At 44.1% G+C, this 140,370-nt stretch overlaps 2 protein-coding genes and 1 pseudogene across 2 annotated transcripts; 1 reads left to right on the top strand and 2 right to left on the bottom strand.

Annotated features, from left to right (window-relative positions):
• Positions 1-9,237: 9,237 nt before the first annotated feature.
• LOC116893562 lies at positions 9,238-15,990 on the top strand (annotated as a pseudogene).
• Positions 15,991-67,792: 51,802 nt separating this feature from the next.
• On the bottom strand, positions 67,793-71,315 carry Slc35d3 (solute carrier family 35 member D3). Its single transcript, XM_032894937.1, has 2 exons — positions 70,416-71,315; positions 67,793-69,537 (listed from the first exon to the last, which is right to left on the bottom strand). Exons 1-2 carry the CDS (start codon positions 70,852-70,854, stop codon positions 68,708-68,710), a joined length of 1,269 nt encoding a protein of 422 aa, XP_032750828.1. The 5' UTR covers positions 70,855-71,315; the 3' UTR covers positions 67,793-68,707.
• Positions 71,316-80,875: 9,560 nt separating this feature from the next.
• Pex7 (peroxisomal biogenesis factor 7) lies at positions 80,876-139,382 on the bottom strand. Its single transcript, XM_032894936.1, has 10 exons — positions 139,169-139,382; positions 137,477-137,534; positions 135,841-135,991; positions 122,622-122,699; positions 121,947-122,055; positions 114,880-114,986; positions 112,835-112,948; positions 110,060-110,115; positions 95,421-95,520; positions 80,876-81,413 (listed from the first exon to the last, which is right to left on the bottom strand). The coding sequence occupies exons 1-10, from the start codon at positions 139,281-139,283 to the stop codon at positions 81,345-81,347; spliced, it is 957 nt and encodes a 318-aa protein (XP_032750827.1). The 5' UTR covers positions 139,284-139,382; the 3' UTR covers positions 80,876-81,344.
• Positions 139,383-140,370: the final 988 nt, after the last annotated feature.

Here is a 140,370-nt window from a genome sequence, read left to right as displayed (position 1 = left end):
TGAATATAACACAGAAGCTGTAGCCCAGTCCTCCAGGCAGGCAGACACCAAATACTAACCGGCGGCTACTGTCCAGTCCTCTCGGCAAGCAGACACTAGGCACAAACCAGCAGCTGCACTTCAACCCTGAAGAAATGACAAGGCTTGCCAACTGGTCCAAGGCCCCTGAAGGGGCAAGCTGCCACAAGAACCTCACAAGCAGTTCTTGGGTTTTTCTCAATGGCGGTGTCACCGCACGTGGAGCTCAACGATGCTATGTAAGGCGAATCAATATAATAAGCCTGCTGTTATCGAAGAGTAGCGAGGCAGAGCAGACCAAACCAATGTTCCTCTCTGACTGTCTGTGGGGTCATATTTATACGTCTTCATCACGTGTCCTTTCATGCCTCTGCTATAGCAAAACATCCTTCAGCCTATGTCTGCTTCAGGAAAACATTCTTTCACCTGTGTGCCCCAGCAAAACATTTGATATAACTGACTTTCTAAACAAACCAGAGCTTTCCACTTCGCGTGATCGTGAGGATATTAGGTGACTTAAAAATATGCCAGTGCCACTGAATGGATGGAGAGTCGTTTACATGTAAAGGGCAAGTCATTGTTCAGACATGATAGTCAGTGTTCAGAGTTAATCGATAGGGAACAGTTCTTCAAGGTTCATGTTCATACCTTTGTCTTTTGTAAGGGGCAGTGTTTATCACTTTTTGAGCATGAACTTTGGCGTCTCTTCTTTTGTAGTCAAGAATATGCCCTGTGGATAATTTAGTAGGGGCCTTTGTTGTCTAAAGAACTTGTCATGTTTTATAATAGAATACCATGTTTATTGGGGGAGGTATATTGCTAGAAATATGTTAAGTAGCTGTCAACTAAGGAAAGTCCCACAGCTGAAGTGCTAAATTAATACATAGTCTGCAGGGACAGGCAATAGTGCAAAGTCTCTTAGGAAAATGTGCGGATGAATATTGCCTCTCCACATAATAGTTAAGTCCGTAGTAAGTAAACACGGGGCATAGAAAAGAAGCAAGTGAAATGAATATGTAAGGGAGGGTTTATTAAAGTTTGACACCATTTACTGTGCGAACTGAAGTACATCATAAAACAACGACTTCCTCATAATTCCGGTAACTACTCCCACCTTCTTCAGCATTTAATTAAATTCTATATCACGCATTAAAGTGCGACAGACTATAAAGTTGAACTCTGTAAAAGGATAGATGTTTCGATGTTTTAGACCTACAGAAACACCAGCGTTTTATGCATTTGTGTAATTATGAACTCAGTCCACAGAGACTCTTTCAGGAAGACAGATACCATCCTGTTTCCTTAGTCATGTTTTTGGCAGAAGCAGACAGCTCTGGTAAGAGAGATGGATTCTGGGGTCATGGTCTTTTGAAATTATCCACAAATCCAAACAGTTTCTGATTTAATGGTTTAATTTAGAGCATAATTTTATTAATCAGAGTGTTCTGTTCCTCTTGGTCTTTGTGGAAATGATCCTGGTGGCTTGGATGAGCAGATTTATGATACAAACTGGAAATGAAATTCAGAATATAGGTTGTTTTTAAAGAGCAAAAAGGAAAATAACTGATAGTTTGGCTTATTGATTTCATTCACAAAATATTTATTTATGAGGTGCCCAGTATGTCCTTCAATATCCTTATCTGTGAAATACAAATAAAACTTTCTTATCATTGTTATAAGGGTAAAAAGATCTAGGCAACAGGGACCACTTAGAGCAGGCGGGGCACGGAATGATGGCTGTGTGGTATCGTCTCTATTCTCCGTGTGCTTAGCATTGGGGATAGAAGCCATCTTGACATGAGATTAATGCAGGTATCTGCTTTGCCTAAATCCGTTTTTCTCACACGAAAGTACAATAGCAATTTGCTTCCTCCTCCATGCCTTTGCTGAAATCTTTCCGTGTTGAACCACATTTTCTGCCTTTGTGAAGAGGATTCTAATTCTGGGTTGTCTTTCTGTCCCTTGTCACTCTAAGCATTTCGGTATCTTGCAACATGCTCACACACACACACACACACACACACACACACACACACACACACACACACAGGAGAACAGAGACAGAGAGACAGAGAAGCAAGAGTTCCTGACTTAAAGAGAATTCAGTTTAGGTTTTTCAACTTGCCTGTGGGGTGAACAATATATACAGTCTATAGAGACTGTACACCTCCAACTTTGACAGTTGGTTGCTCTCTTGTCTAGTGGTATGGGATGTCACTGTTCCTGTTAGTGCTGGGAAGGGGCAGCGGGGGTCACAGTTCACAGTCAGCCCCACAGTCATAAAGGGGAAAGAAACATCTTTATGGTGGACTAAGTTGCTGTGTTAGCTATGTTAGTGATGCTAAACTTTGAGTAAGTGTCTCCTCAGGTTCATATGCTACAAGAATGGTTTCCAGGGTTGTGCTATTAATGGGACTCAAGGGCGCGGTACTTAGTAGGAGGGACTTAGGTCATTGGGGCTATGCCCTAAAGGGATTTGCAAGACTTAGTTCCACGGGTTCCCTTGTGCACTCTTGACCTAGTATGCCACCCTTAAAGAGGCCCAAATCCAAGAGACTGAATAATTTTTTTTAACTCAAACCCCCAGAATTGTGAGCCAAAGATCAACATTACTCTGTGAGTAACCTGTGCCAAGAATGTTATTATGCATATGTGAAAGCACTACAGTATATTAAATTTATTTTTGAGTTATATGTTCAACCTGTGATTGATTAATTAGTTAAATCATATTCAGACAGTCAAACAAGTCTTGTGTGGAAATCAAACAAGTCTTGTAGAGGAAAGTCACTACTTCTCTGATATGGGAGGCAACTGCCCTGTGTCCTTTCTTCTGTGGCCAGGCCCTACCATCTTCTTGACAATCCTCATGAGAGTCTATGTCTGAGGGCCAAGAGTAGCTGTGAAGTGTCATGGTTCTCGATCAATGCTATTAATCTTATCATTAGTCACCACTCAAGCCCATGGTTTTACGTACTGCTTCTACATTAGATTTCTTTTACTCATGAAAGCATTCATCATTGAATCTATACTCACAGCCCATAATCCCTAAACAGCTGATATATCAAAATGCCACCACTGTGGCTGAAGAGATGGTTCAAGCGTTAAGAGCACTAGCTGTTCTTCCAGAGGATGCAGGTTCGATTCCTAGCACCCACACGGAGACTCACAACATCTGTAACTCCAGTTTCAGGGGATCCGATACCCTTGTCTGTCTACCACGGGCACCAGGCAAACATGTGCTACACAGACATAGAGCCACGCAAAATACCCACGCACATAAGAAATAAACAATTTTGACAAAAGAAAAAAACTCCACCCCTGGGAAGTGAGTAAAGTCAAGTGTCATATCTTGCCCATGGATGAAAATGAGTAAGGAGAGCTTGTCTCCCAGCCAGCGACAGGACAAAGACCTGATGTCCTGGGTTGTGCTCTGTTCTGTGGAAATCAGGAAAGCAAGGAAAAACTCTTTGTACAGCCCAGAGCACAAGCCCAGTGTGATAAACATAATGGGTCCATTAAACAGAGCCGATCATCATGGCTGGGTGCACTGGGTCATAAATCATTCTCTCTGGCCCACACATTACCACCCCCATATCTTCCAGATGAATTCAAGCTAAATTATCCTAGGATTGTTTTTCTCTCTTTTTCCCTCTTTGGTTTGTTACATCAATCGTAACTTCTATCTACAGTTGTTTCTAAAAGCCTCTTTTTTTAAAGTTTCCACAATTTATAATAACAGAATGGCTACGGGTGTTCAATAATTTTTATTTTTATTATACAAAACGCACACATATTGATCATAGACATGCTAGAAATGGAAATAGGTTTAATGGTTTGTAATTAAATCCAACACAGATTTAACCACCACACGTGTATTAGAGAAGAGAAATTATTCTCAGTTGGGGACCATTTTGTCCCCCAGGGGACACTGACAATGTCTAGAGATGTCGTGTTTGCTTTTAAAGCTTGAGGTCTCACTATACGGCCCAGGTTTACCTGGAAATAGGTTGAGAAAGGTAAGCTGCTGTTAGGCATGTGGGTCAAGCAGTTCTCCTCCCGCCATCGGCTCCCTCAGAGGCTGGCCCTATAGGCATGTGCCACCACTCCTGGCTGGGGGACATTTTTTTATTGTTATGCCTAAGAGGCATAAGACATATAATGATGTCTAGTGGAGATAGAATTGGGGAATATCACTAAATATCTTATTCTGCTCAAAGAAGCCCCTGTAACACACAACTGTTTGTGATAACAAGCCCAAACCTGATGAGTCCTGACTGAGACGTTCCAGACACTTCTAGGTATACACCCCCAGATGGAGATCATGTTAAGTTATCCTGCAACTTTCCCCTTTTACCCAAATGGTACAATGAAGCATTTTATTTTTAACTAATGATTACAATTTGGTGTACCAGTCTTATTAATAGCAGGATGAGAACAGTGTAGTGAGAATTACTTTCTCTGAGCATAATACTTCAGTTTTATAAGGACAAAGAATGGTGACCAAAAACTGGAGATATCAAGATCCTTCATAAGCCAAACATGGGGCTTACACCTGTAATTCCAGCACTTGACAGGTGGAGATGGGAGGGTCAGGGGTTCAAGGCTAGCCTTAGCTACATGAATTTGAAGCCAGCTTTGGTTGTATGAGACCGGTTTCCCAAAGGGGAGTGGCCCTTTATAGAATCTATAAGGATGCAGTTTGACCTGTCTGCAGCAGTCTGAGCTGTAACTGTCATCACTGCCTGCAGTATCCCTGGTTGCATTTACCACACAATTTCCCAATATAAAGAAACAAACCAATGATGTATTTAACATTCCCCTCCCCCTCTGGAAGGAAAACACTTGACAGAAGTGACTTAGCAAAATAAGAATTTATCGTAGCTCCCAGGCCCACGGCAGAGGAGAGCTGGCAGTGGGGCTCTAACCAGGGTGATGAAAGCTTGCGGTGTGGCCTGTTACCGCTCCCTGGGTGAGGAAGCCCAGACAGACAAGTCGTAGTCTGTTAGCCACACTCCTACAACCTCTTGTCTGCTCTCCAGGGCTCGTGTTCGAAAGTTTCACAACTTCCCAAAACAGCACCGCATCCAGGAGTTAACTGTTCACGTGCATGAGCCTTCCAGGAACATTTCATATTCAAACCATAACGAGTGGAACTTAATGACTACTCTGCGCATAACAGAGATTACCCCTGTCTATACCTGGAATGTGCCTCATGTTTTCCATACTATCTTAAGACAAACCAGGTACAGTCCAGCTTGGACGAAGTCACCTTGTCCCAACTACTTTATAAGTCCCTTACTTCTCATCTGAACACCTAATCCACCATTCTTGCTTCTGTCAGTAAGTCCCTAAGCCATTGCAATGTCAATCCTGAATCTGCCTGCTCTCAGACATAGATCCATTCTCAAACACTGGGGGCTGGCTGTTCTGGAACATACAGGATGTGTGCTTTCACTATGTCTCTAAAAACAGTGTCTTGGTAGTCACTATCTCTCTCCAGTGACTGGATGACTATTGGCAGCATTTTCACGTATAAGTACTGAACAGGTGCCAGCTTTGGTCCTGCTACACTCTTCTTGAGGCCTGCTGACCCTCATGATGGGCAGGTGACTGAAGGCAGCCATGTCTGGACAGCCATTCCCAGTGCCTCCCTGCCTGGGGCAGCAAACAAAATTTTGATACTACATTCTCATTTGAATGTTGAAGTTTTTTCCAGTTGGTTTTCATTCTGATTTTTATTCCAGTAGAACCCAGATGAAGGTTCTTCCTGAATGACTACCCACTTAATGTCAGCTGCATCCTTGCGCCCTATGACAGCGTCATGTTAGTATCTGTGTCAGTAGGTGAGACTCCCTCTGTCAGAAGGAGATAATCTGCCTTTTACTGCCCAAGGAATCATGGGAGTCATGATCCGCACTATACTGCTCAAGAGGTATCTCTTTGTTTCTGAATCTGTCGTCTCTGATAAGACAGTACTCAGATGTATATGTGTGTGTGCACGTGCACCCGTGTGAGTGTGCACACACGGGCGCACATGTGCACACACACACACTCACATACTCTCACACACACACACTCACACACACTCTCACACTCACACACACACACTCACACACTCACACACACACTCTCACACACACTCACACACTCACACACACTCTCTCTCTCTCTCACACACACACACCCACACACACACTCACACACCAGGGCTAGACATCTGGCTCATGTTCATGCACAGACCCCTGAGACAGAAGAACTAATGGGGAGAACCATGACCGCCCATTTGCATCCCTGAAGCTGATTTCCATGGTATGCTGCTCTGAAAGACCTTATATAATTGTGATAGATCACATACTATGCTTCTTCCCCATATATTTTCCCCAGGCTTTAGATAGAGATTGATGGATGTATTTAAATCTACTTAGGCTGATTTGATATGTAGACATTTCAGGATATTTGATGTGAGAGGGGAAACACAGAGATTTCTATCCCGACCCCACGAAGAGAGATATGAGGTTGATTCTCTAACTCACTGGTTTGTTTTTAAAAGAATATAGCAGCAAAACTACAAAGAAAGGTGGACAATTGAGTAATGCCATGTGCAGAAACACAATTTCTCCTTTGGAATCAGAGGACAAAGCAGAAGGGGGGGTCATTAGAATTGTGATATTCTCCTTATGGAAGTATAAACAGTGCTCCTTTTATTATTTCTTCAAAGTTAACGTGTCACATGTGTCCTAATATATGTATATTTACTTGAGTAAAGCAAGAATGGAACCCCAAAGCCCCAGTATACTTTAATGGCATGTGTGTAGGATCCATTACTAGCTACTGGCTCCATTTTGGTCAGAGCAGTTGGAATGAGAAGGCTGTTGTTTTCTCTCGTAAATCAGAAGGAAGTGTGTCTATGGTCATATTGCACTTGCAAAGCTTCTGACCAAGTCTAAAGTTCTACACAAGAAAGAGCTGTGGACCATTTGGTTAGTTGAGTTTCTGTTCTGGAAACATGAGTTGAGCATCAGGGCTCTCCCAAGAACCATCGTTACTCAAGAAAGGAACAACTGAGCCCTGCAAGAAATGAGGGTGGTGATTCACACAGACTTGGTGTTCAGGGGCTTTTTTGCTGCCCACAGGTATTGACAAGTTAACAAGAAAAAATCCCAGGCACTCAAGCAGCCAGTCCCACTGACCAACACAACCAGTGCTACAGTGGCAAACCTGAGAGGCAACTGGATCAAGAAGGTGGCTTCATCAGTGAGTTAATGCACTGAGCTCATACCGAGGGGCTGCTGAGGATGTGGAGTCTGGCCTGAAGAAGGAGGTCACTGGGATCATGCCTTTCAAGAGTGTATCTGGCCCTGACCTCTTTGTCTTTCTGTCCCTGCTTCCTACTTGGCATGAGGAGAGTAGCTTTTCCTCATGGTGTTTCTGTCTCTTGTCGGACCCCTAGCAATACAGCCCGCTGATCATAAACTAACACCTCTGAAACTGTGAGCCCAAATAAACCATTCCTTCTTTAGGTTCTTTCAGATATTTGACACAGTGACATTGTAGCTAACACTAGAAGGGAGATTTCTTTACTGGAGTATGGCTACATTGTTAAATATAGCTTGACTGGGACCCCATTTCCTCCTGTACTCATTGTCTGAAATCTGAATGATCAAACTGCTGTGCTTTCTCTACAGGTTAAAAAAAGTGAAAGTGAGTCAAAGGTGATAGGATTGTGTCCTCCTACTACTGTGTGTTCCCAGCACCTGTACCTCCTACTGTGTGTGTCCACAGCATCTGTTTCTTATACAGTGTGCAACAGCTGGCCTGAGCTTGTGATGGACAAGCAGCTGCACTGAAAGCAGGTGTAATGCCTAGGAGGGCAACAGTTATAAGTCAAGGTTGTAACTAAAAGTATTTCCACATGTAACACATCACTTGACTTCCACAGCGTCAATTTTATCAAGACAAGGACTCTTGTCCTTTTCTGTACGTGGCTTTTGTGACAATTCTTTTTCTGATATGAAAATGGTAAGGGGCTGGAGAGATGGTTAAGAGCACTGGCTGCTCTTCCAGAGGTCTTGAGTTCAATTCCCAGCAACCACACGGTGGCTCACAACCATCTGTAATGGGATCTGATGTCTTCTGGTGTCTGAAGACAGCTACAGTGTGCTCACATATATAAATAAAGATCTTTTTTTAAAAAAAGAAAGAAAATGGTAAGGGTTTATGTTTTTTCTTTTTCATTCATGTTCCCAGTACCTAAAGTAATAGTTACCACCTCATAGCTCTTCAGTTATATATGTGCAGATAGAATGTATGAATCAACGAATCTTCAAATTGTACGAGTTAGTGTCAGGTAACGAGGCCACACAAATGCAGGCAATTGGAGTCTGATAGTGACACAAGTCATTCAATAGAAAAGGACGGTGTATACTCTTCAGGTAGTGATGTGTCTCCAGGACTAACTGCCAAGAAAGTTAAAAAGAGTTTAAACAAAGACCTCTGAATGTTTTTTCCCCATAATATGACTTTATGTGTAAAAGAAAATCACAGAAGGAAAATCGAACTTACCTGGATTGGGCAATGGTTTTGAATTACAGTACCGAAGTACAATTCAAGCAAGGGTCCACAGGCAAGGAAGATTCAGGAGACACGCTCAGCTCCTGGCTTGTCTGTGTGTGCTTGGGAGGGTGTGAGAGAGGGAACTAGTCGTTGTGAAGCAGGAGAAGCCAACTGGGCTATGGAGCAGGGGACACACAGAGGGTCTGTGAGAGCAGGGCTATCCTCTCATACCTGTGAGAAGACACTGGAGTCCTTCACAGAGACTGACACAATGTGATGAGGTCAATAAAGGGCCACTTAACTTAAATTTGACTGTAGGGGTGGATGAAAAGATAACTTGGGCCAGATGGACAGCTCAAAGAGACCCCCTGAGTACCATCCCTGGCACCCTGGGTGGAAGGAGAGAACTGACCTCTGTGTGTTGTGCTCTGACCTTCACATGTGCACTGTGCCAGGCATGCACACACACACACACACACACACACACACACACACACACACACACACACTTCTCACCCAAGTATATGCATGCACACACACATATACATCTACAATAAATATAAGAAAGTATTCTGAAATGTTACACAAGTGAAGTGAAGCTTGGTTGATGTGCAGGGAAGTTAAACTGTATAAAGAGAAGACAGGGATGGGCAGGAACCCTGAGAGATGGCGGGAATCGAGATTATCAAGTTGCCTGGCCAACTTCAGGCAGCCTCTAGCCCAGAAATCACAGCAACTGAAATGAAGAGTCTATTCCGGGGGACGGAGAATCCACTAAAGCGACACCATCTTCCGAATCAACAAACTCTGTTCTCATTGAAGCAGACAGGTTGAGGCCACGAGCAGAGCTGTGGTAAAAAGGAAACTGCCTAGCAGCTTAGGTTAGGAAAAGGACTGAGCAATTGCTCCAGAACGAAACCCTAAGATGCCTATCCCTGTATCCACTGTAGCAAAGATCTGAAAAGAATTTGCATAAAAAGAACAATTAAATCAATTCCATTGCAAATCTGCCAGGCAGAACTAGGCCACCATTTGAGTTAAGGGAAATCATCACAATATATTAAGTAGAAAAAATGTTTCAAAGCAATGGGACATATCATATTTTATAAATATGTATATTTTTAAATATATATTTCTAAATATACACATATAAGTGCATTTTTTTCTGTTTCCGTTTTAAACCATGGGTATGCATCACTTGTGATACATGAAAATTTTTATTTGGCGTTTGTGTTTTGCATGTGTGCAGCTACATGCAGGAATATTCATGAAGGCCAGAGGAGGATGTTGGCATACAGTCCTCTCACTATACCTTATTCTCTTGAGAGAAAGCGGCTCTCACTTCGATTTGGAGCTGGCAGCCAAGAAGCCCAGTGGCCATCTTGTCTCTCTCCTCCTCCCCATAGTGCCAGTGTTAGAGACACACAAGGTGACACCTGGATTTTCACAGGTGCCCTAGCGATTTTGAACTCAAGTCTTAACGCATGTGAAGCAAGCATTCTTACCCACTGAAATTTGGAGTCATTTGAAATGGAATCAGGGAAATTCTATCATGAACACATTTAATCTGCGATTGGTGACACCCTCAGGAACAGTAAGAGCAATGGCACTTCTCCAGCTCAGCCACAGAAAAAGTGGTGTCAACCCAGGAATGCTTCAGCCGCAACTGTCTAAAAACAGTTCTCAACCTTCCTAATGCTGTGACCTTTCAATACAGTTCTCCATGTTATGGTGACCCCCCACCATAAAATTATTACCATTGGTACCTCATAACTGTAGTTGTGCTACTGTGATGAGCCATGACGTAAGAATCTGTTTTCTGATAGTCCACCCCTGAGAAAGGGTCATGTGAATCCGGGGGTCGCGACCCACTTTTTGAGAACCCCTGACCTAGAAGCCCTGGGAGGTCTGGGATGTAGTTCAGTGACAGACAGCGTGACTAACATCACGGTCACTGTTGTAAATAAATGTATCAATAAGCCCGAGTGAACTGGATAGTAGTGTGAATTTCCTTCTATTTTAAAGCGAAATGTGGAACAAAATTTCTCTTAGGAAAACTGGGCTGGGCTTACTTACAACCCAGTACGCACGTGTACAATTGTATAAGCAAATGTCTTAACCCATTAAATATTGTTTGAGGCCACACCTTACACGTGAAAGAAAACAAAATTACCAAGGATTCAAAGTTTGCACGGATCTTAAAATGGCCTTGCATGCCCAGTGAAGGAGTAAATATGACCATTCCTGTTTCGGATTTGCATCTCCAGGTTGAATACGGAAGACTGGGTTTTGGGATTATACTTCAGAAACGGGCGGGGGGGCGGAGGCTGTTTGCAGCCCCACGAAAAGGCAAGTACAGTATCCTGGATTCAATCCCCAGCACCAAAAATACGTAAAATTTGAGGACAGCACACACACTACCTTTTCATTTACTGTAAAAGGCACAGACTCAGCCTCTCTCTTTAGCACAGAAGGTCCCGAGTTTTAATTTACTCCTAGGAAATTGTTGCAGCCAGTCATAGACAGAACTTTCCTCTAAGAGCTCGGGTAACCTCTGATCTCACACAGAATCCCGGCAAAGCTGGCATTTGGATGGCGCTGAATGTGGGACAGAATCGTGGCTGCCTGCCACGTCTCTGCAGATGTGCTACTGGAAGGTGGGTGGTTAAATGCGGGGAGAGGAGTGCAGGAAGGCAGAACGCAGCAATTAAGTCTTCCCTGAAGTGCGCAGGGGAAGCCACGGGCGTTTATATCCAAAAATGACTCCATCTGATCGCACAGCCTTCTCAGAAAACTCTGCCGAGTCCTTATCACCTGGAGCCTTTCCTAATATGGAGATGGCAACGTCCGTGCCCCGTCCCCGGTTCAGAAATGGAATAGAGTCTAGCCACTGCCCCATCCACCCACCTCGTACCCATCTCCCACTGTCGTTTCGGCTTATCTTCATGAGTCAGTTTTGGTCTTGAGGAAATTCTTATCTCACCAACGTGATTCTTCAATGGGGACCTTAGTATGAGAAGAACCAGAGCTACCCAAGTGTCCTAGGTCCTGCAACACCTTCTGTCTGCCCCACACAGCCTTAGGAGTCTCCTGTCTGCCGAATGCTTTCAGAACGAGCTCCCTGCAAGATGTAGCTAAGGTGAAAATAGCTCACCTCGGGTTTCTAAGAAATCACTACTATTTCTGAAAGGTTCAAAAGAGAACAGATAGAGCAATGGTCTACAGACACAAAAAGGCCACTGCCGTGTTTTTGTTGTAGTTTCACAGCTTGCACGGGATGCTGCCAACCAGAGACTGGGGAGTGCAAAATCTGATATGTAGCCTCACAGATTTGGTGATCTGATATGTTACAGCGCATTTCTCGCATTTCTCGTGCAAGAACGATCATGTTTGGGAGCGCTTTTGGATCTTACTTTCCTGTGAGATTCTTGTTGGTGTTCCTGCTTTCCAGCCAACTGATATTTTAAAGCTGCCCCTTTGTTTTCCTTTTGCCACATCACTCATGTCTCAGAACTTGATAAAGGATAAAATGTTTCTATTTCTCAGACTTGAAAACAAAACACCCAAATTGGGAGGTGTTGGGGGGCGGGGTTTAATGCAATTGCCACAGTATTGGGAGGTGTTGGGGGGCGGGGTTTAATGCAATTGCCACAGTAGAGGTCAGTAATTAAAATCATGAAAGCATACTTTTTTAAGAAGCTCTGTAACCCATCTGGAGTGTTCTTTTCTTATATCCAAACCTGACCTAACGCAGATCTTTTCCTTTGAATACATCTTGATTCTTTTTCAAGTAAAGATGACCTCTCCCTGCTCCCCAGGAACGTACTAGGGACTGGGAAAGTTTCGGGGCGGGGAGGGGCAATTTGCTCCACGATTTGGAAGAGGGAAACTTCCTTTCTTGAGGGAGTGACAACCCTTGCCTGGATCTGTAAGCACAGTGCGCCAGTAGCACAAGGAGATTGAGATCTGAAGATCTCCCTCAGGGCTCCTTGCTCTGGCTGAGCCAGGCAGCTGGAAAAAAACAAAACCAGCAGAAGCCGGAAAGGACAGAAAGGGTGCAAACACAAACTCTGTCCTTCAGACAAAAACAACCTTTGACTCCCTGCAGAGAAACAAGTTGAAAGATAAAAACATGATCAGTTGACGGACCTTAGCTGGGTAGCAACTTGGAAGTCAGTTTAGCTTGTGAGATCCTGTAAGGTCCAAGGATGCTGCTATTGGCTAAGGGACAAGGACATCTGCATATTTATCTTTTCTTTTTTTTAACTTGCTACTGGGAGATAATGTAAGGTCAAGCTGACTTTGTTTTTTAGGAATCAAATAAATACATTATCATCATCATCATCATCATCATCATCATTATTATTATTATTATTATTATTATTATCATGTGTCTAGGACATTTGGGCACTTGAGGATGTAGGATAAATGATGTATGTCCTGCCCTCGAGGAACTTACGAGGAGGCTCTCTGTGCACCAGCCACTTAAAATGAGATGTTTCTTTCCCTGGCAGGAAAGTCACTGCTAAATGGGTTTGGACTCCTCTGACCTTCACTTGGTGATTTCCGAGTCTCTATTTCAAATGTCAGCCGGATGGCCACGATGATCTCCAGAGAGTCAGTAGCCCAAACACTTTCACACCTGCCAAACTCTGAGCTCTATCCTAGCCTTTCTCCTTCCTCACATCTCATCTCTCAACTTCACCAGAAATTCTGTTCACTTCTTTGATCTTTCAAGTCTTACCCACTTCGAAGTCTTGAGTAGCGGTGTTTCCCCATGGGCTTGTGTATTTGAAGACTTGATCTCCAACTGGGGATAGTGTTAGAGGAGGTTTAGAAAGAGTAGCCTCGCTGGAGGGAATATATCACTGGAGGCAGGGTTTGAGAGTTAGAAAACTCCTCGTTGCTTTGTGTAGCAGTTGGTGATCTCAAAGTTCCTGTTTGCAGTGTCCCCCATGTAGGCTAAAGGAAGCACGCCCCCAATGGCTGACCAGAGGGAGACGGGTGGGACCTTTAGATTTGCATACAGGCTATGAACTGAAAAAGGGAGACAGAGAACCGTCATGGAGGGAGACGGATCAGATTTAGAGCTGTGGATGAAAAAATCATCCGAACTATAGGTGAGGCGTTTTGAGCTGCCTAGAAGGATCCAGGGCAAGAAAGATAAAATATAGAATTAGGCGTTAAGCCAGTGTACTAGCCATGGGGAGGATTAGAATTGCCTAGCCTTTGAGCTAGCCAAACCATTTTAAAATTAACTGGTGTGTGTGTGTGTGTGTGTGTGTGTGTGTGTGTGTGTGTGTGTGTGTGTGTGTGTGTGTGAATTCCAGTCGGGAATTCAGATAGCTTCTAGGTGGATGTGTGCTTACGACCAGCCAGAAGCCAAAGCGGTATAGCCGACTACCACTACAGCTTGGTGTTTTGGGTTAAGATGTGAGCTCCTGGCTGTTCTAGCTCTCTTATCTGCTGCCCACTGCCATACTGTTCCCACCACCCTGGACTCTTAAGCCCAAAGCTCTTTCTTCTGTAAGCTGCCTTAGTCACAGCGTTTAATCACCAAAACAGGAAAACAAACTTGAAGACCCACTCTCCGATTTTATGACCACCATCTTGATCCAGAATTTTAATACTCTCGCTGGGAGCCCTGTAATGTATTTTAGCTTATTGTTCTGGCACCAGCCCAGCTGACTGCTGCATCTGGAAGTGAGCACTGACTTTGGCTAGGGACAAACCCTTAACTCAGAGTTGTTAACAAGTATTCGAGAGTGGAGAATGGATACATGTGTCATTGCCTGTCTCCACACTACTGTAACTTTTTCTCTTTGAAAGATACCAGTAACCACTCTCAGTAGTTTAGAATCGCTCTGCTACTTAAGAACCTGTTGGTTTCCACTGTAAGGTAGCAAACCAAATCAGCACACTTCTTTGGATGACACTTAAAGCAAGAGTGTGAACTCTGCGAGTCCCTCTTCTGCACACAGCAGAGCTTAAGGATTCCAGGCATTGATTTTATGCAAACTATTTCAGCCGTTCAGGGAGGTTTTCTTCTATGGCTCTGACCCAGGATGCAGCTGACGCTCACTTCTAGGTCATTAAAGGGGGCTTTCATGGGATGTTTAGTAATCAGTGATTCTAATTTTTAACTTTCATTTTAACAGAAACCTTCCAAATTTGCCTGTGAAAATGTATGGCAAGAGTCCTGGACTTAGTCCAGTTTTATTATTTGTTGTTATTGTCCTGTGCATGCCATGGTGTGCATGTGGAGGTCAGAGAGCAGCTTCGTGGCGCCTCTTCTAGCCTTCTATCTTTATGTAGGTCATGGAGCTCAAACTTAGATTGACAGGCTTGTGTTTGCACAGCCATAACACCAGCCACAAGTCTTACGATATTTTTATGACAACCATGTGCACAGCCCTGGTCCCTCTCTCTCTCTCTCTCTCTCTCTCTCTCTCTCTCTCTCTCTCTCTCTCTCTCTCTCACACACACACACACACACACACACACAGTGAATTTAGACACCCTAACTAAAAATGAGTAAACATTTATATTGTTCTGCCAAAACTCTCTAAGTGATCCTACCATTGTTAATGGTTCGCTTTAAAACACAACAAGGTGAGTGTCTTAAACGACAGACTCGTATTTTCTCACCGTTCTGGAGGGAAGAAGTTTAAAATGGTGTCAGGGCTGCTCATTCTGTAACCCTTCTTCCCAGCTTGTAGACAACATTCACCACCTCACAATCGGCCCACACAGCTGTCCTGAGTGCTCCCTGAGAGAAAGTTCTCTAGTTTTCCTCTGCCCCTCACAAGGACACCGGTCCTACTGGATCAAAGCCCCGCACCCAGTTTCATTTAACCCTGGTTACCACATTAAAGAACCTTTCTCCAGATCAGTCACACTGGACTCAAAGTGGTTGTGTTAACAAACAATAAGAGCTCTCTTTGCTTCCAGACCTCCGCCATCGTGGGTCACATGCACACTCTCAGGAAGGACCTGTTCCAGTCGGCGCTGCCCTACCGCCATAGCATGCCCACGTGGCTGAGGTTGATGTCACAGGACGTGAAGGAACAAATTTACAAGTTGGCCAAGAAAGGCCTGACTCCCTCCCAGATAGGCGAGATCCTGAGGGACTCATATGGCGTGACAGAGGTCCGTTTTTGTGACTGGAAATAAAATCTTGAGAATCCTTAAGTCCAAAGGCCTTGCCCCAATCTCCCTGAGGATCTCTACCATTTGATTAAGAAAGCAGTTGCTGTCCGAAAGCACCTTGAGAGGAACAGAGAAGATAAGGATGCTAAATTCCGCCCGATCCCGATAGAGAGCAGAATTCACTGGCTGGCTCGCTACTATAAGACTAAGCGGGTGCTCCCACCCAATTGGAAACATGAGTCGTCCACAGTCTCTGCCCTAGGGGCATAAATGTTGTTGTGTACACAAGCAATAAAATCACTTTGAGAAAAAAAGAAAAAAATAAGAGGGGATACTAATCCACAGCTAATCAATGAAGGAACACATTCAGTGACATACTCTTGTATACTAAATAATACTTTGTGTGATGTCTTGATTGGTCATCACATTTTTCTCCAATTTCTGCATAGGTACACACTAAGTCATCAAAATATATTCTTCTGGCAGCTTCACTTTCAATCACTATAATTAAAAATAATGAGTTTCTCTTAGAAAATAAAGACTGCAAGCATTTTTTGGTAATTTTTAATTTTGAGGAAGGCATTTCTGCTGATTCAACCATTAAGAGCATTTTATGAGTTGTGAACCATACTGAGTAACTTTCTGATGAATTATTTTGAAATAACGATATCAGTGAATCCAGGACTGATCACGATTACAGAGGGATATTCTACAAAGATTTGATTTTTATAAACAAACCAGTTTCACATCGGTCTGAATTTGATTTTAAATGCAAATTTGTACAATTGTATTTTAATGTTTCCTTTTAGGTTTTCTCTGCCTCCAGGAGACTTCACAAGACTGACTCCATGGTTTGTGTAGAACCAAAGCTTCTGTTCATCTGCTATCACTAAGTCATTAGCTGCAAGAGAAAATTGAATTTAAAGTGGCCTGTGTTGTTAGTAACTGAGTCCTCTGAGCCTTCATATGTAAACAGTGTTCTATTCCATCAATTGAGCTCCTCTCTAAAGTGAATTCAGGAGTTGGAGAGATGGTGCAGCAGTTAAGAGCACTGGCTTCTCATCTAGAGGTTCTGAGTTTGATTCCCAGTACCCACATGATGGCTCACAATCATCTATAATGGGATCTGGTGTCCTCTTCTGGCATTCAAGTGTACCTACAGGCAGAGTACTCACACATTAATTAAAATTGATGTCCATTTCCAAGTTTGTGGGTATTTGTTTTTCTAAAGGTTGTGATAATTATCAAAATCAGAAGTTAAAACTCAAAAGAAATACTAGTAACTCCCTGAAAGACTTCATTGCAACATCAGTGTATACATTTTCATTTTGTAGTAATCCACTAGCAAAATTTATCTTGCCAAAGGACCAGTTATTGACTACCAAGAGTTAAGATGTATGCATGTGCTTTAGGGATAGACTGGTCTCTGGGCAGGGTCTTGGCAAAGCCAGCATAGAAAGCTTCTCTTTGCTGCTGCTGCTGCTGCTGCTGCTGCTGCTGCTGCTGCTGCTGCTGCTGCTGGTGGTGGTAGTGGTTGTGACACTGCCATCATCATCAACCTGAGCCAGGGTAAAAGTCCTGGCTCTGTGGCCAGATGCATTACTGAATTCTTTTGCTTTTTGTTTGAATCTAAAGAAAATATATTTGTATTTCAAAAATTGAAAAAGATAACATACTAAGCTTAACAGATTTCATATCGAAATTTAAAAAAACCTTAAAGATTTGAAAAGATGATTGTTTTAGTCTCATATCTGTGGCTGGCTGAAATACACTGACAGAATCAGCTTTAAGGAAGAAAGTGTTCCAGGTTAAGCCTATTATTGTGGGGAAGTCAAGGCAAGAACCTACAAGAGCTAGTCTACGGTCAAGAGCTCAAGGAGAATGAAAGCATTCATAGTCAGTTTGCACTCTACAGTTAAATGGGCGTTACACTCTGCCTAGGGAATGGAGTCACCCTCAGTGGACTGAGTCTTTCCATATCAATTAACATAAGAAAGACAATCCTTCACCCAAGCTGTCTTCCCAGATCATCCTAGGTTTTTTTTCACATTCATAATTAAAATTAACCATCATAATGATTAATCATTGTTTAATTCATGCTCCTCTTGATTATATTGATGTTTCTAGTGTGTTCCCAACAAAATCTTAAGCCTGATGTAATTCAGTCTCCAAAGATAAATTATTATCTTTCCATTAAACCTCGTAAGGAACTTTCAAAAGTCATCTCAAGACACTAATACTCAAGTGTTCTCCACCCAAAAGAGTTTATTTGCCTCAGAGAAATGAGGGTAGAGATAAAAAAGATGTGAACAGAGAAAGAAGAAGGGGACAAGATGGAGATCAAACTGCCCTACGGATGAAAGAATACAAAATGTGACTTATGGAAAATGGTGATTAATAAAGAAAAAGGAAAAACTCAGGTTAGGACCAGGTGTTTCATTTAATTGGGCATGTTAGGGCAGCAAAAGATAGCTTTTGATTGTTGGACTTCAATACTTTGATAGCTGAACCTTGGTAGCCTCAGGATGAAGAAGTAGTCACGTAAGGGAACAAATCTTTGGGGCTAACTTTAGAAATATAATCTAATAGTTTTTAACAAGGCAGAGGAAGTGGGGGAGAAGGGCAATGCCTTGCGGAGCCATGGTGACTATCTTTAGAGTCCTTTGGATCTAATTCCACCCCCCTCTCCTGTGAAAATGACCAAAAACGTGCTTTGAAATATATGCACTTTTATAGGCAACTGTTCTTTTTAAGTGCGAAATGAAACTACTTCTCTTGAAAATAAATTTTGAAGCTACAATGTTTTAGAGGCCTGTAAGAGGGTGGGGCAGGAGATCAAATGTTCAAGACTTATCTGAAATTCAGGGTAAATTCAGGTCTAAGCCCCAGCAACTGAGAGAGACCCTGTCTCAAAATATGAGGAGAGAGAGAGAGAGAGAGAGAGAGAGAGAGAGAGAGAGAGAGAGAGCGAGCCCTTGCCTCATGAATGAAGCCCCTGGATTCCACCACTGGGACGAGGTAGTTCTAGAAGGAGGGAAATGGTTTGTTGTTACCTAAAACTCTACAATCAATGGCAGTATATTGAATCAGGCTTGGTAGTGTACACTTGAAGTCCCAGCATTTGGAAGACAGAGGCAGAAAGCTCAAGAATTCAAGACTATCTTGTCCTTCCTTAGCTGCTGAGTGGGCCTGGCCCCAGGCTACATGAAACCCTGTCTCAAACAAACGATGAAATCAGTTTCTCTTTGCCCGCACAGTGCCACAAGCCTCAGCCACAATGGTGTTCTATTGTGTACAGCTCCTCTACACAATCGTCCAATCAGATTCACTTACAAAACAAAAGCCCAAAGGTGAAGTGATTATTTTAAGATGGCCGATATTCAGACAAACAAGGAGTCCCTTCTGATTCAAAGCACTTATGACTGTCCTTTTTCAACTTCTGATTGGCCAGGTTTCCTATCATCCCAAGGTCTCCTTCTTTTCTTTTCTTTTTTATAGATTTATTTATTTATTTTATGTATGCGAGTGCACTATAGCTGTCTTCAGACACACCAGAAGAAGACATTGGATCCCATTACAGATGGTTGTGAGCCACCATGTGGTTGCTGGGATTTGAACTCAGGACCTTTGGAAGAGCAGTCAGTGCTCTTAACCCCTGAGCCATCTCTCCAGCCCCCAAGTTCTGTCTTCGCCATTGTGAACTCATAAAAAAATGGCCTATTGTCTTTTTTAAAAGAAGAAAGAAAAAGAAGTAGAAAATGGAAGGAATCCCCCCCATTGGATATCCACTACTGTCTACCCAGTAACTACCCATTCTCTCATCTTCACTTTTTAAAAAATGTGGTTTTTCTCAAGGGGCATGTGCCACCTTCGTGGAATGCCTTAACCTCAAAAGTATGTGATTATCAGTTATGGCGATTTCAAGCAGAAGTCCAGGTCTACTAGAGGTTTTTGGAAAATGTCTGCCTTCTTCCTGTTCCCCTTCCTCTTCTGAGGACAGAAGGCTGGACGTCGAAGGGTCATCTTGCCACCCTGAGAAGACAGAGCTGGAACACAGTACACTGAGGGCATCATGAAGCTGCTATGCAAAGCCTAAGCTGTCAATCAATCTTTGCACTTGGTTTGCAGTGGAAACATCGCAGCTACTCTCTACCTGCGTTTCTAGTCCCTGCAGCCAAATGCAGTGTTAATTCAGATACCCTTACAGCTTACTGTCCGTCTCCATTCTCATTATTACTGAAGACACTTCCCAGAAGGCTGCCTGCTCCTACAGGAGCGTAACTTGACACCCCCAGCTTCCTGTCACCTCCAAAGAAAGATAAGGTTACTACTCTTAAAGTCCCAGCAGGCATGCTGCTTAATTCCCGTGATAAGAAATACACTTCAGAGTTCTGTTTTGCATAGAAAAGAAAACAGTTTTCTTCACAAAGTAAATCTGTCTTATCTTGATGTTGTAAGATATCTTGATGTTGATGAAACTGGTAATTGTGTGTAAAGACCTAAATCAACGCTTTCACTGAAAATATTGCCCAGTTCTGGCATGGAAACTCAGAACGACCAGAGCGAGTTCCTGGGGCCCTGGCTAGCAGGACCCAACTGAGGCCTGAGATGAGAAATAAAGGCTGACCCTCTCATGAGAAGACTTGATTACCTCCGACTGCCAGAGGCCTGGTGGATTAGCGAAAAGACACACAGACACCTCTTAGGAAGCAAAGGGACCCTCTGAATTCAATCCTGGAAGGGCAACACACTCTTGGTTTGAAGAAAAAAAATGATTTTCTTAAAATTGAGACGTTCTTCCTGCCTTAAGAAATCTTTCTCAATAACACATTGCCTTGTGGTTGCTACTTTTTATCGATTTAATTCTTTTGTTAATTTAGAGTTCCTCCAAGCTACATTTACAGAAAAAGCTCAATATGAAACTTCATTAATTTTAAAGATTCTCTGAACTATGAAGCTGGGAGGGGACGTCCACCTCGGGTTCGTTTAACGTTGAGCGCAATGCTTTTGGTTTTAAAAAGAGGCAAGCGTTCTCCCTACTGTTCTGAGACGGAGAGCCACAGAATTTGCTGTGATCTGTAGTGGGTACGAAGGTGGCCGTGTCCCCAGTGAAAGCTTTTCTACTGCAGTGTCAGGAACCTAAATGAAGAAAAGCACAGTGCACAAATGAAGTCACCCTGCAGATTTTCCAGAGAATCTGGGGACGAAGAGCACGTGTGAACCCACTGGAAATGTGAGAAACTTAAAAGCCCTCCGGAAGTCATGAGCACCCTGCTCTAACTCAGGAGCACCGGGCTTCCTGACTATCTGCACGTTCATCTCGCACATGGCCCAACACGCTTGCCATCTGGTCTTTCTGGCATGCGCTCTCGGCTCCGGAGCTCATCACGTACTGACTGGATAAGTGAAACCCTCAAGAGGAAAACCTAATTGGTCTCACCCACGTCGCGCCAACCTGGGCACAGGCTCCCTACCCTGAGGTCAGCAGCTCGGTCCTATCGGCCACCTGATGCCTGCTGCTGGGAGAGGGAGAGCCGTTTAGCATCCAGAAATCTCTGTGACAGAAAGCAATGGACAACTTGACAGGCTTAGATGGTTCGTTTTCCTGAAAATACTGTCAAACAAAATTATACCGTGTGGAGTATACTAGCGTTTATTAATAAAAGAGCAGTTCGGCAGTATAACAACACATCTATGGGTTTTAAAATAAGAAAGATTATCAACAGATACCAATTGAGGTCTTTGATAAAATTCAATAGCTATTCATGCCTGTCTAAAAACACCATTAAGAAAAGCAAATTGTGAGCCTGTTAAAAATGTGTGATAGACAAGAAGTTAGAAGCTTTAGTACAGAAAGAATTCTTACAAGATAGTTTCTTTTATAAGCTTTCAGTGGAAAAATTGGATGGAGAATTTGAAAACATTATTCATACACACATAACACACACACAAAAAATCTCATGAGAAGTAGTACCCAAGTAGTTGATGATTAAAGTATGTGAGCTCCCAAGCATGGGTTGTATAGATTAAATACAGAGTCTCCTGCGATAATTTTAGATGACATCAGATATGTTCGGGGTGGTATGACCACAGACCCTGCAATGATTTCAAGAGCACACCTTGGTAAGACTTTTAGGTACGTTTTTATGCTATTTGCCCAAAGCCTTAAACTATTGTATCAGTTACTATTCTAATTCTGTAATGAAGCACCATGATGAAAGGTAATCTGTAGAAGGAAAAGATTACTAGGGCTTGTGCTTCCAGAATGAACCCCATCAAGGTGAAGAAGTGGTGAACAGGAGGCAGCATGGCGGGCAGAATAGAGGCCCAGAGCTGACATCTTGAACATTGAGCACGAAGCAGAGAGAGTCATACTGGAAATGGCTTGAGTCTTTCAATTCCCAAAGCCCATCTCCAATGGCACACTTCCTTCAACAAGGCCTCACCTCCTAAGCCTCCCCAGACATTGCCACCAACTGGAGACCAAGCATTTAAATCTATGAGTCTATGGTAGATATTTTCATTCCAACCACCACAGATGTCTTATGCATCATTACTGAGAATTTATCGTACCTGTTCCAGTATTTATGTAGACAGATTATTTATCCTACATCCCCTACAATACAGAGAATTATAAACAATGGAATTACATAGCAAATATGAAAGAGAATGGTTTATGACATTATAAGACAGAGAGGTAACACTTAGAGTCCAAGAATCACTGAAGGATGACCCCAGACTCGAATCATATGCAGTGGCAAAGAGCCGCTTTCTGTACAAATCAAATTACCAGCATGCAGGGGTCAACCACTCATCAAAATAGTGGTGACTTGAGGGAATTGCAGACACCTTTTATGCAAGTCTAGGGGAAATTTCCAGAAGGGTTAGGTAGCCTCTAATATGATTGGCAGGGGGGGAAAGCAGTGACATTAGTGCAATTTTGATTGGTTGCTGTGTTCATTATATTTGGTGAGAAGAATTTTGAAAACCAGCTCAGTTCTGGCCTTGTCATTTCTTCCAGCTCAATGTCCCAGGAGCTGATTCAGCTCCAGACTCATCGTCCCTAAGGCCCCTTGTGAGTGGCTCCCTCTGAGGAGCCCAGATTGTTTCCCATGGGGATTGGACATTCTTGTTCCCAAGGTCTTTGGACCTCTCATTATCAGAACCTAAGGAAGAATTCATGCAAAACAGTTTACAGTCTTGGTTTCAGGTAGAATGTTTTTATGCTATCTGTGGCTTTTATTTTTATTTCTTTGTGCTCCCCCCCCCCACCCCAATGCCCAAATAGAATTCCATACAGAAGAGCAAAACTGTAAAGCTACTAGGTTCATTTCTCCTGGACACCGGCAGCACAGAAGATGCTACACGCACTCGGCAGTTTCCTATTTTGCCAATCCAAGAAATCAGCCATAAAAGGACAGAGTTTAATCCATAAGAAATAGTTCAGAAAAAAACCAGTCAGATGTGGTAAGACAGCAATCACAGACCAGGAGAAGTAAAGTGGCTATAAGAAAAACACACACACGCTTCATGAGAGGCAGTCAAGCTTGACTGACTACTCTCGAGTTGTGAAGATTAAAGACAATAATAAACTTGAAAGCCCTTGCATAGTTCCAAAATTAATGGCATAATGGTGGTGATGATAGTTAGTGTGCTGTTTTAAATTAAAGTTATAAACCTATATAATCTTTTGCAAGCAATAGTCACTGCTCTCTCTTTTCAGAACCTTGTGGGCTTTTTTGTTTGTTTGAGTTTGTTTTTCATTTTACTGACAGATGACAATCGTGCTTTCTTCTTACCTTCCTGGGCTGTGTGAGGCAGAAGTGACAGGAGAAGAGAGAACTGGGGTTCCAGGCACTGAAAAGGAGAAGATGGAAGGGTTTACCTGATAGCCTGAGTCCCTCTTTATCTGCTCAGTCTTGGGTACAATTACAGCAGTGGGTACCATGGCTGAGTGTCAGTCTTACTGCTTTAAGCTGGCCTAGAGCTGGCCATCAGTTTCTCCATAGGACAAAGGGGGGTGGCAGCTGAGTCCATGCCTAGTCCCTTGTGAGCAGGTCTACAGACAAGACTTGGAGAGTCTCAGTCCTCTAATGATGTGAGGCTCACTGTTTCCCGGCAAGGATTGTCCCTGAACTCTGCCAAGACTTTTGGTCACGTGAGCATGTATTCTGGGCAAAAGTAGGGGTTAGTTTTAAACAAGATTGTGTGATTTTCTAGAATCCTTCTTCTTCTTCTTCTTCTTCTTCTTCTTCTTCTTCTTCTTCTTCTTCTTCTTCTTCCTCCTCCTCCTCCTCCTCCTCCTCCTCCTCCTCCTCCTCCTCCTCCCCCCCCTCTTCCCTCTTCTTCCTCTTCCTCCTCCTCCTTCTTCCTCCTTCTACTCCTGCTTCTCCGTCTACATCTATTTCAAAACCCAATGTCCTTGAGACTTCTTAGGTGTGTTTGCCACAGTGAAAACACACCTGCTGGAATCCTGTCCCACTCAGTAAGTGTGCCAACATCTCTGGGTCTCATTGTCCTCATCTGAATAATGAGAAGGAGAACACTTATTTCCTAGGATCTCCTGAAAGGATGGATAAGGAAGGAAGGTTCAGCCTGTGATCCCAGCCCACAGAGATGTGAGCAGGAGGGTTTACCCCAGCTTGACTTACACAGTGAGTTCCATGCCAGCTTCCACTGCACTGTGGGACTTGAACTCAGGAAGGAGAGGAAGGAAGGAAGGAAGGAAGGAAGGAAGGAAGGAAGGAAGGAAGGAAGGGCAGGAACCAGCTCCTTACATCATCATAAATGTTGAGTGGATGCAGAGACTTTGCAAGTTCAATAACACCATTATCAAAAACATAATGAGAGCCGGGCATGGTGGTACCTGCCTTGAACACCAGCACTCAGGAGGCAGAGGTAGGTGGATCTCTGGGATTTCGAGGCCAGCCTGGTCTACAAAACGAGTCCAGGACAGTCAGGGCTACAGAGAGACCCTGTCTGAAAACAAAGCAAAATCATGTAACGAGAGCATCCCAAGGTTGTGAACTTAGAATAATGAAGCTAAGGCAGGAGGACTGTGAGTTCAAGGCTAGCCTGTTCTCTGAAGTATTTGCAACCAGCCTGGGCAACAAAACTTGTCTTAAAATGTAATCCAGGCGCTGTACAGTCTCGCAGGGGGGGATTTCTTTGATCAGCTCCTTAGGTTGAAGTTAAGATTTTGAGACAGTGCTTGCGGAGAGAAAATGCTAAACTAAGATGGGAGAGATAAGGTGAAGAATCTGTTTTTCCCCCGGGGACAGAAGGAAAAGGAGAAAAGCCAAATGGGAGAGAAGCAAGAGAAAGAAGGAGGGGACGGGGATCAAAGGAAAGGAGAGGACATAGGAGAGGGTGGCTAGACAGAGACAGAGAGACAGACAGAAAGGAGGAGGCAGAGGCATGGGGTTTTGTACCAGGTCACCTAATCAGTCAGGCACAGGTGCTTACTTATAGAAAGCGTCTCCTCCTGGGAGTTTAAAAGGAACTCACCCATCTAAAGTGCTGCACCATTCTCTGCTTCTCCAGGGGAACAAACTCGGGCTGGGCAGTCAATTCCCACTAATCCAGACCCTGGCCATGCGGCAAAGCTACATTTCTAGCCTTGCAGATAAGCACTGGAAGCTATCGCTGTGTGGGGATGGGTGAGTTCTGCCTGGAGACATTGTTTCCACGTCGGATCTCACCGTTTTTCTTTGTTTTGTTCTGTTTACAGTCTCCCAGACCCATCCCTTCAGAAAGTCTGTTTCGTTTCTGTCTACTCCTCAAATTATTCTAGGGTATGAGCTTCTCATCACCAGAATATTCACTTGATTTCTGCAAAGGCTTTTTCGGACAAAACCCTTGCTTTTGTCAGCAGGGCCAGCTGGAAAAAAAAATATTTATTCCCAATATTTATCCCAGTGTGTTTTTATATCTCCTTTTTTGCCTAACATAGAATTCCATTTTCCTATGTCACTATTATTTACTAATTTTATAATGGCTTTATGTAATTTATGTAACGATTCATGCAGGCGATAATGGTTCTAATGTACAAGGTTGGTGTCTGTGCTACTCGAAATGCTTCTCTGGGAAAGGTTCCTGAACACACACAGGGAAACGACACATAGATTAGGAACTTTTAGATTTTGTTTTTGTTTCTTGGACACAGGGTCTCACAGGGGTGCCCAGACGGCTTCAGACTTTTGAGAGTTGAGGCTGTAGATATAAACCACCTTGGCTGGCTATAGAAACTTTCTTAATGCATGTTTTTTCATTGTTATCCAATAGACAAAAAAATGGTGGGGTTGGGGATTTAGCTCAGCGGTAGAGCGCTTGCCTAACAAGCGCAAGGCCCTGGGTTCGGTCCCCAGCTCCGAAAAAAAAATGGTAACGGTTTATAAATCCTAATAGTGATTCCTGTCAGCTTGAATAGCAATATTTATAATCCTTAAAGTTTGCCAATTTCACATGAAATAAACAACAGATTATGTATGTCTTTGCATACATTTTCTTTATTCAGCTAATATTTACTGGATGGCACCATATACCATACATGGGTCTGTAGGTTGATGTCAATATGCAGGTGAGGGCTGGCACAAGTTAAGTTAAGGCCATGACTAGACAGTAAAAACATAAGGCGGGGACAAGGTTTTCGTAAGGCGGGAGAGAAGGAGAAGGGGAAGAGAATCAAGATGGAGATAGAGAACGATGACCCAGAACTGGGTGGTCTTGAATTGCAAATGTAGTTGGGATGGATTTCTGTAGGCAAATTTATCTTATCTAGGTGGGTGGTTTATATCCTCATCAATTGGTTGTGTTTATTGTGTGGACGTATTGTGGATTGAGAATTTAACATATAAACCTGATTGTTGAGTCTTGATTTTAACAGGTTGTTGGGAGTTTATATCATAACTATTAAGGGGCAGATGTTGGGAATGTAAACAGAGCAGCCACAGAGAGTTATGAGAGGGTAGCCACCATGGGACCAGGGGATGGATGCTGGAAAGGTGATCAGAGTTCACAGTAAGGGAGCCACAAGATAGGTGGTCTCTGTATGAAACTGGCATGGCAGCAACCCGTCTGGTCAGAGAGTGCTTAGGGGCATCGTGGAGCCACTGAGATAAATTAATTCTAGTTCCAACCCCACTGGAGCCGGAACTAACAGGAATAGACCACGAGGGTACTCACAAGAACCAGTCCCGCTGTTTTGTTTGTTTGTTTGTTTGTTTGTTTTTAACTGCAACATAGATCCAATGGAGAAGATCAGTTTCCAGTGCTGGTGTGAAGATTTCGGTGCAGGAAACAAGGTTGGATGGATGCAGCAGCCTGTGGGAGGTTCAACCTCACAGGAAGTGGCTGCAAATGTGAAGTGATCAGACTCGGTATATTTTGACAGCAAAGAACTGGCTAGTGGATAGATGAAGCCTGGAAGAAAAACTAGATAGAAGCGATGGCCTCTAGGTGTTTGACCAACACTAATGATGGGATATGGATGAGCATGGGATTGGCCTCAGGAGGATGAGGGGTGGCGGATGAGTTGAGCCTAACGCAGAGCTCTCCGTGTTTAGAGAAGACTTTAAGAGGAATGGGGGACCAGCAACAATAGATGTTGTTGAGAGGCAACGTAATGTGAAAATGGAGACCTGATTTGGGAAGACGAAGCTCACCGATGCCCTTGTAAGGGTGGTAGTGACACAGCGGAAGGTTAGTAATGGTTAGTACATGTAATTAGTAATAACTAATGATTCGTAATGACCGGCACATGAGTGATTGCTGTCTTAGCTCTCTGTAACTTCCTAAAGCTTTCATTTTCCCTTGATATTTTAGGCTTTTTCATATTGAATTCAAAGAACACTGCATGTGTTTGTTATGTGAGTTGTATATGGTTGTCCCTAGCTTTATCATCTCGGCTTCCCTAGGGGCTTTAATAATGTAGGCATTTGCAAGCATCTATCAAGTTTGCAGTTAGAGTCATCGACTTCCTACGGAACAGTTGCTTTGCTCTTCATCCTCTGGGTTCTTATTGCTTTGGCCATTTAGCGTACCATTTAGCTGTATCAGACATCACTGGGGCCTTCGGGGCTTTGGGTTTTGTCTTAGTGAGGGTTTTTCTGCTGTGAACACACACTATGACCAAGACAACTCTTGTAAAAGACAACATTTCATAAGGGCTGCTTAAAGGTTCAGAGATTTAATCCATTATCAAGGCAGGAAGCATGGCAGCGTCCAGGCAGGTGTGATGCAGGAGGAGCTGAGAGTTCTACATCTTCATCCCAAGGAAGCCAGGAGCAGACTGTCCCTCATGTGGTTAAAAGCAGGGTCTCAAAAGCCCCACCCTCACAATGACACACTTCCTCTTACACCCCCTAATAGTGCCACTCCCTGGGTCAGCATATTCAAACCACCACAGGCTTCATTTTGATTTTGCTTCATAAGCAGCCTCAGGAAAGCTCTGTGAGAAAAGCCAAGTGGGAGAAGAGGCACTGGTTAAGAGCAAGCTGCTCTGGTGGGAGCTGAGGAATGGAGAGGTGAGAGGGGCCTCCTGACCTTCCCACTCTCAGAGGAGCCCCGGCATCTTGAAGCCAAGGTTAGCACCTGAGAACACACCCTGGACTGGTGAACTAGGTCAGGGTGACCTAGATATCACACAATCACATACCTTAGCATCTCCACCAGGATTGGAATCTACCATACACTTCTGATTCAGTTATCTATTCAACAAACACTTAAGGAGGACTTAGTGCGTTCCGGGAGCCAGAGGACCCAAAGCTCCTTATCCAAGGAATGATCTAGTTCTCACAAGCCATGTTCTCTGACGGTGGGAAACCTGAGTACTCAATTCAATTCATCTGAAACTGTCTGGATTTGAGCAGAGTCACCTTCTCTCTATATAAGAATTATGCAACTTTCCTTTGTTTCAGTTCAGGTTTTCTTAAACATAGAGTTGGGTGAATTAGATCTTAAGTCAGGAACTACGTATAAAGCCTTGGGTAATAGCTGTTATCTCTGATCTGCATTTAACAAAGTCATTTCTTTAGCTCCTCCTCAGCAAAGAGATATAACATGCTAGTTATATAAATATAGCTGGGTTCAGGTTCAGAGGTTCAGTCCATTATCATCAAGGCAGGAAGCCTGACAGCATCCAGGCAGTCATGACGCTGGAGGAGCATTTCCATGTGTTTGATGACTACCTTGCAGATAGAACCCAAGTCTAGACATGAATTCACGTATGCTTCATGCGCACAAAGAAATATAACATGCAATGTGTCTAATACATTTTGAAGATACATGCATAGCCGTTTCACTTGCAAATGGCCTACCTAATGTCAGTTTGACGTATACGATGGCAAAATCGCCATCCTTCCTCTCAGTACTAGCAGGCTGTGCTCCAACAGAATGGAGCGTGTATGCTATCTCTCTTACAATCGCAGCCATTCGATGCCCAGTGACTGCAATGTTTGGTGCCTAGGAAACAGCCTGCGCCCATTTCTTACCATCCAGATCAAGGCTACACAAGATGTGTCGGGCCACATTCCTCCCATCTGGAACATCACCCATCGACTCAGCAGTGTGGACAGGTGACAACACATTCAATCATTTGACAGTTGCTTGTCCCCTCTCCAGAAGGTTTGAGAGCGTTTCGGCTTTTAGATCGGGGTGGAGGTGGAATATCTCCATATGCAGAGTGAAATGCCTTGGGGATGGAACCCAAGTCTAGACATGAATTCATGTATGCCTCACGTGCACATTGTACCCATAGCCTGAAGGCCATCAGTGCACCTGTGTTTTGACTGTAACTCTGTTAAGACCACATGTGGAAGTTTTCCACGAATGATGTCATGCGTCACGTGGGTACCGAAAACATCCTGGATTTTGGAGCATTCCAATTTGGATCCCCTCTCTGCGTCAGGAGCGCTTTGCAGACTGAAGACAAAATCGGAGCCTAGAGAAGCTCCGAGTTCACCCTCTCAGGACCACCTATGAACAAGATCTTACACACGGAGGAGCCCTGGGCCGGAAGCCACCCACTTGGTGGACTTGAATAAAACTCTCCAAACGCTCCCTTGTCTCAGGGTGCATACACTTATCTTTTATCACTGTGAGCAATCATCAAACACCAACGTCAACCACCCTGATATGTAGGGAATCTATAGTGAACGGGTTTTCCAGGGCCTAGGCTTTAGCTAGCAATCATAAAGCGAACAGTTTTGAGTAGGATTTCTAAGATCCCTTCCCAAGCTAATATCCAAGCACGCAGGTTCTAAACTCCTCTCTGTGACAGCCCTTCCAATCTTTAAATGAATCTGTCACATCACCTCTCCTCGGCAAAAACGTCCCCTTCCCTTCTGAGCGTCCCTGTCACTCCTGGTTTCCAGATCCCTCTCGGCTGCTCTGGCCGTCCTCTGGAAGTGGGCCAGTTCATAAGCTCGGTTCAGATAACGGGCACAGAGGAGCCTGCCTGGGACTTCTCCCAGGGAACCTAATCACTGCCAGAACCAAGACTGGCAGACTCAATTAGAACATCTGGTCACCTTCCTGGTCCCCACCACCCTTTGATACAACCACCAGCTTCACTATCTAGTGAGTTAGATTTAAAATCCTGGCTTTTTAGAAAAGTTGCCGAAGTTACCCGCTGATGTTTCCAAGACTTCTTAGCTTAAGAGACACATTAAGAAAGCTCGTTGAAATATCTATTCCAATGCCCCTCAGTTGCCAGAGAGAGAGAGAGAGAGAGAGAGAGAGAGAGAGAGAGAGAGAGAGAGAGAGAGAGAGAGAGAGACCATCACCCACCAGGCTAAACAGCCAGAGTTGTTGCTGCCACCATGTGGCAGTCGCTATATTCTGTCTGTGTATGGACAGAAGGACCACCATCCAATGGCTGAGAAACAGATTTTCACTTTAGGAGTCCTGAGAGACTGAGAACGGGAGCCTGCACACCTGACAAAAACAAACAAAAGTCGCCCAGATTCCTTCTCTCTGCTTGCATCACTGGTTTTCCGCTCAGCCGCTATAGCATCAGAACGACACATTCTTTAGAGGAGCCCCTGACACAGGTTATCCATCCACATGGGAGTAAGGGCAAACCAGTGTTCAGTCAGACCAGAATGTGGGTCAGAGCCACATTGTCTCTCCCCCCCCATCCCTCCTTCCTCCCCTCCGGCCCTCTTTTCTTCCCTCCATCCCCCCTTCCTTCCTTCCCTTCCTCCTTCTCTCTGAACATCCCCTCCCCCTTCAGCCAATCTAAGTGTCTGGCTGGGACAGACCGCGTGTCAAACTTTCTCATTCCTTAGCCCCTACCTGAAAGACAAAAATCAATATTTAAGAGTGATTATTACCCAGAACAGAGATGACACAGCCTTACAGCGATGGCAGCAGAGATGAAAGCGAAAAGAAAGATTGGAGAGATACTTCAGCGCCGAGACAGAAACATAAGGGGCTGCAAGGGAAACCGGAGCCTAGGACACAGCACCTCCCCCTGTGCCCCCCACAAACCTCACGCCTCCCTTCCTGTTTATTTTCGTCTTCCTGTCTCCAGGATGTTGCTGCTCCAAAAGAGCCTGAAGTGTGAAGAGAGAAAAGAAAGAAACAGAATGGCCTTGAGGCAAAACAGTCTACAGGGGTACTTTTTAGATATGTGAGCGCCCCCCCTCCCCCGCCACAGTATCACGTGGAGGAAGCCGCCATGCCCCTGTTCTCTGGGAAGTTAACCCCGTCCTTACAGTAACTCACCCCCTCACGGCAGCCTGTTTCTGTCATTGCCTTTACGCCACTCATTCTTCAAGAACGTCTTGCTGTTTTACTGCATGAGGCCTGGACCTGCATTCAGTTCTGCATGCACGGTGTGCATACAGATGTACAGTGTGTCTATGTTGTTACATTTACAGAGAGGGCATCAGAAAAAAGATCCAAGCACGTTCTTTAGGCATGTGATAATGGGGTAGAGACACCGACGTTGAGAACTACCATACATAACGTGGACCTTAGAGTCAGGGATTCTGCCAAGCAGAAAGGCTGTGTGTAATTCGGATTAATAACAGTATCCTCGAGGGACAGAAGAAGGGATGTTCCCTGGGCCACAGACACTGCCCAGAGTGAGGGAGAGGGGGTAACGGACATAGTTAGGCCAATCATGCTATCTATGCTATCACCAGCTTATTAGTAATATAGCAAGCTTCTCCATGGCTCCTGTCACATTCTGCCACCTCTTGATAAAGCCTACCACTCTTAAACTTAATGTTTTTATCACATTTACTTCTACTAGACATTAATTTAAACACATTATCTACGGCCGTGTCTCTTCGTGCCATGCACACATGTATGCTTCGGTCCGTGCTTAAACCATGTGAAAGACAGACGCGTAATACTGAGGCTCAGGAACAATACTGAAAAATTTGACACATCAACGTGTGGAGAACTTTGAACTAAAATAACCACCTCACCACTAAGGCCTCTCTGACGTTCTCCCACACCCCACAATCCCATTACTTTCGCTTTTTTTCTCCCCCTAAATGTAGGCACAGAAGGGATCATTTCTCTAAGGATCCCCTCTGTAGGCAAATCCTCCAGGGGATTAAGTGGTAAGGAAGCCTAGATGGGGACACCACACCAGAGCACAGGAGAACTCTTCACAGACTGAGGTCTGCCCAGGGCCATTCCTAGGCCCTAGATGCCTTGTCCAACTGCTTACATCCTCCACTTCCCTCCTCTAGGAAGAGGGCATTTAATCTGCCAGGAGTCACTAAGCTATTGGATGTTCCATTTCCTGTGTGGCCGCCATGTTCGCAATGAACTTACGTACCTCTTCTCCTGTGAACCTGTATACTGTCTGCTTAGTTCAGGAGGCTCGTTTTCTAACCCTTTGTGAGGAGGGGTGGATAGTTTCCTTTAACCCTATTTGGAATGTGAGAGTAGGCAGACAGACAGACAGACAGACAGACAGATGGGGGTGAAGGAAGAGAGGAAGGGAAGGAGAAAAGTAAGGCAGAGAGAGTTAGGTTTTTTTCTGGGAATCAGGAAAGAAGCACGGATAGAAGGAGGGGAAGGGACTGCCCCCCTTAACTTTTCTGAGTTACGTGGGTGACAGTAACTACCTTCTTCTCTTAAAAATCTTTATGTCCTCACTTACGAAATAGAGAGTTTTTACTGAAGTCCCTTCCATCCTTCAGAGTCTGTGTCTTGGAACTTCCTCACAGTTTGGGGGTGGCACGGGAGTTGGGGGAGGCAGGGCGGGTATCCGATTTTGCCTGGCAAATACTTTATGTCCTCTCTATAAATTTCCTACAAGTTTGAGCTGATCTGAGCTGCCAATTGCGATGTCATTTGGTGGGAAACTACTTAGCCCCCTCTCGGGTCCCCACGAGAGCGGATTTGTACAACAGCGGAAGCCTATTAAACTCAGCATCGAATAAGCACGCTGTCCTTGAGACGGATAAGCGGGTGAGTGGGCAGACAGAAAGGGAGCAGAGGGAATGAGCGCCTTCTCTGTCTAGCGTTAGGTATGATTCACTGCGGCCACCAAGGAAACTAACCGGCAGGTGTATGTCTTTCAGCAATTATAGGACTGGCCCTTGTCCCAGTTCTAAGAGCAGGTGCCCAGTGAGGTCTGCAGCCTGAGCCCACATAGGCGGCGCCCTCTGTTTGCCGTCTTTCCAAAGGGCTCAGTGGCGTTTTTATTAGGCTCTGTTCCCTTTCCACTGACACATCAGAACCATATACTGCCCTTGCTAAGGGAGCAGAGATGTTTAAGACTACAAACGACAGGAAAAACATCCCTGGTGATAGATACATTTCCCTGGTCCCTGGTCCCACAAAAGATCTTGGAATTCACAGAGATTTCCAAAAAAACAAACAAACAAACAAACAAGCAAAAAAACCCAAAACAAAACAAAAAAAACAAAAACAAGCAAACAAACAAACAAAAAACCCCTCAGAGTCTATTTTCTTCTCATAAAGTATTTCCTGTAAATAAGCACATGGGCACAAACGCTGAGCATACTCCAGGCCACCGTCGAAGTGGGCGGGTTTTAACAATCCTAAGAGCAAGGATGAATTATCAACGTTCCCTACAGGGACGTTGTCATCCAGGACTCTCTTCCAGGCAGCTTCCTATTGGTTCTACCAAATAGCTGCCCTGCCTGGTCATTCCCAGATCATACAGGAAACCCATCAAGCAAAGCTCACGTTAGGATAAGAAGCTCCGGGCAGAAGCCTCTTGGTGGCCCCTCAGCCCAACTGAGGCCTCAACTGTCAACGCTACCTTGTGACTGTCACTTCGAGAGCCACTTCCTGCAGCTGCCATCTGGCTGATTAGAAGGGCGAAAGGCCTCTGGTGACAAGCCCTCAGGGCATGTCTCCAACCCTTTAGGAAACTGAAGGAAACACAGGATTCTAATTAGAGACCTGGGGGCCACTAATAAATAGTTGGAGCGGCCTTCAAGAACAGAGCTCATGCATCTGAGGACCGGAGCTCCTCCGTACGATCTCCCACATCTCTGCGAGCACCCACCGTCATCTCTGTTCTGCCCTATCCTTGTCTGTCTTTCCTTTCCTCTTCATTTTTATTTAATTATAAATTAATTAAGTTATTAAGAATGTCTCCTTTTGTATCAGACCTTTGCAAACTGTTCCATTGTCTACTTTGATCTATCAAGAGCCAGACGTGGAGCTAAATGCTGGGAATTCAAAGACTGCAAGCCGTGTAAACCCCTCTCTTAAATGTGCGTACAGCAAACACGACCCCATACCTTGTTCCGTATCCGTCTATTTCCCCTCTCTGTGTCTTCCCTTTAATTTGCTTAAGAGACTGGTTAAGACTTTAGGCTCTGAGCCCAGAGCTAGACTACGTTTGATCCCAGCTTTATTCTGTCTCTCTTGCCTTCACTCATATACCAAGCAATTTAACTCAAAACCCAACAACTTTTAACATGGCTTAAAGGTAAGGGTGTAGATGCCATCAATCAGTCTGGCTTCATGCACTAAGGCACTGTGCTATGTTGCTTTCCCAAACTGCCCTAGCCTTCCTCGCTTAAAAATAATTACACAGAGCTGGGCTGTAATTCAACAGCACAGCGCATGACTAGCATCTGTCCCAGCAGTCCCCAGCACTTGAAAAAAATTTTAAATAAATATGTAAATTTTTCATGTACTTTATGCACCTATATAATTTTTTTAATAATCCTAGTAGTATTCTGTCATAACTATTCACATAAATGTAAGTATATTTACAAACAAATACATTTCTCAACTGTTGTCTTTATAGATTTAACCAAACCCCTTGGATTAATATTCTTTTTTTCAGTTTCTTACTATTATAAACAACAGTGACCATTATCCCTATAAATGCAGGGATATTATGACCCTGATTTTGGGGGATCACTCCTTTCAAGGCAAAACCCCAGATCAAAGCCTCTTCCTTCGTTAATGGTCTAATGCAGGGTTCTCAACCTGTGGGTCTCGAACCCTTTGGAGGTCAAATGATACTTTCAGAAGGGTTGCATACCGGGTTGGGGATTTAGCTCAGCAGTAGAGCACTTGCCTATGGCAAAGCGCAAGGCCCTGGGTTCGGTCCCCAGCTCCGAAAAAAAAAAAAAAAAAAAAAAAAAAAAAAAAAAAAAAGAAGGGTTGCATACCACACATCCTGCACATCAGATGTTTACATTACAATTCATAACAGTAGCAAAATTACAGTTATGAAGTAGCAACAAAAATAATTCTATGGTTGGGGGTCACCACATGAGGAACTGTATTAAAGGATCGCAGTATGGGGAAGATTGAGAACCACTGGTCTAGCTGCTGATCCTAACGTGCCCTAGGAACTTCTAGTCCACGTAACTTCTGATTCCCCCAGACCTTTACCAACACTCAATTTTGTCTCTGTCATTTTGAGAAAGAAAACTATTCAAGTATATACATTTTGTCATTAATTAACTACCACTTATAGTTTGATTTCTTTTGGAAAATGGATTTCCCCTGATGTCCAATAGAATTCTAGAATTTTCCTTGTTGACTGTAATGTCTTTCCTATATATTAACATTAACCTTTTGTCTGATGCAGACTGAAATGTTTTCCTCAACTTTTAATGGTGAGGGGGGTTCACATATTCACATATCTGTCTACATAGAGATGAGTCACCAACTCCCAGAGAATGGATCCATTCACTTTCTTTGCTTCTAGTCCTAAAAATTGATTTTTAAAACTAAGCAGTCACACAGCCAACATTAATGTGTAAGAAACAGCTGCCATGGGTAAAGGAAAAAATACTTGGTAAGCAAGCTATATAAAAATATTACTGTTGAAGGACCTCAGCTTTTTAGAATCGTGATTTTATAGTGAGTTTGACGATGGGGGAAAGCGAACTGATGAATGATTCACAAAGGCAGTGTGGACACACCAAGCAACTGACTCCCCCGAGTCCAGCATTACAATTGATCAAACAGAACTGAACAACGCCATCTGGCTTCTGTATGAACTCCCCCGCAGTCAATTCCTGAAAACCAAAGCTCGTAACCAAGCGTCATTAATCTGAGCATTCTGGAAGTTAGAGAAAGATAAAACGTTCAAGGTCTGTCCTGCCTACAAGATGTGCAGGGACAAAAAGATAGAGCAGAAACTGAGGGAGTGGCCAACCAAAGACTGCCCCAAATTGAGACCCAGCCAATGGGCAAGAACCAATCCCTGACACTATTAATGATACTCCATTATGCTTGCAGACTAGAGCCTAGCATAACTGCAAGCTATATAGAAATATATCCTCTGGGAGGCTCCACCCATCGGCCAATGGAAAGAGATGGAGAGACTCACCCGCAAAACATTAGATGGAGCTCAGGGAGTCTTACAGAAGAGTTGGGAGAAAATGGGGACCCAAAGAGGACAGGGACTCCACAGAAAGACCAAGAGTCAATTACCTGAACCCTTGGGGGCTCCCAGAAACTGAATCACCAGAGCAAGCACGAGTCTCGACCTAGGCCCCTGCACGCATGTAGCAAATGAACAGGTTGGTCTTCACGCGGGTCCTCCAAACAACTGGAGCGGGGCTGTCCCTGAGCTTGTTGCCCGCCCGCCTGTGGATTCCGCACCCCCTAAATGGTCAGCCTTGTCTGACCACCGTGAGGGAGGATGCGACTAGTCCTGCAGGGACTTAATGTGGGGGGTGACACCCAGAGGGGGCTTCCCCTTCTCAAAAGAGAGAAGGGGAAGGGAATGGGGGAAAGATTTGCATGAGGGAGTACTGGGAGGAGAGGAAGGCCTGATATTGGGATGTAAAGTGAATAAATAAATTAATTAATTAATTAATTAATTAATTTAATTTAATAATAATAAAAAATAAGTTCACGGTGATCCTTTCCTAAGTTCCGAGTTCCAGATTTGCGTGGGATACATGAGACATTGTCTAAAGAAAAGGAAATTAGATCTCCTCCAATCCCACATCCCCAGTCTTATCACTGCCGCTTCGAACACCTCGAGTGGCAGCCTTAATTTGGGCATTTCGATGGTATTGTTACAATGGTGGCATCTCACTGTTTTTGGCTCTGGAGAACTAAAGTGGCCTGCCTACTGCAAAATGAAAATGCCAGGTCACTGCGGGGCGGTGGAGGGTGGGGATTTTTCTTTTCCTACATTTTTCTCACCCTTCCCTTCCTTCTTAGCATTTTCTCATTTACTAGCTCATGTCTCAATGCTAGGGGCACAGGAATAACTTGCAGGATGAGGGAAGGTGGTGGCTTGCTCAGGACTGGTGGGATCCTGCAGGTCAGGAGTAATGGAGACTCCAAGCCACACCAGCTATCCCATTCGTCACTTAAAGCACTCAAATTCAAAAATTGCTCAGAGTTGCAAAGCGGCTCATGACACTGGGACGGGAGCCTCTTGCGGGGCACCAGTCTCCAGGATCTGCCTTGGTCCCACGTCCAGGTGGCAGGCTAGACCGTCCTGGAATCCTCCCGGAACTCAGTCTATACCCACTATGCTATAATTAACTCCTTATCGCCTCTGCCAGCTGCCGCAGCCCACCACCCGCGACCCCCACCACCCGCAGCCACCAAGCTGGTGGAGATAGACAGAGACAAGATGCTCTTCCCAGCGAGGTCGGGCTGAGGCCCAGAATGCAGGCATTTAATTACCGCCCTCTAGGACTGCTTTTTGATACTATTCCTAGAACCAATTAGCCTGAACCTTTCATTTAAATGCAACTTGAAAATGCACAAACAAATGACTATGGCACTGTATTTTAGCGGTTTAAACAGCTCCGTGTGTTCAACTAAAGCCGATAAATAGCCTTCCAGAAATACACAGAAGGGCACTTTGGGGCTGATGAATGTCTAACAATGACAGCTGAAAGCCACAAAGGAAGTGCCACTTAGGTGGCATTTGCTAATGAGTTGTCTTTGGGAAGAGAAAGGGGAAAGTTGTTAGAATAATGGAAAAGGCTTCTCCCAACCACTTTATGAATTAAGAATTCCCTCCATTATCACTTTGGGGTATGAGCTGGTTGAAGCCGGATGGAAACAGGTGACTTCGCTGAATGAGAGAACGTCTTTCAGAATCCTCTGGATTGAATAGCTATCGTCTACCCAGGAATATCCCTGCATTGGGTTATAGCATACAATACATTAGCTAGGCGCTGCGCGCATGCGTGCATGCGTGTGTGCGTGCGTGCATGCATGAATGCGTGCGTGCGTACGTGATCACGTGCATGTTAAAAGCCACTGAGTGGTTTATTTCAGGGAACACAGTTAAAGGTTATGCGGAAAAACTGAGAAACTCATTGTCGTTTTGTTTCAACTTTGACATCGTGTATTCAGAATTAGTTAACAATTGAGTTTCGTTAACTTCGAGTTCAAGCAAAGATTTTAAATTTTAATCTTGTTTTAATTCCATTCTCATTTCGAGATGGTTTTTAAATATTAGTTTAATTGATTTTCCAGCTGGAGCCTAACCCTAACCAGGCCGATTTCGAATTACATCTCTAAGCGTGTAAATCCAAAAGTAAACATTTCCCTGAATTAATACCGAACCATCAGTCTGCGAGTGAGTAGACTGACCAGAATCTCAGCCTGCTTCTGAGTGACACCGGAAATGATGACATATGTCACCCTGGAAATCAGGTCCCATGCACATGAGAGACCAGAGGTTTTGAAGATGAAGAAAGATCGTTGAGAGAGAACAGGGGATGGATTATCCAGCTCAAAGGGCATTTTAATTTAATTTGGGATGAGGAAGCAACATCCACATAAAAATCTGTGCCAATGACAGAAACTGTGCACACAGAGGCCACCTGCTTGGCCTGGATCGTGAGTTCCCCTTTCTGTCTTCTGACCTGGACCCTCTTGGTGAGCCTCCATTTTGGTTCCTTTCTTCATTAAAACCTGGAATAAAAGTCAGCCTCTCCCACGTTGTGTCTGCCAATCAAATGTGCATTATTATTTTGTAGGTTTCTTTGGTCTGGGTTTCTGCATAGAGTCAATGACATTGGGTTCCTAAGTCTTTGTTTGTTTTTGTTTTTTTAATATTTATTTATTTATCATGTATAAGTACACTATAGCTGTCTTCAGACACACCAGAAAAGGGCATCTGATCTCATTGCAGATGGTTGTGAGCCACCATGTGGTTGCTGGGATTTGAACTCAGGACCTCTGGAAGAGCAGTCGGTGCTCTTAACCACTGAGCCATCTCTCCAGCTTGGGTTCTTAAGTCTTAATCTGGTGGCACACCTAAGTGGCCAGAGAATAATGCCGAGAGGGCCACACATGAAACTCGGCGAATTCTTTTGTGTCCTTCAACCGAATATTTTTCTACTTGACTTATACGACCTTCTCCCTTTTGATTGACCTCTGTACACCCTGTTCCCACCTCCTCTATTCCAGCCTTGAAACAGTCTTGCCCTTTTCTTATTAAAGTCCATCATCCCAATCCAGTACTCCTTGGGTGTCATTACAGAAATCTGTTTGGAAAGCCTTAAAAGTCTACCTAAGGTTTTTGTTGTTGTTGTTGGTTTTTTGTTTGTTTGTTTGTTTGTTTTTTGTAAAGTCATCGGAAATGAAGAAGAACCCGGGATCCTGGGGTACTGGAGACTATCCAGAGAGCATGCAGGTCCTCTGTTCCCTTCCTGTACCAACATCCTCACCAGAAAGGAAAAGGGGGGAGGGGCAGGGCACCGCTCATCGACCTATTCTTTCTGGGGAATTTCAGATTCTTTTCTCTGGGTTCTTGGTCTCACCGATAAAGGGATTTTAAAATTAACTCAGGAAGGGAGCTCAAGGACCATTTTACTAAAAAGAAAAACAACAGGGCAGGCAAGTTCTAAATCCCCAAACTGCCCGGAAGAAGGAATGGGGGGGCGGGGGGAGGGGTCATGACTTTTAAGTTCCATACGGAGATAGAGAAGGTTATCGTCAGAGAAACGGTGAAGAATCCAGAGTGTTGGGGAAACATGCTTAGGCTTTTGCCTGCTATCTGATAATGAAATCTTAAAAAAGAAAAAAAATCATACATTTTAGTCAGAACTCAGAAAAGCAGGCTTAGCAGTACTGAGGTGAAGTTCTGTAAGCGGTCACGTGGGAACGGGTCCAGGAAGGGGCAGGTAGAGGATCTCATCAAAGGGGGATAATTATTCTTCCCTCTACCTAGCATGTCTTTAGGGGAGTCAGATTTCCTGTGAGGTGGTCTTCTGCCCAGATGACCGTTAGGCCTATATGGATTAATTCTGAGAGAGAAGACAGTATAAAATATCCTTGCCTCTGTGATTGATCAGAATGCCCTAGCTTCATCCAGGGCCAGAAGTGGACCTCAGATCCCACTCTTCCAACGGTTAATGGGCCTCAACAGAGCTCTTCAACTTTTCATTCTGTATTTTGAAGCATAAGGAGGAGAGGCGATTGTGACATTGTTACTTCTGACATTGTTGGAGAATGGGGTCCGAAGCTAACTATGAAGGAGAATTGATCCTTGAGGGCCTCCAAAGGTGCTAATTTCTATCTACTCACTTTACATCACCAGGCCTCAGTATTGCCTCAGATCTTAAGACCCTTAGAGCCATCCAGGATGAAGTCAATTTAAAAATCTTGTGTTTAATATCAAATGGTGTTTAATCTTGATAAAGCAATAAATAGTATCTGAATTTCTCAAAAGGAAAGGCCTTCTGTGCAATCATCAAGCAAAGAGGCCAGGAGAGAAAAAGACGACAGGGAGAGAGACTCAGACAAACAGACACACAGAGAGACAGACAGACAGACGTGCACTCAAGAACACACACAGAGGGGCAGGGCATTCAAATTTGCCTCCAATATCAGCTGAGAGTGAAGTTTATTGGAAAGAAAAGGAGAAGCTGCTCTCTGGCAAGATATTCAGAAACCAGAATGTGTGGTCCTTTTGCCCATGGGTAAACAGTCACACCTGTTCTTTGTGTGGGTTTTGAGCTTGTGACCAAAACATCGCTGACCCTTGAAATGATTTTGTGCATTTATTTCTGTTTTTGAAGAGGCAATTCCAAACCATCTTTGAATGAATTCTGGAAGCTCCGCCCATTGCCCCCCACCAAATTTTAAAAAAAAAATAAAATTTAAGAACTTCGTTATTTAGGACACGTGTGTCTCGATGTGTCTAGGTCTAAGCTGACTTCAGTGTTGGTGTGGAACCTGTAAGAGAGTCACTGCTGTATGACAAATCCTTTCCAATTCATGTGACATCCAATCCTTCTTGTAGATCACCGTGACTTTGTTAGGATGTGTGCCCTTGGATGGTTTAAGGTGGGGAGCATTCTGAGAAATGCAACATTTGACAAATTTGTCCTTGTGTCAATGCCATGGGGATGCTATAGGCATAGAGAACTACTCAGAGTCCCAGGTTCTTGTCACGGAACAAAGAAATTGGACCAAGGACAAATGGATGGTGAGAAATGGAGAAAGTTGGAGGTTAAGGAAGATGAAGGCAGCCCAGAGTACGGAAGTGGACTGGAGGGCTAGAAAGGGGCTCAGGGCCATTTAAAAAGTACTCACATTCTCCCATGGTCTTGATCACTGGTTTTTTCTTGTGTGTGCTCTGTTTTTGCTTGGTTTTGTTTTGTTTTTTATTTATTTCCTTATCGTATTTTTTAAAGATTTATTCATTTATTATATATAAGTACACTGTAGCTGTCTTCAGACACACCAGAAAAGGGCATTGGCTCTCTTTACAGATGGTTGTGAGCCACCATGTGGTTGCTGGGAATTGAACTCAGGACCTCTGGAAGAGTAGTCGGGTGCTCTTAACCGCTGAGCCATCTCTCCAGCCCTCCTTATCTTATTTTATGAATACAACTGCTTTGTCTGCATCTAGATATGTGAGCCACATGTGTGTCTGATACCTGCAGAGGTCAGAAGAGGATGTCAGACCCCCTGGAAACTAAATTACAAATAGTTGTGAGCCACCATGAAAGTACTGGGAACTAAACCCAGGTCCTCTGCAAGAGCAGTAAGAGCTCTTAACCGCTAAGCCACCTCTCCGTGTCCTAACACACTCTGTTATTTACAAGTAGTTCACTTAGAAAGGGTTTCTAGTCTTCCTCTGACAGCTGATGTCGATCATGGTGGCCTTTCTTTTTTTTTTTTTTTTTTTTTTCTTTTTTTTTTTTTTTCCGGAGCTGGGGCCCAACCCCGGGGCTCTTGCCCTCCCAGGCAAGGGCTCTACCACTGAGCTAAATCCCCAACCCCCGTGGTGGCCTTTTTTTTTTTTTTTTTTTTCCCCCCGAGCTGGGGACCAACCCAGGGCCTTGCGCTTCCCTAGGCAAGCGCTCTACCACTGAGCTAAATCCCCAACCCCCGTGGTGGCCTTTCTTAATGCTCCTCTCCTACCACTCAGCCACTTAAAAATATAAAGAACAGGAAGTATGTTACTAGGCAACATAATCTTGTGGGACCAACACCACAGGTGTCTGTCTGTGTCTTGAAGAGTGAGTATCTTTCCTGTAGCCAAGCTCTTCTCCTTTATATCAATTTATCTTAGTGGATAAAGTCCCCCAACACTTATATCTATAAAAGTAATAGATGGTAAGTCTATCTCCTCTCACTAACAACAATATTATACCATGAACACTTTAATAGCACATCTAAACCACGAGAGTTGTACTTACAATAGAAGTTCAGTTGATATTTAGAAACTAACATTAACAATATAAAGACACCAAGTCCCAACTGAAAAGAACCAAGAATTGTGGTAAGTCAACCCAGAAGACCTTTAAACACTTAAGGTCCTATAGTCAAAGGAAATTAAAAGCCAATTTCCATTTTTAACTATGTATTTTTTTTGTTCCAGAAATATAGTCAAGCTTTCAAGCATAGAAAATATATGATAAAAAATTTTTTTACTGGTAAATAGAATTAAAATATGATTTCAAAGAGTTTAAGGGACAAGGAAATGAATAGGAATTTCCTTATTGTGTTTAAATAAGACTAATAAATACATTAAAATTATATGACAATTTTAGCAAAGCAAAGGTAGAGACCGAATCCTTTGCACGTATACATATTTAAGTTGAAAGTTTTTGGTAAGCAACTTTAAAATGATCAAGAAACACACAGTTCTAAGTTTTTGTCCTCTGGAAATTCACAAGCAGAGTTGTTGGCAGCCATGACTCTGCCTGTTTCCAGTCCCTTGTCCACATCCACGGCAGAGCGGCTGAGAGCACAGACCTTGTTTCCAGGAAGTACCAAGCACACTTTCCTGAGCCAAGAGTCCGACAAACATTTCTATTTGTATTCCCTGTGAATTTCTTCCTTTGAAAACACACGGTAGTTTAAGCATCCTGCAACACTGTGCAAAGGAGTATCCCCCCAAAGAGCACTTTGAATAGAAATGCAAAAAGTCCTCAAAGATTAGATCCTGTGTGTTTGTGGATGCTGTTCTCACAGGAACCCCAGCACTTACGATCCCCATTCATAAAATGGGGGAAATGATGCCACCACACAGCGTCTCAGGGGAGGTCAAGTAGAGAGATGCAGAGTGTCTGCCTGTGGCTTACATTCAACAAGGATTGCTGGTATATTCCGACCAAGCCAACTCCTAATTCTCTCTCTCTCTCTCTCTCTCTCTCTCTCTCTCTCTCTCTCTCTCTCTCTCTCTCTCTCTCCCTCCCTCCCTCCTCTCTCCTCTCTCCTCTCCTTCTTCTTCCTCTCTCTTCTCTCTTCTTCGTCTTTTCTTCTTCTTTTCTTCTTCTTCCTCTTTCTCTTCTTTTCTTCATCTCCTTCTTCTTTTCTTCTTCTTTTCTTCTTCCTCTCTCTTCTCTCTTCTTCTTCTTTTCTTCTTCTTCCTCTTCTTCTTCCTCCCTCTCCCTCTCTCCCCCTCTCTCCCTCTCTCTCTCTCTCTCTCTCCCTCTCCCTCTCCCTCTCCCTCTCTCTCTCCCTCTCTCTCCATGCTTAGCCACCTGATCGACTGTGAATATTGCCTGTATGGGAGAAAAAGCAGTATCTTTTCCCTCACCCATGACAAGGTCCACAGCTGATATCCCTAACACACGCCTGGTGCACGGCAGATTTAAGAGAGATGAGCGTGCAAGCTTAAGTCATGCCTCACATGGCCCCAAGGCCCTCAGAAAAGGTCTTTGACCTGAAGAACCCCCAAGAAAATTTCGAATTGCTCTCCTTGGGTTCAATGAGTGATAGTTACAGAGAAGTATAACTGGGCAGAAAGGGAAGGTAGCCTCCTTAGTGGCTTCTGCGTGTCCACAGGGCTCCTCTGGGATGAGGGTCTGGTCTACTTCAGGTAAGGAAAATAAGAGAATTCCCTTACGGCCATGTTTCCAGAAAGGCAGGAGAAGGTAGGGGCAGCTGTGCTTACACAGCTTTCTCAATTGCAAGGTGTCAAATCTGGGGCTGTCGTGCACTGAAGGCTCCTACCTTCCCCCACGTTTCCTGCTGGCCTCTCTCTCCTCCACCTCCACTGACTCACGCCTGTTCTGCTCCAGCCAGTTCCACCCTCTCGTAACAAAAGCTAAAAGACAAGCGACTCTCCTTCCCCTTGCTATCCACGTATATTTAAGGGCTCATATATATGAATATGTATGTTATGATATATAATAGATATTATAAGATAATAAACATAATGTAGGCGAATTATGTTTGTATAGTATAAATTAATATAAACTAATGTAATATATTAAAAGTAGCTTCTAATTGTTTTTGTATTAATTATTTTTATTACTTGCCGAGAGCCGGGAGTTTTATGACATTTTTGCCATTCATAAAGTGTGCACTGATCAGAGTCATCCCTCTGCTGCTCTCTCCTTTTCCCGCCACATTCCCCTCCCTGTGGTTGTCACATCCTCTCCCCGCTGCCGGATTCCATACATGGTAGAAATGTGAGATGGCCACCCTTCTAAACCTGGCTTGGACAGAGAAGGATGATTTACTATGACGACCTCTAGATGTCCCTGTCTTTCTCAAGTGGCACAATCCCATTCTTTATGGCTACGCAAAACCGCACTTGCGTAAAATTCCTAGTCAATTATTTACTTTCCCTGAGCCTTAGGATCCCCATTCATAATTTTCTTTATCCATTAATGGACTCTAGGGTGATTCCTATTGTGTCTGTCTGTACTAGAGTAGCAATAAACATTGGCGTGCAACTATACTGGGCTGGCTTTGATTTCTCCCTCCCCCCTTCTCTGAGGCAAATCTCAGAAATGTAGAGCAGTTCTATCTTTACCTTTGTGGGGAATGTCCACTCTGTGCCTTAATGGCCACACTAATTTACATTCTCACCAGCAGTGTATAAATCTTCTCCTCTCCCCCACTTTCCAAACCACACCATCTTCACCAACATTTGTTTTCTTGATAAGAAACATTCTAACTGGGGTGAGATGGAATCTCAATGTCGCTTTGCATTTTTAATTTGCATTTTCCCCCGAAGGCTAAAATTGTCGAATAATTTTTCATGTATTTGTACGGTCATTTGCATATCTTCGTTTGAAAATATACCACCGCTTGAAGATGGTGCAATATAACATAACAGCATGCTTCCCCAAGCAGTGTTACGGATGGAAGTACAAAATAATGTCTCAGGAAGCTTGGACCCGACAGGAATGCGGTGCATAAGTATGTGTTGTGTCTAGGGAAGATTTAATAACCTCTTTCGCTCTCTGACCGCCAACTGTTAGGATCCACCTATAAGATCTGTGAGTCCACCCACAAACTTCCAGTCACCAGGTATTGAGTGACGATAGCTTAGGACAGCACTCCAGGAAGAAGACTATACCAAGAGACGAAATACAAGGCCAAGCTTTTCCTACCCTTGTAATGACATTTGGAGGACATATCTGATTCTCAACCCACCCCGTCCCTGTCTGCTTGTTGTCTTTCTAGCTTAATAATACCAAATATATTTGCCTCTGGTGCTTAGTTTTATAGGGTCACATGGGTACTGTTTACTCAGCCTGTAACTGTCCTGGAAGGAAGGAAGATATTCTCAAGACAGATACTTGTGTTCTTCTAGGCTTCTATTTTCTAAAACCTATTTTAATAAGGGTTCATTGGTTGCTGTTGCTGTTGTTGTTGTTGTTGTTGTTGTTGTTGTTGTTGTTGTTGTAACACTTCATTCAGAAGCTTGGGGAAAGGTTGTAGAAGCCCATGCTGTCTGGTGTCCTGAGCAGGGCAGTTCTTAGAGTTATCCCCATGGCTAACAGTTAATAAGGGTTCTTATAGCCCACAATCGAAGGTGGGGAGAGGAAAATGGCCAATATCAAAGGGAGGACGTGGACCTGTTTAGAAGTAGTTATTTGGGGAGATTCCAATCTTCATTGTCAGCAGTCCACTCTACTTGAATCGGCAGCAGTGGATCGATCCAGAAGAAACCACGAGCCTCCGCCAATCGGCACAAGTCTGCTGAAGCAGCAAGAAGCAGCTGACTCTCTCTACAGAGTTATGGCGAGTGACGATCAGAGATGAAAACAAGGTGTACCAATGCCAAAGCATCATCAAAGAAAACCAGCAAGGCAAAGCCCAATAAAAACCAGCAAGGTGTGCCAATGCCAGAGCGTCGTTCACGTCTGTTGGCTTATACGTAATAACCCTTCCCAAACATCACGTGTACTCCCAAGAGTCTGCTCTAGCAAAATGTCACACGCACTTTTTCCAGGCAGCCTCCAGAAAAACACGTGTGTCTGTTCTCAGCAACCCTCTCTTGAGACAGTTTCCAGAAAAACATCACAGATACAACTGAGTCTCCAACAAAACCAGAAATTTCCACTTCATCCCTCACATCCACCACCAGATTTATTGCCATGATGATCTTCAAGGAATTAGAGTAGCTCTAATGCTACTCTTATGCTGAGAGAAAGAAAGAGGCTTTGACTAAAGCCTGGTGCCGGTCAGAAGAGGAGCTTGTCTCCCTAGAAGAGGTTCACATAGTACTAACTTGTCGGACTACAGAAGAGAGTCTATATCTAGATTGTCAATGACGGATGAGACCTTGACCAGGACTTCCTGGTCATACACACCTCTTGGTCTCTATTTAAACTTAAACCTCACACCAGGACCCTAAAGACAAACGTGAGGTCTTTGTCCATTTTGTTTGTTCCTCACCCAGCATGGCCAGGAGGCTGGGAATGGCGAATTCTCATGCTTACTGCATTGCCTTGTTTTAACTCCGACACACACACCCGGCTGGTGGAATGGTGGCATCCACAGTTAAGGAGAGTCTATCTCAGGTAACCTAATCTTGATAATCTTCACAAAATATCAACAGTCCCTCACGGGTGTGTTGTCCCCAGAGTCTTGTCGCCTTGGTGATACTGGATCCCATCAAGTAGACAATCAACCCTAGCATCACACAATCATAAAAAGCAATTCCACCTCCCTGAAAATCCTCTTTACTTTCCACTCCTTAGCCACTCAGAACCACTTTTTCGGTGTGTGTTTTCATAGTTTTGCCCCACAGTAAATTTTTTTTCTTTTTTCTTTCTTTTTCGGAGCTGGGGACTGAACCCAGGGCCTTGCGCTTACTAGGCAAGCGCTCTACCACTGAGCTAAATCCGCAAACCCACAGTAAATTTTAAAGTAATGACAGTCCTCTAACTTCATTATTTTCCTTCAGTATTGTGTTCACTCTCCTGGATTCTGAGTTCTTTGATGCCCATAAAATAAATCCCTTACTAGGCTTCCTGGAAATACTTTGTTTCCCATTAATGAGTAGTGCTGTCATTTTCTCCCCAATAAGTGGTTCAATTGATCTCCCTTACAGAAAAAAAGACCTTGTAGAGATCAACACAGCACAGGATTATAAGGCTAAAACTCCTGATAAATAAAATATTCCAAAGAAAAGGTCCTCTTCAGCCAAGAACAGCAAGTCGACTTCATCACCACCTAATCTCAGAAACCCAGTCTCCTAGAGAGTATTTTCATTTCCCCAGTAATCAAACTCACTGGTGAGCCCAGCGTGCAAAAGCACCGTGAATGGGCTCAGTTTAGACCTCAGTGCCAAGGGCTGTAGGGTCAGAGAGCGTCAGAGGGAAGCAGAGGCTGGAAGACCACTTTCTGGAGAGGAAGGAGGCTGGAGGTGGACTGGGAACTGACAGGGAAGCCTGTAGCCCTGAAGGATTTGGCTATGACTTCGCAATTCCAGTTTAATTCTCTCTTCAATTGTCTCAGCATATAGCTAAGAGCTTGGTCGCAGCTGAGGAATTAATGCTTGTGTTTACTGCTTTAAAAGATTTGTAGGAAAAAATAGACCTTGGTTATTAACTGGGAAAGGGAAGCCGCTCGAATAATTATCCTTGGTTCCCATTTTATTAGTAAAACGTTGAGAATGGGGAAAGACTGAATAGAAAGCACCCACAAGAGAAGTTCTCTCACCTAGGCAAAGTGAGTTTTTATTAGTAGCTGTTTCAGAGACCGACTGCCTCAAAAGGCACAAAACCCCCTGCCTCTTGCCTGCTCTCCCACCCTGTACCGTTCTTTTAACTCTGTGATTTTCCAAGCCTCACGTAATCATGGGATACTCTTTTATTTACAAATTAAGTGGATCTAGAGTTCCATGCAGAATAGCCATGAAGAAGGTTATTAATAAAGATAAGATTAAGCTTAATCATTCAGCTCTTGAGTTTTTATCTTCTGGTTTATGTCAGTCCTTCTAAAGGGAAGCAGATGGGTTCAAACGCATCACAATTAGCGTTCGCTGATGTTGCTTCAAAGGAAGAAACATCTTTGTTGCTGCCCAATTGTTGGACCCCCGTTTGGCTTCCATTTCGTGCTAATGGACACTCTGCCCTTTTTTCTATTTTGCAGTTGGGATTTGAGTTCCACGTTTCACTTTGATGCATTTACAAAGAGAGATTCAAATTATCTGTTGTTTCCTTTAAGTGTGTTATTAAAAAAATCTCATCCTATGCCTTTCTTCTAGGTGCTTCGGAAAGAATCTCTCAAATCAATAACTATGTTCCATCCGCAGAGGTTTAATGGAGGAGCAGGAGGCTGGGACGAGATGAAGAGGATGAGTTGTTCCAGAGATGAAAAAGCTCCCAGGCAAATGTCATAAGTTTGAGACGAATTCAGAAAAAGCAGGGTGGGCGGAGTCTGAGGTTGTGGGTGGCAGCCTGGAGAGACTGCTCACAAGCTGACATGTTTCAGATCTTTTGACACGGTCATGCAAGCAACAGAAACTTATATGGTTTTTAGTCTCCCAGGTAGCAGAGAAAAGATAATGTGGGAGGATGGGGGGGGGCGAGTTTCTCAATTTTTTTTTATTTAAATTACTTTTTAGCTACTTCTAGACTGCAGTGGAGCTCATAGACTACCCGCTCACATACGCTCAACACAGCTCAGCCAACGTTTCCCAAGGGCTTGGGGTACCCAAATCACAGCTCAGCTCTCTCCGCTAGTGCGTGTGGAGGGATTATTCCGGGCGGTCACGATGTTTATGGCCCAAGAAGACAAAGACAGTCTGCCTCTAGTGAGAAAGTCAGACGCATAACCACAGGAGAGATACTACTACACGGGGTCAGCTGACTGTGCCGGGCCCCTAGCCCAGCATAAGCGAGCGACAGAAGTCTTCCCAGAGGAGGTGATAGACCGCTCACGTCGCATTGAAAGGTGGACCGAAGCCGTTCCGGGAAAGGAAAGACATCTCTGACAGTCTTGGCTGCCTTTACCCAGATGTAAGATTCGCCTACAGAACAATGAGGTTTGACAAAGAGAGGCCATCCCAAAGCTTCACCGAAGCTGTGAGGTTTCCTCCTGGGATGGGTGGGACGTCGTTGTTAGCATAACAAAGGGAACTCCTTCTGGGTTTGTTTTTAACAGAAACATTACTGCGCACAGTCTACCTTGCCACTTCCTCTCCAAGTGACTCCAGTCTGGGCTACCTGGCTGGGACAAAAAGTGCAGTGGAACCCCTACTTGTGAGAACCAAAGGACACTTAGGACTCGGGAGACATTTGCAAGAAAGGCACCGCAGACATCATACAACTTGGGGTTCCGAAGAAGGTTGTCATAGAGGAGGAAAAGGGAGGAAGAGGCAAGAGTGGGCACATCTTGGCGGGGATGCGTTTCATGGATGGAAATATCTCTTGGACATCTAATACAGAGAAGTAGAATTCTATGAGAAAGCAGGGGAGAAAGATACACTTGGTGCTACCTGAAGACATGGAGGCTCCTCCGTAGCTAAGGGACTCTGGAAAATAGACAAAAAAGGTTAGGTAGATGAGGAAAATGAAAACCGTGAGAGTCCTGGAGATCTCAGCCATAGTGAAGCCACCCAGGTAGAACCCAGAGTTCAGATGAAGTGAAACTAAGAAATCAAAAAGGAACATGGATCTAGACTCCAGTTTTAACGGGCCCAGTGCCAGAGGCAAAGTGGTGTGTGTGTGTGTGTGTGTGTGTGTGTGTGTGTGTGTGTGTGTGTGTGTGTAAGGAAGACAGACAGACAGGCAGACAAGCAGACAGGCAGACAGACAGAGATAGGTGGATTTTGAGAATGGGCCATGCCATTTCTTGCCTAGAGCACTGAGTGGCTCTCAACCTTCCTAATGCTGCAACCCTTTAATACAGTTCCTCATGTTGTGACGACCCCAACCATATAATTATTTTTGTTGCTACCTCATAACTGTAACCTTGCCACTGTCGTGAATCTTCATGTAAACATTTTTAGAGATAGAAGTTTGCCAAAGGGGTTGAGACCCATAGGTTTCGAACTGCTGACCTACAGAAATGTGTTACCTAGCATCCAGGAGGCCCTAGGTTCAACCCCCAGTACTGAAGAGGAAAATTACTGTACAGATACACGCTAATGTGTATATGCACACATTTTTTTAAAATGTTCTTCTACTTCCTGTCCAGTGAGAACTCTGGCTCTAGTCTAATCTCAGATAAAATAGCAAATACTACTGTATGAGGTCCAGGAATCAATTCTTCTGGTGTGTGTGGTCTGGGAATTGATACTCCTGGTGTATGTGGTCCAGGAATCAATATTTCTGGTATATGTGGTCCAGGAATTTATACTCCTGGTGCATGTGGTCTAAGAATAGATAGCCCTGGTGTATGTGGTCCAGGAATCGATACTTCTGATAAATGTGGTCCAGGAATCGATACTCCTGATGTATGTGGTCTAGGAATCGATACTCCTGATGTATGAGGTCCAGGAGTTGACACTCCCACTTGGGCCACAATACACCAGAAGCTTTACTGGAGTTTCCCCTTTGTTCTCTATAAATCCTACCCCATGAACATTTTTGTTCTGCCTCTATTTACGCTTTAGGGAAACTGAGTCAGAAATGGTCCCTGGTTTGTCTAAAGCCTCCTGCTGACAGTTCCACAGCTGGAACGTGGTTCCGGAAACGGGTGGCAAGTGCTGGGGCTAGATCAGAGCCTTGCACATGATAGATACATGCTCTACCGCTAAGTCTCACCACCCTATTCCTTCTGTCAGCCTGAAGCTAAGGCCCTGATATCCTGGGGTGAGGAGGAGGCTGTGTAGTGACTTTTCCATAGAGTTCTGTTTTCTATTAGTGAATTTTCAAAGCTGGGCCCAGAAGCCTCCATCAAAGATGCGTTTGGTACAATTTGCAGTTAAGAACTAAGTAGCTCACTGTGGAAGCCAACGACTGACAATCAGACTATGCAAAAATCCATCTATTTGAATTCTTTCCTCTCTAATTCCCATCTATACACATGAGCACACAATCCTATTCTTTTCAAACTCTATTTAAATCTAGGAAGAAGAAATAGGTTGGTTTTGGCACCATAAGTGGCTGGCTCAGCATGTTGGAGTCTTTATGCTGAGCACAACACCTGTCCTTAGCAGTTTCAGAAGAATTCATCCAATAAAGAAGAGTTTTAGATTTTTTTTCTTTATATCAGGTTTCTTAGAATATTTAAATTTAAATGTTTCTGGGCATGACATCGTGTCTTATACTTGTAAATTCAGAGCTTAGGATGGCAAAATAGAAGTTCAAGGCCACCGTGGCCTCCACAGTGAGTTCTAGAACTGTCTGGGCTACAGAGTGAAGGGACATTTGAGGAAGAAAAGGTCCCCTGGGTTTAATCACAGCACGATAAAGCAAGCGCAGTATCAGAAGTCTTGGTTCCACAGTGAGTTCAAGGCCAGACTAGACAATAGGGAGACCCTGTCTCAAAAATTTTTAAAAAAAAAAATGAATAATTTACACTTTAACTTTCGTTTGCTCTGCAGTGTGTGACAGTGAACACGTCTGAGTTTCTCGCCGGTAAATTTTCCCAAGATGAACACAACAAGGGAACAGCACCCGAGTGACTGAATCTTCTAGAAAATTATTTGCTCTTTGTTCTCATAGTTCTAAAGCTTACTTGGTAATTCAACTCTCTACCTCGGAGTGAATTTAGAAGGGCTAGCTAATTATAGCTTTAAATGTAAAACACTTTGACAAACTTGAAGTAGGCAGAGAGCTTCTTAAATTGATTATAATGTCACATGGTTTCTACTGAAATTATTTCACCTAGGAGAATGTCAAACTGTCCTCATTAGCAAATCACAGAAGGAATGGGTTTGAAATTCGACTTAACAGAGACTTGAGAATTTTTAAACTATGGATGCATTGTTATCCGAAATATTCCTGTTTAGATTCTCTGAGTCAACCCCTTCCCTTTCCTCCAGCAATGCAAGGCTCTGTGTTGAGAACATGGGTTGCCTCACCGTAAACGCTATGGACTGTGAGTTGCTGTCCTCACCTGCCACAGGTGGGCAGCCTCAGTCCCTGGTGCGCACTGCTCTGTAGAGAGCCATATTCAGGTTCAACCTCCATCCAGCCGTGGACTACTGTTTGTAGCGAGGAACAAGCTGTTTCAAGGCTTGAAACAGCTCAGTTGGGCTCAGCACGAGAGGGATCCACTTAGCAACTGGTGCTTCTCCTACCTCCCTGGGGAGAGGCGGGATAAAGAAATGAGTCCTCTGGATGAGACCAAGAGGAGAACAGAGTCCCTGACATAAGCTACGAGAAGAATAGCAAAGGATCCCATGCCCAAATTCAATGGTAGGCTCAATGGGGGGTTGGCATGTTTGCAGTTCTAGCACTGGACAGGCAGGGACAGGCAAGGATAGGCAGAGACAGGCAGGGACAGGCAGATTCTGGGGGGCAGATAACCAAGGCTACTTGGGGAGCTTTAAAAAACAAACAAACAAACAAACATAAACATAAACATTGCCTGAGAGACAACACTGAGGTTGTCTTTTGTCCTCTACACTCACGCGTGTATACAAACGCACATGTACCCCGCCCCCACACCTATGTCAATGGTAGTATCAGGTATCATAGGATAAAGACGTAAACCAAAGAGTAATGACACCCCTTGAAGCACAGGAAGGTCTCCTTCGGATTGCTGATATCAATTTTGATGTTCATATTCACGACCTGACTGAGGCCGTAGGAAGGACTGTTTCCCCTTCTATTATGGTTTGAATGTGATTTGCCCCCCCCTACTCCCCATAGGCTCCTTTGTTTAAAGTACTGGTCCCTAGTTGGTGGCACTGTCTGGGGAGAAGTTAAAAAATAATCTCTTAAAGCAATAGCATAGTTTGGAGCACAAGTCAATGTAGATTACTGTTTTCAGGAGGTAGTGGAGACTGTGTGGATCACAGGGCCTCGCTGGCAGACACGAGGTCATAAAGAAACAGCTTGAGACGTGTAGGCCAGCTTGCCTCTTACCCAAGTTCTTTTTCCTACTTCCTGATTATACAGAGTCCCAGCTACACAGTCCTGCCATCATCGCCCATGCCTTCCTTGCCCCGTGGACTGTACTGTCTCAAACCGTGAGCCAAGACAAATCCCTGCTCCTCACCTTTAACTTGTTTTTGTTGGATAGTCTGCCCCTCGTGGTTTGTTTCGTTTTGTTTCATTTCATTTCATTTTGTTTTGTTTTAAGACACTGGGGTCTCGCCATGTAAGCCAGACTGGCCTGGAAGTCAGAGAAATCTCACTGCCTCTGTACCACCACACGCAACTGTAATGCACTTTGTTTCTTAAACAAGGTCTGTTTGTGTGGCTTTGGCACTAACACACCTTTCAGTAGTGATTTTGATCACTCTGGGCATTTACACAACCTCAAGGGATTCCTTTTTCCTTTGCCTCTCCTTTGAAAAGATCATGATACATTGCTTTGGGTTCTGTCTTATTCTCCAATCTTAGAATTCGCCAGTCGCCTACTGTGTACAATGGTTCTTGTCTAAGAGTGTCAACTTTTAAAGCAGGAACAAAATCCTTTTTTTAAAAGAAAGTTTAAAGAGAAGTATTAGTTTAAAGCACTTAAAAATAGTTTAAAATGGTTTGGAACAACAGTCAATAAATATCAGAAGCAGTTATAATCTAATAGCTAGAAGTAACCGCCACATGTAAGGGTTCAGGCATGTAGTCAAAGCCACTCCCATGTTCGGCCAAAGCCTCTGACTGAGGCCTTGTGCTATCTACTTCGTGCCATCTACCAGTCTATCTCTCTTGTTAATACCTCCAAGTTTGTCTCTGCCCCTCTCTGGTTCTCTGTGTCTTATGAAAGGGGATTGATCTCAAAATCCAAAAGAAGACTATTCGAATAACATATAGGCTCACCTGACCCTCGGTGAGGAGAGTCCAATAGGCAGACTCCTAACGGAACTCTTAGGTACTTAATCTACGCCAATTACCAGCTCTCTATTTTTGTCACAGGGTTGGCCAATTTTCACAAGGCACAGACAAACTCGCTTAGGAAATAACTCCGTCTCAAACAACTGTCTGACTCTCAGCAAATCATTCATGTTCTCTCTACGCGAGCACCGTTTTACCTTTCCTTGGGATGCCCAAGTTCCCTCCACAGTACCGTGCTAATCAGTGTGTGATAATCAGGTGACCAGTTACAGTGGTGTGATGGAAGTCAGACCTTTAATCGCAGGCAACACAGCAAGCAAGACCACTATCCAACAAGGTCAAGTGTCAGAGAGAGCAACACAGGTCCTCTCAAGACCCTAATCCCAGCCCCTTCAGCGGAGACCCGGGCTTCATCTCTTTTCCAAAGATCTTTGCCCCCAGGACGGTAGCTAACAAAACCGTCCTGCACAGGGTCCCCTCCAAGACATGCCGGATTATATTCTTGCACTCAGCGCCAACCACTTTGTAGCATCTCAAGGAAATGTCACTTTACATATCTTACAGAGGCAATTATTCCCTTAGCAGAGTACAACACCCAGGCGCGTGTGAGCCCTTGAATAGAGGGAAATGAGGAAGCTACTTGAGGGTGCATGTAAATGAGCGAGGTAGGACTTTCATTGACCTTCTCAAACAAAGCGCTCTTTATAAATCTTGAATGCTGGTATCACCCAGCATTTCAAATGCAAACTACGCACGTATCTGTTTTGCTCCTTAAGACGTCTGTTCAGCCAAGTGTGCAGCACCTCATTTAAATAATTATCTAATGGAGTGCGTCGCACTTCTGGGCTGTGTCTTAAGGGTGTTCAATCAGGAGAATCTCTAGCACGATTAGGGATGTTTGTTAATTAAAGGATCCGGAGACTGAACTGGAGTATGTCCAGTTTGGGGAGAATCCTCAAACTTAGGTCAATAAAGGTGATTTCTGTCGCTACTTCTCATGAACTCATAGTGCGGTGGTCTACCTGACATTCACACATGCCCTCAGCTACACTGGGGTAGCTGTGTTGAAGAGGCCACTTTTATAGAGAGCCACCCAGGCTTCCACAGCAGGGGTTCTTCCTGTTTGTCTAGTCTTACAAATGTCCCCCGAGGACCTTCTCCATTACTAAACCCAAAAGCAAAGCGGAAACAACAAAACTCAGGAGTCCCTAACTCTCCGGCTTACGTAACACATTTCTCGCTCAGGTTCGAGGATAAACTCATTTTTTCATCAAGAGAATAATAACCCTCTTTAATGAAAAGAGAAGAAGAAATTAGATGCTGTCTGCGCTGTAATTTTTTTTTTTTTTTTTTTTGCAATCCCCAAACAGAAAACTCAGTGTGGATTTCAGCAAATTGCCCACTTTCAGCTTTTTATAATAAACGTGGTCTGGAGAATTTGAAAGTTTAGAAAACAATTATGATAAGTCTAAATACACGTTGGATGCACTAGACGAGATGTGTACCATTCAGTACGCACATTCTTAATGCCAACCAGATTCGAAGAACCGAAATCACAGGAAAACTAATACAAACAATCCCCAGCCCACTCAATCGAATGGGGACACAAATACAGAAACAGATACCAAAGTCCAGTGTCAACTGCTTAATAAACTCTTCCAGAAAAGCCAGAGGAGGTTAGCGAGGCTACTTAGGCTATAGAAACACCTACTTAAAGAAACTGTGTTTAGACTACTTCTGCAAAGCAAATCAATTATCAATTTGGGGCGGGGGGGGGAGGGGGAGTGGAGACAGGGTTTCTCTGTGTAGCCCCGGATGCCTTGGAACTCGCTTTGTAGACCAGGCTGGCCTCAAATTCAGAGATCTGCCTGCCTCCCGCATGCTGAGATTAAAAGTGTGACCTACCACTGCCCAACCAATTACCACTCTTTGACTTCAAATGAGGCACCTAGTGCTGGAACGTGGCTCAGAGGTAGGGGCGTGGCTCAGAGGTAGGGGCGTGGCTCAGAGGCAGACCACTCAGGTCTATGAGGCTCTGGTTTAAAGTCCCAGTAATATATAAAAGAATATAAAATTAAAAGGCAGTCGAGGTATACTCAGTATTTTGTTTTATGTTAAGAATTTACTCCTGGGGCTCTTTGAGCGTCTTGGTTTTCCAAGAGGAAAATGAAGGCCCCAAAGGCACTCGCTCCCACTTGAGGAGCAACTCTTCCGCACAACTCTTTACTTCCTGTTAGTGTTCACTGCGGATGTGGTCCCTTGGTTTACTACCTCGGTCAGCAGTTGGTCGGCTGTCTTCCAAAGGGAGCTGCTTCTCCAACTTTTCTTCTGGGAACTGCTAAACTGCAGTTTCTCCCAGACCAACAACTTCTATTGGACTCTCAAGCGACACCCCTAACCAAACACAACCTTTGCGCTGTTGCGATTGAGTTCATGGCCACAGTTTCTTCTTCACTTTCATGATTTTCTACTCACAGGGTCTCCTGGGTCTGACTTAGATTGTGTTGGTACCGGGATCCTGCTCCACGACACTGGCACCCCTGATTCTATCTCAGCTACCACTAAGGTCAAACTGGTTCATCTCTTGATGTTCTTGAAGCAAGGTTTCCCCTAGAGAGCCAGGCCACACAGACCTCAGTAACTGAGATCCTGAAGCCAGAGGACGGTTAGGTCCAAGTCCTGCTTGGGCTGTGCACTGTGTATAGTCGCAGCCTGGGCAATTTATCGAGATTGTCTCCATATTTAAAACTAGGAAAATAACTGAGATATAGTTGAGTAGTAGAGTGTTAGTCTAGCTTGTGTGAGCGCCTAGGTCCAATCCCTGGTACCAAAAAGAGAGGGAGAAGGAGGAAGTGAAAGAAAAGGAAAATAGGAGAGAAAGAATGAGAGGGGAGGGAGGGAGGGAAGGAGGAGAAAGAGAGAGAGAGGAGAGGGGGGGAAAAAAAAGAAAAGAAAGAAAAAGAGAAGAGGGGGGGAAGGGAGAGAAAAAAAGGAAAGAAGGGGGGAGGGAGAGAGGGGGAGAGAGAGAGAGAGAGAGAGAGAGAGAGAGAGAGAGAGAGAGAGAGAGAGAGGATATGCTGGCTAGTTTTATGTCAACTCCATACAATCTATTATCATCTGGGTTTGGGGGCGGGAACCTCAATTAAGAAATTGCTTCCGTAAGATGGGCTATAGACAAACCCGTAGGGCATTTTCTTAATTAGTGTTTGATGTGAAAGGGCCCGGGCCATTGTGAGTAGTGCCATCCCCAGGCAGGTGGCACTGGGGTGTTAAAGAAAGCAGGCTGAGCGGGCCATGAAGAGCAAGCCAGTAAGCATCACTCCTGCATGGCCTCTGCATCAGCTCCTGCCTCCCAGTTTCTGTCCAGTGCCTGTCTGTCTTGACTTCCTTTGGTGATGACGAACAGCGGTGTGGAAATGGAAGCCAAACAACCCCTTTGTTCCTCAAGTTGCTTGGGCCGTGGTGTCCATTACAGCACTACTAACCCTAAGGCAGCGATTTCCGGAGAAGGGGAGGAAGACTGGGATTCTCCTGCCTTGTATCCTTTTATCCTCTTCTCTGGCCTTTTCTTCCTTCAGTTCTCTTTCTTGCTACCTCATTCATTCATTCATTCGTTTTATTACCATGTCCTTAGATACTGCCTACCTTCATTAACATAGCTCCTTGTTACCTCAGTAGCTAGCTTCTAACTACCTAAGGAGACCAACCTGTCTCCATTTCAGACACACTAGGCAGGCGTTCCAGGATAGCTTCAAGTGAGGCCACATTGGGGAAGCTTCTGATCCATCCAGTCTAGTCATTTCCTTTTTTATTAGTTATATCAATCACCTTCCCAGAGGAATAGCCAGAACCCTGGCACAGATATTTTACAGGAGAAAAAAAAAACACTCAGCTGCCAAGAGCTACTTCAAATACTGCTCAAAGATTAAAAGAAAGGCCAGGACAACTTCACCCTTTGTTTTTTCCTCTGACCTATTTCTACCTTCCCTGTCTGAATTGTTAACAGTGTTCTGCATTATTTTTCTAACACTGGGTATCCTAGCCCTTCAAATAAGAGTTTCCTCATGAACATTTTTATTAAATTGAGTCAGGGAAGGTCTAGAATCTAACCGCAGTGAGCCCCAGGGCACCAGGATGCTAGGCAGGAGCACTGGCTGAGTGGAAGTCCAGTCTGCACCAAGCTATCCTGCTTGGCCGCCTTTGATGCAGCCAGGTTCCTACATCGGATTCAATTATAGCATTTGCTTTTCCAAGAATGGCACTATAGGCCAGACTTACCTATCAGACCATTTCAAAGAGGATATTACAACCCACAATGGTTTCTGACTGAAGGAGAAAACTCAAGTTGAGCTTTCATTTCCTAACTTGGAATTCTCTCTTGTCGGTCGGCCAACTAATATATTCACTGAGGGATAGACCGTGGTCCAAGAGTGGTATGCAAAGTGTGAGTGCCGATAAGAAGATGGAATGCTGCCTTTCTGAGCTGTACTGTCTGGCCTCTGACCCCCTTTCTACAATCATCTCTTCTTATGGTTATGAAATTAAAGAGGAAGATCTTTACTCACAAAGCCATTCATCAACCGAGAAAGGCAGCGCTGGCCTGCGATTGCAGCGGGGCTCTGGAAGGCTTAGGTAATATTAAGCAAAGTGGATTTCCCTTTGTACATTGCAATGACAGTAAGTGCCTACAGAAATGGCTGACTCCCAACTCGGTAATAATTTCTATGGAGTATATTGCAGAGTTTGGAAGACGGCCACTGGGTGCAGTGCAAAAATGTAACTTTCTTTTTTCCTCTTTGCTTATCCAGTTCATCAGAAAATGGATCATTACTCCTTAAGGAAGAACGCACACTAGTAGTTTAAACTGCGTTGCTTATTATAGACGGCTGCAAAGGTACCTGGGCAGCGCAATTATTGATGAGGAGGGATGGGAGTCCTCCGGAGAGCCTAGCAATCAGCAGGAAAGCACTCTGCATGTAACTGGGCTATTGGATTCCAGTCATGACCTGTCTTCACCGCTGTGAATTCACGATGGGGTGCTGCAGAGCAGAGATTTATAGCTGGCTGCGTTTACACTACGTCACACAAGAGCGCTCTAGCCATAACGGCATGGGGAGCCCCTATTGTCAAGCAATCTTAAATACTAGGAAACACTCACAATCTACATGAAGCCTGGTAGCAAAACAAAAGTGGACAAATTTGGTCACTGGGTCCAGATATTAAAATGTCCATGTTGAGTTCCCAAACAAGAAAACGAATAGATTTTTTATCCAGGCATTTGGCATAAGGTAGTTTGCATCAAATCTTCTCTCTTCCATATACCAAGCAGAGTTGACACAGAGGAAGAAATGAATCATACCTACCTGTCATCATAGCAGGGAGGGGTACCAAACAAAGATGCTACCGTGAGTCCTGTCCTGTTACTTAGCATCTCCGTGAAGGCATCAGGAAAGCCAGGCTTTTCCTCACACTCCTGGAAGCTGCCCTCAGCCTAGTGCACATCCTGCGATTGTCTCTCAGGGTATGAACTCTCAGACCTCACATCAAAATCAAGGTAGTCTCTTCCTAGCATAAAAAAGAAGACCACTCCAGAGCCTCTCTCGTCACACTCTTTCATCTCATTTGCTAGAACTTCGTCACCGCTATTTTCCTTAATCCAATCATTGGCCAAGAGATACCAATTTGCCATGATGGATTGACAAGACAGCCTGCCCGCCTTCCCTAAGCACAGTGTGGCTGGTACCTAAACCACTTTAGAGTTTCCTGTGTAGAGAAAACTGGGGAAGGGGGGAGGGCAAGCGGACAGACCAGCAACTCTTCATGTTATAAAATTTCCCATGAGAACTTTCTACATGAGATTGGTGTGGTGGGGTAGAAGGGTGTGTGTGTGTGGGGGGGGTGATGTTTAATAAAATGTAGTGTTAGTTAGCTTTGCCGTGGCTGTGACCATATATTTGCAGAACCTACTTAAAGAGAGGAAATGTCTATATTGGTTCCTGCTTTCAGATTATTCAGTCCATGATTGCGTGGGCCCTTGACTTGGGCAGGACATCATAGCTGCTGAAGCCAAAACCAGAGGAAGGCAGTCCACACACAGTTGACAACAGGAATCAAAGAGAGCCGCAGAAAAGTCCAGGGACAATACCTCCAAGAGGCTGCCTTTAGTCCACCTACTTCCCACCTGGACTCATCTTCCAGTTTCCACTGTCTCAACATTAGGACCACCAGACAGACTCCTAAGGTTCAAAACACCAGCCAATGGACAAAATTTCCTAGATAAACCACAGCACCTGCCTTCAACATTCTGAAGAGTGGTTACAGAGTTATATGAATTAAGTCTTCTCTTTCATTTTAGAGAACATTTTCTAACCCTTCTGGTTACTACTTAAGAAAAAAGTATTGAGAAATAGGAGCTTGAGTCCACAGTGAGGTTGACCACGAGGTAAAGATTTCTTCCGAAGTAGAAGAAATAGCCATGTAGCAGCCGGGAGGGTCCCAAGAGAAGCAGGAAACTCAGGGAGCAGGGGCTGCTGAGTGTAGATGACAACTTTACCTTTCCTTAATGGAAACGCTCTTGTCATAGGAGGCTTTGGGTATTCGGTACAATGGGTATTGGGTACCATATCCCAAAGCCAGCTTAGTATTAGCAGCATTAAGAAGAGCTATCTGAAAAGTTATTTCTGAAGAACAAGAATGTATCATTCCAAACAGTCAAGGTGAGAACTGCCCAGGGCTGGGAAGGATTGAGTAGAAAAGGGTAACTTGCAATGAACGCATGGCTTCTTAGTGTGACCTAAAACGTTCGAAAATCAGATAATGATTGTCCTAGGTAGGTTTTTCAGGTGCTGCGATAAAACACGGAGCAAAAGCCACTTAGGAAGGAAACAGTCTCTCATCTTACAGCCTGCATCCCTGAGGGGAGCTGGGGCAGGGACTCAAGGCAGGAACTGAAGCAGAGACTATGGAGGGACACTGACTTCATCTCCACGGCCCTCTCAGCCTCAGCCTGCTCTTGTATACCTCAGGACCAACTACCCAAGAGTGGAACCATCTGCTGTGGACTGGGCCTTCCCATGTAATCATTAACCCACACAATGATGACAGAGATTTGTCTGCAAGTCAGTGTGATGGAGACAACTTCTCAGTTGAGGTTTTCTCTTTGCAGATGACTCTAGCTTGTGTCAAACTGACAAGACCTAGGCAGCACTGTGGTAATGATCATACACTGTATGAGCTACCAGACTAATAAACTAATGTAAATACAATAATGCCTAATGGTTGGGCACTTAAAATGAGCAGTTTGATGGCACCTCACATATTTTGATTGTAGTCTAAAGATTTTTTTTAATGATTGACACAAGAAGCCATCCACAGCATTGAACAATGGAAGCATGAGAGAGAGGATGTGCCAGGAATCCTGAGAAATTCAGTGAAGGCCTGGACATCTCAAAGTCATAGAGGGTGAGAAGGTGAAAGAGATATTTTAGCCTAAGTATTAAAGGAGTCATTGATCCAAATGCTGGGTTATAATATTAATTGAGCTCTTTACTTGGCTTTGTCAGAATGCCCAACTCTCTTCTGGTCTCTTATAGACAGAGTTCTACACACACACACACACACACACACACACACACACACACACACAACACACACACACACACACAAGTGCAAACTCACATGCACACAAATTTTTCTTTAAATTGTCATTCATTCCCGTCTTCACAGGAAAAAGAGATGAATAAATAAAAATCAATAACTGCTTTTGGACCCTTTTGAGAACTAAAGACAGGGATCAAATTGTCACCCCAAACCCTGGAGGGCTGAGTTAGTCTAGAAAGTTACAACCAAGGTCTTACCTGAGACAGAAGCCCCTGCAGCTGTAATAGGTAGAAATATATAACTGGTGATTTTCATAATTTATAGGTGAATTTGGCTGTCTATGACTACAATGAATAAGTAACTGGGAACCACAGTCTTGGGCAAACATACATTCATAGATTTGACACCTAGGAATTCTACCATTGGGAAAGGGCTCAGAAAGATCGCCTAGCCTTCAGGAAGAAAGCGGTAAAGAGTAATCTTTGTGAGGCAAGCCCAGAGCATTTTCTGTAATGAAGAATCCCCTCTCCGGCTACAAAACTGTAGAGTCTCTCCTATCTGGGTCAAGGGCCTTTTTAATTCCTACATTAAGCCTTTCCAGCTTTCATCTTATCTATGAGAAGAGACGCTAAGAAACATTTGTAAAGTGAAAAAACCTAGGGACATGGATCCACTCGGTCTTAATAAGAATATATAGTCAAGATAGGGACTTATATAAGGTTTAGATGGATGAAGGATGATGGGTTGAAGATGGGTAGATGGATGGTGAATACATGCATCCTTTCGATGATGGATGAACAATAGATAAAATGACATGCTTATATAATACTATTCAGGATTCAAAAATTAAACTATTTTGTTTGTAGCACCATGGATAGAACTGGAGAATACTGAGTTAAATAAGTCAGGCATGGAAAGACAATTATCATATGTTCTCACTCGTGTGTTAAGTTCATAGAACTAAAGTGTTGAACAGGGGTAACTTAGAGCCTGGGGAAAAGGGCTGCTTATCATATACCAAAATACAGTTAAATAGAGAATCCTAAGGCTCTCCAGTTCAAGGTGACCACCATTTACAACAATTTACTCATTGTATAACTAACTAGAGAGGAATTTGAAATTTCTCAATGCAAAGAAATAATGAATAGAAAAAAAATGTTCTATATTCTCTTCTGCTGTTGTGACGAAACTCTCTTACCAAAAACAACCATGGAGAGGAAAGTGTTTGTTTTGCTTTATACTTCCAGGTTATAGGCCATCGTTGAAGGAATTCAATGCAGGAACTGAAAGGCAGGAACCGTAAGGCAGGAACCACAGAGGAATGTGTCTTGTTGGTTCTCTCACTGACTCATTCTGATAGTTTCATTATACATCCTGGGACCACCTGCTTAAGGAATGGTGTCACCCACAGTGGGCTGTTCCCTCCTACAGTTAATAATCAAGACAATCACTCACAGGTATATGATCTAGGTAACTCCTTATTGGAGGCTTCTCTCAGATAACTCTAGGCTATGTCAAGGATATCTAGGACAAGAAGGGAATGTCATTTACCATAATGTAGTCTACACACTATTGTAGAACATTTCTCTCATAGTCACACCCTATAATCACACCAACAGGGATCCACTGCAATGCCTGAACTGCTATAAAAAGAGCTGGAGACAATAGAGAGAAACAAGTACAGTAGAGAAGTTTGGAGTCTAGCACTATAGTTGCTGTGAACAGTACGATTTCTAGCCCTGTGGACATGACACCTCTCACTTAAAGGCCTACTTGACTCCACTCCTATCCCCTAGGGTATCCATCATCTGGTTTTTCACAATAAGAAAAGTGTTAAGGATTGTTGGGCAGCTGTTCCTTGAAGGCTGGTGAGGAGCCTCCTGAGGTAAAATTCACAAAGAAGTTGTAAGTCATGAGGCCCCTCCCTGAGCTTACATAAGAAATAAATCATTGCTAGGGAAGAGGAGAGTCTTGAGAGGTGCAGCTGCAAGCTGAGCAGAGCTTGAGGGATGGGGCTTTGTGAGTCATCAGCCATCCTAGGTGGGCCTTTGACGATGCAACTGTCAGTCACGCTCCTGTAATCCCTCACTCCTGCTCCATGTAAGAAGCCCGCCAAACCTCATTAGTTCACTAAGCAACGCTTGGGTCTTTTAGGGTTTTACTGCTGTAAACAGACACCATAAGCAAAGCAACTCTTTAAGGGACAACATTTAATTGGGGCTGGCTTACAGGTTCAGAGGTTCAGTCCATTATCATCAAGGCAGGAACATGGCAGCATCCAGGTAGGAATGGTGCAGGAGGAGCTGAGAGTTCAAACTCTTTATCTGAAGGCTGCTAGGAAAAGACTGGCTTCCAGACAGCTAGGAGGAGGGTCTTATAGCCCACAATGACACACTTCCCACTCCAACAAGGCTGTACCTATTCCAAGGCCATTCTAATAGTGCCATTCTTTAGGCCAAGCATATTCTATCCACCACAGCTTGGGTGAAGTCATTTCTTGGGTCAATGGTTGGTGCCCTATCTGAATCTGTCCACTTCTCCTCAGGGAAAGCCAAGCAATAGGTGTGCAAGTGACAAGAGAACAAGTCTAAGGAGACAAAGCAAGTGTCCGAATTGGCTTTAGGACTATCTGAGAGGGAATTATAAAGACCTAGGTTAAGATCCCTTATGCAGAAAGCAGTTAGTATGCAAGAACGAACTGATACAGGAAACAGGGCTAGAAACTAAGGAAAGATCAGAAAGAAGCACCAAGCATCATTAACAAAAACACCTAGCATAAAAAAAAAGAAAGAAAGAAAGAAAAGAAAAGAAAAGAAAAGAAAAGAAAAGAAAGAAGCGAAGAATTTTTCTGACTGGCTCATCAGCCTGACAAAACTCAACTAAGGAGAATCCGTGAACTTACAGATGGTTCCTACCAAACAAACAAACCAATCTAAGCTGAGACCTGGCATGATGGTTAAGGCATTGAAGGCCAGGCTCAGCCTCATAACACAACGCCAGCCTGGATATATAAAAGCACCTCTCAGGGTTGGGGATTTAGCTCAGTGGTAGAGCGCTTGCCTAGGAAGCGCAAGGCCCTGGGTTCGATCCCCAGCTCCAAAAAAAAAAAAAAAAAAAAAAAAAAAAAAAAAAGAAAAGAAAAAAAAAAAATAAAAGCACCTCTCAAAAATAAACAAACAAACAAACAAACAAACCCCAACTTAATTATCCTCCTCCAAGTAAGTAAACAATCCCCCAAATAGTTTTTAAATAAAATATTACAAACAAACAAAGGAACAAAACCAAAAACCAATCAAACAAAAACCCCTTCTGTCAGTTAGATTAGGCTTTGTGAATTTTTCATTTTTTTTTCTCTGAGTATTGCTATGAGTGACCTAGAGAATAGAGCCCTGCGACAGGAGGGACTGCTTGTTTTTATGGGCGTCTGGGTCACTGCTCGGCTGTGCCCAGCATCTATGTTGCACATACACGTGCTCCCACCTTGTGTATGCATCTCTGCCAATCCTTTTCCCAGGGTTTCTGATCACCTATGCCACAAGCATTAGTTTGAGAGCTAGATAGTATTCAGAGTGAGGAAGGCCAGCACCAGGAAATTCATCAGGACACCCCGATGTGTGGCAGACACTAGTTAGAGCAGAGTAAAAGAGCAGTGTGAGGTGGGATCCCTCTGTGGTCTTGGGATCTGAGGACAATGGAGGGATGTGGCGAGTCAGGTCCAGCCTGCCAGTTCTGGTGACCAGGGAATGAGTCCCAGCATTGACTTGTGGTTGTGATGTATTTTCTCCCACAAATTAATTTCTCTCACGCTAGGTATTTTTGTTTTCAAATGTTATCCTTCCTTAGGTTCCATCCCTCTGCTTACCTTACCTGTCTTCTCTTGGGTACTGTCAGCGCTTTGCATGAGAGACCTTAAACTCCTAAGGTTTGTCACAGGACTGTGACAGAACTTTTGTTATTGATCTTTTGGGGATTTTCTTACCCTACCAGTGTACTCTCTAACCTGACTAGACCATAGGGTCAAATCACCTGAGTGACTAGCAAAATTTAAAACTAGTAAAGCAAACATTGATAAAATTGGCATAGATAGGCCTCTTCCAGTTAGTTTTTAGCCGTAGGGCAACACTACAAATTCTGGAAGGAGCTGAAAAAATGGTTCAGTGGTTAAGGACACTGATTGCTCTTCCAAAGGTCTTGAGTTCAATTCCCAGCAACCACATGTGGCTCACAACCCTCTGTCATGGGATCCAATGCTCCTTTCCAGTGTGTCTGAAGACAGCTACAGTGTACTCATTCGTATACATAAAATAAATAATTTTAAAAAGAGAGAGAAAATTCTGGAAGGAATTGTGCCTGAAGACTTCAAAGGGGCCGTGCCTGAGTTTACCACAGACTTGACACTAGCCACCCCCGCAGTCATGAATCCTTGATAACTCCTGTCTATTTTTCTAATGAACTCTAAAAGAAATGCAATATGTTCAAACCCACATTTGTGATCAAAGGGGAATTTCGTTCAATAAAAAACAATTATTCCTTAGTGGTGGAGTAAAAAGAAATCCCAGGCCCCCTTCAACCTTGTTGCTTTTCATTAATTCTCAGCTTGAGATCGGTGTAACAGGCATGGCCCTCTGCTGTGCTGATATCAAAATGAGTGCTTTTTATTGTATTTTTTCAAAAGGCCATTGTAATTCTGGCCATCCACTTCTAACTTCTGTGGTATAAGGCCCTTGAATTTTGGTAGCACTCCTGGAAGCAACCGATTGCTTGGGAAAAGCAATAAAGCAGGACTAATAACATCCACAGTCCCTTTGCTTTCCAGATTGTGGAGACGTCAGAGTTAGAGTCAACTTCCGCTCCCACTTTTTAGGTTGTTTTGATGTTTGTAAGTGACAGAAAAAAGGAAAATGCCACTCTCTCAGCCGGCTCAGGATGATGCTGGCTAACAAGAGCTGCCCCATGTCAGGGGACCTCTCTCTGTACCCTTTTGTGGCCGCTTATTCTATCTCCATTTCTATCTGTACAGTCATGTGGTGTGGGTGGCTTTCATTCTTCAGTACGAGGTGATACTGTATCTCTTTACACTTTTCTTCACCTGGAAATTCTTTGTCGCTGTTTGTTTGCTTTATTATTTTAAATTCAACTGCCATAGGTAATTTAGAAAGTTCTCAGCGGCAGCAGGGAGTGTAGCTCAGTGGGTAGGGTGTTTGCCTAGCATTCAAGAAGCCCTGGGTTCAGTCACATTAAACTGGGTTTACATGCTGGTAATCTCAATACTACGAAGGGAAAAGCAGGAAGGTCAGAAGTTCAAAGTCATCCCTGGAAAGAAAAGCAAAGAAAACTCCCAATGGGTTGGTCCCAAGCCACTGTTACTCCATACGTGGAAAGCAGCTCCCAATCGCCCAACGGAACACAGCGTGACTGAAACACACTTGAACGCTCCCCTGCTCCACAGATAGACTCACACTTTATTTTTGACAAATATAAGATAGAAAAATATCGCGGTGCGAATATAGCAGTTGCTCTTTTTGTAACAGAGTTGGGGGTGTGCAGTGCAGACCAGGGTGGCCTGTCTCCCTCTGGCTGGTCTGCAGTCAACACTGAACATATTCCAGTCGATGCATTTGCTCGAGAGAGTCTTACACGGGAAAAATGGGTTCTTAGGAGGTTATAGCGTTCAATAATAAATATTATAAAGCGAGGAACCCAAACAGCCTTTACGATATATAATTACAAAGAACAGACTTTAGACTTCATAATGTCTTCAAATATAGCCTCATCATTTCCTATCAATATATAATAGAATAGCCATTTAAAAAAAAGAACGAAGGAAGAAAATTTCGAGTAAACACAGTATTGCAGATGACCCGGAGAGTAAACAATTCAGTGTACTTATAAACGTCATTTCAACAATACACGCTTTGCCTGACAGGCCATAAAAAACTAGTTCTGTCGTCAGAAATGTGCCCCTGAATGTGACCTTTGAACTCACGAATTGATTGCTGCAAGCCATCTTTGGAAGGGGTGACTGAAGGACTCTTGGAACATGCAGATATTTGGAATATAAAGACACAAACATGAACGTCCAGGAGTCTGAAGCCGAGATCACCTTTGATTTTGCTAAGCACCTGCACAGATCTCCTCCTTCTGTGGCCCCTCAGGCAAGGTCCCACTAGGTAATTAATAAATAATAAACAGGTGCTAACTGGTCTCTGTCAGTCCCCTTCAGCTTTTGCGTCTCTTCCTCCCACTCCTCAGAATAAAACCGGAAGGCCTCCCTTAAACGTTATTTCTGCCATGGAAAACAACCATATGTACATTTGTACGTACATACACGCATGTCTTCTTCAAGGACTGGGTAATGCTTCATTTTCTATCAAATAATCCTTCTTCATATACTTAGTCCCCCTAACGAGCCTCCACACTTCCAAGTAAGTGTCCTTTAAGGACCTCCTACTCCCTTCCTCAGAATGCCCTTCTGCTCTCGAACTCCTAGCCACCAGCGAGACCCCTCTGGGGCTGCCCCTTGACTCTTGCCCACCTTGCTCTACGGGGTCACCTGCCCCCTCCGCACTCTCCGGTTCACTATTTCCGCCCTCGGCAGGGAGCTCCTCCAGAACGAAAGGCAACTGGTCCCCACTCGGCTGTGGTTCCTCTCCCTCCGCCTGCGACTCCAGGTCTTCATAGTTGCTTTGCCTTCTGGTCTCCAGGAATTTGGCCACACAGTAAATGATGGAGCCCAAGGTGTTCACCACAACGCCGGCAATGAACAGAGAGGTGGGCTCCACGTCGCTGAATGCCACCATGCCCACCGTGATAGTGGCGATGCTCTTCACCACGCCCACGAAGCTGGTGGTCACCGCAGAGTTGATGTAGGTACAGTGTAATGTGGTGAAGTTCATGGCACAGCCGATCAGGATACAGGCCACGAATATGGAAACCATAGCCGGGTCCTTCCAGCCTGGAAAGGTCCAGGCGTGGATGGAGTCGGTGCTGGCGAAGGAGCAGATGACCAGCAGAGGAGTGGCGGAGACAGCGATGACATATTGTGCGGTGAGAGGCCCGTGCTCCGTGTCTGCGCTCGCCTTCTGGATCAGCACCAGGTAGGCTGCGTGCACCAGTACCGCCAGCACGCCCGTTACGTACCCAATGGGGTCGCCTGTCAGGTCGCCAGCTCCTGAGCGCACCAGGACGGCAGAGCCATGCGCGGGAAAGAAAAAGAGAAGACACAGGGTTGGGTATCCACTTTGGGAAGCCTTGGAAACCCCCCCTTAGCATCCATCCCACAGCATTCACCCATCCAGCCCATGAATTTTCCCAGTGCCCAACAGAAACCTTCATTGCCTCCATTGCACTGTCAAAATGCGACCGTCAAGGCCAGCCAATGTACCCCCGTCTTCCTGTAGCCAGAACGAAGGCCGGGGGAGCTCGGATGCTCTTGGGGTAGGCGCCCTGGCGTCCCTGAAGCCTGCACGGAGGCCACCTGGGCGGGTGGTTCCCGCCCCGTGGGCACCGGAAGGGACAGGGAACCCCAGCTAGTGGCACGGCCCCGGAAAGAGAGTTTCCCCGCTACCCGCAGCTGGATTCCGCCGGGTCCTCCCGCTCCTGCGTCCCGGGTCGGTCCCTTCTCCCTAGCGCCCGGGTCCCATCTCTCCAGCTCCCCTAGCCCGCGTGATCCGAGGAAGTTCCCGGCCCCCTTCCTTCCGGCTCAATGCGGGGCTGGACTCCAGTCCTGTGCGCTGGACTCTCCATCCCTCCTGAGGAAGGGGCTGAACAGGAGAGACCCGGGTGGGGGAGCCACGCGGAGAAAGGGGGGCGGGGGGCGGAAGCCGGGACACCTGAGGGGAGGGCTGATGGAGGAGGCTGGAAGGCCGAGGAAGGCTGCGCTGGCTCTCAGAAGTAAAGTCCCTTTTGGGAGCCCAAGGAACCACTCAAAGCTCTCCGCCTCGCTGCCTCAGTCTCCCCATCTGGCAGTGAGGGCGTTGCACCGGGTGGTCCCCGCGGTCTGCGCCGGGTGGGGTGGGCGGACCGGGGGTTGGCGCGGGTCCCGCTCACCTGCCAGGGCGGCGCCGCAGGTGGTGATGAGCACGGCCGCCAGCACCCCCGGCGAGGGCGCGCCGTTCTTGAGCACCAGCACGCCGATGAGCATGGTGACAAGGGGCAGGCAGCGCTTGAAGACTACGTACATGGGCAGGCTGAGGCCGCGCAGCGACCAGAGAGTGAGGCTGGACTGCAGCGTGGAGAGCACGGCGACCCCCGCGAAGGAGCGAGCCAGGCTCAGGCCGAAGGGGGGCACCGCGATGAGCCCCAGACGCCGCAGCAGCTCCAGGCTCAGCGCCGCGGTGGAGCTGGTCAGGCACTGCACCAGGGTCAGGAAGGAGAACTGGTAGCGGCTGATGAGGAACTTGAGCAGGATGTTGAGGGAGCCGGAGAAGACCCCGTGCGCGATGGCCACCGAGATGCCCAGCACGCGGCCCCGGCACAGCTGCCGCATCGCGCCGGCCCCGCCGCACCCCGCCGTGGTGGAGCTCGGGACTCACGGGAGAGCAGCGGAGAGGCGCCGAGCGAGGGCGGCGGGGGCGCGGGCCGGGCGGCTGGGCGAAGCGAAGGGCAGGGAGTGCGGGCTCGGCTGCGCACCGCAGCTCCAGCCGGGCGTCCTCCCGGCTCGGCGGCTCCGCGTGCGACTGCCCCGCAGCTGCCGGGAGGCGGGGGCGGGGGACTCCGAAAAGTGGCAAGGGTGGGGGACGGGTCCGAGAGGCGTGGCGGGAATCCTAGCGGCCGCGACTTGCGAGTAGGTGAGGAACCCCGAGGAGCTGTGTCCCGTGCGGTTCCCGGGTCGGAAGGACGCTCTGCGGAGTGCGGGCTGGCGGCCAGACCTGCGGAGGCGGCTGCCGCGGGGCGGGAGGAGCCTGCGCCCCTCGGGCATCCAGCGCCCACCCGTGTCGGCTCTCGGGGCGCGGTACCTCTTCCCCTCCCACAGTGGCAGAGCAGTGGGGTGCGTGCTGGGGGATCCCCTGCACAGCTGAAGACCGCATTAGAAACAGCAGCGCTCCAGCACTGAGCACCGTTCATTGGTCGCAACAAGTGACGGCGCCCCCAGCCCGGTGGCCCGCGAGTTGCAGCGGATTTTCCACCCACGGTCTCTCCCAGCGCTGCACGGGAAACGAGACACGTCGGTGCTGGAGGGAGACGGGTCCCCTGACATTAGATCCCAGCGCCTTAAAAGAACCAGCCGCTGGCGAGTGCTTTGGAGACCCGAAGTTGGCCTTTTTTTTTTTTTTTTTTCTGGTGCCAGGCAGGGAGCTTGGATCCTGCGCCCCTCCCAGAAAAAGGTCCTGGAATCCTGCTTGACCCTGCAGGAGCTTCTTCATGGAGGGTGGCGGCTGGGCAGCGGGTCGTGGGAATTGGAGGGACACACTTAATTTAGGCAATGGGATAAAATAGGCAAAAGCAGAAACTAAGCGAGGGTGGTGGGGGTGGGGGTGGGGGAGTGACAGCATTAGTAGTAAAGGAGCTTGGAGGGGAAGGATTCCCCAGAGGTCAGGTAGAGATAGATGGGCTGCTGAAAAGACCAAAGGGAGAAAGCAGGTGTGCGCGGCAAGGATGAACCATAGACACTTCACCCCGTCCAGATGTTCCCAGTAACGGTTTTTGAATTCCAGAGACCCGGTTTCAGCCTGCTAGTCAGTCACCTGGCAGCTTTGGGGAGTAGGATTGTGTGGGTACCCCTTTCCCTTGCCAGAGAGCGCTCCTGTGCCCCGCAGCACTGTGAAATGTGAGCATGTGTTCCTCCCTTTGACTAAAAGAAAAGGAAATCTACTTTTCCTTTCGTGACTGCCTCCCCATCCAACCCATTGAGGCTTTGATCTGAATTCACTTGCAGAGAGTGAGAACTTATGTTCTGACCCTCAGAAAACTCAGCAGAGCAGAACCACTAGCTTGGCTTCTTTGTCGCCAACTACAGTCGTTTTCGTAGCGATTTGAGTTTATTTATAGGGATGGCCAAGCTTCCACTGAGAAGTTGTGGGTCTGGGGGTCTCTGAGTCAAGTCCCCTTCAGCCACTGGGTCTCAAGATTTTAACACCACATCTCCTTGCCTGGACACATGGGTACATTTCCTCGAAATCTACCATGGTTTTGCACTTTATGCTGAACCCAACCGTAGAGTACAGATGTAGAAAAGGACTATTAGCTCAGCAGGAGGAAAAAATTAGAGCAGGGATCCCAGATTCACTGCAGCTTGTCATGTGGGCCAGCTATTGTATTGTGAGTGCTTTAATGAGAGAGCACATCTGAGCCAGTCCTCAGGCTTAGGCTGGTGTCCAGCGCCTGGTACAGCACCTGCCCTGTCCCTGACAGGTGTGCACTCAGGTGAGTATGGGTGACTTTGTAGGAATAAGCCCTAGCTGCATTGTGCTGAAAGTGTCCCATTCCCCCAGTAGCTCTTGGGCTTTGGTTCCCCTGGGAGCGCTTTGGTTAGCTGTGGTCACACACTATTAGCTATGTGAGAGACTCTAGTTTACAAGGGTTTAGGAAAGGCTGAAGTAGTCGTACAAATTACATGTATGGCTTAAGGGCATGTTCAAAACACACAGAGATCAAGACTGAATGTGGACTTTTTATTTTTTTAATTAAGATTTCTGATAGGGGAGTCTTGCTTCTCCTGGCTACTCCAATTACAGGGCCACCGCTGCAAGTCATCCTATGATAAGCGAATGTTTTAAAGAAGAGTCTTACAGTCCTAGTTTTGGAATGATTCATTTCTGCCAGCAATTATAATTACTTCCATTTTTGATACTCATATTAAGTAGAAGATTGGGGGCTGACTCAGCCACCTTATCCTTCTCATTTAGGCAAGACTACTTAATATTTCTAACCTGCTAGGTATGAAACAGCAAATTTTCTCTGTTGTGTTATATATATATATATATATATATATATATATATATATATATATTAGGACCTAACAAATTAACCCATCTCTAACGAAAGTTGTCACCAGGTAAATTCCTGAAGAAAACCAAGCGAAAGACAAATACCATAGTATATGTAGTAAGATCAGTAGAACCAGAACATGGATCACAAAGCCATCTGACCAATTGGAATCAAGTTACCAAAGGTCTAGACACCCGCTCTTTATCTTTAGAGCCACTCAATAAATATTAGTGACATAAAATCAATGGCTAGCTCATTCATTCAACAAATGCATTGAGCAAGTATTTTATGCTGGGTAGCCCGTTAGGGGGAGGATTCAAGGATGAGCACTCCGCTGGCCCCTGGGGAGCACACATGGGGGTGAAGGAGCACCAGGAAGTCTTGCAGCAAGAGACAGAGCACCCAGGAAGGCAATTGCATCAGCCTGACAGGGAGCAGAGATGGCTTTCTGGAGAAAGAAGTATGGTCCTAGATAAATGTACTTTATAATTTTTAGTTGTAAATGTGGCACATGCCCATTCGTTGTAGAACATATGAAGAAAACAAGCTGTAAATAACAAGCAAGGGCTGTCCTCAGCGTTCGCCAGCTTCCATCGCTCACAGCTGCCTGCCCTCAGTCTCTTACCCACGTATTCATACACAAACCCCTCTTAAAAAGTGGAATTGGCAGATCATTTGGATGCATATGAAACTTGTTTGTTTGTTTTTTTTTTTAAAGCACTTGGTGGTAATCAGCTTTCAAGGTAGTTACATTCCCGGTGGGGTCCTTTTTCCTTATTCACATCCTTGGTGACATCTTCACTGGACTGACATTAGTCTTAGTGTCCAACACAACATTGCAGAAACAGGTACGCCCCTCTGGAAGCTTCAATCTTTACCCCTTCTGGGAAGGTCCATCCAGTCCCTCCTATGTGGACAGTTCACATGGTCTATGGGGAGTCCACATGGTAAAAGAGACCTACTGACAACCCCATGACAGCTTACCCAAATGTCATGAGAAAACCTAAGGCTGAACAAACCAGTCAAGTCATTTCTGATCCCTAACTGGAACTGCAAGACGGCAAGACAACACACGTGGCTCTTCACCACGTTACCCTAACAGCAACGGATTTTCCCATGTCTGAATACGAGAGAGCTTATGTTGTAAGCAGCTACATTGTTGGTTACTCTTTAATCATTTTAATATGTGCGTGTACATGTGTGTTGGTGGGTGTGCACACCGGCCCACGGAGTCCAGAAGAGGGTGTGGGATCTGCTGAAGATGGGGTTTTAGCAAGTCGTGAGCTCCGGAAGTGGATGCTGAGAACCAATGCTCTTAACCTCAGCCCCTACTGCAGTTCCTGATATAGGATTCTCTCTCTCTCTCTCTCTCTCTCTCTCTCTCTCTCTCTCTCTCTCTCTCTCTCTGGCACCTGGAGCTTAAAGATTAATTAGACCCGGATGACATGCCAATTAAGCCCCCTTTCTCTGCCTGTCCAGAGGTAGGATTATAAGCATGGCCCACCATATCCAACATTTCACGTGGGATCCATATTCTCACTTCACAATTGATGGCTGCAGAAATGTGATCTTTACATCTTGTCTCCTCCTCCCCCTTCTTATTCTCCTCCTCTTCCTCCTCTCCCTCTTTCCTGTGCTGGTGACTGAACTCAGGGTCTCACACACCGAGCAAGTGTTTAACCACTGAGCTATATCCCAGCCCTTAGGCTTCTGAGAATCCTGGGAGCGAGCGTAACTGCTGGGTTATGGAGGAGATGACCATGTGGACGTGCTGCCAGATCACTTACCAAGACAAAGTGTAACCACGCTCTCAAATTAGCCAGCGTTGGATTCTGTCGGTACTGTAAGTGCTTGCCAAAGCAATATGCAGAGAACAGGGGAAGCGACCTCAGTTTAATTAGGATTTCCTTGTCGTCAGCATATCGAACATTTGCTTTCCTACTTCTGTGAACTCGCCATTGGTATCCTGTCTACTTTTGTGTTCTGTTGCTTAGTAATGTTTTTTAAAAAGATTCATTGTTTTCATTTATGTGTAATCGTGTGTTTTGCTGCAATGTGTGTCCATGCCATCTGGTTGCTTGAAGAAGTCAGAAAAAGGGGGTGGATCCCGTAGGACTGGAGTTATGGGCAGGTGTCTCAAAGTGTTGCCAGGAGCCAAACGTACGTTGTCTGGAAGAGAAAGAGGATCACCCCGGCCTGTCTATTGATTTTTAAAGAGTTCTGTATAAATTCTGGGTACCGGGGCTTGGGTAATAGCTCAGTCAGTGAAATGCTTGCCTCACAACCATGTAGACCTGAGTTTGGCCCCCAGAACCCATGTAAATATAGTTAGATGTGGTGGTATACAGTTGTCATCGCGGCACTGGGGAGGGGGGAGACTCACCCAGGTGCATGAGGTCCAGGCCTTACCAGCCTTATCACAGAGTTCCAGACCACTGACAGACTCCTGAAAATACCAAGGTGAAGGCTGTCCTCTGGCCTGCACATACACTGCACATACATGTGCACCTGCATACACACGAACGTGCATTCACACACATATATAATAATAGATTTTGGCTGTCAGCCAACAGGGGTTGATGCATCCTTGAAAGTCTATCCTTTCTTTATTCCCTCTCCCATTAGCTCTGCTGTATGATTGCGATTTTAGAGTTCGCTGTCAATCTCTTTTTCAGTCATCTCACATAACTTGAAATGGTGAGTAAGAACATGCCAAGCCAGAGGCAGAACGCCTAAGGTACACAGAGGCTAGCTTGAGCGAAGACAGAAAACTTGCATGATTCTGGGTTTCTGTAAATATTCTAGTGTTGTTGGAGAAACCTTGCAACAGACAGGGACTAGGACCGAGCTGTCTGGTTAGGAAAGGGGGCTGTCCCTATGCACCTCTACAAGCCGAGAAAGGTTCTTATAACGAAATTGGCAAACTCCAGCTATGTTTTGGCTGTGGCAGCAGCAGCACACAAGAGGGTGGCTCTGAAGGCACAGAAGTAGACATCAAGCAGCTACTGAGAGACCGGTGGCAATTTCTCAGAGCAACTAGGGCAGTGTTGCTTTGGTGGAGGGGGACACTTGAGTGACCTGTGCGGTGTACGTTGGGAGGAGGGCTATGCGTTGGCTAAGCTGCTGTTTCACTTGACTCTGCCTCGCTCACACTGGAGGAGGCTGCTGGTTTAGTGAGCAAGATGATTTGAGCTGAAAGAAAATGGGTTCACGGGCTTACGAGAGGGAGACGCAATGGGTGAAAGCAGGAGGCTAGCAGCATTCAGTTCATATGCACAGAAGTTAAAAACAATAAGTAGACTGGCACACCTAAGAAGAGACACGTTAAGTAGAAAATCACTAAGGAGTCATCTGTGGTAGAGCCAGACGCTGCTAAGACGTTTGGAGAAGTTGTAAGACAGAAGCCATGTTGGCTCTGCCCACAGGAGAGAAAACGGGCTTCGCAGGGTCGCCCAGGCTCAGATGCAGCTTCTTCCCTTCTGGGCCTTTTGTCAGTTCTCTCAGAATGTGTCAGAATCCAGTCATCAGAGCTCGCATCTCGATTTTCCTAGCAAACCAACTCATCCTATTAGTAAAATTGTCACGTGGCGTTGGAAGACCCTGCAGTCAGTCCGCGTGTCTGGGTACCTCCCTAGGCTCAGTGCAAAATGGAGGAGCCCCTTTCTCAGCAGGGCTTCCCCTTCTCTACTGACCTTATCTGTCTGGAGAGTGTCTCTAAGCACCGGTGCCTGGCCTCATCTGGAGGATGACCCCACACAGAGCTTCCTGCATACACAGAAGTCCCACTCAGCCTTCCCACTGTATGATAATTAGGTACTGTGTTATGACCAATCCACCCCTCCTGCCGTACCCCTAAAACCCTGAAATAATAAAATAGAGCCATCTCAATGAAGCTGTCTCTCTAGAAGTCCTAGCGTCATATCCACAGCTGTCCAAACCCCGCTCTCTCTACCCTCATGGGCCTGGTGACCAAAAAGGGAGACCCACAGTGTGTCAGGGGCAAAGGTCTTGTGTTAGCTATGCCAGACTTCAATTCTGCTTATTACTTGCTGTGCATTGTGACTCCTGACACCATGGCTTCCTTGTTTAGAAAGCAGAGTGGCACTGAGAAAGTAAGTAACGAAGATTACAAAGGACTGCATGCTAGCTGGATGTGGTAGTGCGGGCCTTTAATACCAGCACTGGCAATGCAGAGGCAGGTGGATCTCTTTGAGTTGGAGACCAGCCTGGTCTACATAGTTCCAGGACAGCCAGAGCTCAAACAAACAAAAACAACAAAGAAATGAACAAACAGCCAAAAATAAAACAATAACAACAAACCTGCATATGTGGACATGCTACACACTATCCTGATGCAAGACAGGTCATCGACCCAATCCCTCTGTCCTGTCACAGCAGGGTGACAGGTAGCCTGCAGGGCAGAAAGGACAGACACTATCATCAGGTGGTCAGGAGACCTGCGCTGATGGTCCCCAGGAAGGACTTCTCATCCAGAAGCTTCTGAGTTCATGAGCTACCAAGAGTTCCAAACACACGCCCCTTTGCTTTTCGAGCAGATTCCAGCTGGGGTCCTTCTCGTCTTCCAAAAGTGCCTCCAAAACCAACTTGGTAACACCCCTTCATGTCAGGAAGTCAGAGTCTAAACATCTCTCACATCCCTGAGGACAGGGGAAACGGACTAAGGGAGATGCTAGGGTTTTTTTTATTGTTGTTGTTCTTGGGTTTTATCTTTTGAAACGGATTCTCACTTTGTAGTCCAGTGTGCCTCAAACTCACTGTAGCCCAGGCTGTTCCTCTTGCTGCAGCCTTTCAAGTGCTAATAGGCACACCCTACCACACTTGGCAAAATCATTAAAAAGCTTTTGTCATATGATAATTTCCTATGTGAATAACGTACATTCTGATTACTACAAACTCCTCCAATGTTCCTCCCACCCATTACCCCACCTCCCTACCACACTCCTTCCTATATTCACGCCTCGTTCTTGAGACCCACTGAGTTTAGCCAGTCTTACCATGAGTTTGGAACCACCTGCTGTAGCCTGATGGGCTCCTCAGTGAATACACAGCTAAAGAAGATGGCTGTTCATCTCCCAGAATGTATCACTACGCAGTAGTTTAGACAAGAGGGGAAGATGGTAGTTTTTTACATCCTAAGGTCTATTACTTTGTTACAATAACCTGTTGTATTCAAAAGGGGAAAAGAATTACATTCGTTGTAAATATTAGTCTTTTACAGGTTCTGCCTGATACAGAGGACCCACCATGGACCGTTTCTTTTTTGAGACACACCTCGTCGAGATGCTATTAGTTCACGTGGAGGAAAAGGACGAGGAAACGCGGTACGCAGCTCCAGTCACAACTGGAAGAGTTGAGCTTCCCTGATGATCCAGGATCCAAGAAAACAAGTGTCCCTCCCCGAATCACTCATTTAACAAGCACGCTTTGAGGGTTCTGCATGCCAAGACTGCTGATGAGACAGTCTGGGTCCTCAGACCATGGACACAGAGCTGCAGAACTGACTGTGTTTTCTATTTATGGATCTGGAAATCTTAGCAGCAAACCTTTGGTCCAGACAGCGGCCACGTTGCAGAACTCTGTGATAGGCATTCCGGCTCCTGTCTGTCTCAAACTCAGCTTCTAAATTTATGCTGTTTTGTTTTGGGTCTCTGTCTTTATCTGTGTTTTCTGGAATAAGACATAAACATGTAGGACATATGTACTTGGATTCATTTTTGTTCTGATTGTTACAAGTATATTTTTTTCAAAAGTTTGGATATCCACTCTTCCTAGCACCATTTGTTAAAGATGCTGTCTTTCCTGCAGTGTGTACTTTTGGAGTATTTGTTAAATACAGGCGGCTGTAGTTTGTCCATTCATGTTTTGGTCTGTGGACCTCCATGTACATGTTTTTGTACTAGTTGGCTGTTTTTATGCTATGGCTCTGTGATATCACTTAGAATCTGGTATGGTAATCCCCTTAGTGCCACTCTTTTTGCCCAGGGACTGCCTTCGCTTGTCAGGGTCTTTCGTGCTCCCCTATGAACTCTAAGGACTTATTTCTATTTCTGTGAAGAATGTCATGGGATTTTTCGAATAGGACTGCATTCAGTCTGTACACTGTTTTTGGTAGGATGGTCATCTTGACAATATTAGTTCTACCAATCCAGGAGCACGGGAGGTCTGTCCTGTTGTGGTTTGCCCTGGAGTTATCTGTATTTTTGTTCATTTTACTGTTCCAAGGACAGCTGCCCAGTCAAGTACTCAGGACTCAGGTGACTTTACCAGAACCTTCTCCCCATTGAATTTGTAAAATACAGGTGAGGGGCAGGTACAGGATAGAAGGAGGCCTGTCATGGAGGAGAAGGAAGGATGGGTGGGAGAGAAGTTTGAAGGAAGGGGAGGAGACTGGAACGAAGAGAGGAGGAGAGGAAGAGAAGCCACGGCAGGACAATGGAGGCTGACGTAAAGATCTCGCTCTGTGTATTTACAGGTTGTTATCCATGTTCCTAAGGGATGGATGGGACCGGGTTTTGTATGTTTAAGTGGGCAATTATATTTTATCAATTGGATCTAAGATTATTCTGCTGTGTGTTCTTTTATGTGAGGGTTTGAGTGTAGGAAAGTGTGCGGCGGCTGGAGACACTGGGCCGCCGAGGAGTTGGGATGTGTTTCCGCCCAGATATCTAGCAGATATCTTGGGGCACTGCAGTGCAGACCTAGAGAGGTAAAAGACCATAACACATTTTTATTTTTTATATTTTTACAACAACACTGTCCATCCTCTAATTTAAGGGCTCATGAGCTGGCTCGGAGAGTAAAGGTGACTGCCACCCAGCCCAAAATCTGGCTTCCATCCGTGAAAGGTGAAAGGTTAAGAACCTACCCTTGAAAGCAGTCCTCTCAGAGCCACACTCGTGTAGCATCCACACACACATACATCCACACTAAAAATTAGTAACAAAATTAACATTCTCAAGAGCTTACGAATTAGAATTTGTCATTTATATAAAGCATATTTGACATACAACTAAGTGCTACACAAAGTTTTGTTTTACTAATTTTTCTACTTTAATCTTTTCCAGTCGATATTCATGATTTTTTCATTAAATGTTTAAAAAATATAATTTAAAGCCACCTTAAAGGGCTATAACTAGAAGCCTTAGTAGGACCAAAAGCTTTATGTTCAACAGGCATTTTAAAAAATAATTAATTAATTAATGTTGGGTAGGGGCTGGACAAGGTCTTGTTTGGTAGCCCAGACTGGCCCAAGACTTGCAATCCGCTTGCCTCTGCCTCCCAAGGCCTGGGATTAGAGATGTGTGAAACCACGCCTAGCTACAAGTATTGGTAATGGAGAAGTAGGAAGAGAGAGAAGTCCTGGGTCCAGTACCTAAGAGGATATGGATATAAGGCATTCAAGATCATCTTAACTCACAGCATTCATTGTACAGCTTACAGCCCAGCACTCCTGAGAGCGTGCCCCTGAGTATGCATGGCCGGCACATGTGACGCTCAGTAGATAACTTCCCAGTAACTTAAGTCTACGTTAGCGTTCATGTATGAACATCAGCTGTATCAACACCGAATAGAAAAGTATATTCATACATTCGGTACATTTAAAAGGCAATCTCATAAATGATCTATGATCAAGAAATGTAGTTTATTTTGATTTTTATCAGCAGGATGATTATATTTTACATCCAAAATGATATATTAATAATAAAATATAAAATATATTACCGCCCGTGTAATCTACTAACCTCCCATATTTTATGTCATGTTACAGTACAGAGATAACATTTTAATAGTCATTACAAGATATATCATAACAATTACTCTTTAGGATCCCAGAAAACATGGCTTATGTACCAGGATTACAATATGATACAATATCTTTATCAGACGCCTCAAAACTGATCTCGATGCAAGTCTGAGAATTCTGAAATCTCAGTACATATAAAGGCCTAGCTCTATCCTTTCAGTAGTTAACGGTTTGATGCTAAGTAGCCCATCAGTCAGTGTCTGTTCTGACCACAGCAGCATGGCTTAACCGGGAACTGCGAGACAGACAGGGTTGTAGATCTTTACGGTTTCATCCCAGGAGCAGTCAGCTACCTACAAAACACAAACAAAGTCAGAAAAACACACAGAACACAAAATTCGAAGCTAGCAGAATATGCAAGCCTGGCATTTAGGTTGTCTACAAGAAAGCACAGTTTTAAATACAACACACAGGGATGTCTTTTAATTGAAAACTATTTTCTCTTTTAAAGGGACATTTTGGGGACGGTTTCCAACTGATTGAAGCTGCCTGCACGCTCCCTCCCCGACTGGAGAGGTACAAAATCTCTGGCCTCCTGAGACAATGCTGAGAAGCTGTGTTAGCCTGAGAAATGAGACTATTTGCTCAACAGACAGTTTAACATTTTCCTGACAGTAAAGACGGAGGGAAGCGTTATGGGCACAACACTTAGAGACTTGAGGTCAGGCAGAAGGCATAAGCTAGGTGTTAGTGGGTGGACAAGGTACAGCTCTTCGAATCAAAATGGCTCACCTGAGGTTACTCTAGAACACACTCTAGAGACCCTAAGCATATCCCACGGGCTAGCAGCCAGGCTTCACAGAGCTACAGCATCCAGCTAAAGGCCCAAAGTTGAAGCCACACTCCACTAAAACAGCACTCAAAAAAGGCGAACTGTCGGTCATTGCGTGCCTGACGTGGAAGTAAAACTTTCACACTGTAGGGCACGAATCTTAATTCACTCCTGAGTGTGTATTTTCAAATGGTGTGTGTGTGTGTGTGTGTGTGTGTGTACAGGAGGCAGGGGTCACTAATCAACCGTGTGTGTGTGTGTGTGTGTGTACAGGAGGCAGGGGTCACTAATCAATCATGTGTGTGTGTGTGTGTGTGTGTGTGTGTGTGTGTGTGTGTGTGTGTGTGTGTATACAGGAAGCAGGGATCACTAATCAAGCCCTGACCTCAGAGTGTAAATGAAGACCATTGTCCAGATGTGCACTGAAATCCTCTGTAGAACTCTCAAATGCAGTTAGAGTTGGAAACCTCAGATACAGAGGACAATGTACAACAATTTCCTTAACTGATTTTTGGCATCTTTAAATAAGACATAGCTTTTTCAGAGAACTTTATTTGTAGAACCTCTTTGCTGTTAACAAAACCCAAATTTGGAGCAATGTATGACCACTCATGTCTAAAATGACATCTCTCAGCACTCAGGAGTGCGGGCAGGGAGATCAAGAGTGCAGCCATCCTTAATTACAGCCTGAGCTCAGCTCTCAGGCTACATGAAAACCCTGTTTCAAATGAAACTAAACAAATTGTTAAAGTATATTCCCTCCACAACAACTTCAAATATTGGCAGAATTAATATATACTTAGAAAAGAATTCTCTTCCTTCCTTGTGAAAAAGTAGCAACAGATATCACCGATGTAATAGAGAACAACATTGCAATGTTTTCTTTAAAATCCAAGTTTGAGAAGGAAGAGAACTGCAGTCCCCGAGATAGAAGGACTGTGACTATAATGGTGGTCTGCACTATACAGCCAATCTCGGTCTTTAAAAAAGGAAAAAAAAAAAAGCACGAATAGTCACCACACAAAATCCCAAGGCCTCCCTGCAGCACTCCTAAACCAAGGCCTATGAGTCTTCCTGGTCCTATTCTAGAAAAGCTAAATTCAGGGTGTGTACTCAGAGACATGGGCAATAACCAACTATTTATGCTATACTAACAATTGTTACTAACAATAAATTAAGTTATAACAAGTTAGTATTCTTATTCTTATTATATTCTTATTATGTTTGAGGTTTATTATATAATAACACTGTATCCTATCGGGTTCTAACTGGTCTGTAGTGCTTTGTGCATTAACCCATGTGTCAAGTAAAATGATTTATTTAGCAAATTCAGTTTCAAACTAACAAAAAACAAAACCTGGTGTAGAGAAAATACCAGCTTCAGACAGAGGTGAGCACCTCATGAGCCATGCACAGTGTGCCTCATGACAGCCAGAGAACATAAAAGCATGCTAAAGAAGAGAAGGTGGTTTCTAACAGCACTCACAGACAGCTCTCACACACAGCACTCGCACACGGCACTCACACACGGCACTCACACACAGCACTCACACACAGCACTCACACACGGCACTCACACACAGCACTCACACACACAGCTCTCACACAGCGCTCACACACAGCACTCACACACAGCACTCCACACGGCACTCACACACAGCACCACAGGCACTCACACACGCACTCACACACACACGGCACTCACACACGGCACTCACACACGGCACTCACACACGGCACTCACACACGGCACTCACACACAGCACTCACACACAGCACACACACAGCACTCACACACAGCACTCACACACAGTACTCACACACGGCACTCACACACGGCACTCACACACGGCACTCACACACAGGCAGGAACTGTCTGAGCTGTGGATAAAGCAGAAAGTGCACGTGGGTGGCTGCCGGCCAGGAGCAGTGGAAAAGGGGCAAGATGCTGGGCAGGGGAAAGAAAGACTCAAAGAAGAGCCCAGACCTCCAGCTCTAAGTACGCAACCAAGTTCCTGATGAAATCTTTCTTTCCTGACTGTGCTTCAGGGTTTCTAGAGGGCTGGCGGCCAACCTTGTCTCTACAACCTGCCCTCCTTACAGAATGGCTGCGTGTGTGGGTGCCAAGGGGCTCCACAGCCTCTGCTCCAGGGTTCCAAGTGGAAATGCATTCCTTACCCTGCCAGTCACTGAGGCGTGGCCATCCCCCAGCGCTTGTGATTCTCTTCTAACTTGAGTCCCAGATACAGATCACTTGATAAGAACTCAGAATTGACATACTGACATCATCATAGGTAAAATGGTGACTTGTCAAAATGGCTCATTTTTTTTACTTAATATCAAATCTGGAGAGAATCCATTTTCATTACTTGTAAAACTGCAAGCTTCCAAGGATGTGGAGATAATTTAAAGTGCGTATGGCCTATGCCATGTAACTTCTACTTTCATTATTTTGGGGGGCTAGAGACATGGCTCAGAGGTTTAGAGCACTGACTGCTCTTCCAGAGGTCCTGAGTTCAATTCCCAACAACCACATGGTGGCTCACAACCATCTGTAATGAGATCTGATGCCCTCTTCTGGCCTGCAGGCATATATGTAGGCAGAACAGTGTGTACATAATAACACATACATCTTCAAAAAATTATCTTCCTCACTTTTATACATTAAATGGGCATTTCTGACTTTAAAAATCTATACACTATAGAAATAAAATACCCATTCTTATACTAAATGGTCAATTTTCTTAAAATATACAATGAAACGTTATTGGAAAACAGAATAGAACTGAATTATTTATCAAAACTAGCTAAATATAACTATGGCATATATTACAATTATCACTGCGGATGGAATTCTTGAGATCAGTGACATTGGGGAATATTTCACCACTTTCTGTGTGCTAACCACTAGGCGACATGCTACAAGGACCCAAAGATATGAATGAAACAAATGTGTCCATAGAGTTTACAACAAAAACTCATCTTTGGTAAATTAAATAAAACATTAGAAAGCCGGGGCTGGAGCGATGTTAACACTGGCTACTCTTCTGGTGGATCCAGGTTCAATCCCCAGCACCACACAGCAGTTCACCACCATCTGAAATCAAGTGATAAGCTTCTTCTGACCCCTGTGGACCCTGAGCACACATGTGGTACACAGACAGATGGGCATGTGGGCAAAACAGCTGTATGCATTGGAATAAGTGAATAAATAAAACAATTAAAGCCAGAGGACATATTTAACACTGCTGGCGTTATGGATCCAGCTTGCAGAGAGTGACTACTACACTGGAAAATGGCAGACTGTAAGCATGTCCATTAGGAGGTGAGTTTCTGTGTTTGACTTTATTAACTACTAAAAATGTTTGCACATGCTACTACTGACCGAGCAATTCATCTCAGAGAACACTGCTGTGGTCACTCCTGTAACCGAGGATTGCCAGGTCCATGAAGAGATTTACTTGACTGACAAGCTTTCTGTTTTCGATTTATCTCTGGACTGTTTTCTCTCAATTTTGTAGGCAATTGCTTTTGCCCTTGGGAAACTGTTCAATCTACTGTAATTATCTGCATGACATATGGCCTTTAGCAAGGATGCAGAGAACAGAAGATGTAAGAGGGATTTGGGGGGAAAAATCACTAATGGTCAACTTGACGTTTAAAAAGGCAGGTCCGTCATTGTTCAGCACGTGATGACCTTGCTTGACAACTCAATGGGGTCTGTACACCACCTTCCAGTGGCAGTCCAGTCCCAGATAAGGACGAGAACTTGCCTTCTGCCTGCTTTCTGCACTCTGCTGGCCAGCCCACCCTTTGCTGCTGCATCCCTTTGCTGACACTAGAGCCACTGGCTTCCTAGGGCTTCTAGCCTAGACATGGGACCAGCCCTCCAGGTCTCCTCCAGGCTTTCTGCACAAGACTTGGCGGAACGAGACACCCAGCCTCAAGGGCCTCATGTTCATCAATGAGAAAGTAAACTTTGAAGAATCTTCTAGACGCATGCAATCATTCATTCACTCATTCACTTACATAATACACACCACACATGAATAACTAGTACCTTATTCTATTATGTAGCTTCTAGCAACAAAATATTCTTTAAAATTTGAAGCACTTATTTCTAAGTTAGAAAGTAACGAAGGGAAATGGAGGAGAGAATGGCATCGTGGTGAAGGTGAAGGGCAGAAATACTCTGTTAAGGGAGAGGCGGAGGCGAGGGAACTTGGGAATAGTAAATAAAATGCCATTGATCTGCAACAGGGCTGCCAAGGAAAGTAAGAACCCAGATTAGAAAGGAACACAATTTACAACGTATCTTAGAAGCAGAAATGAAAAGTTTGGATTCTGAAGATTCTCTTTGAAGGTTTCTAGGCAAAGAAGACATAGTGACAACTTTAACTGTGTGGATTTGCAACTTAGACTGCTCTGTCCCACACCATTAACACGGTAACACAGAGCTAACGCCCTCCCAACAGTGCGAGGCAAGCACTAGAACCGACCCGGTGAGTCCTTCTGAGTTAAGTGATCGAATTTCAAGTTTAATATCCTGCATGCTCAGATATGAAGCCAAGCTGAATTTAAAGGAGGTAAAGAAACAAGCAAATTTAGATGACTTCACCGGTTTCTGCATGACTCCACTGTGCAATCAAGTTTCCAAGCCAGGTTAGGAATGCTGGAGCGAAAGCAAGACATACACAGAGATTACGAGGTACAGGTAACTGGAGAACTGGGTCATCACTAGCATGGGATTAAATGATAGCCCCAAGGTGAACTTATTCCTTAACAGGAAAACTGAATAGTGGTGAACAGCTGCTTCTGGAAGGATGAGAAAGAAATTGGAATTGCACTAAAGACAGAAGACAGATTAGCATGGCGGCCTATAACTAATAGATGGGAAGACTGGGACTCTGCAACCAAAGACAGACAGAAACTTGTGGGTAAGGTGGCAGATGAGAAGCCGCCTCCACAGAGATGGTGAAGGAGAACAGGCAGGACAATGAAAACTAGACTGTTCAAAAGAGCAGGAGCATCCAACGTCACAGCACGAGTAACAGAACAGTTGAAAGGACACTAGCAAAAAGCAGGGCAGGACTTGGGCCCAGCTCCCTGGCTGAGGGTGGGGACAAAGATTAGCTGGTGTATTGTCCTGCTTTCTATTATTGTGATAAAACAATGACCAAAAGCGACTTCAGGGAGCAAAGGGTTTATTTTAGCTTACGCTTGTAGCCCAGCATGAAGGGAAGTCAGGGCAGGAACTAGGGAAGGAACTGAAGCAGAGACCATAGGGAAATGCTGCTCATTGGCTTGCTCCCTGTGACTTAGCTTTCTTATGCCACCCACAACTGAGTAGGGGTGGCGCTACCCACAGTGGGCTGGGACCTATTACATTAATCATTAATCATTAATCAAAAAGATGCGGACTTGCATACTGGGAATCTGACTGAGGCATCTTCTTAGCAGAGGTTCCACCCAGGTGACTCTATCTTGTGTCAGCAGGATACTTCGTCAAACTCTGGAGCCACCTACCCAGCACAGTTTACTATGGAATAGACAGGGAGCTTGCAGCTCCCACAGGTGACTTGACATCCACAGCTCCTTAGCTCCAGCCAGGGGTTCCATGCTTACTGGGCTTTGAGGTAGGGAGACAGGCCCAACCGGACACATCTGTGCTATCTGCTTCCCACTCCCACCTCACTCAGGACACAGGCACTGGCTAGAGCACAAGCCACCTCAAGGTGGGCAAACCGGGGAGTTCCCGGAAGCCAGGAAAAGCTGACCCGATCACAGACTGCAAAGCTAAGCGTGGCCAGCAGAAGGTCCCAGGAGGCAGAGCAGGACCTCAGTGACGAGTAGGATGGACCTCTAATCCGTGTCTAGTGTATGCAGCTGAAAGACATGGGTCTCCACGTTCAGTGAACAACCCTTTTGTAAAGGATCACTCCATCTTTTTCCTTGGGCTGAGGTATGACTTTCATTTTAGTAGTTCTCTGACTTTGAGACAAGGTCTCAGGGTGTGATCTTGACTAGAATCACATGAAGCAAACCTCCTGCTTCTCTGCTCTGGGGTGCTGGTATTACGGGTGCTGGTATTACGGGTGTGTGTGACAAACACCTAGATCATGCTTTGAACTAAGATGCTTGTTGGTTTGGAGGGCACATCATGCTTGTGAGGTAAATGTGCACTTTTTAAATTAGAAAGCTTATGCTCAAATTCAAAGTTTAAATCTTTTTTAATGACTAAAAACCCAGTGTTTATGTAATAGTGCTTTCTAGAGAGACCACATAAATCCTTCAGATGTAACCGCTGGAATTTCATTATGAGAAAATAGTTAATTTTTATTAAATCTAAGTAGAGATGGATAAATTGAAATGAAGGAATAATGTCCACGTTCCGAAATTAAGAATTGTGGAAGGAATGAGTAAAGAAACATACACAACTGCACTTGGCTTACACTCTGTAAGCCAAGAATCAGTCAGTGAGCAGTCAAAGGATCAGGACTAATGCTATGGAGCACAAAGCCAGAGGTTCTAAAGATAAATTAATATATAAGAGGAATTTCAGTTATATAAGTGGGCATATTACAGGCCAAGTATCACAGACCTCACAACAGAAAAGGGCTCTCCCATTTAGACATAACAAGGATAGAGGAAGAAAGGGAAATGCAAGGACTGTATGAATCATGATCAGAGGGAAATATCAAAGAAAAAAGCCGTAAGTGCAGGTCGCTAAGCTGGTTAACAAGGGAAGGCGGGGAGTTTTCTCAGCAATTATCCTTAAAGAGTGACGCAGATATCTTATTTGTCGGGTTTTAAACCTTTAAAGAGAAGATCTTCACACTGTCAAGAAGAAAGGTGCTGTCAGAATGCCCTTGGATCTACTTTCTCAGATCTTTAAGAATGGAGACACCAAAAAGAACAAGGATTATAAATACGAGACTCCAACAGTCCGCAGATAACATCAGCGAGGGCCTGTTAAGATCACAAGGTAGAGAGGTTTCTGAGTGGGCATGAAAGATACCAAGAGGTGAGAGGTATTTTCTAAGAGAATAAAATATGAACAAAGGGTAAAACTACACTGGCTTGCAATCAATACATTTGGTCACACATTATAAGAGGGATAATTGAGACATCAAAACTAACTTTAACCATCAAAACCATCAGCAATGGTGAGCACGGCAAACTTAACTGCAAATTCTTCCCAGCTCCCTAAAGCTCGAGTCCAAAGACAGAGTGGTGTGTGACCTCCAAGGTTAGTCCCAAGATGCCTTGCTGTCTTAGAAGCACACAATGGCTGGATGACGCTGAGCTTCTCCAAAACACTCTTGGCCTAGATGGCAACCAGACAAAGGTGAATAAGGTCACAGCAGGCCACCCTGCTCTATTTAAGCTGCCAACTGTCAGGAGCCATGTGAGGGCCCCAGGTGAGACCGACAGAGAGAAATGAGAGGTTCCAATTGCTGACTCGCAAACCTGTGGGCAAACAGCAAAACTGGTGTCAGGCTCCAGGCTATGGAGTAGCTTACAGTGTAAAAGAGAACTGTTAAGAGAGGAGGAGGGAGAGGAGGAGAGAAAGGGAAAAGGGGAGAGGGAGGGAGGGAGAGGAAGTGCTTGTTCAGTGTGGGGAAACTCTGCTAATCATCCACCAGGACTGGAAGCCTCTGGGCTCAAAGCAATATGGGAGACGCCCTTCTTTAGAGGAGCTTCTCCTGACTTCGCCTGGGGAATTCTAAGCCCACTCAGAAGCCTCTACCTGAGCAATGTCAAGTAGCCTCAATTTCCTTTCTCCTGACAAAACCTGTTCAGCCAGTACCTGAGATTCCTGAAATGCTTTCCCATGCTAAGGATGTATTCTAGACACCCTAAGCCCCCAACCAATGACCTCTGCCCATCCTGGATGTTCCTACCCTCAGTCTCCCAAAATTTATTAAGCCTTGGATCACCCTAAGTAAAGTTAAACTGCCTCCTGAGAGCGGTCCTGATGAGAATTCTTCACCACATGCATTCACAAGACTTCAGAACCCCAAGCAGGAGACCCACCGTTCAGCATTTGTTAGACTCTAGGTTTGAACCATAGTAGAGCTTGGAGGAAGAAAACCAAGTGTGTTCTAACTGTACTAAAGTTACATATGTGAAAAAAAGGATAAATAAATATTGGTTGAGATCATTCTAGCTTGAAAGGAAGGAAAGGGTAGTGTCTAAAACAAAATATAAATAAAATGGAAGTGAAACAGCATAAATTCACAGTGAAGAGTATGGCAAGAACAGGAAAGAAAGACTGAATGTCTTAGACTCAGTGTTGGAAAATCTTTTCTTCAAATGTAAAGTCTAATAGTTCAAAAGTCTTAATCAAAAACAATTCTCCAATATTCTCTTGCTTTTAATGTGCCTTTAACTTGAATAGTTTAGACTATTTACAGCACAATTGTTGATATGATTGAGTTTAAAGGCTTTACATACAATATCAAGTGATCTGGGAAGAAAGATAATTTTACTTTCCTTTTTTTTTTTTTTTTTTTGGTTCTTTTTTTTCGGAGCTGGGGACCCAACCCAGGGCCTTAAGCTTCCTAGGCAAGCACTCTACCACTGAGCTAAATCCCCAACCCTTTACTTTCCTTTTTAATTTAGATAATTGTATTTATTTTATGTGTTTGAGTGTTTTGCCTGAGTGTTTGCATGTGTGTCACATGTAGACCAGGGGCTTTGAAGGTTAGAAGAGGATCAGGTCCCCTGGAACTGGAGCTATGGGTGATTCTGAGCCCTCACGTAGGTACTGGGATCCATCCAGATCCTCTGCAAAAGCATCAAGTGCTCCTAACTGCTGAACTGTTCTAGCCCCAATATTTTTCATTTCTTTGTCTTGATTAATTCCTCTGGCAAAGACTCCCAAAGATACTGTAAAGAGAAGCTGTAAAAGTGGTGTCCTCTGTCCTGTCCTAACGACAGATGAGGGCTTTCAGTCCCTTACTGGCCATTACAGTGAGATAACTCTTTATTTCATCCTCCCTTAATATTTCTGATCAACTACCCTTCTTTTTCTAAATTTCTAAAAGGTCTTATACATTTATATTGAGACTGTTACAATTACCCTCAGATAATATACCTTTAAATATACTCAGAAGAATGATGTCTTTTACAATGGTGTCTTTCTAATTCCTCACGCCCAAGTTCTATCACTCTACGTATTGTACTTTTGCTTATAAACCATCCCCCATGAACAAGCCTTATTCTGTCTATCATATAAATATCTAAAATGAGAGTGTCTCAAACATTAATCTTTTTAAAAAAGTGTGTACGTGTGTGCACATGCACATGTCGTATGTGTGGATATACAATGTAGGCACGCATGGAGGTCAGAGGACAGTTTCAGGTTCAGTCCTCACCTTCTACTGTAGTGAGACAGTCTCCTACTCATGGCTGCAAAGGCCGGGCTAGCTGACTGACAGCTTCTGTAGACTCTACTGTGCCTCTCACCTTGCTGTCAGAGGGCTGGGCTTACGGACACACACACTACCTCTGGGTGTCCTTAGGAAACAGGAATCTGAACTCAGGCCCTTATTCTTAGATGGAAAAGCTTTACTCAGTGGGCCCTCCCCCAGCCTCTCAAGCATACCTCTTAACTGTTTCTATTTCACACTGCCTGCTCTTCCCCTAGCACCCAAGATCAGACCACTCTCCTCCTGGCCTCCAAGGCCACCTTGACCCCTGCCCATCTTCATTAGTGATGGAGACTGTTCTATCTTCAAGGTTTTAATAGAACCACAGCAAAGTCCGAGCATGGAGAACGGAGTTCAGTCTAATACATTATCCGTCTTTTCACCTCTAGGATTCTACTCACCAATCTCTTTTTTCTCCAGGTAATTTCAGGAGATTCAAAGCTGGTTTCCTGGCTTTCACTTTACTTATAGTCTATTAGCCTACAGCTACCAGAACTGTCTTTCAAAGACAAATCAAATTTTACACATTTCTGTCATTTTATCAAATCTAGTGTTCATGCAACCCCATCATTTTCCACCTCACTCTCTAGGCTCCAGCCACAATGACTTTCTTACTGTTCTTTACAAGGTGGCCACCGAGTCAGGAAGAGTGCCTTCACCAGAAACTGACCTGGTTGTTCCTTTAGCTAGGACTTCTGGTCTACCAAACATAAAGCTACCTAGTCTGTGGTATGTGTTTTAACAATCTGAACACAGATTAATATAGGGAAAACATAAAATTCTGTTAATTAAAAATATAGTAAGTACGTCCATACAAAGTTTTAAATTCTAGCATTTAAAAACTAATACTGTAAGTCAGGAAGATGTGCATTCTTTTGCTCTCTTGTGCTAGCCTCTCCCTCATCACAGGGTCTGTGGCAAACTACTGCCATTGCCAGTTGACTTATCTTCTTCCTCATCTCCTCAGCGTCTGCTCACTCAGCAGATGTAAGCCTCAGTTCCTCTGGATCTCTTCTGACTGTACACCCTGCCCAGACTCGCCTGTCACCCGATGGTCTGATTTAACAGCCTAACTTCTTTATGTGGCAGGAGACATGTTTATTTTAATCCCTCCCCCAATGTCCCCAGTCTGTGCCTGCACAAGGTCCTACATATGAAAACGTATGCTGAAGGAACACATGAGAGGAAGTGGTCCTACTTCTATGGTTTCCTGTCTGGCACATCTGAACTATGAATTACAAGGTAAAGATCCCTGCTTCTCTACTCCTAGATGCTCTCAACAACTACACTTCCTTAGTATAATTGAAATTTGGTTAACTAAATGTTATTGATACACATCAGTTGCCAAGCAACAGACAAATAAGTGGCCTTGCAATAAAATCTCTTATTGTTTAAGGATGTGTGTTCTAGTTGATTAATAAACCTCTGATTGGTCAGTTTTAACAGCCCTGGTCTATAGGAGATCTAGGAAACAGTGGATATTGTTCAGGCTGGCATGAGGCACCATCACAAGCAAGGACACAGAGGAGCCACAGATGTCACCACAGTTCTGGAGGCTTCTCACAGAGAACAGGTAATAAAACTGTGTGTCAGTGGATTCCCAGTGTCCATTTGTGTCTGCTCCTCTGGTGCTACCTTGACTCAATGGTATATTACAGCCTTTTAAAACTTAGGCTACAGTAACTACAATGACCTTCTGTTCAACTCTCAGTAACCAGTGTTTCTCAGAAAAGGAGCTAGGTCATTTAAAGCACAGTATATTTTCACTAAAGACAGTTCTTTTTCGTTTGTTTTTTTTTTGATAAGGTTATTAAGCCAGTTTAAAACAGTTATTCTACTGATAATGTGAATATTCAAAAGCTTCCTGGAACTATTTTAAACAGAACTGTGTTAAGTTCCTAAAGTTAAATAAGGCTGTGTGGCTACTTCAGTTTGGGACACAGTAGTGGAAATGGGACCTTCTTCAAGTTGTAGACGCAGTAGTGGAAAATGGTATTTTCTTTTTAACTTCTAAAATTTAGTACAGAATCAAAAGTCTTTAATCAGCCTAGAATCCCCATGTATTAGCATGTCTTGTTTATACTTTCACTCTGTTTGGTCAAGCACCTTACCACTCAATATATGAGGCTGTTCTGACCTGACCTTACAATTTATAACACTAAACAGCCTCTTAACGAACTCTGAAAAAAAAATGTTTCATGTTCTCAAGAGGACAGAAGAGGAAATATTAGTTTATTGACTAAAACAGAAAATTTCTCCGGCTTTGCTCTCTGTCTGGTCTCCCACTGGGCCCGAGGTGTGGGGATGACGAGACAGTCCAGAGACAGACAGTCTGTCAGCTTTCTTGATGCCTTGTGCTGGGAGAACTACAGGCTCCCGACTGCTGCCAATCTCTGGGGACAGAACATGCCCCTTTCCTCGTCCCTTTAGCTCCTGCTCAGGGAGAGGCCCAAGTCTTGAGCACTTTAGACAGGACAGTTTGAGGGAAGGTTCCATTTCCTGTTAGAAAACTCAAACCTTCCCTCCCCACATTTATTACTCAGATCATAAGGGCCCAGCTATACGTCTCTTGGGCATATACCCAAAAGATACCCCAACATATAAAAAGACACGTGCTCCACTATGTTCATAGCAGCCTTATTTATAATAGCCAGAAGCTGGAAAGAACCCAGATGCCCTTCAACAGAGGAATGGATACAGAAAATGTGGTATATCTACACAATGAAATACTACTCAGCTTTCAAAAACAATGAATTTATGAAATTCATAGGATGGAACTAAAAAAATATCATCCTGAACGAGGTAACCCAGACACAAAAGAACACACAGGGTATGTACTCACTGAATAGTGGATATTAGCCCAAAAAGCCCACAATGCACATAATAGAATCCACGGAACATATGGAGAAGGAAGTCCAGTGTGTGGATGCTTCAGTCCTGCACTTCGTGGTAACAGGATGGTTGAGGGAGATGGAAGGAAAGGGGAACTGGGGAGGGGGAAATAAGGGGAGGAAATAAGGGTGGCACCATCAGGATCTGGAGGAGATGCTAGAGAGGTACAGGGTCAGGAAATCGAACAAAGATATGTAGAAGGGGGGGATGAGGAACTGGGGTAGCCACTGGAAGGTCCCAGACACCAGGGAAATGTGAGGCTCCCAGGACCCAACAGGGATGACTTTAGCCAAAATGTGCAGAGAATGGGGAGACAGATCTGTTGAGACCTCGTCCAGCAAGGTTGGCACGGTCTCTGGTTGATACCCATCTCAAAGTTTTTAACCCAGAAATGTTCCTGTCCAAAGGAAGAACAGGGACAAAAATGGAACAGAGACTGAAGGAAGGGTCAAACCAGGGACGGCCCCACCTGGGGACCCATCAAGTCTGCAGGCACCAAACCCAACACTGTTGCTTTGGTCTAAAGGCGCCTGCTGACAGGAACATAGTGTGGCAGTTTCTGAGGCCAGCAAATGACCAATGCAGACTTGAATGCTTGGAGCCAACCATCAGACAGAGCTCAGGGAACCTGGTGGGGGAGCTGGCAGAGGGAATGGAGGAGAGGAGGGGAGGGGAATTGCAACCCCATTAAAAGGACAACATAGGCTGGCCTGACTACCCAGTTCTCCCAGAGTCTAGACCACCAACCAAGGAGTGTACCCAGAGGGACCCATGGCTCCTCCAGATACATATGTAGCAGAGGATTACCCTGCCTGACAGCAACTGGAGATGAGGCCTTTGGTCCTGAGGAAGCTTGATGCCCCAGAGTAGGGGGATGTTGGAGCAGTGGGTCAGGAAAATGTGGATGGGCAGGGGAGCACTCCCATACAAAGGGTAGGAGGGAGGGGGGATGTGGGATGGGGGATAGGTAACGGAGAAGTGGGATATCATTTGAGATGTAAATGAATGGAATGGTTAATTAAAAAAGAAAGAAAGATAGACCTTGAGAAGAGTCTGGGTCACTCTCCTCCTGTGCTCCCTGCCCTCTCACACTCGTTCCCATGGGGAGACGGTTAGGTGAGCTGAGTGAACCTAAGGGCTGCAGGTCCACATCAGAGCTGGTATTAGCTGTGCAGGTAGAAAATCACAAAACTGTACATTACCTCAGTGGGGCTCTGGAGACTTAGGTCTAAGCCACAGGTGAACTCTGTGTGATGCTCCACTGTTTCCAGAAGCGGATCAGGCTTTGAAAAATTCCAGAATCTGTGACAACAAAAAGAGAGAGGGGAGAAAAAGAAAATACAAGTGTTAAAACACTTCTATTAACAAGTAGCTATATGGCATAGAAAAGGTTTTATCACAACAGGCTCGACTAACTCATAAATGCCAATCCCATTTGCATAAAGCAGCTAATAAGGAAAGCACGAACCCCATTCTATTAGAGCAAAGAACAAACAGAATTACTAATCTGCAAAGTTTTAAAAAAATTACTGTGTTCTCATTTTGATAGCTTATACAATAGAAGCTTAGAAAGATTTTGTTTAGAAAATAAACTCTGAAGGGCATTTGGGATGAGGAACAGTGCTTTGTCTCTTAGGTGTTTCTCAAAGCAATCATGTCTGGAAAACAAGAATATTGGATTAGATGAACTCCTAACATTTTGTGATTTTTAAATTCTATTTCATTTCTAAACAAGTAATATGAAAAGCACTTAGGTTTAATTTACATTTCAACAGGAATTCAAGTTCTTTAAAATGAATCTGTTCTCTTGTGAATATCCCTGTAAATTCTGAAACTCTCTTTTCAGGCACAGCCTTTTTTAGAGATTCCCCATCAATGTCATTTCCAGAGGCAAGCCAATATTTTGTATTCTACTTCTCTTTTATAAACTGAGTATGACAATATTTACCATAATACAGCTCTGATTGCTGCTGTTCAGAAAATTTTTCTCTTTTTTCAATACATAAATTAGTACTTGAGCTTTCTAAAGCCTTGTCTGCTCAACATGGTTTTATTTATTCTAACACACTATAGAACAGCACATTCAGAGTCCTAGGAGTCATCCTGTAATTCAGCTTTTCTAATGATGTACAATGTGCAGCATGCTGGAGGTTGGGCTGGTCTCTCTGAAAGAGAGCAAACACACAAGACCAACAGTCACGGTTTGTTTAACCTGGTGGTATTATTTCCCTAATAAACACAGTGCTGGCCTTATTAAGTTTTGAAAAGGACTGTTGCTATGGATAATCTCCTGTGTGGGTAGCAGAGAGATACTAAACAAATAGCTCATTTATCTGATTACTGGGAGCTACAGAATATTTAGGGAGAGTATTTTGCTTTTGAAAATGTGTCTTTTCAAAATAAAGTGAGGGTACAAGCCACAGACCTTCTCAGAAATGCTAATGGTAGTTTTCTTGGTTTTGCATACTTGTTCCTAGACAGTGAATTGTACCAGGATCAAATTTTCTGAATCTTAATGATGTTTATATAAGCAAAAGTAAACTTGTAATTGTACAGTTTTGTTTCTAAAAACTAGTTATACACTAATTTGCATTATTTGAGACAGTAATCAGATGATTTTGCATATGTATCCAAAATGTTCCTACCATTCATAATGGTTTTTAAAATATGCATTTAGCATGACGAAAATAAATTAAGGGAAAGTTGAAGGTAGGAAGTAAGTTGGAACCTTCAATGAGATTAATAAACAATATATCCCATGAGGTCACATGTGCTTGACAGGAAGGAGCTTGAAGACACTAAGCTTTCGAGCAGCCACCACGACAGAAACACATCATCAGGACAAGAGTATGTTTATATAATGAGAAATGCTACTGAGGCCTCTTCAATACGCAGGGATGGGCTGCCAGCTGCCACTTGTCAGTCAATGGCATCATCCAAGGATCTCTGGTGGTCGGCCGACGTAAGCGGCTCTTTGGTTTCACTGTGGAGTCAGGCTCATTTCGAGAGTGGGTAAGCTAGGTCCTCTTTATATAAAGTGTGAACTTCTTATTTACAAGTTTTCAAGGACAACAATGGAGCGACAGGAGCCAGGAAGGCAGTGTCTGTCTTTGCTGTTATGAGCCAGTTAAGGCAATGCTGCGCGAGGACAGAGAATGGGCGTCATGAGCTGAAAAGGCCTGAGACAAGGACGCGTGTGCACGGCCATCCCAATGGCTGTAAGCATGAGGAGGCCGAGCGATGCTAAGTCCATTTGGAGGCGCTTAGTGTGCAACTAAATGGGCCCCAAAGGCCTTGGAGCTCCAAACCTAGTCATAGCCACCAAAACTTCAAGAACATCAATCACGTATTTGTGTGAGTTTATTTAAAAAAAAAAAAAAAGACCTCAAACAAAATTCATGTTAAAAGTTCCTACAATTTTAAAAACTAAAAGCCTTCAAAGTAAGACACCAAAACGAGTCGCCATCATCAAAGCATCCCAGAAGCACATGTGAAGCCCTGAGGTGAGAATGAAGGAGAGACTAATTCACAACAGCAAACAGCACCGTGGCCAGCGCGAGGGACAAGTGTGCTGTCTCATTTCTTTTCTCTGCCGCCTTTTTGTTTCCCTTTGGCTTTTTGAGACAAAGTCGCATGTAACCCAGGTAGACTTGAGCTGAATATGCTGGTCTTAAACTCCCGGTCTTCCTGCCTTAGCCTCCTAAGTGCTGGGATGACAGGTATGCTGTGCTATACCCCACTGCTGAAACTTCAATTTTCTCAAGGGAAACGAGAGCTGGGAAAGTTAAAACATATGTTTTAACACACACACACACACACACACACACACACACACACACTAATACTGTAATTTAAGTTTATTTTTGGTATGCTAAAATGCATTTTTAAAATATCATTAAGTGTGGTAAATCTCATAAGCTAAATAAACTGAAAAAAAAACAAACTAGGCAGTATGCTAGCAGACTGTAATTTATCTTCAAACTGTAAACAGTTCTTAATAACAGAGGAAATACTTGTATCACTTCCCTCAGTGCCTCTGATTTAGCAGAAGAAACAGCTGTAATAGCAGCCATGGTAGTATTCTAGTACGTATACTTCCAGAATGGTCACACTTAACTCCATTCAAGCTCCACCAGCAAGAGTGAGTTATGAGTGGCAAAGTGTGTTTCTCTAGGTTTCCATATTGTATGATGACGTGAGCAGCCTGTTCTTTCCTGCAACTTTCTTCTGGACTCCCCACAGCGGAACAACGGCTGTTCTTCTCTGGTAGAGGTAGCCCAGAGACAGCATTAGCTGGGCAGATAAGGCGCACTGTTTTCCAGTGAAATGCTTGCTTTGGTGCAGCATATACACTACTTGGTGCCTCTTTGTCTCTTGGCTGATAAAATCACGGACTATTTAAGTTCTCTGATGGGAAGTAAATACTGGACAAGACTCCAATGATTAAAATGACAGAACTGTAGAGCATTTTTCATTTAAATTGGAGATCCTATTACAAGTTACTTTTGGCCTTCTGACTCCACTGTTCTTTAACAAAGCACGTATAAAGCATTATTAAATAGAACATCGAAATTATTTTAAGAATTAAGCAGAAGCTACTTTGTTTCACTGAGATATAGTTTGAAATATCTATAATGGCACTTATGAAGTTTAGTCAACAGGTGAATTTAGCAAAAACCTTAAAGCACTCTTAAAATGTCACCCTTTCCCTTGGCTCCTGCGGGTTACGAGCAACTCTGCGACCACAAGAAAAGTCAAGGCCTGCTTTGGCTATTTTCAGGGTGGTGCCCTGTGTTAAGTGTAGTTGTGTTTTCATAGTTTTAAACACACAGCACCACCATAATGTCCTTCACTTGTGTTGCTAATGGTCAAGTCTCTAGAAGAAAGAGCAGAAAATGTCACTCTTTCAGATCCAGGGACAAGGAAGGTGCTGTATGAGAAGCCAGTGGTCTGACTGTCGCTTGTAGTCTAGGCTGACACTGAACTCACTGTGCAGGGCTCATTTCGGGAGAGCGATGGGTTGGAGACATATTTAAGTAGAATAAGTGGGATGGTTAATGAAAAAAGAAATTCAGAATGAGCTCATGTTTCTGGTTCTGTGGATTAATTTACAGATCTATCATCCTCTGGAAGCCTCGAAGCCCCTTGAATTGAGGGGCAGAGTCTTAGTCTTTGTATCTTTGCATGTATGAAAGTATCTGACATGGGCTGGACACACGGCTCAGTGAGAGCAAAGGCCCTGGGTTTAATCCCTAGCACTGAGAAAACAGTGTCTGCTCCATGGGCCACGAAAGCATGCCCAGGAGTGAATGAAAACATAAATAAATGACTACGCTGAGCATGTGACAGATAAGAAAAGCCAGCCTCACACACAGATTCCCAAATAATGGAGCACGGACTCATTCAAAAAAGCAAAAAAATCCCTCCAATGTGTGCCTGAAATCCCAACTGAGTGGCATCCCTGGAAAAGCGTACCTTAGGGACTGCTGGTGCCCAGTGAACAAAACCCACCATCTAAAGCAGTGCTTCCTAGACTTCAACAGACACAGAGTTAATAATCTCCCCTAGGCCAACGGCACTGTCAGGCAGAAAGAAAAAGCCAACAAAGTCAACAGTGCAGTGGCTCTGAACCCTGGCCACATGGAAATCAACAGAGAAGAAATGGAAGAGAAAAAAATTCAATGACTGAGTCCCCACTGTAGAGGACATTGCTCATCAACTAAATCCCTGATTTTTAGACCAATCGTTTTCGAATTTAAATTCATATCAGAATCACCCGGAGGACTTACTACAAACAAATTCAAAAGCTCTGGAATTGTCCAAGAAGGTTTGGAAGAACCAAGTCCTAAGTGCTGGTCAGGCGGATGTCCTGGGATGGTCCGTGGGAACCCCCGCCCCAAGGCTGCTACAAGTGAGATTTCATTCACACTCTTTTCACTGCAGCAAAACTCTGGGGAGGGACGAATATGTTAGAGACAAAGTCCCAGAGGTAAAGTAAACTGTTACTTCATGTAAATTACCTTCGCCTACAAGGCTGCTTCCTTTTACATTACTGATAGAAAGCAATGAAATACAATGTTAGCTCCTTCTTCCCAGTGACCAAACATACAGACGATCCAAGACCGAGCTTCCGCTCCATCTTCAGCAAGACCACTCATGTGGCACAGGGATGGCGCTCTCCTGCTACTCTACGATGTTCATGCTTCTGAGGGTCTGCCACACGAGCGTGAGGACCTGAATTCTACTCCCCGGACCCATGTAAGCAGCCAGACAGGGTGTAGTGGTGTGTTTGCAACCCATCCCCCAGGGGACAAAGACAGGGGCTCGATGGCGGCCAGTTTAACCTAATCCACAGAACCAGGCTCCACTGAGAGACCCCGTCTCAAGACGCACATGCACATGTGCATATGCACACACACCACAGGCAAGCACGCACACACGCGTGTGCATCCACAAGCCTGTCTTTGATCATCACCCAAATCTCAAGGTACAGACAGATGTGTAAGCTCATTTCTCAGCTTAGGGACTAGGCTAGAGAAAATCTTGCAGTTCTTGGCACCATACCTGAGGAGCAGCAGCTGCAAAAGTACACAGTCTACTGACACCATGCCTTCCTGTCCGCCACCTCTACACTCAGTCACGGAAGCTCGAGGATCACGTCAGGTCCCATCATGAAGGTTCAAACAGGCTTGCATCCACTCAGTTTCCCCTACCTTCTCCAACATAGAAAACTCCGAACACTAAAGCCCAGGCCAAAACTCCATGAGTCAAACAACTTACATTCAAAACCAGCCCCTAAGGAAACGATGAGCCAACACAAATGTGAGCTTCCGTGACAATTCAGAAACTCCTTTCCTCGTCTAGTGTCTCTGTAAGCACTCAGTTCATCCACACGGCTGCGGCACTGTCTTCCTAACTGACCTCAAGTCAACTGCTCAGCTCCTTCTGTCCCCAAACACTCACCTTTGCAGTGATTTCAAGACACTGGACGTGCCCGTAGTTACAAAAGAAGTCGACTATTTAATGGCGTGTAAAATCCAACAGTAAGACTCATGATGAAGGCAGGGGCCCGCTATTTAATTCTTACCACCTTTAGGGGAGCTTAAAAATAAAACTCCTAGCCTAGCAAAACAACTAACAAAGAGGTAAAACTCATCCGGATTCATCAGTATCTAACGCCTGTTCATTTGCTCAGATGTGAGCTATTTGGTTTTGTTTTGTTTTTTCATTTTGTTTTGATTCTGGAGCTAATAACTGTAACAAAAATTAAGTTTAAAACTGGAAAGTTCTAATTACATTAATCTGGTAATGTAAGACAAATAATGGTTAACTTTGGAAAACTACTCAATAGTTTTTGAAAATGACTTTTAAACAGCCATAAATATCCAGAAGTGATGCCATGTTCAAGGTGAAACATAATAAAAATTCTAGACTTAGCTTCTCTGTCAAAATGAATTAATTATAATATTTCAATGAAAACCTTAATCAGATCAATATTTTCAAGAGGCAAGCATCAACCCTGGAGCACATGATGAATTAAAGGAAACCATTAGTTGATGGAAGGCTCGCTCTGAGTGCTCATGGCTGCGGTCCACAGCATGCAGGGCGATGTCTAGAGAACACCAACCACATCTCAACAGGAGGACGTAAAGGAAAGTGCTCCCATAAAGCTCACTGTATGAGCACAATGAGTCAGTCATGAAACCTTTTGCTGACCCAAGTTTAAATACGTATTTTAGTTTAAAAAATTGGAAAAAAATTTATTTTTCAAGTGAATTTCAAGAAACTGTGGAAACAAAAGAAGTTGATTGCTTAATGGTACAGAAAATCCAACGCTAAGACTCCTGATGAAGTCACGGGCCCACTCAGGAAATAGTACCAATATCTGTATCTTGATCAATAATGTCTTAAGAACAGCCTATGCACAGCTGACTGGTAACTACCATGGGGAGGTGGAACCCAGAGCTAATGAGACTCGCAGAAGAACAGGCAGATGCTCTCCGGCAAGTGTGCTTTGAAGCATCGTGTGTAAATATAAATCGCTAATCTGACAGGCGCTGCCCAGCTGTGCTGACTGCTTCCTAGCTCTACCACGGGAGACAGCTCATGTCCTCATCCTGAAGCTGAACGGCTGAGTTCATCCAGCAGGGCTGGGCGGGGGTACAATGTCAGTACAGCCTAGAGTCAGTCTCTCTTCCTACCTCACCTCCTACGGCAGACACTGGGCACAGAGAGAGGGAGGAGACAGAAGGAGCCAGTCAGACAAAGATGGAGAGAGACACGGAGAGAGCAGGCCAACAATGCTGCTTCTTTTCTTGTGACAGGACCTGAAAGTGTGATGAAGAGGGGCTGAATGCAGCATCGTGTACTCAGAGACAAGCAGCTCGGTTCCTCCCTCAGACCCTGGCCATTCTCGCCCCCAGAAACATCTCCCTCTTCCACTAACTGCAAAGGGTTTCTGTTTTACACACGTGTGCCCATGCAGGCACACACACGGCTAAATAACAAAGACAACGAACTGCTGAGTGTGAAGTGAAAACAGATAAATCATTATTGTTTACACTCCCTGTACAGCCAGCTCATTCCATTAACTGAATCCGTACTCTAGGCTGGAGCTGCAGGACGGACCTCAAGCGTGAATTATTTACCCCCGAGTGTCGGGGCATATTAAACTATGACCAGCTGACTCGTAGAACCCAGTTGATCTGAGTAAACAGGCTCACTCTTGTGCAAATAGCGAACAGGAGGGAAGACCAAGGCTTTCTGCTCAACTACCTCCGTAGCTCTTCCAAAGTGTAACGCACAGATGCTGTCCCTACGGGAGCGCAGCCTCCAGTGCAGCTCTCCAAAGCCTCCTTCCTCTCTCTCAGCCTTCCCACTGCTGCTCCTGACCTGACTACTCTACCTTCTAATACTACGCTCAGAGTTCACTGACGCACCTTTCATTTTCCGATACGCCTGTTACTCCTTACTACAGAACAAAGGCAAAGCAACATCTCCTGAAGAAAAATGAAACACATGCAACAAAACTGAACTCTTAAAAATATAATGCAACTTAACTGTGGAAATCCCTAACGTTTGCCCTGGAACCAATCAGCACAGTTCAGAGTTCACAGGGGCTTTACACTGCACCAAACCCAGGCTCCCCCTCGCTCCCTTTCCATCTATTATGCTGTGCTAGACATGGACTGCACATGCGCAGGTCGACTCTTAAGGAAAACCACTTTACTAAAGAATTCTGGAAATGTTCTGTACTTAAAAATCAGGGCATTTAAAATCAGCAAGTCTCACAAGTTCTTCTTTAACTAATGTACGTTCTTTCAGTTTGTTGGTCATTATTTTGATTTTTTTTTAACGTGGCGTTTAACTTACAAAGTTACAGTTCACTTCATGAAAAGATCTCTCCAACACAGCAATGGCAGGATTTACACACGTCATCTGGGAAACAATTAGCAATTTGCAGCATTTACATGTTACTTTATAATTGAAGGACAAACTGAAAACATCTACTGATAGAGACCCCAGAACAACTTCCCCAGAGGTTTTGGGCCGTTCTACTTCTCATCAAAACAGACCAATTTCTCCTTAAAAACAGTTTCTCATTCAAGCAGGATGCACTAAATTCAGTTTTCTTTTTTTTTTTTTTTTTTTTTTTCGGGACTGGGGATCCAACCCAGGACCTTGCACTTCCTAGGCAAGCGCTCTACCACTGAGCCAAATCCCCAACCCCTAAATTCAGTTTTCTTAATGCCTACTTTGAGCATAACTAAAGTGAAATCGTGGTTTTAGGCTTTTATAATTAGAATAACCAAAGCTGTCATAATTTTCCATCTAATTTAATTTCCCTTCTATTGGTAAACATTTATTTAGCAGATCCCAGTGGCTGGAGACAAACAATAAAATACACAAGTCCTAATCTGGAATCAAATAATGTGCTCTGTTAACACAAAATACATTTAAAATTAAGTGTTCTTGAAAGAATTAAACAAATATGGGAACAAATACCCTTCTAAAAAAGAAAGCCAAAGGCAGCTGCATTGAGCTACCCTCCTAACATCAGAGGTATTTTCTAACCATGCGGCAACACACGAGAACATGCTTGGCTGACAGCTGTTCATGTTTAATATATGTTTATGTTTATATGTTTAATATACGTCAGAGCACTTCGATGCATCTTTGGTCATTTTGTTACTTCAGTTGCAGGCCTAGAAAAGGCTAACAATTACCATCATACCTTTAGGCCAGGAAGAAAGCCGCAGAGGAATTAGAGACCATGTTAAAAGACAGTCGTGGGCGCTACACAGCTGCAGCCCAGCCATCCCTTATCTGTTTACTCTCACTGACCTTTCTGTGGGGAAGGGGCTGGGTACGGTGGAAATGAAAGGTTTGTGAGACAAAGTACAAATCCAGCTATACTATCTGTTTACTCTGGCTGACCTTTTTAGGGGAAGGGGAAGAAGTATCTGCATGTGGAAATCCCTGCTAGTCAGCACAGGGATCAGAAGCTCAGCTCAGCAACCACAGTAGGGCTAAGACCCTAGACGGGCAGATCCCGTGAGGGAATGTGACAGTGATAAAGGCATTTCACTGGTAATCCAGTCTGTCCAGATTCTAAGTTAGCAAAATCCAATTAAAAATCATCCTCCTACTTTGCAATAAAACAACTGATCCTTATCTTACTCCAAATTAAATATCAAGTCACACTATTAAAAGGCATTAGTAAGAAACATTAGTATCATATTTAGCATGACTAAATATTTTACTATTTCATGAAAGTTTTTATTTTGGAATTATCAATCCATGCAAAAATTCAAAGACTGAAATAATAAATACCATATATCCTTCTTCTAGCTCACCAACTATTAAAAATTTACAGTATATTCTTAGCTTCCTCTTTACATACCTGTATGTAAAATGCTTTTGCTAAATCATTTAAAAATAAATTTTAGACATTTTGCATTGTCTGTTATTTTGCTACGTTTTATAAATTTTGATCATAAATATTAGATGTAATTTATTGTGAAATAGTACAACATAAGTACAAACTTTTAGAAAGAAAAGCAAACTGTATTGAATATCGTATGTGTCAGACCTGATGTGAACAGCTTCTATTTAATTACATTTAAATGTCAAAAATTATGAAGGAAATAAAGGCTGAATGAGATGTATGGCAGAAGAGATTAAATATAACTTGTTAAATAACTGAGTATATAGTTTAAATATACCAAATAAATATTAAATATGCAATAAATATTACTAAGTATAAGCTATGAAACACAGAACTGGCCACCTAGCTATGGATCTGGACGACAGGCTGCACATAGCCATTGCCTTGTGGTGACCCTGTTCTGGTTCCTGCTGCATGATGTGCACTGTAACGACATGCTACACACTGCTGCACGACGACCCTTGTTCTGCTAGGTTCACTTCTCCCCCACCTTCACAGGGCAATAAAGTTCATACTCACAGTGGATGTGAGCAATGTAATTATCTTATCAATGTGATGCTAGGGAAAGCATGGATGATTACTGCCTTAAGTCTCCCTGAGGTACTTACATTTCTAACAAGAAAACTTATTACAATTAGCGTCTACTTTAGATCTGCTATCTTTTATGTGCCAAGAACATGTTGGGTACTACGTCATTGAAATCTCTAAACATTCCTGCAAAGGAGGCACCATTTCCATGTATCCATGGCTGGCAAGTGGAAGGGCAGCCTCTCACTTCTAGCTAGTCAACTGACTAAAAGGTCCACACGGTCATTGCATTCACAGATGTGCAGCCCAGAGAATGTTCCCAGGTTTCTCTAAAGAGTAAGGGATATAGAGGAACGGGTCTCGTCTCTGGGACTTCCTACCCCTAGTTTTACTTCTCTCCCAACTCCAAGGGGAAGAGAGCAACAAAGGGCCAAGTATAAGCTGACTGCTTTTCTTGCTCTCAAATAAAAGTTTCTGCCTCATCCCAGAAGATTGGAGCTGAAATGACCCTTACATCCAAAGACAGATGTTCTTCTGTTACCACCAATTCGGCCTTTAAGGCTGACAACAACAGGAGACTTAGCCCTTAGTGTGCCAGCATTTGTGTGTGTCAGCTCACTGGGCCAGCACAACAATCTCATGCTGTGTGCTCCATCATCTACGTTACAAACGTAGACCTCAGCCACACGGTTTCCAGGTTACTTGCTCGAGTTTATACGGCTAGCAGTAGCATACACCCTGCCTCCAATATGAGGGCATCCAAGTATATGCTGGCCTAATGATTCTATGAGTATGTCTTCAATCATCCTCTAGCTGTATTTATGACTACGTACGTCTTGCTACACCAACAAAACTGAGCGGCTTGAGGCTGCTTCTATTCTCTAATCTTCCTTTTTAACACTTCCTGCCATGGTCTGAATGTGTCCTCTGTGGGCTCCTATGTTTGCTGGGTCCTGAAGTAGGACCTCACTGGAGCAAGAGGGTTGCTAAGGCCTCTTACGGTTTCTCAGCCTCAGGAACTTCCTGTCCTGCCTCAGTTTCCTGACCGCAGGTAGACACAGTGTGAACCATTCACAGCATCTATATAATTTTTTAACTAAATAGACTTGAAACATTGATACTGCTAGGTTAAGAGAGACTTCAGTAGAACATGAATATCACAGCTGGTTATCAATAGCATTAAGTTCTTTACGACATTTTTCTTGCCAAAACATATATCTTAAAAAATAAGTTCTGGGTTGATTTGTTACTACCAAAGGCCATGTATAAAAATATTATAAAGATTAAAATATCTGTGAAGATATCAGGGATCTGAAGTGTTAACTGGGCTAAAATGATCACTTCAGCTTTACAACTATGAAGATCCTATCTGCACTACTTGAAACATATGTGCTACGACATAAAAGACAGCATATTGATCTTTCTAACAAAAATCATTATTGGATGGCTTTTTTAAGGCTGTTACATATACCACATACTTAATTTGCTTGTTTTATTAATGAATTGTCTCATATACTTGGTATGAAACAAAAAATAAGCACTTAAAACTCGAGTCACGCGTATCCATTGTTAGCACAATGGCTTAGCAGGATCAAGAACTAGCCTAGCAGAGAGAATAATAGGAAACGGTAATGTGCTGACATCTATGATGATAACAGTCACAGGACATAAGAATGCACTATGAAACATTTTTCATTTTATATTACCTTTATTTATTTGTTGGGGATGGCTATGTGAAGAGGTCAAAGGACACCTTATAGGAGTCAGCTCTCTTACTCTGCCATTTAGGTCCCAGAGACAGAACTCAGGTCATCAGGCTTGGTGGAGGCTTTACCTACTGAGCCATCCCACCAGCCCTATTATCAAACCTTTTAGATTTAGTATTATCTTGAATGAAATGTAGAAAGAATCAATGTAAAGAGATAGCATCGCAATGGGATAATATCGTGGTAAATCCATCACAAATTGAAAATACTCTAAGTTAAAATGTATTTATCCCCAGGAGGTGGTGGCACATGATTTTAATCCCAGCACTTGGAAGGCAGAGGCAGGCAGAGCTATGTGAGTTTGAAGCCAGCCTGGTCTACAGAGCGAGTTCCAGGACAGTGAGGGCTACACAAGGAAACCCTGTGTCAATCACCCCTCAAATGTATTTATCACTCTGATGTTCAAGACACTATTGTATCTATACTTCTGGATGTCACAGGACCACAGGCGCTTGGCTTTCTGCTAACCAACATTGAAAGAGAAGACTGGCAAAGTGGTCAGCCCGAAACTTATACATTCACAAGCCATACTAAATAGATTCAGCAGGCTGTATGTATATATCTTGTATTGTTACATAAATATGTCTATAAATGTAGATATATACATGTATACATATATATTTACATACAATGTATACACACATTATATATATGCATATATGTAACAATAATAATAATAAAAGAGAGGCCAACAATTGGAGAGGGAGTGAGAAGGTGACATGGGGAAGATTTGAGGGAAGAAAAGGAAGGGAAAAAATAATGTAATTATATTTTAATTTAAGAAAATTTTAATTAAAACAAAAAAATAATTGCTACTAAAATTAAATTTTTAATTAAGTTTTTTTAGTATTAGATCATACTGCTAGCCCAGGAAAAGATCAAAATGCAAATTACAGTTTCTGTTGGCAACACACTGCTTTCATACAATAATAAAAGTCTTAGGCAGAACCAGCATAAGTCAAGGCATATCTTTATGAAACATATTGCTGATTTGCTGAAGGGAGTTCATTTTTTATAATAAGACCTTAAGTTTTCACTCGACTTAAGCATATTAAATAATTAATAACGAGACAGGGCTGCTGAGAAGGGTGAGCAGGCAAAGGCTCTTGCTGCCAGGCCTGAAGACGTGACCTGAGCTTGACCCCTTGGTCCTCCTAGGACCCCCAAGCGGCTGCTAACCTCCACAGACGTCCTCCACATGCGGATAAATGAATAAATGTAATAACGAATTTTACGGCACCAAAACAAGCAACAGGTAGTCTACAATATGAGATCATACATTAGCTTTAGAATTTTTCTTACTCACTGAAATATGATCTACTATACAACTAAGCCTTAGAGCTCCTGTTAGATGTGAGGTCCACACACTTAAATAAAACATTTTACATAGTAAAGTACCGCACAGCATCAGTTTCAATATAACGACAGTGATGAGGTCAGCACAAGAGCAGCGTGCAGCCTCAGGCGGTAAAGGTGATCGGTCTCAGACCAGGACATTTTGGAAAGCCACAGTGCAGACCCTCATCTGGACCTGTCCTGAATCACACAAGTGATCGGAGTGGGCACAAGACTCTTCATTGTCTCTGCACCCTGCTCAGCGCAGCCGAGGGACCGCTCACCCGCCACCCTTTGCTAGCGGCTCTGTAAGGCGCTGCCCTGGGGCTTGCCCCTGCTTTTGGGGGACCGCACCATCTTCCTGCCAACATGAAGTCCATGGAAACAGTGACCTGCCCAGCTCTCCTCACACTCACCTCCACTGAGTGTACTCACTCCTGCACTGCACACTTGATCACCAATAAACTAACGGACTTGGAGATCCATACACAAAACTAACGACCAGCAAATAACCTACAGATCCACAGTTCCAGCCTGGCAATGGCTGGGAGGACGGCAAGCAAGCAAGTTTTCCTCCTGCCCCTTAGTGCTGTCTTTTAAAAACTCCAGTATCACTAGGGAGTAAAAACTGCACTCATTCCTTACTGTATATACATTATTTTAAAAACAAAATGTGGCTAGATATGCCTTCAATCCCAGCATCAGGGTGAGAACATCGGGAGTTCAGAGTTATCCTCAGCTGCACATGGAGTCCACAGGTACAGTGCCCAGGGCAAGACTAGTAAAGGAAACAAAACATCCCCACCCCACACAACACCTGCAACCTGGCTGTTCTGTGAGTTTATTCCCCAATTTGTCTGCATTCTTACATGGGCTCACTCCAGAAAAGCAAGTTAGAGACATGTATTTCCTCCTAAGATATCACTTCAAATCTGTTCTGTCAGGAGAAAGCATTACATGAAAAAGGTCATAGAAATGTTGCCAGACCAAACTCTGACTGAGAAGAAAAAGGAGAGGAGCTCTGGGCAGATAATGCAATAAGGCGATACAAGCTCAACACTGTGTCCTTACCCAGGCAAGGACAGCCTGTCAAGCAGGAAGGACGAGAGGGCGGGGCTTCCAGAGTTACTGGTTAGGAGGAAAGAAGAGTAAAAGGCAGGAAAAGTACATAAGTTAGCAAAGCACTCCCTTCCGTCTCAGCTGCACACATACAAACGCTAGTAGGTATTGCACGCAAAATGTATTAAAAAAGAAAACTCTGTACCTTACAGTGAAATCATAGGAACAAGAGGCCAACACGGAGGCATGAAATGGTGAGAACTGCAGGAGAGAAAAGTCAAGGTGGTCATGGGTGTCACTCCACGTCACTCCGTAAACACAACCAGTGGTCACTTATGGTTGTGCCTTCCTGGGCCTCACGTACTTATCTGACCTTTCGAGTAACCATTTATAGAAAAATCTTTTATTTTTACATTCTCCAAATAAAACCCCTCATGCTTTGTAGAGAGGATTTAGAACATGTATTCCTAAATGTTGCTATTTTTAAAAATTAAACACAAACTCTTACTAGTACCTACGTAGGACCTTAAATATAAGGAATTAAAGCATGGTAGCACATAGATAGGCAACAATTACAGAATTTGCTGATTACAGGAATATATTTGACTATCATACATTCTCAGCTAAATATAAATTTTAAATGATTTAATGCTATTTATTATATAAAAGCTTGTGAAAAATTATATCAAGGATAAAAATGCAATCGTTAAGTGTCCCAATTCAAATGTGAAGTGTCCCTTATACCTCATGTACTTGAAGCGCTGGGACCTAGTTAGTGGGGCTGTTCTGGGAGGCTGTGTAATTGTCTCTGGACAGTGGGGTCTCACTGTCTATTTGGGGCGATAGGCAGAGACATGAGGACTATGAACTGGTTCACCTGTTGCCACTCCAGGCCATGTGAGCAAGCTGCTCCCACATAATCCAAGTCCAAGCCACCACTACACTGTGAAGTGCACTTTTCCCTAAGTAACCTCTGTCACGTATGCTTTGTCTTAGTGACAAGAAATGTAATCAGTGTATCAAGAAACATCATCAACATAAATGATAGACAATCCATGCACTGTTTCTGCAGCTGTATTTGGGGCGTTTGTCTCTCGAGCACTTGGTGTGTCTGCTTTTCCTTCATCTTTATATTCCATTTGGTGTGGTCCTAGGGATTGAAGCCAGGACCCTATGGATTCTGGGAGGGTGCTCTGCTACTGACTTAATCACAGGCTTTCTCAGCGTCTAATAGCTCTGCATACATTTGATGGAGGGGTCGGGGGAGTCTCATGAAGCCTGGGCCAGCGTGAACCTTGCTGAGGATCACCCTAACGCGATCTTCCTGCCTCTACATTCCGCGTGCTGGAATTACAGACATGGACCACCCAGTTTTATGTGCTAGTGGGGATCAAACCCAGGCCTCTACGCTAAGCATGCAATCTATGGCCGGGTCACATTCCCATCCCCATAACTATAACTGAATAGCACTTCACACAGTTTGCAAAGTACTTTTTACTATAGTACCTTAACTTGTTCCCACAAAAAATCTGAAATACAGAAAAAAAAACCTGTCTATTACTGAAACCTGTCCATGTAAGACCATTATAAAAAACACAGAAAGGCTTATTTTTATTTTTGTAGTAGATGGTGGTTACCACAGAAACCGACAACTGAAGAGAGTCTGTGACTAAGGATGGCTCAGCCTCTCTACAAAGCCCAGGGAACACAGGAGGAGGATAGAGGACTGTAGGAGCTGGAGGTGGAGGACTGCTGTGAGACACTGCCCTCTGCCCAAGACAGCTGTTGTTCTGAGAAACTCTCAGAGCTGTGGCTGCCTTCGGAAGACCTGCCCCAGGTCAGGACAGAGCACACAGCAGCACAAGTGGAGGAGGCTCCTAAGGCTCCATCTATAACTGAAAGCTACCAGCGGTTAATACGTAAAAGAGGGGAGTCAGTTTCCCCTGGAGGATGCCCAGGCTCCGATGGGTGCTCCCATACGCATGTGCATGAGGCAGCTCTGACTGGGCTCAGTGGAAAGAGGACATAAAACTGGGAGGGATATGCTGGGTCGCTGGGTCTTGGTGAGGCTGGAGGAATAGGACGTATGAGCAAATACTCTGTATGCACGTATGAAATTCTCAAGAACTGAAAGTTAAATCTACTATGGACTACATATTGAGTAATAAAATTTAAAATACTAATCTAATGCTATTTGAAATATGTAAAATAGGAAAGTGCACAACTATCATACTGGGTAAAGTGCTTTGTAGCTGCTGATATAAAAATCTGATAACCAGGAGTCACCACTGAGTAGGGAGGTTTTCACAGTAACGCAGCAGAATCACGTGACCAGAAGCTGAGGAAATAAATTATGTTCCCTTATAATGGGGGCAAATCTATTGGAGGCACTGTTAAAAAGTTAGCACACCTTCTGTTCACAGACTAAAATGTTCCTACATTCTGCACATTTCTAGCTTTTATATACATTGTCATGTTAGAGAAAAAAATTACTATCTCTCCATAAATACGCTCTCGTCAAATGGGCAATTATGAAATATATAAACCCTAAATATAAACTAACACACCTAAAATAATGTTAAAAGAAATGGTCATAATAAGATAAGAAAGTTGTTTTACTTAACATCAAGTAGTGAATTTTTATATCATCCCAGCTTATTCATACATATAACCTAATTTTAGCTTCCAGTGTCATCATTAACTGGATAACAAAAACACACATAAGAATCAGTAATACCAGCACTTGGGAGGCTGAGGCAGGAGGACTATAATTTTAAAGATCCTGGCCTATACAATGAGAACTTGTCTCAAAAAAATAAATAAATAAATAAAACCAAGAGCTGGGGTGTAGCTCAGTGGTAGGTGCTTGCCCGATTGAGCCCCAGTCCTATAAAACTTCAATCCCTAAATACTCTGTACGTGCGTCACCGACTACTGGTTACGTCGGCACTGTGTATAAAAGATCAAGATAAAGACTTACTTTCACCCTCCTAATGGCGTATGTGTGACCGAGAAGTTCAAACACAGGCTGTCGCACATTCCTTAGGTCCCAGCCTCTCAGGCTACAGTCAACCGCACCTGTCACGAGCAAGTTCTGAAAACAATTCAGAAAAAACAAAACTATGACATGTTTGCAATGTCTTACAAGAAACAGTAACACACTTTTGCAATTAAATATATGCCTAGGAACTAATTTTTTTAAGTGCATAATAAGCATAGAAAGGAACCAAAATGGCCATTTCCTAGCAAAAAGAACAGGGATAACTATATAGAGGAGAGAAACTAACTGTGTTTAACGTAGATGACAGAGCACTGCACACAAGGGAAAAAGCAAAGTCTTACACAGCATCTTAGGTTCCTAACTTACCTTTTCAAATATTACCACACACATAAGCGGTTAGAACATTGTGGACAAATCGGCTGACCTCTCTTTTTAAAATGTTTAAAACAAGCTGAGGTCTCACCAGACGTTCAAAGGCAGGTTGTGGGGCTGGGAATATAGCTCAGAGAGAGAGCGCTTGCCTGGCAAGTAAGAGTGCATTTGAGTCCAATACTTAGGAAACACACACACACACACACACACACACACACACACACACACACACACGTATGTACACACACATGCATTCAGGCACACATATGCACATGGGTGGGGGGACGGCCCACAAGGTGGCTCAGAGCGATTTGAAAAAGCAGAGTATTAAGTTTTGCTAGTTTTTCTAAGCCTAAGTATTTCTATAGAATATACATATCTTCTTTCTTTTTATTTAAAGAGTCCGCCAATGTGGTTTTCTTTTAACTTTCACAAGTTAATTTTAAGCTGAGAAAGTGAAAACAAGGTAGGGATTTTTAGTTTTCAGCTAAAGGCCTGCTGAGGCATATGGATAGTATATTAATGTGTTTAATCCATTCCTATATTCCTGTTCCTAATTCTTACACTCAGCTGGTTTAGGACCATGTAAGTCCAGTTAGTGCTAATGCGGGTCAGTCCCTTGTTACTACAAGTGTCAGGGGCTGAGCTTAACCCCATGTTCCAGAAACACCACCAGAATGCCATCAGCAAGAGAGACGGGGCATGCCAACACTCGGGTCATGCTAACACTGGGACATGCTAACACTGGGGTCATGCTAACACTGGGACATGCTAACACTTTCAGGGACATGCTAACACTTTCGAGGCATGCTAACACTGGGACATGCTAACACTCGGGACATGCTAACACTGGGGCATGCACACTGGGACATGCTAACACTGGGTCATGCTACACTGGGGCATGCACAACACTGGGACATGCTAACACTGGGGGCATACTAACACTGGAGGCATGCTAACACTGGAGGCATGCTTTCGGAGGCATGCTAACACTGGAGACATGCTAACACTCAGAGACATGCTAACACTCGGGGGCATGCTAACACTCGGAGACATGCTAACACTCGGAGGCATGCTAACACTCGGAGGCATGCTAACACTCGGGGGGCATGCTAACACTCACTCGGAGGCATGCTAACACTCGGAGACATGCTAACACTCGGAGACATGCAACACTGGGTCATGCTAACACTGGAGACATGCTAACACTGAGACATGCTAACACTGGGGCATGCTAACACTGGGGACATGCTAACACTGGGTCATGCTAACACTGAGACATGCTAACACTGAGACATGCAACACTGGAGGCATGCTAACACTGGAGGCATGCTAACACTGGGACATGCTAACACTGGGGCATGCTAACACTGGGGGGCATGCTAACACTCAGGGGCATGCTAACACTGAGGCATGCTAACACTCAGAGACATGCTAACACTGGGGGCATGCTAACACTGGGGCATGCTAACACTGGAGGCATGCTAACACTGGAGACATGCTAACACTGAGACATGCTAACACTGGGGCATGCTAACACTGGAGGCATGCTAACACTGGAGACATGCTCACACTCGGGGCATGCTAACACTGGAGGCATGCTAACACTGAGACATGCTAACACTGAGCGCTCCCAGGAACCCCTGCTGTACCTCATTGTATTTACACCAGTCACAGCTCAGGATTTCGGCCTGATGTGCTGGAATCACAATTCGGACTCCTGTGGTCTTCACATCCCAAATTCTCAGAGTCTGATCACCTGAGAGAAAAGAAAGACTTGGTCAACCCACAGGATTATCTGTCTGTTGTCCACCTTGGTACTAACGTGAACGCTCAGGGCCTCAAGCGTGAGAAGCACACACTGTACCCCCGAGCCTTGCCTCCAGCTCTTCCTTCTGGTTTTCATACTTCATTTTTGTGAGACGGTTGGAGGAAATTTTTCTCCTTGGAAAAACAAGCCCAACATTTTAGAGAATAGCTGGCAGGTGGTGGCACAGCCTTTAACCCCAGCACTCAGGAGGCGGAGGCAGGAGGACCTCTGACTTTGAGGCCAACCTGGTCTGCAGAGTGAGCTCCAGGACAGCCAGGGCTACACAGAGAAACCCTGTCTCACAAGAAAAGAGAATTATAAAGATTTTATTTTACACTATTAAAATAAGATTGGCATTGTTTAAATAAATAGTCATGTTGGTAGATGTAAGTAAGTAATATTTTGGGATCTAAGAATGGGAGAGATAAAAGAATGAATTTAAATGTACCAAACAGGAGTAGTTCTGGTACATGAGAGAGCTATCTTCAATGGCCCTAAAAATAATCACTTGTTTCGGAAGCTTGAGCAGCCAGATGAAGCACTCTCCTGTGGCCTCTGAGCACAGTGCCTACAGCCGTCCAGTGTCTGGCCTATACCCACACCTTCTTCCAAGAACAGCATATCCTCTCCACACCAAGTGACCCTGAGCTGACTTAGACCTAGAACAAAACAAACAAAACAAACCCAAACTGACAAAAAACCTATAGGACAGAGAAAAGACAGATCTTCTCCCCTCTCTTTAGTCTGACCACAAACATACAATAGTATTTTACAAGTTTACCAAGCATAACATCTGGAAGCTCCCTGTGCCCAAGCATCTCACCACATGTAGGAGGTTCGGCCATGGAGTGAAATCATGAAGCAGGAATAGGACCGCCCCGAAGTGTGGTCTGAGCATCACTTCCCATTCTGAGGTATGCGGTCAGCAACTTTCACAAAGCCTGGGATAGCTATATCCTACCTCATACAGGCAAAGAAGCAGCACTGTGGAGAGAGTAAACGATCCTCCCCTAAACGTCCACCTCTAAACAGCACTGTGGAGAGAGTAAACGACCCCCCTAAACGTCCACCTCTAACCAGCACTGTGGAGAGAGTAAACAATCCTCCCCTAAACTTCCACCTCTAAAAAAGTCAAGTCCCAGAGGAAAACATTGGATTCAGCACAAGTTGGAAACCATACAGCCACTACCCCATGAGTAAGGCTGTCTGAAGTCCTATGGGCTTGCATGTGTAAACTGATTTCAAGGACCAGCGCATTATAACAGTGTGGAGCAGGAGATGAAGTGACAGGGAGAGGAGGCATTTGAGTGTACATTAAGGAGCATCTGTCCCTAGAAGGCAAATGTGGTCACGCTGGGGGCAGGAGGAGAGGAGCAGTGCCTTACAATTCTGGTGCAATTCTGTTTCTTGATATCAATGCTGCTTACCCACATGTGCTATGAAAAGTATCAAGTTGCAGGCCTGATACAATCTCTAAAGATGTATAAAAGACTGAAAACAGAGGCTGTGAAGATGGCTCCTCTGTATAAACTTCTCTACCACAGTGTCCGGGGCTGGGCCATCACACTCAGGTGCATTTCCCTTTAAGAGCCATGGTCTTTAGGCAACCTCTCTGCAGTGAGCAGACTGCCCTGTAGATGATAGGGATCTACTTCCCTGAGCGACACCACCGTGTACACAGCTGGCACTCTGTTCCCATCACTGTGCTTCTGGGTAAGAAAGGGCCTTCTAGTCCAATGTGCAATGGCATGCCCAACTCTTCCAGCCACTGGGACATAGACTGGGCTTTTATTTGGTTGACTTTTAAAAGTGGTATTTCCAGACAGCTGGTCCTTCAGTGTCATCCAGGCATTTATGAGGATGATAAGATGGTGCCACAGGTGACCTGGATTCCCAGCACCCTCCGAGTTGCAGGCCAGCACTGACAGCAGACCCCGTAGAAGAGACAGTGCTATTACATAGCAGGAAGTATGGGGAAGTCGTGAGCTGCAAACAATCTGAAAGTGTGGTATGAGGTGAATGGGGCAACAAAAGAGTACCTTGGACCCCAAAGAAATTAATTAATTAATTAATTAATTAATTAAATTGAAACAACAGATGCCTGTCAAATGTAATATGACTTTTTCTTAAAGTAGAATGAGGCTTATCTAACAACCATTCAGGCCTGGCTATGACTTATGAAATTATATGGAGTCTGCAATAACAATAATTTAGTTTTCATGGCTCAAAAGAAAGTTTACATCATATGGATCCCCTTTATGTAAATAGTGCAAATATTCTTCCTCTTTGTCCCACACAGTGTATAAACATGAATTCTGTTAATATAACTATCACAAACCACACAAAAAACATAGCATCCTTAGAGAAGAATTCTGCTAGGGATGAAAGCTTTCTCACAATTCTTCCCTTTTGGTATTAACCTAGCTAATGGCAAGAAATTTCTGTATTTACAAATACACCACAACTTTGGAGGTGACTAGTCAGCCAACATACTGTGTGTGTGTGTGTGTGTGTGTGTGTGTGTGTGTGTGTATGTGTGTATGTGCGTGTGTATGTGTGCGTGTGTATGTGTGTGTGTGTATGTGCGTCTGTGTGTGTGTGTGTGTGTGTGTGTGTGTGTGTGTTAGTGGACACACGTTAGTATGCAGGTACACATACCAGCACATGCCCATGTGGAGGCCAGAGCAGGGTATCAGGTGTCTCCTTCCATCATCTGTGACTTAATGACTTACTGCCCTAATGTAGAAGGCCGCAATAACATTCGCCACCACAAGATGGCGCTGGCTTTCCCTGCGCCCCACGTGGAAAGCCGGGATAGCTTTCACCATTACAAGATGGCGCTGGCCTCCGCCGTGCCAACCGACTTCCTTTCAGGAAGTTAACTGTGTGCGCATGTGCAAGAGTGCCTTCGTGCCAGGTCTTTGCCCACTCTGGGGCGTGCCTAATGAGATCATGGGTAAGCAACCAATCAGGTGTGGATGCACCGTGCTAGGGTGTATATAAGCCGCGCCATGCCGGCGCCCCTGGCCCTCTCTTTAAGATTCAATAAACGTTTAGCTGCAGTAGGATTCGTGTGTCCCCGCGTGTTCTTGCTGGCGAGATAGCGCGGGGCACCCTAAGACAACATTTTTCACTGAACCAGATGCTTGCTACTTCTGTTAGGTTTGCTGGACACGAACTCTCGGGATGCGCCTGTCTCCACTCCCCCAGTGCTGGGTTTATGGCCATGCTCAGCCAATCCTGCTTGTACATAAGTGCTGGGAATTCAAACTCAGCTTTTCGGGCTTGCACAAGTGTTCTTACCCACTAAGCCATCTCCCAAGCCTCAAGGTGACTAAATTCTTAGAATACCCTAAGTGCTGTGTTTTTATATACTATCTTAAAGCATGTTATTTTGAACACTTGAATGATCTATTTGTGTGCCTCAGAATTAGATATAAATAATCATGATTACTTACCATGTAAGCAATCACCTTCTGACTAAAAAGTATTTGATCACTTAGGGGTTCACTGCCTAAGCTCTGTGATTGAGATGATTTTTGTGAGAGATTTTGCTTTGCTTTAAGCAAGGCTTTACCTGTGAGCCAGATGACAAGCGACTTGTTAAACACCGTAATACAACTCACAAACCAAAAGGGAGACAACTTAAAGACTCTCAGACCAAAGACTCAGCACTGAAGCTGCTCTGCCGGCATGTAACATGCAGACGCATGCATGTCTATGAACAGCAGCAAGGCCACGCCCCATTACATCATCAGAAATAGACCCATGGCCACGTCCCATTACATCATCAGAAATAGACTCATGGCCACTCCCCGTTACATCATCAGAAATAGTCCCACGGCCACGCCCAATACATCATCAGAAATAGGCCCGTGGCCACGCCCCATTACATCATCAGAAATAGACCCATGGCCACGCCCCGTTACATCATCAGAAATAGACTCATGGCCACTCCCCATTACATCATCAGAAATAGGCCCATGGCCACGCCCATTACATCATCAGAAATAGACCCATGGTCACTCCCATTGCATCATCAGAAATAGATCATTAATTTAGCAGTTCCAAGACTAGATAGTGCTTGTCAAATCAGGTTAAACACTTGATTCAGCTACAAAACACCCCAAACTCACTCCTAAGGACATTCCATTCAGCAGGCCTGCGATAGCTCAGAACTCTGCTGTTGTTTACGCTTCCCCAGTGATTCTATGGCAGCAGGTTTGGAGTCATCAGGCTGGTCAGTTGTCACCTAACGGTACACTCAAATTCTAGAGCCAGCTACTCTAAGCACTGTTGTCAGATGGGCCCAGGCTGCTCCGTGGCAGAAGACACGAACAACAAAGGTGGACGTGTTGCTCGTCAGGCAGTCCTGGCCCTTCATGGCCTCTGTCACCTCACTCTCACTTGCTATAAGGCAGTGCTCAGACACCACCTCCCTGGGAAAGCACCCTGACCAGATCTGCAGCCCACAAGTCATGCCGTTTCCAGAGTCTGAGTACTCGCTCCCAGGGTCCTTCCTCTGCATCCAGGAAGGCAGTGTCTAAGTCTGAGGCACATTAACTAAGCCATCATAACAACCTCATGGCACATTTTCTGTCATCACCACTGCCACATAGTAAGACTTTCCTGATTCAAAAATTCTCTCTCTCTCTCTCTCTCTCTCTCTCTCTCTCACACACACACACACACACACACACACACACACACAAAATTAGAACTTTAATAACAAATTAACATAATAGTAAGGTAAAAGGAATTTTTAAAAACTTAGAAGTTTTACTTGACATTTTTCATATATTAAAAACTATGACTGTTAAATTTAATTCTTATTTTAAAAGTTACAAATTAAATTTCCAGCTGTAGTGGGAGGGAGGCATGTTCAGCTCACTGTGAGGAAGGTGTAGTCTGTGTCACTAATTCCTTCAGGATTTGAAACCACAGAAGGTAAGGCCAAGGGAGGTCTTCTCTAGAGGGAATTCATGCCACTTTCAACCCAACTTCTATCCTTACAAGAGTTTTAACTCCCTCCATGTTAGGACTTTTCAACACTGGTAATGAACTGTGGACAGCTCGCAGACCGTTTCACAGAAGGCATGAAGCCTGGAACGCTGCATTATGTTAGAAGGACTGGAGACGACGAAATCAAGCTATACGCAAGGCTTTACATTTCAGTCCCACACAAGCTGCGTTATAGCTGCTACCGTTTACTTAGTCCTTCTCCGGCCTCACGAGCAGCGGTGCCACAGAAAGATGAAAGCCACACTCAGATGTGGAAAGGACCTGAAGAGCTGAGGTGTCACTCCACAGACCGTGCTTGCCCAGCACGCAGGGAGCGCTGGGCTTGATTCTCAGCACCACATGAAACCTGGCGTTGCAAGGAGGATGGGGTTCAGGGACCAGCTGGGGTTACACGCAACCCTGTCTTCAAAAAGGAAAAGGAGCAGGGGATGTAACTTAATGGCAGACTGCTTGCCTAGGAAGTGCTGTCATCGTCAACCCTAGAACTGAAAAATGGAGAAGAAAATGGAGCTGGAAAAAAATGTTTTACTAATTTTATTAATTTAATTTTAAAAGAAAAGATGGTTTGGAAAAGATTTAATTCCAATCACAGACTTTCAAGAAAGCTAGAATTAAAGCTCAGAGATTTTAGAGATAATTTTACAGATATTTTGATAAGCTGACAGTGTAGTGGTCTTCATTTCAGAAAAGAATACTGGTAATTTTTATCAAGGACAAAAGGCATTTCTTACATGAATGACACTTTCACACATAGACATTACCATTACTATTAGAGTCCCAAAAATTACATAATCTAAGTGGGCTTTGTATACAAATTACCTAAAGGTTTTGAGTTGTCATTAATCAAACAACAATTCCGGAATTTAGGGGAAATGAATAGCTCTTAATTTTTAGAATTAAAATATAAGAAACTAGCAAAGGACCAGAGTTTTACTCCTACGGCCCACTTCGTACAATTCAGTAGCTCAGGACACAGATACAATTTACTGAGGAAGTGACCCTGGCCCTGCCTGGTCGCTCCTGTCTCTGGCTAGATTGGTAAATGAGGGGCAACTAGAAACTCACTGCCTCTTCTCTAGCTACTGCCTCCTCCTCTCAGCACCTCACTGTGCAAAAGAGCTTCTGGTACTTTATGTCTCCCCAAAGTTCTCAGGATCAACAAACATTTCCCATAAAATGCCAGACATAAATATTTTGGCCTGGAGGGCTCTCAGGTTTTTGTAACAACAGCTACTTAATCTTGTTAGGACCGTATAAAAGCAGCCACAGATATGTAAATGGTTGATGGGGCTGTGGCTTTCCACCTGTGCCTCTTCCCCTGGGCGCTCTGGTTAAAGGAACAGCCTTAGTTAACCAACTCTAAGCCAAGGAAACAATTTTATTCACCAAGTCATGGACCTCAGCTCCAAACTCAACCTACTCATAGGCTCAGTAGTGCTATGAACAAAGCAGAAATAAAGCAAACCTCTTTTAAATGTATTTTAAATTATGGTATGACATTATAAATCAAAAATCTGTCCATACCAAAATAACAAAACAAAACAAAACCAAAAAAACCTCAACATTTATTGTTAAAAGGGTTACATTTACTAAAACACAATCTGGGGCTCAGTCCTCTGAAAATGTCTGCCAATGGGCTGACAGGCAGTGAATAGGAGAGGTCCTAAGGGCTGTGACGCTAGCTCAGTGGCAGAGTACAGACTCTGGTTTCAACCTCCAGCATTGGGGGGTGGGGGTGGGGGTGAGAAATTAAATATCCTAAGGGCACAACATGGGCACAGACTCCCATTTTCTCTGAATCTAGAGTGCACGGCGCCACCTAATGGTAAAAAAGTAGGCCACCCTTTCACTACAAGTAAGGCTTCTGGGAACTCAAAAATTATTTACCTGAGGCTGAAGCAAAACAACCAGGGATGTGGGGAGACCAGATTGTGCTGTAAATGACACTCTCGTGGCCTCTAAAGGTACACAGAGAATTTCCAACAGTTGGATCCCACTGAAAACAAATGAGATGAATTAATCAACAAAGGTTAACGTAAATGTGCACTTTTGTGTATAACATAGATACCTTATGAATATCATCACATTTATTATACATATAGGATATATATTTTTAAAAATATTTTAAGGTTTATTTTGGGGTTGGGGATTTAGCTCAGTGGTAGAGCGCTTGCCTAGGAAGCGCAAGGCCCTGGGTTCGGTTTATTTTTACATAAAATGAGGTAGTCTTTAAGGAACAAAGTAAGATAATTATTAGGTTGTAGCCAAGACTAAATTTTTTTTAGTTCTGATAAGTATTTTAATATACACTTTTGAAATGAAATCTAATTGATCACATTTAAAACTATAGAATACTTTAGGAAAAAAGTCAATGGCAGCGTGTAAGAAAACGGTTTTAAATGTGGTAATACTACATACCACTTTGACAGTTTTAAATGTGGTAATACTACATACCACTTTGACAGTTTTAAATGTGGTAATACTACATACCACTTTGACAGTTTTAAATGTGGTAATACTACATACCACTTTGACAGTTTTAAATGCGGTAATACTACATACCACTTTGACAGTTTGATCCCAGGAGCCAGACACTACAAGTTGTTCATCTCTGGTTTGGCTCCAATCAACACTGTACACCTAAAAAACACATTTTTAATGTTTAGGGAGCAAACGGCATCCAGTTAAATATTACCTTTTTGTTCTAACAGTGTCAACGGCTAGTGTCACTCTGAGAACATGAAGCCCTGTCCATTTCTACATGGTGTGTGAAAGCAGAGAGGTGACCTTGTCCATTCTCCCATGCTAACTCCCTAGAGACTGACTGCAGTCTGCCTGACTAGAAGTCAGTCTACAGTTTCCAAACCTCCCTCACCAAGCCAAGCTATACATACTGTGAAATCTACTAAGCGAGCATTACTTAGAGCACCACAAAGAAATGTCAAAGCAGACAAGGCAGTCATCTTTAAAAGCTTGCTTGCTTGGTGTTCATCAGAAAGCATTAAGATTCAATTAATGCCCCTGCCTGGCCCTCCTTAGAAGAGGGTTTATAGGAAGCAGTGCTACTCCAGCTGACCTCTTGGCAGGGAGCTGTGGTTATGCAACAGCGCTACTCCAGTGCACGCCTCTGTCTCAGCCCGCCAGTTCAAAGATGCTGTCTGAGAGCTTACACACCATTACTCTACCACTGTATACTGTAACTTGCATCCAGTGATATGTGTGCCTAATTATCCTTTATGAAAGCAATCTAGACACGCACCAAGGCTTATCACTGAGTATGACTAGCCAGCAGGCTATTTCGAGTGTTAAAACTTTAGCTCCTACATATATGTAAGAGATGAGTGTGGGTTTGTTGTGAAGAACCTGCAGGAGAAACATCCCTGATACTGATCTGCCCTTTATTTAACATTGTGATGCTTTGTCGCCTAAGACATTGTGGTGGTTTGAACGATAATGGCCTCCATAGGCTCGTATATCAGGCTCGTATATTTGAATGTAGCCCCCATATTTTGCCCCGAGACCTTAGACATAGCTCTCAGCTGTTGATCCAGTGTCTGCCTGCATGCTATTGTGCTCCCCACCATGATGGTGATAGTCTAGACTTCTGAAACTGTAAACCAGCCCCCAATTAAAACTCTTCTATATCGCAAACAAAAACAAACAAACAAACAAAAAAAAAAAAAAACAAAAAACTCTTCTATAAGAGTTGCCTAGGTCGTGGTGTCTTTTCACAGCAATGGAACAGTGACTAAGACAGACACGGAATCCAAAACGTCAAACTTAGAACAGTGGTGACCACAGACTGAGAGGGTGGAGGCAGAAGTGACTTTGGCCAAGTGGTACAAACTAGTTATAAAATCAATACATTCTAGAGATATGAGGTTAATAATCACATATGCTGGAAAGATGCTAAGGATGTTGATCTTAAATGTGCTCTAACTAAATATGTCGGCACCTATATTAAGTGATGATAGAGTTAATCGACTTTATTGTGGGATCACAACTAAGGGCATACTCAGTGGACTGTGGTAAAACCCACAAATACTGTTTACCTGTTAAATATAATTTTTTATTTTTTATCTATACTTTAATGAAATTGGTGGGTGTAAATTATTTAAAGTTCCAGAAACAGGTAAATAAATCAAATAGTTTATATTTTGTACATCAAGGATGTTTTTACATTTTTATTTCTTTTTTTTTTTCTGGGGGTGGTTCTTTTTTTCGGAGCTGGGGACTGAACCCAGGGCCTTGCGCTTCCTAGGCAAGCGCTCTACCACTGAGCTAAATCCCCAACCCCTACATTTTTATTTCTTAAAATGCTGACTATGCTCAGTGTGGTGCCACACGTTTATATCCAGCACTTGGGAGACAGAAACAGGAAGCCAACTTGGCTAATAAAATAACTTCAAGGTCAGCCAAGGTTACATACGAGACTACATCTCAAATTCCCAACGAACACACTGCACTAAAAGAATATCCCCAGTACCTCAGGCTCCGCCCCAAGCCTGCCCTCCCACTGCCCACGTTCTAACGAGGAGAGGAGAAAACAAACCAACGACCAGGAAAGTGAGGTAGACAGCGCTTGACACCAGATTGTCCTCTGGCTCTAAATGCATGTGCACTCAGTCCGACATGAGCTCACACACACACGCACACACACATATGCAAAAAGTTAAACTGAGTTAACTTAAAACAGATGTAAGTGTGAAAGGATTGCTATGATGGGAGATCAAGTTCCTGCAGGGCTTGAGGCTGGCCAAAACGTGAGTAGGCTTAAGAAGCAGACGTGAGAAACACAAACAAGGCTGGGTGTGGTAGCACACGCCTGTGAACCCAGTACTCAAAGAGTCTGAGGCAGATGTAGTAGCCTGAGGTGCGTAGTAAGAATCTCAAAGGGAGAAAAAAATATAAAAGGAAGATTCAGTACCCAGGGATCAGGGCTGGGGAACACTGAAAGATTCCAGGCAACTGTGGGTGAAGGCAGCATTTAAAACAGGGAAGACGAGGAAGGAAGATACCATGACACATGACACACTCTGAGTAGCTAGGACAAATGGGCAATTACCTCAAGCTCTAAAAACAGCTGGCAGCCTGCGAGATACTTGGGGACAGAGGTGAAAAGGACACCTGGGCTCCATGGAGCCAGCCCCAAGTCAATTCATTCCGCTGTCAATAGACACAAACTAGACACTTAGTATCAGTAGCAAGGGCATGAGGGTGGGATGCTGGGGAGGGCAGGCAAGAGCAGCCCTGTGGGCCTTACCCCTTAGTGGGAGAAGGACTATACAAAGGTAAACATAAAAACTATGAGGAAAAGAAAAGCAGAGTAACAACAAGGGCAGCCAGTTACTCCTCAATACAATTCAGGGGGAAACACGCCTGTGAGACCTGAGCATTTTAAAAAAGCCTTTGGGGAGAGAGAGAGAGCAAGGAAAGACTTGAAGCAAGAGACAAGCTTGGCCCCCACCCAGGAACACCAAGAGCCATGGGTTAAGAGAAGAAACATCTTAACAGGTGACGTCTAAAGTTTGCTGTGACTCCTCTCAGATTACTGCCATCAACCATTAGCTAACTTAGAGTAGAGCGACTCTCTGACCACCCTCCCATCTGCCCCTGCCTGTTTTTATGCAATGTGGCCTTTATCCAGCTTGAACCAAAGCATTTTTGTAAGTACAGAATAATGTCACTGCCCTGGTCGAAGTCTTTCGGCGTCATGTGGCTCCTGCAGCTTTCCGGCTTCATTCAGCGCTACGTGAGATTCATCCATGACGACTTGTATTGCCCAAAGGTCAAAATCATGCAAAACTATGCATGCCTTTGGGGCGCATGCATATGGAGGCACAGAAAGTGCAAACAGAAAGCTGAAGAGAGCAGTTGCTTCTAGCGAGATGGAAGAATTATAACGAGGTAATCGGGGACTCCAGAGCATAAGTAGGGTTTTATTTCTTAAGCTACATGGTGAATATTCAAGTGTCCAATGTACCATTTTTACATCTTACATATATGTGTATAAAATATTTCCTAACAGTACAAGTCAGCAACGCCTTCCCACAGACCCCCACTCAATACCCAGATGCTGGCTGTGCAAGCCCATGCTTCCTTCCATGTCAGCGAGCACACTGCCTCGGTCTACATTCACACTCTCCCTCAGAACCACGAATGTTTCCCTGTCCTGGCCCAGGCAAGAGGCTCCTCACTTGTAGCACTGTGTCCACTCTCAGCCCTTGCCACAGCCTCTCTCCATGGAACAATCGAGAACCCAGAACACCCTACAGATCTGCTCACTTTCCTAGCTGGGCCAAGCATAGTCTCTCACTCTTAGCAGAGGTAAGGGAAGCTTTGGAAATGCATAACAAACTAGACTGGAAACACATCTTGGTCTCATGCTGATCATTTCTCCTGTTTGCAGTGCCCCTCCATGACCACTGGAAGAATGGACATTGCAAACTGTCAAACTGAATACAAAGAGACAACGTGCAGCACCAGCCTCATTTCAAAAGCAGGGTGCCTAGATGGAATTACTCTTGGCACTGAATAAAATCAACTGGAAAAACAGGAGAAGAAAGTAAACACTGGCAGTATTTGGGCCACTGTAGCAAAGCCGTACTTCATCAGAATGGTTTGAGAGGACACATTCTATAACAGAAACCAACTCCCGCAGAGCTTCTGTTAATCTGCCCTAAGGTAGTGCCCTTTTGTAAAGTGATCTACTTAATTAAAAATAGTCAAATGGAGACTTGCTTAGAATTTTCACTTAACCTGCATGAATGCAAAAGAAAGAACAGTGATTTTTAATCTCGGTGACTAAAAAGGGTTATTTCTTTTACTGTAGAAAACTTGTAAGTCTTTTTCTCCATGGAGATTTGAAGGTGTCCATGAAGACAGAGTATCCCACATGGCTGCCATTTTGTCCATCACTCTGTTCCCCTTGTTTCACTGTTCCCTGTCACTAGCTGTTGACTGCAACGGCTACTATCAGATTATTCCCCTTCCTCTAGCAGACAAGGACCTTCTTTTATCATTAGCACAGATCATATCCATCCCTTGAATATTAAGAATGGCTTCCCTCAAGGTATCTAGTAATATATATTTGTCTGATTGTCACAAAACTGTCATTTACAGCTACAGTCATGTCTGTTGAATCCCTTCTAGGCTGACATGCCCCTTCTCCACCTTCCAGTGACACCTAACTGCTGAAGGAATGGTGTTGTTCACCCTGCACGATGCCCTACATGCTGGATGTGACCATCTCTTCATGGCAGTCCTTCATGCATCCCATTTCATCGAAACTGAAGTCAGATCTGGAGGCTTAACCTGATTCAGCTCAATTGTTTTAGCTTCCTATTCATCACAGGCCACTACAGGCCAATCCGCTGTTACTCCTTCTGTATACGTTTTACAGGATTCTACTACAAGGGATTTTCTAATCAACCTTCTGTTGCTCCACAAAGAAGTCATACAGAGAAGTCAATGCATGCCATGGTTCCTCATTGTCAGAAAGAAAAAAAAAAAAGGAGCTGGCCATACTACTGATCTTCCACCGTGGTAACTTTCTTCAGGTTATCACAACTTCATGTGCAGAAAGTAAAGAGTTGACTGCATGGGTGTGCGCACGGACACAGTGCTTGATTCCGTCTTTCTGATGCTCAGTGTGCTGTCTTTGGTCCCTGAGAGTCCCTTCGCGTCGTCTCTTCTCAGCTTTGGACATGGCTCCAAAATCATCCTGCCTTCAGACACAAGACGATGTCTTAGACTCATCTTGTCTGCGTCCTCTCCGGTCCTAGAGCCCACTTCTCCATAGCCCACTGGATGTGTCACAAGACTGTTTAGAGGCTGTACTATAGGCACTGAGGATGTCACTGCAGATGAGTGAATGCTTCTCTTTACAGGACAAAGACCTCGGAAATAGGCACTTTTAACAGAGGAAAGATAAGCCTTACGGTTAGATGAATAGTTCATACCCGATTTTAAGATAAATGTTCTACATATCTTCTTTATTCCAAAACCCTTTTCTCTTACAATAAAACGTCTGGTTTCAAGGCCTGACTGTAGTTAGGCATCATCTTCCTACACATAGATGAGACTTTCAGAATAACAACACTGGCTTTTCTGAGTGCAGTGAAATCTCTATTATCTCGCACTCATGAGATAGACCACATCACAGATGGTAAGCACAGTACTACCTTTTAAAGTCACTTGAATTAATGATTTCAACACCTGGTAGTGGAGTCATCTACCAGGCCGTAGATCATTTCTTTGGTATGTCTTTTTTTGTCCTGCTTTAAACTGTGATTTCTAATTTTGTAAAATGTTTCACTGGTGCTAGGTCAAAACTATAATAGGACTTATATCCAAAGAAATCTTACTTCCATTTTTGGGTCAGGGCTCTTTCTCTCCCACTCGTTTTACATGCAACTAATATTGTTAGTTTTAAACTGCATTGCTATTTCTTGTTTTTGTTGTTATTATATTTATAACAAATGTAAATAAATTATATGACTGCACACATTATACTATAGGCCTCTTATCTAAAGGTTAAGTTTTATACACTTTAAAATAATTCTCCCATGAGATAGACTTTATATGAGCTTATAACAAAACTGAAAATAATTTCCAGTTTCATATATAAAATTATAAAGTATGATTAAATAAAGTCAGCCTTGGTCACACATTCTTATAATCACAATACTTGAAAGGCTGAGGTAGGATTATGAGTTTGAAGCTATTCTTCGCCACATAGTAACTTCAAGACCAGCCTAGGCTATACAGCCACCAAAGCAAAGACTGTCTTAAAATAATAATAATAGCTTGCCTAGCAAGCACAAGGCCCTGGGTTCGGTCCCCAGCTCCGAAAAAAAAAGAAAAAATAATAATAATAATTGTAATTCTTATCTATGGTTGGTTCCCTTGCTGGCTTGCTCTGAAGACAGCCATAGTATTGATACCCACACTGAGCACATGGGAAAGATGACAGATCTGTAGCAATAATTATGCATGAAAATCTTTCTCTACTCAAACACTGCATTACAGTTTCTGTGTATCTAAAACCACCATTTTGTCTTCTTTAAATTTTCAAAGGAAGTTTAGAGTTTGGACATGAATAACAATGATGCAAGGTAAAGTTATTGTTCTGGTTTCATCTCTGTTGCTGACAAAAAGCAACAGAAACGAGTCTGTCGTCCTACAGTCCAGGGTGCAGTCGGCATCTCAGGGCAGTCAAGGCCTGAGCTCCCGCAGCTTCTCACTTCACAGTCACAGCCAGGAGCAAAGAGAAAATGCTGCATGATGCGGGCCTGTGGCTCGGCTCCCTGACCTCACTCAGGACCCCTTGCCTGTGGAACAGCACGGCCCACAGGGGTTAAATTCTCTATAATCCTCAACAGCCTACCTGATTTACATAACTCCTCATGAAGAGGGTGATTCTGGGTTGTGTCAAGTTGATAGTTAAAACTAACAACACGGCCATTAGAGATTCTTTAAATTTACACAGTGAACTACTGGGGATTAGCATACGAGTCTCATACATGCCTGGTGCATAGTACGTGCTACCAGCATGGGCATGTCTAGTGCTCTTAATACAAGTACAGGTTTTAAAATGCCTCATGGTGCTCCTTTAACAGTGGGGGTAGACAATACAACCTACAGGAAATAAAATTCGAACAAAGAAAACTAAGTAGCACATCTCTAACTAGAAGATAGTTTTTCTACACAGTCACAGAGTTTTAAACCACCATATACCTGCAGTATCTACTCTAAAATAAATGGCTGCTTGTGACGAAATATGCAAAGGGAGATAGATATATTGTGTATAATTATTACAACCCTTTAAAAGGAAATAAGAGAGGCTGGAGTACAGCTCAGCAGTAGAGTGTTTCTCTAACATGCACAGGGCACTGGTCTAACACCAGCATCACCAAAAATGGGAAAAAGGAAAGAAAGAAAAAAAATCCCTTTTGTGGAGAAATCTTTCATGGTACTTTAAGTGGAAATGTATATCTAAAGGGACCATACTAAATACTCGATCATCATTCTACATTAATATTTTATTGGTGTTTATCAATACAGATGTGTCAGCCTCTCTCCTTATCAAAGAGTACATTATTAATTCACATTTTAAAGTGAAGACATAAATCACTCAGCACGTTATTACTATGAAATAAGTGGATACAGTTTCTCTGTGGCAGAATATGAACAATGGCATGCTCTGCTCAAAGCTTAGTTTTGGTTTTTTTGGTTTTTTTTTTTTTTTTTTTTGAGCTGGGGGACGGAACCCAGGGCCTTGCGCTCCTAGGCAAGCGCTCTACCACTGAGCTAAATCCCAACCCCAAAGCTTAGTTTCTATAAGCACTTGAAACTACTCGTCTTGTAAAAAAAAAAGAACACTCAGAGCTAGGGGTGTAGCTCAATTGGTCGATTGTCTCTGACCAGTATGCACCAGCTCTGGGACCATTCCAGCACCACATATACTGGGCACGCCCAGACAGACCTGCAGCCCTAGCATTCAGGAGTTACAGCCATTAGATGAGACGTTCAAGACCATCCTTGGCTACATTAGGGACTGGAAGTGAGCCAGGACCAAAAACTGTCAGAAAGAAAAGAGCGAGGAAACCAAGTGGGAAAGACTGATTCTGCAAATCAAGAAACCTTGCTCTTCAGTGAGGAGAACAAATGTGTAGTGTCTCACGAGCATCCTAGCAAACTGAAAACAACGGGAGTGGAATGGACACAGCTGACTCTGCTTCGCCCTCAACAGCACAGCGCTGCTCTAGGTCCTGAAGCAGAGGACACCAAGTTCCCAGTCCGCCCTCCCTGCCTTTCTGTCTGTTTTCTTGTGTTGTTATAGTTGTTGTTGTTGTTGTCATCGTCGTTGGTGTCGTCGACATTGTCACTGTCCTCCTTGCTGAACTCTGCAGTCTTTCCTACTCTTCTGCCCTGTTATACTTGGCACTGTCTAAGGCTACGTCACTTCAAGGGGCTTAAAAGAAGCAATGGCCTCTGCAGACACTAATTACACAGTACAGAGAAGAATCTGACTCCTGCTCTGATGGTAAGTTGGCGGCAAGCACCTGTACCCACGAGTCACCTCACCCACCACCCCCTGATGCTAAGTTGTTTTCTTTTTTCTTTGATGCCACAAAGGCCTTCAATCCCAAAGCCTAATACTGATCTAAGTCTTGGATTTCTCCTTCTGCTCCACCTGAAAGTTGACTGCTGGATATACTTCCCCCAGAAGGAACACACCAGAATAAAATGCAAGGTAAGAACAATGGAGGCCAAAGGGGAAATGGGGAAATGGGGATGCATTGAAACCTGTATAAAAACCCCATATGGAAACCCATGACCTGTACGCTAGTTTTTAAAGTTCAGGTTGGAAATAAGAAATCAAGTACCTGGAGAAATTCAGAGTTTTATTTCCTAATCTCACTCTGAAGGTACACACAGCTCATACTCAATGTTAGCCGGAGCTGAAGCACCCTTAAGGATCCTGACCTAAACTATGCCAGTATACTCAACTTAGAAATGAAGAGACTGGGGCTTAGGGAGAAACCAGTCATTTATCCAAAGCTCCTTTGCATACAAGGTATGAACTAGGCCCACGGTTACCTAAAGCCATGCCGTGCATCCCCATGTAAGCCGTGCAGGAGAAGATGGCCCATGGCTTGTCCTTTTCCTTTGTATTGTGCTTTCCTGAACACATAGAACTGTCTGTGCTTACCCAGTTACAAATGTATTCAACAAATATGCATTAGTTCCTGACCTGAAATTATCCTGTTTCCCCAGTACTTGGAATGCGCAATGGACCCCCATCTCCTTGTCCCTCGATACTCTAAACTCCTGTGCTGAAATCACACCCACCAATCTGATGGGAAGGAGTGGGTCCTTGAGAAGGCGACTAGCTAAGAAAGGTGGAGTTCTCATGAATGGGGTGGGTGTCCTCATAAAAGGAATCCCTCCAGGCACGGTGGCTCATGACTGTAATACTTGAGAAACAGTCAGGAAGATTGCCAGCCTCATGCCTCATGGTGAGTTTCAAGCCAGCCTGGTCTACAAAGCTACAGAACAGATTACGTCAGACAATCAAACCACACTAGGGATTCTTTGTCTTCTTTCCATCCTGTGATGATACAACAGGATCACAGTCTACAGACAGAGGACAGAGGGACCTGACCCTGGGGCACTCTGACATCCTGTGATGATACAACAGGATCACAGTCTACAGCCAGAGGACCGAGGGACCTGACCCTGGGGCACTCTGACCTTGGACTTCAGCTTCTAGAACTTGGACACACCTCAGTTATCGATGAGCTGCTCAACCTGTATGCTTTGTAGGCACCCCCTGAGCGTTCTTGGGTTACCACATATTCTTGGACTAATCACAGAATAGCAGCCCGCACTAAGAAGTCAGGATCAATACATGAGGATGCACAGAAACAAACATGTAAAAGGCGGTTACTTCCCACGAACAAGCTTATCAGTAAGACAACAGCAACAACAAGAGCAATCAAGCAAGAAATCTGTTAGAGTCACTCTTAGCTAACTGCCAAAGCATCCTCACACAGATGTTTACCAAAAGTTACCTTTGGGGAGTCTAGAGAGAGGCTCAGCGAGTAAGACTGCTTTCTGCACAAGCACGAAAATACCAGTTCTGAAGGCCAGTATCCACAGGAAGAGGCCAGGTATTACTGCACATCTATAACACTGATGGTGTCCAGAACAGAGGCAGGAGGATCACAGGAGCTTCCTGGCTGCTGGGCTAGCTCTGAGTTCAGTGAGACAATTCATCTCAAAGAAATAAGGGGAGCCTGACAGAAAAGGACAAGCTGCGTCCCCTTTGGCCTCTGAACACACACTCAAGCGCACAACATACACACTGCCCCATACACACTCGAAAACATAGGTGCACATGTATAACACATGCATGACCCTCCACAAATACAATCCAAATAAAACAATATTAAAAATTTGTGTTTGAGAAATCAACAATCTAGAATAGTACAAAATGTCTTCAACACAGCCCATCCTCAAAGCTTCAGAGAATGATGTGTGAACAAGAGTTTGTTGCTACAGAAAGCAGACTTGAGCCCAAGAGAAGCCATTTTTCTGACCATGATTAATACAATCTAAAAGTCAAACAAATTAATTCCAGAAATAGAAAAACCCATAAAGATCATCCATCAGGGACAGTCCAAACAGAACTTCCTAGAGAATAGAGAGAGACCACTAGGTATAGGAAAATGGTCTGTGCATTAATTATATGGCTGCTTTAGCACATGTTAAAAACAAACACATATCTACCAATCCGATGGCTCACGACTGTTACAGATAGATAGATATGTGAACCCAACGGCTTGTGACTGTTCTAAACAAATGCATACAGCTGTGAATCCCATGCCCTGTGATTATTACAAATAAATGTGCATGGCTGGGAAGCCAACGGCTCCGGACTATTACTCTAGAACAGATGACGGAGCAGCTCACAGGAAACACTGAAGCCGCCCACTGCTTCCTGTCACCGGTTCTTACCTTAGGATGGGCTCACCATCATCCTCACTTACACAAAGAACCAACGAAAGGCAACACAATTTTAAGAAAAGATTTTGAAAGGAAAGGATAGTTTTAAAGAAAGAAGGTTAAAAAAATTATTTGTAACACAAATTGTGTAAGAAAAAGCAAAAGTAAGTTTTTATATAATGTAATATAAAATACGGCCTGCTAGTTCACACCTGTCATCCTAGCACTTGGGACACTGAAGCAGGAGAGCCACTAGCTCAAGTTCACTTGCAGTTACACTGTGATTCCCCAGGCCAGCCTGGGCTATAAGAGCCCCTACATCATAGGAATTACAACAGTCAGCAAGAATGATGGGCTGCCACATCTGAATTTTGGACTTGCTGCTCTTAAGGAATTCATTCCTTCATTAAACACCCTAAGTTCCTCTTTACCAAAGTTGCCGTTACCCAGTGATTTTTCCCCAAACATGGTAATTTATAACCATATTATATGAGGAGCAGTCCCAACACAAGAAGGTAATTTTATTTTAGAACTAATTATAGAACTACTGAGCTTTTTTTTTTTTAATTTTTATTAGATATATTTCTTTACTTACATTTCAAATGTTATTCCCCTTCCCAGTTTCCTGTCCATAAGCCCCCATCCTTTCCCTTCCCCCTTCCCCATATGGGTATCCCCCCCATACATCCCCCTTGCTGCCCCCCCCATATTCCCCTGCACTGGGGGTCCAACCTTGGCAGGACCAAGGGCTTCCCCTTCCACTGGTGCCCCAACAAGGCTATTCATTGCTACCTATGAGGTTGGAGCCCTGGGTCAGTCCATGTATAGTCTTTTGGTAGTGGTTTAGTCCCTGGAAGCTCTGGTTGGTTGGCATTGTTTTTATGGGGTTGCAATTTTAAAAATAGTTTTAACTATACAATGTTATCTAAGATGCTCACATAACTCAGTTTTTTTTTCCACAAAACAGTAATGATTTAGCACGTAATAAACACTTGTTAAAGCCTAAGGGGAGGCGGGCATGAGGGTAGGTAAGGCTTGAAAGCACATTTGCAAGTCTTCCTTTGATGGCTCTATGCTAAAGTTAAAAACCAAGAGAGAATGTCTTCATCACATTCCTTAGAGCTCAGACACGCATTTTGGTACTTCCAAAGTATAAACCAGTTCCTGTGCCTCATATCTCTCTCTCACACACACACACACACACACTCTCATACGTACACACACGCGCGCGCACTCATACACACACACACTTTTACACACACACTTTTACACACACAAACACACACACACACACACACACACAAACACACACACACACACACCCACACACACACACATACACACACACACACACACACACACACACACACACACACACACTCATATCACACACACACACTCACACACACCCACACACACACACACACACACACACACACACACACACACACACACACACACACACACACACACACACACACACACACTCACACACACTCACGCACACACACCCATACACACACACGCACTCACACACACACACACACACACACACACACACACACACACACAGAGTCCAGGCGACACAAAGCCGTTATATAGATTTAAGTTCAGATTTGCTTTAGGGGACTGAAGCAATGGCTCACCAGGTAAGAGCACAGACTGCTGAACATCCAAGCTCAGTTCCCAGCGCCCACGCCAGGCAGCTTGCAAATGCCTATGACTCTAGATCTCTGGGGAAACCCGGTGCCTCCAGCTTGCATGGGTGTCTGGGCTCACTCTCGTGCATGTGCGCATGCACAGACACATACACCAATGAAAAACAATAAATCTTTATTGTCTCTTAGTGAACCCAGCCTCCTGGCTGGTATTCAATGGTGTTGTTGGAATATATTGAGTCTTACTAAAGCCTAAGAACAATCACGAGAGTCTGCGAACAGCCCGCCCACCCTCTCTTCAGGCAGAGTGTGTGTGTGTGTGTGTGTGTGTGTGTGTGTGTAGGCGTGTTCACGGGGCATAATGAAAGCTGTGGCCCTCTGGAGGAAATGATGCCGCAGTGCCTGCTAGAGGCACTGTTATTGCCTAATGAGAAGCCTGACCTTTTCTTTTCTTGTCTCAGGCTAAGAAGTACTTTATGTTTGAATAACAGAATAATAAGTGACATCTGCCTTGAACGGTGGAGCTTAACCCTGTCCCCTGAAAGCACTTCTCCGTGCTCATCCCAAAGAGATTTCAAGCAGAGAACTTGTCTTGGAGATTCCCATCATACCTCCTGAGTGTGCTCTTTATAGACCTGGAGAGGCCCTGTGGCTTTGGCAGTGTCCCAGAGCTGCAGTGAGCCGTCACCACTACAGGTGACAAGGACGTTTTCATTGTTTTCACTCCAGGTGACGTCGAACAAGCCTTCGTTCCAGTCAAAGCTACACCGGAAAAGAGCATACACGCACAGATCAGAAAACGACGGAACAATCTTAATTTGATAGTTCCCGGGTTTTTCCTTAGTTTTTCACATATTGTAACACACATTACCTCAGACAATCTGCAAAACTGTTGGGCCCTACCTTGGGGTGTTTCCCTTCCCCCTCGCTGAGCCTTTCAGCCTGCTATGGCAAGAAGTTGTTTACACCCTTGGCAGCTCTCGGCCCCTGATTTGGGCCCGGGACTTTCCATGGCACCCTTCCTTCCCACCTAGCCTTCCAGCTTGTTGTTGTTAAGAAGTTGTTTATGCCCCTGATTGTGGCCGGGACTTTCCACAACACAGACTTTTCCTGTTTTCCAGGTTGGGGATTTTCACCTGCCTTGTTGTTTTTCCACGGCTTTTGCCTCTGGTATATAAGGAGATCTCAGTAAAGCCCAGACGGCATTCTTTTAACACGAATGACCCGGGTATGTGTTTCTTCTTAAATCTTGCAGGCCTACGCCCGGTTCTCAGTGCCGTGAGGACGCAGGCATTGACACAAAAACTATAAGAGATAAGTAGAGCAGGAACTCCACAGAAGCCTGGAAGCACTGCCCAGGAAGTGCAGGCAGAGAACTCGAAAGCTAAACTAAAAGGAGGTCTCCAACCACTAATGTGACCACGGTATCACTGAAGGTGTACAAGCAGTCACTGCTGCCCATTGTAATGTGCCTCTCACTCACAGCATGCAGTAGCCGACCTTTCAAAACACGGAGACCAATAATATCAAATACTCCCATAAATCTTTCATCTGAGCTGTATGATACTCATTGCACAAACCTTTCATCTGAGCTGTGAGCGGGTGGTGGCTTTCTAACAGAATCTCTTCTCTCTGTTGATTAATCCCGATAGAAGTGCCATGCGTCCACCAATCAACAGAAACACAGCCAGGCCACGAGATGAGCAGTAGCTCTTGTCTAAGTAAAGCTCAGTTATATTCAGACACAGAAGAGGGGCAGTGTCACAAAGGACGCCAGTGAGCCCACTGTTTTAAGTTTAAAATATACAGTTTGTAAGCGGGCACTAGTAAGCTCGAGAGCGTGGCATAATCACAATTCACAAAAATAATTATGTCACAGTAGGTCAATGCAAAATTTTATTTTACATCATACATTAAAAACCTATTAGTTCCAAATATTCAAACTGTAACTGCCTTAAGACTCTGATTGAGAGGATATGTATGATTAGGAGATGTGGTATTGCTGGAAGTGTGCCATCGGGGGCAGGCTATGGGACTTCAAAACACTTGCCCCATTCCCAGAGTGCATCTCTCTGTCCCCCATCTGTGGCTCAGAACGTGAGTCCTCAGCTGTTCCTGTAGCCAGGACCTTGCTCCGCCATTATGCTCTGACTCTTTAAGACCATAAGCCTAAATTAAACTCTTTCTTTTATAAGTTGCCTTAATCATAGTGTCCTATCACAGCAACAGAAAAGTCAGTCACCTTACCTTCTAAAAATCTGGAGTCCAGATTCATTCTGGTCCAATACCAATAGGGTTCCACAGCCTAGAAGAAAGATACAACGAAACGAAACCCTAAGTCCTGTTGTTGAACCTTCTGGGAGACATCTAGGACGATGTGTTAATTCTGTGGACCAGCTTTAACTACCCCAAACTTCCCGGAAATTAACCATAACTGTATATACTCGAAAGGATTAAAAGTTACATAGTATGCTTCAGTCATTAAACATCCACCTTACCATCTGGCCTGACTGGGACCCTAACCCCAGTCTGGGGAAACGCATCAAAGTAACAACTAAAACCAGGCCAGGCTCGAGGCACAAGGCTCATGCTTACAAACTCCCAAGACTGTGATCCTGCCTGATTCATGTAAAACACATTGATTACAGCATTTTAAGACAAAGTATGTGTGGAAATACCATATACTCTTCAGTCAGGTGTTGGAGACAGTACTCATTTCAGTTAATTACTGCTGGCAAGCAATTATTTTTGCTGAAAGACTACTGTCTTTTTCTCTCCCCCTATCCCATACTCTATCAACATCTGATCCAAGTGAATCTGTGCTTGAACTTGACAAGGTAAGGTGACTATAAGCTCACACTCACACTCAACTGTCACTAGAGTCTGAACAGAACTATACTTTGAGTTTCTGTGATCAGTGAGGTGTGTTAAGTGGTAAAGATCTTCCACTTAAACATAACTGATGAAAAAGAAAATCAGCTCTGGGGCCAGAGAAATGGCAGATCCCTCACAAGTGGAGAAGACCTAGCTTCTAGTCCCAGCAGCCACTTGATGGCTGACAACCATCAGTAATGGATCCAACACCCTCTTTAAACATCCTCTACTGACCTTAGCAGGTACCAGGTATGCCATGGTTCACAGACATACATATAAGCAAAAAACCCTCAGACACAGACACACACACTATAGAAAACAATTCCTAAATATTTCAACTTTATAAGAAACCTTGGGGCTGGGGATTTAGCTCAGCGGTAGAGCGCTTTACCTAGGAAGCGCAAGGCCCTGTTCGGGTCCCCAGCTCGGAAAAAAAAAAAAAAAAAAGAACCAAAAAAAAAAAAAAAAAGAAAGAAACCTTTATAAAAGACGTAAGTCTTCCTCCTAACTAGTAATCAAGAACTGAAAATCCAACCATGCAAGCACTAAGCACTCATGGTCAAAACTATAAGGAAATAAGTTATTTTTCAGAAATCATATTTTTTTTTCCTGCAGTGAACAAATACTACAGTTCGCTGACATTATGCAATGGCTCGCCACACACTTCTGCGCGTAAACAAGAGATGGGGTATAAGTTAAAATAAATGGCTTGAACACATAGACATCTCTGCGCATTTATCCATTTTCAATGAGACAACAAAAAGCACAGAATTTTCTATTATTTCTTTTTTCTTTTTCAAGAAAGGGCCCGCGTCTACGTTTCAGTTAAGGATGGCTTTGAACTTGTGATCTGTTGGCTCCATCTTGCATGTGCTGAGAAGTGCATCCTTCTTACAGAAGGGAAAGGATAAGCTGCAGACTTCCCATGGGCTCCAAAGCCCAACTATGCAGAAAGGGGGACCTAGGAGGGAGGGCCGAGCTCTGTCTCCCCCTGGCGGTGGCGAGCGGCAACACGCGCTCAGCAGCGCGTCCTATGCCCGCCCCGGAGGCGCGGCCCGCGCTCACCCACGATGCCGTAATGCTGCGCAGCGGCACAGGCCAGGCGGCCGGGCAGGTACGGAGAGAACTCGACGGCATAGCCGTGGCGACCCGGCACCCGCAGCGTCCGCGCCGCGCTCATCCCGCCCGCCCGTCGCCACTGGGCCTCCCCGCCCCGGCGCGGAAACAGTCTCGAGGAAGAAGTGCACCGCCGAGGTTCCCTGAGAGAACTTAGGGAAGGCCGGGCGGAAGTGACGACGCCGACCCGCGGAATCCTAGATTTTGATTGGTCCACATAGAAAGGAAGATGACGCCGCGAAGACCATTTTTCTTTTGGGCAAAAAACCCGGCGATTTGCAACTGGTCTTCCAGAGATTATTCTAGACTCAAGAGAAAAAATAGCAGTTAGGGGTCACTTCTGAGAGTTGTCCACGTTTCGTGGCAGCCTCCATAGCGGGGCACCTTGTGTTTTTAATTGCTTGACCTTTCAACAATTTGCGTTCTGGCATTTTCCTGATGATTACGAAATAAAAGCCACAACAAACTCAGAAAGCAGTCAGTGAGTCCAGAGGCAACGAATGGAGTGCTGTGTTGCCCCAAGGTAATTTGAATCAGACAACAATGAAGTTAAAAGATAGGACTATTATCTTGTGCAATTAGCTGTCTATAGGTGTTAAATAGTTAGTTGCTCTGTGAAGATATATTCCGGTAATTAAGGAAAAGTCAGGCTCATTAATTCGTTCAAACAGTTGCCAAGCATATGCAGTGAGGTAGATGATTGTGCAGTTTGCCAAACCAAACAATGACTAGTGAAAGAGATTGTTATTAATCATTAAACCTCATATACCAAGCATGGCACTAGACTTTTGCATTCAAAAGCCCCACTGGGGAACATGGTTGAGCTCAAGCGATTGCAAGTCATGAAAGCTGTTAAGTGTAACCAAAATGCTATTGATGCTATGATAAATATGCATGGTGTCTTTAAGGGTGGAGTGGTAGGGAAAGCTTTAGAAAGGAGATAATCTAGGGTGAATTCATACAAATGGATGTTCTTTAAATAAAAGTTGGAAGCCATTGTGGGATCAGGTGGTGAAGAACCCAGGAAAGCTAAAACCATAAGGGATGGTAGTCACCAGAATTCAGTCTAGCCTGATAGGAAAGAGCATTTTGGGTAGATTTCACCTGATTAGAGGAAGTCAAATGCTCCAACATGAAGTCTTGTATTGTAC

The sequence above is a fragment of the Rattus rattus genome, chromosome 2, assembly GCF_011064425.1.
Source record: "Rattus rattus isolate New Zealand chromosome 2, Rrattus_CSIRO_v1, whole genome shotgun sequence".
NCBI lineage: Eukaryota > Metazoa > Chordata > Mammalia > Rodentia > Muridae > Rattus > Rattus rattus.
This window is presented reverse-complemented; position numbering and strand designations above follow the sequence as displayed.

What these genes read in the sequence shown, in the direction of transcription:
- Slc35d3 (XM_032894937.1), bottom strand. Translation starts at nt 70,854, where the DNA reads ATGCGGCAGCTGTGCCGGGGCCGCGTGCTGGGCATCTCGGTGGCCATC. An exon ending in CTGCGGCGCCGCCCTGGCAG is followed by an intron (nt 69,538 to 70,415) that starts GTGAGCGGGACC and finishes TGGTGCGCTCAG; the next exon opens with GAGCTGGCGACCTGACAGGC.
- Pex7 (XM_032894936.1), bottom strand. Translation starts at nt 139,283, where the DNA reads ATGAGCGCGGCGCGGACGCTGCGGGTGCCGGGTCGCCACGGCTATGCC. An exon ending in GGACTCCAGATTTTTAGAAG is followed by an intron (nt 135,992 to 137,476) that starts GTAAGGTGACTG and finishes TTTCCGGTGTAG; the next exon opens with CTTTGACTGGAACGAAGGCT. An exon ending in TTGTTTTGCTTCAGCCTCAG is followed by an intron (nt 114,987 to 121,946) that starts GTAAATAATTTT and finishes CTTTTCTCTCAG; the next exon opens with GTGATCAGACTCTGAGAATT.